Source organism: Coffea arabica, chromosome 2c (genome assembly GCF_036785885.1).
Source record: "Coffea arabica cultivar ET-39 chromosome 2c, Coffea Arabica ET-39 HiFi, whole genome shotgun sequence".
Lineage (NCBI taxonomy): Eukaryota > Viridiplantae > Streptophyta > Magnoliopsida > Gentianales > Rubiaceae > Coffea > Coffea arabica.
Window position 1 is genome coordinate 525058 of NC_092312.1, and position 141020 is coordinate 666077.

Here is a 141020-nt window from a genome sequence, read left to right on the forward strand (position 1 = left end):
GTTAAATGCCCCTCAATAAAGCATTATTCCCCGGATGAGGAAAGGCGCTTCAGGGGGGAGTATATAAGATTGGGAACTTGCATCAAGTATAGTAGTCAAACTATCCCAGGAAAGAGCTGAAAATGGATTCAAGGACTGAAATTATAAAACCGTGAAGATGCAGATTTTAGGCATACACAGGGACAGAAGAGCAAATCCTTTAGGGTCTTACACGTGGAGTAAAGAAAAGCCGAACATATTATATGAAGCAGGGAGTCAAAAAGTAAACCCAAGTCCTAACTTAAAAACTTCAATACCACGTCAGGTATTCAAGTTTCTCTGCAAAAAGGACGACAAATCTGACAAAAACACACAGAGAGAGAGAGAGAGAGAGAGAGAGAGAGAGAGAGAGAGAGAGAGAGAGAGGGAGAGAGGGAGAGGGGGAGAGAGAGAGAAAGCAGGCATGAGCGTAGCAGGCTCACGGGTATAAACATGTATGCTAACTAGTTTGGTAAGGTAATTTGTTGCAAAGCTAGAATCTTTATTGAAATTATCCATGGCAACATCAATACAACTCCTGTAGACAAGATTAAAGGACTACATATAAGAAGGAAAGAAAGAAAGAAACCGATTAAACAACGCCCATATACACATTTGAAAGCCCTAAAAAGCAGATAATTAGATTAAATACTAGAAACCAAAAAACAGTTGACCAGCGAAAAGCAATAAATCTGTAGATACATATAAATGTTGAAAGAAAGAAAACAAGAAAGGCAATAAAGCAGGAAATCACTTACAGTATCTCCAGAAACAAAAAAGGGAAAGATCTTCTTCTTCGTCTCTCCAGTCTTTGATTGTTTTTTTTTTTTTAATATTCTCTCAAAACAGGCGAGAGTGTAGCAAGAAATTGGGGAGCGGAGGAGGGGGGTATTTATAAGGGAGGACTGGGGAAGTCTTCCCTTGATCCGATTCTCTTGTTGACGTTGCGACTTTAAAGTAGGGCTGTCAACGGGTCGGTCCGGGCCGGAATTCATTATTTCGGATCCGGACCCGAATTATTATGCCGGATCCGGATCCGATCCGTTTACCCCGACGGGTCTTTTATTCTATATTCCGGATCCGGGTCTACCCGAACAAATTTATCAACTTTTATAATTTCTAATAAAAATGAAAAAAAAATATATTTGTAAACTAATTTCTAATTAATGCAAAGAAAAAATCAAATAAGAAAAGAAATCAAATTAATTTTATTAAAATACATCACCCTAATCAAATTATATTGATAAATATATATTTTTTAAATTATTAATTCATTTATATCCGGATCCGGGTCTAATACGGGTCGGAATACTATATTCCGTATCCGACCCATTTTTTGTTTGACAAAACAGATCCGGATCTGGATCCGAAAAACGAAATTAAATCTCTATCCATACCCGCAATAATTTCACGGATCCGGGTCTAGATCCGACCCGTTGACAGGCCTACTTTAAAGTTTAAACGGAGGACTAATGTGTAAATACCATTTAGATAATGTGAAAAAACGTAGAAAGATGTAAATGAAATGCGGGTCAAATTCCTGTGAAATGCATGGAATTCTTATCCCCGATCCAAATGAGTACTGCTTTTGTAGACTCGGTCTACGCATCATTTTTCACGTCACACAACACAACTGATTTAACCACTGGTCCAAACGCGGGTTGCCACCACCGAGCCCATTTAAAGCAATTGTCACATTAAATAGTTTTTTCAAAAATTTAGATGAGTGTTTAGTGTATCCGTCTGGTTCGATGGTAGTTTAGTTCTCACTGACCTCCCTAGACTTTAGATTAAAATAGTATAAAATATTATAGATAAAATGACGACTGACAAAAAAAAACACACACACACACACACACAATTGATTTGGCTACATGGAACATCATTCAAAACGTTTTTTATATTTTGTAAAATAATTTTTTTCACCTCTCACTTTTAAAAGTATAATTTTATGTCCCTTACAAATTCACATTAATCAAATTTAATCATTATCTAGATTTTTGATTAATTTTTTATCGAAATCCACCATATGTCTTGCATGTACTCATTTTTAGGGACAAAATTGTCAAATTAATTTTTACAAAATTCGATCCATAGTATCTCACATTTCATAAAATGAATTTTTTCATCTCTTATATTTTACAAAATAAAATTTTCCATCCCTCATTAAGCATGTGCATAAAAAGTTTTTTTTTTAATTCATGTATATATCTATTTAATTTCATTTAAATAGTACGAATAACATGTAATATATTTCTATTTTTTTAGTGTAAACAAGAGTGTTCGAATATGAAACCTCTCACTTACACTCTCTCCTCCATACCACTCAACTAGTTTATTCAAGTAAAGTCAAATAAAAATATATTACATACTATTTGTACTATCAAGGTAAAATCAAATATACATATACATCAATTTTTATATAAATAAGAAAAAATTATTCGTACACATGTCACAAAAATGAATTTTTTCATTTTTCATTGATTATGTGTGCGAATAACTTTTGTAATTCATATACATCTATATTAATTTTACCTGAATAGTACGAATAACATGTAATATATTTTTGTTTGATTTCACCTATAACTGTAATTAGTTTATTTAAGTGAAATCAAGTAGAGATATATAACATGCTATTTGTACTGTTCATGTGAAATCAAATAAATAAATAAATATATATATATGAATTCTTAAAAATAAAAAAATATTCGCACGCATAATCAATGAAAGATGGAAATTTTTATTTTGTGAAATGTGAGAAACAAAAAAAATTATTTTATGAAATACGAGGGACGAAAAAATTCATTTTGTGAAATTCGAAAAATTATATATTATATTATATAAAATATAATTTGATAATTTTATCCATAAAAAATGATTACGTGCAAGGTGCGTGATGAATTTTAACCAAACAAAAAAATTAAAAATCTAAATAGGAACCAAATTTAATAAATATAAATTTATAAGGGACGTAAAATTATATTTTAAAAAATAAGGGACGAAAAAAATTATTTTAACAATTTTTCGTTTGTTATATCCAAAACATATAACCTCAAAATCACAAAACACTCCAATTTTCTTCTGCTCCGTATTCCGGCAGAGACCGAACTTCCCCCATCCCAACCACGTCTAGCTCCTATCTCCACCCTTGAGTTTAATCATCACCACCATTGCTGTCAACTATCCACTCGAAATCATCACTTCTCCATTCTGCTAACCAATTACTGGATTTACTTCTCAAATCGTTTTGTTCCTTTAGAAGTGGTGGGTCGAATCTCCACCAAACTCACCAGCCATTTTCCTGGTTCTCGACCTGGGTTTCAAACTAATCTAAGTAAAAGAGAAAGAAAAATGAGGTTTGGAGATCATACAGAAGGATGGGATGGAGATTGTGGGAGGAAAGTCGAAAGAACCCTAATTTGGAAATTTGTTGCAAGTGAATTTTATTTCCGCTGCAAACCTTTTTTTTTTAACTAAAAAAAAAAAAAATCGCACGAAGAAGAATTCAGGTAGCAGAGAGACGCCCACCAAGCGAATGTGTTTCTGAATTGGTTCTGACGACATGGCAAATTGTGCACCAAACTCCACCCACTTTTGGTCTTGCTTTTCTTTTTCTTATTTCCAAGTCCCAAGCGGTCGTCTTTGAATTTTTCTATTGCCACCAAATACACTCCGAGTTTGTTTGTTTAGAATAGAATATTATTTAAAATAATTATTATATTATCTATTGTGATTTGATGTGATGTATATAAGATAAAAAAATTATTAAAAATATAAAATTACGAATTAAGAAATGTGTTTATGATATAAGTCAAATTTTTTTTTTGACAAAGTAGAGATATTTTACATGTAAAAAAGTACACTAATTAACAGTGGGTGCGAAAGCAAATTATTTGGATAAATAATTATTATCCAAACAATAATATGTAAGTAAAACATGGGACAGATATAACATGAGATATTAATAATATGAGTATAGTATCCCATACTATATCCGTCCCATGTTTTACTAATTATGCATAAGGCGAGCATTAAGAGCATAGGATAGAAAAATGGAAAAATAAGAAGTTACGGGCAGGTTTTCCAGCTTTTTGTTTTGTTAGAGAACTTGATCATTTTACCCTCATATAATAAAGTAAAGGTACGAATCACGTCAGCTAATAATTAAGCCATCAACCGCTACTGTGCTTACTAAGCACGGTAGCCAACAATTATTCTTTTTTTTTTTTTTTTTACATATGTTTTCTAAATCAATACTTCAACTAGTTTTGCCCTATCCTCCGCATATCCGTCATGGTGTTATATTAATACAAGTTCCATCAAAACTACTTCTTACTTCTTTTTGAATTACTATTGTGAATCGGATTTTGTCTTATTTAAAAATACTTGCTGAAGTGCTATGAAAGTTGTGATGCACTCAGAGAAGGAAATGATTATGAGTAGGTCACGAAGAAGTTTACCAATAAACTTCTACGTACAGGTTGAAGGCAATTTTGTGTATATTGTCTTGTCGTAGTTTGTTAATCAACTCTAAGATCTGTTTGTTTTAACTATTGAATTAAATCATCATATTAGTTCCAACTCTGATTTTGCTATTTCATCAAAATACATTAAAAAAAACTGACATTCCTTCATCACTTCTTCATTAAAGTTGAGAACATTTTTTGCTTTCTATATTATGTATGTACATTTTGAGGTGATTTTTTGGCTTTGTCATTATTTAATTTCATTAATAACACCTAAGATGTTATTTGATTCCACCAACTACAGAAATTATGCAATTAATTACTCCACTATATCATTAATCTCATACAAGAAGATTGTTTGAGATAAAGGTGTACATTCCCACCAATCACCAATACATATATGACATGCCTATTCGCCAAAAGGACAAGTAAAGCTCTATGGAGTGGGGCATGGATAGCCCAAATATGATCAACACATAAAAGCGTGATACAAATTGGAAACTAGCTTTTAAGAACAATTGATTAAACTAGAAAAAAAAGAACAATTACTCTTGGTGGCTAATTATTGGCTACCGTGCTGATTAAGCACAGCAGCCTTTGCCTTTAAAAAAAAAAATTTGGTTTCCCTACTGTACTTCGTCAGCCCGGTAGGTATAGCATGAAAACACAACTTTATCACAACTACAATTCACCGACTTTTTTTTTTTTTTTTCCCAGTTATAATCTAAGGAATTAGCCCTATTTACAAGACTCGAAATTAAGACCATTATCCCTATCTGTTATCTCTGATGGCACGGTATACATTGGGCCACAAATTTGACAAAACACGCCTAGACATGTGATTTTTTGGTTTACACACATTAAGCCGCCTTTTTTTTTTTTTGAATTTGTGGCTCATCCTCTTGTCATAAAGAGCGAGACCCATCAACAAATTCTGGACCATTTTGCGACCTTTATCCGTATTCTGAATTTTAGGCCCTTTTTCTGAACGGGCTACGGTGTGTTGAACCCAGGCCTCCCAATGCCTTGTTGTCGTCGGAGGCTATAGACTTTTTTAACGAGTCGAATATTTGGTATTCCATCTCTATTCGTATATTGTATGAACTAGAGGTACTTGAGCTTTGCAAAGCACAGCTTGGGCCCCTAGAAATTTTATCTAACACATACATCAAATTATTTTGGCACATGATGAATGAATAGAAATATAGGAGAAAATTGAGTATCAAAACAATTAAAATTGACAAATGTTATTTGAACTCTCATTTTTATTAATCACACTTTCACTATTATTTTTATCATATAGTTTTTATTTATTGTAGGAATACAATTAACGAAATATGGAGTATAATAAAAATTTTCCTCAAAATTTGTTGTGAAGAGAAATTCTATCTATGAAACCAACCCCCCTATTTATTGTGATTTAAATAAAGATTTTTAACCCACTATTATGATGATACCCAAAAAGGAGAGAATTAATACACTACAAGCACATTGCTGTATTAATAGCAGTATAGTTTTAGTTGTAACTAAACCAAAAGCAGTCATAATACTTCCAATACTTTAATAATGAGAAAAAGTTTAGAAAACCACTAAAACATGGCACAATCTTTAACATCAATATAGCTTATTATAAACTTTTACATTTTCATTCTTTTGACAGAAGAAGTTATAGTTCATCTATTTAAATCCCACCTAAAGGTGACAACATTATTCTACAACTCCATAATATAAATAGCAAGGTTAGATAAAAATATGAATTACTACGTTCCAGATCTATATATACAAATTGGAACTAAATCATTTTTTTTATTGCAAAAACATCTTCCTAATCAAAATTGAATTTTCTAACAAATATTTGTCAAGTCACACTCTAGGCTGAAAGTCTTGATGTGACTTCCACCACCAACTACAATTCTTGTATGCCAACCCAATTGATACTACAACACTTGAGTAATTAAAAAACAAACAAAAATTAACATTGTTTAAATATATATACAAAATCTTATAGGATCCTTCAATTAAATTGAATAGACCATAAAGTAATTCCAAAGAGGGGAGGGGGAGAAAGAAACAGAGAAAAACAAAGGTAGACGAAATTCTAGTTAGATTTATCTTGGTGGAAGCATCACATGATATATCTTTTCTCCTAAAAAATACACAAAATTGTAGATAATTACAAAATGTAACAAAAAAAACGAAAAGGAAAAAATGCGAAGTAAGAAATCAAATCTTGGCAGGAGAAAAGAAAAGAATAAAATTTTGTTTTATTCTTCATAGAAAATAATCATTGGTATAAAATGAATTCTAAGATTTTTTTACATATTTTAATACTTCACCTTTTATCCATGAAGAAATATCAAATAACAACGTCATCCTATAAATTTAGCAAACAAATGCCAGTTGGCTATAACATTATGATCGAAGAATAGAGCAAACATGAGAGATTAGAGATACAAAAAAAAATGTAAAATGGGATAAAAAAATAATAAAGACTTCTCTTTGTTAAGTAGCTAAGTATCTCGACGAAACAAATGGCAACAATCTTAGTTAGATTAGGTTTAAAAAATAAAAAATAAAAAAGGTGAGGGATGATAACAGCAGTGGCGAGAAGAAGAAGAAGAGATGGAGTTGATTTTTTCAAGGAGAAAAAATATTTTAATCCTTTTGGTTTTGGCCCAATTGAATCAAAAAAGTGAAGGAAAAATTTAGCTAAATTAATCAAGATTCCACTTGTCAAAAATATACGTAATACATGTGTAAAAAAGATAGGCTGCTACAGTTACTTGGCTTTCTTCTTATATACAAGGTAGATAAAGTTCGAGTTCAACTATTAAATGAACTATAAATGTTACTTAAATTTAACTTGTTAATTTGTATAAATATTTAATTTTGAATTCAAGTTCAACTCATTAAAATAAATGATCTTTTGGAAATGATTTAATTATATTTTTTTTAAAAATAATATTTTCCAATTCTCTCTCTCATTCTATGGATGAGATATTTATTGAACTAATTTCAATATCTATTGATAATTTTTCAAAATGAACGACAAACAACTATATATATGTTGATATCCTTTAACTTACATAACAAGCCATATATGCTTCTTATCCTCTAGCAAGCCACATATTTCTTTCCGTTTTTCTTTTATTACAACACTTAATCCTTTATTCTTTGAATTCTTAAGACTATACTACACATAGAAAAAATATTCTTGACTCAAGTACTAATATTATATTATTAAACACATTTATATTTGTATTTATTTGTTCTTATAATTATATGCGTGTTTATGAACTATTCGAATAGTTCGCAAAAGTTAATGTTCGACTCGATTATAAAACAAGTATAACATTGTGTTCGAGTTCGATTTATTTATTGAATGATTCAATTTTTTTCAAACTCAAACATGTTCTGAAATAGTTGGATTCATTAAAAGCTCAAGATGCCTTTATCTATTTAGTTTTGGGAATATTAATTAAGGAGTTGTTCTCCTTCAAGCTCCATTTTGTTTTCGCACAGCTCATCTATCTTTCTATTATTTAGTTAAGTTAGTTAATAATAAAATATGAACTCATAAAAGTCAGCAGAGTATTTTATTTCGAAAGAGTTTCGGTCAGGAATTTTGGTCCTTTTGCAGTATTCCCATCCCTGGTTGTGTGATGGCATGACGCTACAAGCTCCGTTAAGTGCAAGTCGTGAAGAGGAGAAATCTTTAGTCCCACGGAGCCCCGAGTTGCAGAGACCCGTGTTGCAGTTGGACACTTCAACCTTTCCTCTCGGCTACCCCAACGAAACGACCACGCGGCGGCTTAGGAGGGGAGAAACCCTATAATACCACCATTATTTTAGGAGAGCATTTCGACTGAGACCAGAAAATAGCAGAGATCCTTTACTCGCCTGAAATGTTTTTCCTTTCAAGTAAATGCGTATAATTGGTTTTTACTATTTCATTAGAGGATTATTTGTGTAACATTATTATCACCAGATGGAGGAAAAGGTTCTTGATTACGTGTTAGTGCCAGTTGGGCTTGGGGGCATGCTGGTATATCACGTTTGGCTTTTCCATCAGATCGTGAAGCTCCCAACTAGCACCGTCATCGGCATCAATGCCATCAATCGCCGCTTCTGGGTTCAGGCAATGATGAAGGTTCGTCCCCCTGCCCGGCCTTTTTTTTTTTTCTCTGTTTCTTTTCAAACTGTTAATCATTCTATTCGTATATTCAAATCCAATTCGGGCATGCAAAAAGTTATTTCAAACACCAAATCTCTGATCGATTAGATATCTCGTCGCACGAAATATTACGCTCATCATCACCTGTTACCTTTTTGCAATTTATTTATTATTTTGGTTTCCTTTTTGTTGTAATTATTATACTAACAAGAGACATGGAAATGTAACAGTAGAAGTATGACGGAGCGAGTGAAATACGGTATGTAGCAGACTAGTAGCTAAGTAGGGAGTAATAAGAACGGAAAATGCAGTTGCAGGCATGAAATTGTACGAATGGGATTGATTCATTAATTGGTTGCAGGACGCGTCGAAAAATGGGGTTCTGGCGGTGCAAACATTGAGAAACAACATAATGGCATCAACCCTGTTGGCATCGACGGCCATCATGCTCAGTTCTGTCATTGCAGTATTGATGACTGGCATGAGCAGGCAATGGGGAGGTGAGCATGATCATGAGCCTGATTCTTCTTCTTCTTCTTCTCCAACGGGGATGTGGTTTCTCGATGTGGTGGGAGACAAGAGCCGGCTGGCGTTCTCCATCAAGTATTTTAGCATACTGGTATGCTTCTTGGTCGCATTCTTGTTTAACGTTCAGTCCATAAGGTATTACAGCCACGCTAGCATCCTCATCAACGTCCCCACCGACCACCATCCCCGCCAAGCGCATCATCACTACTGCGTCACTCCTGACTACGTCGCCGCCACTGTGAATAGGGGAAGCTATTTCTGGTCGCTTGGTTTGCGGGCCTTTTACTTCTCTTTCCCACTTTTTTTTTGGATCTTTGGACCCATTCCTATGTTCTTGTGCTGCGTTCTTCTCGTTTTCTTGCTCTATTTTCTGGACCTCACCCTGGATCTTGGCTGGGCTGGCGGTACGGTTACCCAGCATGAAATTGAAAATCAACCCTTCAGGGACGAGAACGACCGAAGCAATTAATTCCAGACTCTTTCAGATTCCTTCTTTCGACGCAGTTTCCATTCAATCGAAGTTGAATCAAACTGCTCCTCCTTTACCAACAACCAAAAAAAAAAAATGATGGTTTGTCGTTGTAGATTTATACCACTCCTTGTTGTGATTCATGCTCTATTTTCGACTTAAATCTCTTCTTTTGTGGAGTTCAGTCATTCCTAATAATATGCTCTACTTTTAATAGTGATTTTTATTGATTCATTGGGTTTTGTAGCTCAGCTAAAACTGTCTTGAGGTTTGAGTTTTTTTTTTTTTTTTGGGGTGGTTTGAGGAATTATACTTAATTACCTAAATTCTATTGAACACGATTAAGTTTCTTTTTAGTTTTTTATTTTATTTAATTTAATGAGAGAAAAAGACTGATTTTCCTTTAAGTTTAGAAATTTTAAAGGTATAATTCGATGTTTAATATACTACCAACTTAACACTGTTTACTTTTTTTTTTTGGGGCCTTAGTTTAGATGCATCGCCTGGGGTTTGATACTCGGTGTGCTTTGTGTACGTGTAATTGGTAAACCATCGGTTCTAATAATGTGGTACTAATATTAACCCTGGAAAAAAAAAAAAGGTGATGGGGGAAATTTCGCAACGAATCTTCTGTCTCACACTTTGTGCCATTCTCTGTCTCATTTTTTATTATATTGTTATTTCTTCTTCATAAACATTATGTTTTAGTTCTTTTTTGTTTTCTTATGATTCAATAACTATTAATTCAGAGTGTGGCACAGAGTGCATATGCCATTCATTCTCCAGAGTTTTTATGGGTAAGGCATCTGAGTACATTACTAGTCCACCAGTTGAGTTAATTCTGAAATTTGTTTGAATTTGGTAAGACATAAAAATGAGTCAAATCGAGGAGAGAGATAGGTTGGATAACACTTGAAAAACAAATTTTTTTTTTAAAGTCAAATCGGGATACGACAAAATGTGAATATTTGTGGCCAACTCATGGAAATAGCAGTAGTACTGAGGAAGAATTAAGAATTTCTATGCAGTATACAGTTATGGTCTTGCGTAAGGAACGGGAAAAATAAAAAAAAATGTGTCAGTTCCAAGATTCCAACTAATCCGGGGAACGAAAAACCTCAAAGGAAGGAGAAGAGGAACGCTTGTGGGTCGGCAAATGGCGAGAAACCAATGCCCCTCCCTCGCCTCATGCCTTGCAGGCGGGCTCAGACTACGATATACTGTACTAATATAGCACTCCCTCCGCCCCAATATTAGAGACGTTTATAGGAAATGCAACTTTTTATATACAGTAGTATCATTATTGACAGTCAAGATTTTGTTCCAAATTTACCCCGTCGCAAGTACAATGGTCAGCTGCACTTTGTGTTTTTCATGCAGTAATGATTTCGTGGGTCCCATCTTAACCAAAAGCATCCCTTTGTATGTTAGAGACACGTGCTATTATTGGCCTTATAAAATGAGAATTAGTCTCACGTACTTCTCTGGCTTCTCCAAATGAATAATAAATAGCAGGTCCTACCAAATTTATTTGGATTTTCTAGCACATGCACTATGAGGGCAAGGACGGAACATTAGAAGGAAAATAGTGTAGCGTGACTCTAATTTTGGGACAATGAAAAAGGTGAAACATGACATTAACAATAGGACGGATGGAGTAATAAGAAAAAGAGGAGAGCAGATCCTCTGTCTAATATTTTGTGTCCAATATAAAACTACGTAGTTTCACTTATTATATCTGCTAATGTGGCAATTAAAATAGGTGGTTGTTTGGCTGCCTTATACTTTTTTTTCTTTCTTCTTTTTTGGGTTTCTTTTGTTTACATAACTTTGTTACAATTCTCATTTTTTTTAAAACAAAGTATTAAAGATTTCAAATACAAAAGAATATTTAAAAAAGATGGGAATTGTAACAAAGTTGTGTAAACAAAAGAAACCCAAAAAAGAAGAAAGAAAAAGAAATATAAGACAGCCAAACAGCCACCTATTTTTAGTTATCACATCAGCAGATATAATAAGTGAAACTATGTAATTTCACATTGAACAGGAAATTGGACACAAAATATTAGACAGAGGATCTGCTCTCGAAAAAGAGAGGGGATACAAAGATTAGCAAATATCCGTTTACTTTTTTTCTCTTTTTATTACACATCACTTAAGGATGGCAATTTATTAGGATTAGCCGGCGGTGGCCAGCCGGCATCTCCTTGCTATTATATTGTGCTATCATTGGCAGTAGGACAAAGGAGATGGAATGCCATTTGGGCAATCACCACTACACTCTCACTGTGAGGAGACAGACATACATATACTCGTCAACGGAATCAAAACGACAAAGGAAAGGAAGAAAAGGTTCAGCTTAACCTTAGAGCTGTTAAACGAATTATTTAAGCACGGTTCGGATTATTTAAGCTTGAATGAATCAAGGTCAGGATCGAATTCGAACACAATTTTTGACTTTTTACATAAATGGGTTAGGTTAGATAATTTAATGAACTGAATTTGAATGTCAAAAGATGGGCTTGTTTACAACTCTAATTTATATTGTCACTTTTTTTTTTTCCTTTTGAGAAAGAGTTTTGGAAATACTTTCTCTCAAGTCTCAACTATGTCATTTTCAATCACCTCATGTATATCCTTGTTCTGAAAATTTGCAACCCAAACGGAAGTCCCACCTTGCTCCCTCACATGGAGGTTATAATTGGATGATTAAGTGGTTCTTAAGTAGGTAAACCTAAGTAGGGAAAGGAAAAAGGGGAATTATCTTTCCTAAGATATTTTCTTTAAAGTTTTGTTTGGATAAAGTTGTGAAGATGAAGGGATCATAAAAGATTTTTTTTTTTTTTTTTTTACGTTGATACCACCCTTGCGATTAGGGCTGCAAACGAATCGAGCCGCTCGAGTCAAGTTCGAGCTCAGAATATTAAGCTCGTTAGCTCGCAAGCTTAAGTATATATATATATTTTATTTTTATTTTTAATTAATAATAAAATTGCCTATATTATACATATATATATTTTTATTTTTTATTTTTATAGTAAAATTACGTATATATTCTTAATATTTTATTATTTATTAAGAAAAAAATATTATTTTATTTATTTTTTAAAAAATAAAATAATTATTTTTTATTTTTTTCGAGCTCGAGCTTGAAAATTGCCGGCTCGTCGAGCTCGAATTTGATAAAATTTAGTCGAAATTCGGGTCAATTAACTCAAAATTCGACTCGACTCGACTCGTTTGCAACCCTACTTGACGTTGATACCCACCGTTGCTATAAAAATAAAAGAGCGGCCAAACTTGACGTTTCTCTACCTATCACCGTCTGGCTGTCCGTCCTCCATTGTCCCCGTCGAGTTGAGTGAGGACTTTGAAAAATGAATACGTCATGCTCAGCAACTGCAAGTAACCCAACCCACAACGCCCAACGACTCTACGACACGAACAAAACGACATCTTTTCTGTTCTGCTCTTGAGCTTAGTGACAAATTCACCACCTAAATAAAATGTCTTCGTCCGTGTTGATGGATTCATTAAAGAAAAGAACATTCAGCAATTCATGTCATTACGATTTCAAATCAACAAATGTCATTCTCAAAAAAAATTCAACTCCTACAAATAGGAATTACTTAATAAGTATAAAACAAGAAGTAATTTGGAGGATATTAAGCAATTAATTGCAATAATCAACTTTAGAGCGGAGGTATCACTTTCATACCGAGATATTTTCCCAATAGGTAGAATTTTATTTAAGACAAAATTGTAGAGTACATAACATATGGTCTGAATTGAATATTTGTTGAATTCAGTCGCTTGATTTTTTTTTTGTTTGGTCGACACATGAATGTTCGAATCAATTTTTACGAGATTCGATTAATTTTTTGTGATCCAGACCCGACACCTCAATTCGATTCGAACGCGTTAAGTGAGCGGAGTAATCCGAACTCAGTCGCTTGATTGCGGGTGCTTTGTGTTTGAATTGGGAGGTGTATCAGTCCGGAATTCGATGCTCCATATAATATAATAATACACGTATTTGCAAAATCCAAACTTCCACTTAAATAAAATTCATGCCCTCCTCGCTTCGCTGCTTCTTCTTCCAGCTGCTAATTCCTATCCACACCTCACTCACTAATACTCTCTTCCAACTCCCCTACACCACCCCCCCCCCCGGGCCGGCCCTTCTCTTCCTTTTGATTTCTGAATCCCTTTCATATATATATATATATACACACATATACATGTATGGTCGAATCATTTCCAAGGCTCGCATTTCTTTCTCATCCCTCTTTGCTGCGTAATTGAGTGTATCATCATCGCATTAACTAACTCATGGATGAAGAAGAGAATGGAAAAGTCACAGCAGCAGCATCAGCGACGACAGGCGGAGGAGGAGGAGGAGCACCAGAAATCCCCAAAAAGTCCTTGTTCAGGTACAATTCCCCCTTGGTTCAGGTGGGATTGATCGGAGTGGTGTGTTTTTGCTGTCCTGGGATGTTTAATGCCCTCTCCGGCATGGGCGGCGCAGGTCAGTTGGATCCCACCGCTTCCAACAACGCTCTCACCGCCCTCTACACCACCTTCGCCGTCTTCGGCATCATGGGCGGCGGAATCTATAACATCTTGGGACCCCACATGACCCTCTTCGCCGGCTGTTCCACTTACGTCTTGTACGCCGGCTCCTTCCTCTACTACAATCACTACCAGCATCAGGCCTTTGTCGTCGTCGCCGGCGGCCACCTCGGTATAGGTGCCGGCCTCCTCTGGGCTGCCCAGGGTGCCATCATGACCTCCTATCCCCCCCACGGTCGCAAGGGCACTTATATCTCCATGTTCTGGAGCATCTTCAACATGGGCGGGGTGATCGGTGGTCTCATTCCCTTCGTCCTCAACTTTCACCGGACCGAGGCTGCTTCCGTCAACGACGCCACCTACATTGGGTTCATGGTCTTCATGTCTGTCGGGATGATTCTTTCTCTGGGGATCTTGCATCCCAGTCGCGTTATACGCGACGACGGTTCCTCCTGCACCAACATTAAGTACTCCAGCGTCTCCACTGAGGTTGTTGAGATTCTGAAATTGTTCCTCAACTGGAAAATGCTGCTCATGGTGCCAGCCTCCTGGGCCAGTAACTTCTTCTACAGTTACCAGTTTAATAACGTGAACGGGGTTCTGTTTAATTTGAGGACTAGAGGGCTGAACAATGTTTTCTATTGGGGGGCCCAGATGATCGGATCGGTGTTCGTGGGGTACCTGATGGATTTCAGTTTCAAAAGCAGGAGAGCGAGGGGGCTGCTGGGTATTAGCGTGGTCGCTTTGCTTGGGACGGCTATTTGGGGAGGCGGACTTGCAAAGCAGCTGGGTTACTCCCGGCATCACGAACCCGAGGTCAAGCTGGATTTTAAGGATTCAGAGTTTGCAGGGCCCTTTGTGTTGTATTTTAGCTACGGTTTGCTTGATGCCATGTTCCAGAGCATGGTGTATTGGGTCATTGGAGCCCTGGCCGATGATTCTGAGGTCCTCAGCAGGTAAACATTCTAAGAGTCTCGCTTGTACTGTACAGGATATAGAAAAGTAGGCAGTCATACTAGTGTAACATAGCAGTAGTCTAGATACCAAAAAAGAGTGGTGGATAAATTGGTGGGAATATTGGTTTCAGGTATGCTGGTTTCTACAAAGGGGTGCAGAGTGCGGGTGCAGCAGTTTCTTGGCAAGTGGATGCACACAATGCTCCATTCTTGAGCCAACTAATCGTCAATTGGACACTCTGCACCATCAGCTACCCACTTTTAGCTGTTCTGGTTATAATGGCGGTCAAGGATGAAGACGGTGAAGATGGAGGAGGAGAGGGCAAGGGTAAATCGGTCATGCCTGCTCTTCATTGATTAAGAGACAGCTACTGCTGACTGGTATACTTGATCAGCATAAAGACTCAGACTCTCTTCTTCTTTCTTCAATACTTGATTTCGTTTATTGCAGACGCCGCCATGTAGTCTGAGATTTTAAGTTATAGTGTGTAAATTTTTTTTTAATTTAAGTGTGAACAAAATGTCCAGCTTTTTGCTGCGATCAAAATTGTAGAAATTGTGTATGAAGAAACCATCTTTTTTCCATACGAGTTCTTCAGTTGGCAAATTTTGATTCCTACACTTCTGACGTGATGAATTTTGATTCCTATATGTACCTGTGTGTGTGTGTGTTTTATTTGGAGCGCTAGAACTAGACTAGAATGGATCACCGTGCCGGGATTCGATCTGCATCTGCAAGAGATTATATAATTTTCCCCTGGAATGGATTCCCGCAGATCAATAATTTTATACTAATGTATAATTGCGTGAGGAAGTAAATACGGAGATTCTCTGAGTCGCTAACAAAGCTTTAGCGACAAAGATGGCAAAGCTCCATCATCGTTTGTTTATTGACAACGTAAGCAGACGCTTAATGATGTGCCAAAGTTCGAGTTAGATCAACTATTAAAAGAACAATAAATGTTACTTAAATTTGACTTGTTAATTTGTATAAATATTCAATTTTGAATTCAAGTTCAACTCATTAAACTAAATGATCTTTTGAAAATGATTTAATTATATTTTTTAAAAAATAACATTTTCCAATTCTCTCTCTCATTCTATGGATGAGATATTTATTGAACTAATTTCAATATCTACTGATGACTTTTCAAAATGAACCACAAACAACTATATGTATATGTTGATATCTTTTAACTTACATAACAAGCCATACATGTTTCTTATCCTCTAGCAGGCCATATATTTCTTTCCCTTTTTCTTTCATTACATCGCTTAATCCTTCATTCTTTGAATTCTTAAGACTATACTACACAGAAAAAATATTCTTAAGTTAAGTGCTAATATTATATTATTAAATGTATTTATATTTATTCTTATAATTATATGTGTATTTATGAACTATTCGAATAGTTCGCAAACAGTTCATGTTCGACTCGATTATAAAACAAGTCTAATATTGTGTTCGAATTAGATTTATTTATTGAATGATTCAATTTTTTTCAAGCTCAAATATGTTCTCAAATAGTTGGATTCATTGAAAGCTCTAGATGCCTATATCTATTTAGTTTTGGGAATATTAATTAAGGAGTTGTTCTCCTTCAAGCTTCATTGTTTTCGTACAGCTCATCTATCTTTCTATTATTTAGTTAATAATAGTAACTTAACAAAGTCAGTAGAGTATTTTATTTCGTAAGAGTTGTGGTCTGGAATTTGAGTAAATCTTATATACACTGACAGTGTATACACTATCACCGTTTGATTTATGATATGTGTGCAAAAGTTAAATTTCAAATTTAAATTTTATATAATTATCATTCATCAAACGCTAAAATTTTTTAAAGGCATGAAATTGTACGAATGGGATTGATTCATTAATTGGTTGCAGGACGCGTCGAAGATTAGGTTTCTTTTTAGTTTTTTATATCTTTTAATGAGAGAAAAAGACCGAGTTAAAATTTAAAGGTATAGTTCGATGTTTAATATACTACCAACTTAACACTGTTTACTTTTTTTTTTCTGGGGCCTTGTGCCTTAGTTTAGATGCATCGTCTGGGTATGATATTCGATGTGCTTTGTGTACGTGTAATTCGTAATCCATCAGTTGTAATAGATTAAATTATTTGGATGATCACAAAACTTTTAGAATCGTCAAATTTTGATAATTAAACTATTAAAAGTCTAGTTTTAGTTATTAAACTATCTAAAGTTTAGATTTCGAATCATTCCATTAGATTTTATCGTTAAATATAACAGATATGAGTGCTTACATGATTGACGCGATAAAAGAAAATGGCATAATTAATGATTAATTTGACGGAATGGCTCAGAATTTAAACTTTAGATAGTTTGATGGTCAAAACTAAACTGTTAATAGTTCAATAGCCAAAACTTGATAATTCCAAAAGTTCAATGCCTATTTGGATAATTTGCTTGTTCTAATAATGTGGTACTAATATTAACCTTGGAAACTATGCCTAAAGCAATGCAGGAGAGCACATTTGAGCCCACCAAAAGAAGGCAAACAACTACAGGAACAATTCCGCCTACTCGAACTAGATTCAGTTGTTCCCAGAAGCAGCCCTATAAGGTCCCGAAATTTTATTTGTCTTTATAACTCTTATGTGAACTCACTTTGATTCTTGATTGCTTTAATAATTGAATTTGAGTTAAGGGAGTGAATTTTGTTAAGAAATGTTTCATACTTTCAAGTTGTTAGAAAATCTAGAAATTTTCATAGGAGGCTCTGCGCAGTTTTGGTTAATTGGCTTTAACTTCTTATAGAAAAGTCAGAATTGAGTTTCGTTTGTTGCGTTTGAAACTAGACTCGTAGATCTTACTACGATGTAAAATTTAAAATTTGATTCAATCTCTATAAATTCCAAAAAATTTGTAAAGTTGACTGAAAATTCTGCCCTACACAAGTAAACATAGAAATGTTGTAGTAGCTTATGACTCAATTTGGACCAACTTATGAACTGAATTTCTTTGAGTTGTCTTCTAAAGATTATTAGTGTTTGAAATCTAGTTTTTAACATACTAAATTGTATAAATTTTTTATATTTATAATTCAAGTTCTGATTTTTCTAAAGGAATGACATCAGTTAGGGATTTTTGTGCATACTAGGATTTTTGGTGTGTTTTTGGTGCATTTTGACCGTATGATTACTTGGTGAGGTGTGTGTATTAAATTTGGTAATTAAGAGTGAGTTTTAGATAATAAAAAGTGTGTGATTAGAAGTGATAATAACAAATTAGTGAACCATAACTAAATACACAAGTACATGTCAGTTAAAGAAAATAAGTTTGAACCAACGTGCACCGTTTGCTACCGATTGAGTACACCACTTGAACACTATTTTATTACCTTAATCTCCTTGTTATTAATTGAGAAAAATCAGCCCCAAAATATTCTCAATCCAGCTGAAATTTTAGACCAAGAAAAAGAGAGAAAAGAAAGAAAAAATGAGAATGATTCTTATGGTGACACTTGTCGAAAGCATGAGAAATTTTTACCAAGCATTTTTCTTTCTTTCTTATCTTTTTCTTGGCTTCATTTTCTTTCATTTTTGTTCCATCTTGGTTGAACTTAGGAGAGGAAAAACAAGAGAGAAACTTTCAACCCCAATCTTAGATTTTGCCTTGTTTGATCGAAATCCACAAATTTAAACCGATTAAACTTAACCCTTGGTGATTGGAAAGGTTTGTGTGATAAAATTTTTGAAAAAAAGAGGTTGGTTTTCACCTACAAGTAGATTTTGTAAGGTATAATGGTTTTCTTTCTTTTTCTTGTACTTAACCTTGTTAAAATTGGGAAAGAAGCTTATGTTTTTGGTTTCCTATGGTTAATTATTTAGTTTTGGATGATATAATGGTAGGGTTTACATTTTCAGTCTTAATTATGGTTGTTTACTAAGTAATTTATGATATTGAGTTAGAAAATGAATGTGGTGAAGTGTTTGAATATGAATTTCTATAGTAAAAGTTCAAGTTCAGCATTTAGAGTGATTCTGTCCTGTTTTTGAAATCGAACTGACCTGCATATTCGTCCATGATAAAGATCGAATCAGGTCTGGCTCAAAACATGAAAGTTGTAGGGAATTTAATGAACTAGCTGTTTGTAAAATTGCAATACAATTGGAGCACTGTAGCATGTAAAATGATTAAAATACCCCTGACTGCCCAAATGTCTGTTTAACGGACAGTTTTCTGTTTTCTCTGAAATTTCATATTTTGATCTTGAAAATGCAGGAACTGGGTGTCGATGTTTTCATAGAAAATGTAGGTCTCTGTCTTAGTTTCGAAATGCCATAAAATTTACCTCAATCTAATAAGCGTAGTTTCAGCTGTGACCAAAATGTTGGAAGATGTCAAACCTGTTACTTAGCCATTTGTCTTTAAAATTGGTTTCTAACTTTGATTTTGATGGTTGCATTGCTAGAATTGCTTTGTGTTTGGATGAAATTAAGCCTAGTTGAAAGGTTATTATGTTAAGATTGCTTATGTGTGAATTTGGGTTGAGTTGAGGAAAATAATGAAGCTATAAATGGTTGAAAAATTGCTAAATACAAAGGGCATGCTGCCCAAATTTTCACTCCAGAATTAAGCGTGTATACTTGCGACTTGAACGAAGATTTGAGATTGAATTGAATTTGGATTGTTTATGGTATTCAAATCTTCTTTCATAAAGGAATATATGTTGAAATTTGGTCGAAACTCGTACCCTTGAAAAAATGAAAGTAGTGACCACTCGGAATATGTTTTCCTCGTATTTTGAACTTAAATGCGAATTCCAAAATTTTAATTGCTTCTTTAGCAACACCAAAAGAGCGAGCATGAATTTTGTAGATTTTAATACGTAACATGAATTCTATGTAAACGATTTTCATTTACTTGATCTGTTTAAAGTGAAACTCTTAAGTTTCGAACCCTAATTGATTTCAAATTTTTAAATGATATTGTATCGTAAATTTGGATTCCAACCAAAGAATTACACCTGAACGTGATTTTGACAAGCACTAAATCTTTGGTGAGTACTTTCAAATACGTAATTGAACTTGATATTTGATTAAATTCCTAACTAACGTGATCGGATAAAATTTGCTTGGTTTGGTCGGATAAGTGTGTACTTTATCGCACTTGTCCTAATGTGACATGTACTTGTTTATTACTACAATTAACTTGATATACTTGTACTTGACTTATAAGTGTTGAAGGGCAGCATGTACCATACTCAATCCGAGTGGGAGGTGTCTCTCATTCTCGTTTTCGTACTTTTATCTTGATTCAGTTGATTGTAGATGTTATCTCATCGATTTCTTGGGGACCCTAACCCTACTGGCTAGTTAATCGAGTCAAACCGACAAGGGTTTGGTCGATTAGATAACAAATCATGGATATCTAGTGTTGTCGAGTGGAGTGTTATCTTCTCGATTAATCGGTATGCTCGAGTATTACCACCAGTGTTTATTGAGAATTTTGAACCCAGTAGGGGGTTGGATGGTGGACGGAAATTATAGTTAAGTAGTGCTCTAGTGAACTGGTTATTTTACTTGAAAATTGACGGAGTGTCAACTACTACTTGATCAAATTTTGGTGAAACAATGGGAACTTGGCTCTTGAAAGCCATCCATATTCTTATATTTTGATATGATTATTACTTATCGGATTATTATTTCTTTTGAAAAATTTTATACTCGTTTATTTTGAGATTTGCTATTTGAAGTGTTATTACTCACTTTTGTGAACTTGTTATGCTCGCTATTTTGTTACGTTGATACTTGTATTTTTATATATTGTCAACTTACTATTTGAAATCTCACTGAATTTTTAACTCATTTCATGTCATTTGTTTTCCTTACAGGGGATATAAGTGAAGCGTGAGATTAGTACAAACTAGCGTAGTCTAGTTTTTGAAAATTTTATAATTGTACTGGCACTAGTCGCTCGATTAGGATTGAAGGCATTGAAAACATAAATCTTTTGATATATTTGGGATTGTATGAATATTTGAAATAGAAATGAATGTATTTGTATATTCCAAACTTGGGAACTGTTATTTCCTTTACTCTTGAAGTTGCACCTTATTTTCTTGACGTGAGTGAGTGAGTTCTGACGAAAGTTGGACAGACGATCCGCTAAACCTTGAGATATGTCCTAGAAGAAGATAGGGTCGTCACAAGCTCTTTGCCCTGGCTGTGTTTTTCCAATCCTAAAAGCCATGCCTCACACAAATTTTGCTAACCATAGCTTTGGAATCCAAAGCATGCGGACAAATTTTGCCCCTCGGATTGCATCCACCAGCCCCAACTTCAACTTTATATTGCCAGCTTGGGTCACGGCTTATTTCTTAGATGCCATTACTTTGTTGAGCAAATCACCAAAAATATCACTAAATTATACACTAGTACTTGTTCAGGCCACTAAATTTATTTGTTAGCCAAAAATGTTACTGAATTAATCAAAATGCATGTTTTGTAGTATTTCGTGTAATTTCACCGTGAAGTCAAACGGGATGGATATCATGTGATCTGCAAGCGTAGGGTTTGAAGGGCAAACTTGTCTTAAAATTTTGAGCGCACTAAAGAAGCCACAATGACGAACTCCTTCAAACTGGGGATCTCAATTTCCTCCAACTTTCAATTGAAAGAAAAATATGCAGGGTTTCTCCATTGACATCAATATTTGCAAGCGCTTGCATTGATTGGAAAGAAACCCCAGAAATTAATGTCTTGAAAACCAATCTTTGTGCGCTGAAGAAAGAGGAAGTCAAGGTGGAAATTGAAGATAGTCAGGTATTGTATATTGCAAAGAGAGGAGCCGTGAGCAAAAGGAGAAGATCGAAAAGGTGGTGAATCCTTTGTTCAAGATTCGTCTGAAGCAGTCTGGAATTGGAGGAACCCTCCCACCAAAGAAGGATCTCATCAAGTTCATCAAATGGCCACTCGACGTCCGGATCTAGAGGAAGAAGAGGATCCTCAGGCAGAACAAGGCATAATTGGTGGTTATTGCTCATGATGTGGACCCAATCAAGTTGGTTGTTCGGCTTCCTACTTTGTGTAGAAAGATGAAAATTCCCTATTGTATTGTGTTTGACCTCAGTGAAGTCATGGGCTCCAAATCTCAAGCAAAAAATCTTAGAAATAGCCATTTTTCTTCTGTTCTTGATTTTTATTTGTGGCTTTAGATTTTTTGCTTATAATATACACAAATATATTTTTGGTAGACATTTATTTTGCACGTTTGATTATCAAAGCTTCCTGCAATAGGTAAATTTTTTGTTGATTCCTGTCAAGAAAATAACCCCTTAAAGGGGGTTTGTTCCCACAGCTAAACAAGGAAAATGCCTTTCCTACTTTGGGCTTGTTCCCGCGACTAAAGACTCATTTTGGGTCCATGGCTCCAGTCAAAATGGCCCTTTCCTCCCTTTGAAGAAAGCCCTGATTTACGACCATCCTTTGCTATTGTTTTTTCCAATCCGACCGATGAACCTTGGGAGCATTCCGAGCAAGATTTATGGCTTCAGCTGCGGCTAAGCGAACTACTTCTATAGAAGCGAATATGAGAGAAAATGCTCTTCTTTCACATAGTAGGAGGCTAGCCTATTAGGAATAGGAAGTCCTCTCCTCTTTCTTTTGCTTTGGCCGGACCCCTTCTCGTCAAGAAAGAAGGCTTGGATCCCTAAGACATGACAGGGCAGGTGAGAACAATAAAGTTGGGAAAAGGAGCTGCCATTGCTAGTGAATCCCCTTCCTTTATGAACAGAACACTAGTTGTTTCCTTATGGCTAATGGTATCAGAGAACCACAAATGATGCTGGCCTAAAAGGCGGGGCCTGTTTGTGAAGACAAACTTCAATCAAGAAGTTGAACTCACGATTTTGCCCCTTAAAAATTAAGCCTGCAACTCACATGACAGTCATTCCATTTGTGTAAAATTACACGGAATGCTACAAAACATGCATTTTGGTCAGTTCGGTGACATTTTTTGCTAACAAAATAGTTTAATAACTTGAACAAGTATTAGCGTATAGTTTAGTGACATTTGGCGTAATTTGCCCTACTTTGTTTGTTGAGAGAATGAATTACAAGTGTATATGTCATTCATTCTCCAGAGTTTGGGATGTCGACTCTCTATTCTGCTATACATGAAAATTTACTTGCCCAAATATAGTCAGCATAAATGCCAACCCTACAAGTCCTAAAATTAGAATGCCTTGAACACAAAGAACACCATTGAATGGAGAACTGGCAGAATACTATGGCCTGTTTTATCAGAAAAAATACTACCCTGAACCTGTCGCCTCCTATAATTATTTGCAGTTAACAGTCTTAGTGGTATTGGAGGTCTCGCTTTTTCTTGTTGCCCTTCGTAGTTTGCACAAAGAACCTTAAAAAAAAAAAAACTACGGTTCTACAATTTAAATTCTATACCTGACAGCATTTGGGAGTGAGAAAAGAGTGAAGAGATATGAAAATTTTTCTTTTTTATATAAAAAAAAAACTATTGTTGGAATATCATGAAAGATTCGTCATCTTTGACTTATCTCTACCATGATTATGCGTTGATTAGATCAAGTGTTAAAACTTAAAACACAAGTATTTATGAATAAAGCAACCGAATACATTACTAGCCGATTAGTTGAGTTAATTCTGAAATATGTTTGAATTTGGAAAGAGATAAAAATGAGTCAAATCGAGGAGAGAAATAGGTTAGGTGTGTGAGGCCCCAGTTCGTTCTACGTTGATATATTCATTAATTGGGCGGTAACGTTTGGTTTTGGGAGTATTTCGAAAACCCTAAGTAGGGATTAAGATTTAAACCCTAAGTTCCGGTTAAGATTGAAAACCCGTTTTCCTACATTTTCTTTATTAGAAAATTCCCCAGATAATTTTTATGAGTAAATATAGTTTTTAGATGATTTTTCTAGTATTGGTTAGATTTTGAGAAATTAAGAACGTATATCGGACGTGGGACCCACTAGTGCGAAAAGTTCGGAAAAATTCGGCCAATTAAGTTAAATTCCCGATACTGTGTAAAATTTATCGGGTGTTAAGAGATAAGTAGAGTGTGTGAAGTGAGTGATGTGAGAGAGAAAAGGAAGATAAGAATGCATTAATGAGTGTGACAAGTGTCACAATATGATTGGTTGGACTTTAAGAATTACTATTCACAATTTTGACTTTTTTGACCAAAGGTTAAATATCTCAAAAATCATTCAAAATTCACCATTTTTCTCTCCTTGGTGGCCGGCTCTCTAAGCTCAAAGAAGGGAGGAAATTTTCCATCTCTCAAGCTTCCATAAGCTTCAATCTTCCATAAACAAAAGCTTAGACTAGATTTCACTCCATAAAATCTTATCTTCTAGTGCTAGTAAGGGTTGTGGTGAAGTTTGTTTGAAGGTCTAAGGTGCCCAACATCTTCCTCTCTCTTGGTTCTTGGTAAGTGAAGCTTGAAACACCCTACTACACCTAATGATGCTTATGTTGTGCTTATTAGTGATAAGAGTGCTGAAATTTCTGGTTTTAATCTTGGTTTGAAGTGATTTGGTGAAGTTTTCCATTTTATGATGAATTTTCTGGTTTAATATGAATGGGATGTTGTGGCCTTGTATGATGAATGGTAATGGACTATAATGACTCTAGTAGGTGTGTTTGATAAGAATTTGCAATCAATTTTGGGTTTGGAATGAATTGAGAAAAGTTAGGGTTTGATAATCCCCAATTCTGTCCGGTTTTGGATCATAGGGTTAGAGGCCGAATTTGACTTTGCTCAAAACATTAAAGTTGTAGGTATTGATGTGTTTGAGGTGCCTGTAAAATTTCAGGTCATTTGGTTTAGTGTAGAGTGAGTTATGACGGAATTACTGTAGCTGTTCTGCTTTGGACAGAATGCGAAAACTGCGATAGTAATTGTCCATTTTGACTGATTTTGGTTTGGATTTTGAAGTTGGTGTCTTCTGATGAAATGTAGCAGGATGTCTTAGCTAACCTATGCCTTTGGAATTTCGGCATTTGGACTTGTATAGACTAAGTTATAGTCATTACAGTTTTATGTGATTTGCAAACCTGTTTTGGTAATTCTGGATTTGTATTTTGCATATTTGACCTAGTTGTGCTAGGATTTGGACTGAGTGGCCTTCTACATTGTTGTACTCCTGTTTCTTAGCTTCGAAACGGTGGGTCTTACACCCCCATCCGATAACCGTAGTGAATTTGGTGCCATTACCGCATATTAAGGTCAAATACGGTTTGTGATCCTGTTTTGCAATTCTGGTATAGTGTCTTGCATTTTTTACCTTGTTACATTCAAAATTGGATAAAGTTTCCTTCTTCAACATTGTAGCCCCTTAAGTCCTGGATATCCCTGTAAATTTTCAGGTTAAACGGGTTAGTATATCCTGAGCTATAAACGAAATACTCAGACCTGTTTTGACCGTCAAATTCTGTTACGTTTTTGGACAGTTTATGACTGGAACTTTGGCTTCACATTTGACTGGGTTACAAGCTGTTTGGGCTTGCGACCAAAACACCAAACTTATATCCTTATATCAGAGCTTTCTAACGCCCTTGGAATTTCATGAATCGGATTTATAAAACCTGAGATATAGTCGAGCAAACAAGGCCTGCCCGTGAAAATGACCAGAAATCTGTTTTGGTCCTGATGACCAATTTCCGTTCCGAATTTGGATTGCCGACCTTCATGAAAGTTGTTCCATTTGGAATGAACTATCTAACTGCCAATTTTCAGCTCTTTTGACCATGTGTAGCATAGAAAACAGTTAGCACTCAAAACTGACCATTTGTGCATTGGCCAGATTTCGTAAGTGATTGTGTTTGGTTCATTTGGGACTAAAGCCTCCAGTTTCAGTTCTGGATGTCTTCATAACAGTTGTTGTTCATCCTTTAAGCTTCGATATGGCGTCTCATACGCCTTAATCCGATATTTGTAGCTCAACTTATGAGTAAACTAGAAACGAGTGTCAAATCTGCCGTTTCCGTTTCCGTCTGTCATATTTACGTGCGCGCGTGTTGTTTTGCCGTTTTGCTTGTTTTGGGCATGTTAGTGGCCGTTTGTGATAAAATCTTCTATTTCAGACAGCGGTGAGCTAGGCGGAGCCGGTGGGGCCCACTACTAGCGAACGCGCGAAGCGATTTTGCTTCCGTACTGCTTTTGGTATTTTGAGTAAGTATTCAGGCCGGTTTGGTGTGTTTTCTTTGCTATGTGTTTGAGATATATGAAAAGGGCACTTAGGCGAGGGTGTACTTTATCGCACTCGACCTAAACCCTAATTTGAATGTATAATTGTACTTGGCATATGTATATGAACCTTTTGGAACCAAAACCCTTGACCTTGTGGCTCGGGGCGACTTTCGAATAAAGTTTGTGAAGTTTGCAAAGTTTGTGATTTTGAATAATTTTGTGAAATTTGTGAGTTTGGGGCGAACTCTTGACCTGGTTGGACTATTCGAGCCGGTTAGGGCTTGGTCGAAGGCAGTCCAACTTAGTCTGAGGTCACCAAGTTTGTAGGTTCATTTTATGAACCAATTTTGTGAATCCGGTTCACCGAGAAGGTGACCAAGTTTGTGACCCGAGCTTGTGACTCAAGCTCAAGTTTGTGATTTCGTTCGCCCGGGCAAGTTTGTGAGGTGACTGGCCAGTGAGGGTGATAAGGTGTCGGTGGGTGTACAAGTGAAGTTCTACGGACTATTATTTGCGGTCGACGGAGTGTCGGCAGGAGATCACGCATGGCACATGAGTTGGCTTTGGAGCCACCTGTATCCTTATTATGTGATGTTACTTTTCTGCTTTTGCTTTACTCTTATTGTGTAACTGTTACGTGAAATTTATGCTTTCGCCCCTGTTTACTTACTAAGCATATAGCTTACCCCATTTCTTTTGTTTTCCTTAGCAGGGGCCGACGCGGGGACTTTTGGCTCGTATACTAGTATAGTTAGTTTGGCTTGTAATAGTTGAACAGTTAGGATGTTTGTTTTTGTTTTGGTGGTCTGACTCGATACTTTTGGAGAATGTAATTATAACTCTTTTGGGATTGTATATATTGTATTTAGTGCTCTTTCGAACTTTAAGTTTTGAGTCCTGGCGCGAGCTAGGCAGGCGGCCCGCCGATACCCTTGGGTTCGCCCTTGAGAGAAGTGGGGTCGTCACAAGGTGGCATCGAAAGAGGGATGAATATAAGTGAGAGATCTCAAATTACACTTGAAAAAACATTTTAAAAAAAAAAAGGTCAAATCGGGACACACACCGGAATGTGAATATTTGTGGCCAAGTCCAAAGCCGGTCATTTGCACATCGAAATGTAGTCCAAAGCTCGGATTATTTAAGTTCGAATTCAATTCGTTCGTTTAATTGAATGAATTAAGATCAAGAATACAAATTCAGGATAGTTTTAATAAGACGAATTCGAATACAATTTTTGACTTTTTACATAAATGAGTTAGGTTCGATAATTTAATGAGCCAAATTTGAATGTCAAAGTATCGGTTCATTTATTGCTCTAATTTAGATTGTCACTTTTGTTTCTTTTGAGAAAGAATTTTGGAAATACTTTCTTACAGCTATCATTTCCAATTAACTCATGTATACATTACATTGTTAAATTATTTTCAATGAAGAGGGGCTCTTGGTTAGTGAGCTCCTCTTCAATTAACTCATGTATACATTACATTATTGTTAACCCAATTAATTATTATTTCCTTGGAGGGTATAATTCAACCCAAACGGACGGAAGTCCTACCTTGCTTCCTCATATGGAGGGCATGATTGGATGATTACGTGGTTCTCAAGTAGGTAAACCTAAGTAGGGAAAGGAAAAAGAGGAATTATCTTTCCTGAGATATTTTCTTTGAAGTTTTGTCTGGATAAAGCCATGAAGATGAAGGGATCATAAAAGATTTTTTTTTTTTTTTTTTTTTTTTGACGTTGATACGCACCCTTGCGATAAAAAATGAAAAGAACGGCCAAACTTGACGTTTCTCTAGCTAGAGCTAGCTATCGCTGTCTGTCTGTCCGTCCGTCCTCCATTGTCCCAGTCGAGTTGAGCGAGGACTTCACAAAATGAATAGTCTTGCTCAGCAGCTGCAAGTAACCCACACAAAATGAATAGTCTTGCTCAGCAGCTGCAAGTAACCCACAACGCCCGCCTTAAAAGCGACTCTACCACACAAACAAAACGACAATTATGCATCTTTTCTGTTCTGCTCTTGAGCTTGGTGACAAATTCACCACCTAAATAAAATGTCTTCGTTCGTGTTGACGGATTCATTAAGGAAAAGAACGATCAGCAATTCATGTCATTACGATTTCAAATCAACAATTCATTCAAAACAAATTCAACTCCTACAAATAGGAATTACTTGATAAGAAGTAATTTGGAGGAGCATATTAAGCAATGGCAATAATCAACTTTGGAGCAGAGGTATCACTTTCACGAGGAAAGTTTGTTAGCTGCAGCATACTTATAAGACGTGATTCTCTAAAATTGTAGAGTACATAACTTATGGTCTGAATTGAGTGCCACTTATCGAATCATTTCCAAGGCTCTCATTTCTTACTCATCCCTCTTTGCTGCGTAATTGAGTGCATCATCATCGCATTAACTAACTCATGGATGAAGAAGAGAATGGAAAAGTCACAGCAGCAGCATCAGCGACGACAGGCGGAGGAGGAGGAGGAGCACCAGAAATCCCCAAAAAGTCCTTGTTCAGGTACAATTCCCCCTTGGTTCAGGTGGGATTGATCGGAATGGTGTGTTTTTGCTGTCCTGGGATGTTTAATGCCCTCTCCGGCATGGGCGGCGGAGGTCAGGTGGATCCCACCGCTGCCAACAACGCTCTCACCGCCCTCTACACCACCTTCGCCGTCTTCGGCATCATGGGCGGCGGAATCTATAACATCTTGGGACCCCACATGACCCTCTTCGCCAGCTGTTCCACTTACGGCTTGTACGCCGGCTCCTTCCTCTACTACAATCACTACCAGCATCAGGCCTTTGCCGTCGTCGCCGGCGGCCTCCTCGGTATAGGAGCCGGCCTCCTCTGGGCTGCCCAGGGTGCCATCATGACCTCCTATCCCCCCCACGATCGCAGGGGCACCTATATCTCCATGTTCTGGTGCATCTTCAACATGGGCGGGGTGATCGGTGGCCTCATTCCCTTCGTCCTCAACTTTCACCGGACCAAGGCTGCTTCCGTCAACGACGCCACCTACATTGGGTTCATGGTTTTCATGGCTGTCGGGATGGTTATTTCTCTGGGGATCTTGCATCCCAGTCGCGTTATACGCGACGACGGTTCCTCCTGCACCAGCATTAAGTACTCCAGCGTCTCCACTGAGGTTGTTGAGATTCTGAAATTGTTCCTCAACTGGAAAATGCTGCTCATGGTGCCAGCCTCCTGGGCCAGTAACTTCTTCTACAGTTACCAGTTTAATAACGTGAACGGGGTTCTGTTTAATTTGAGGACTAGAGGGCTGAACAATGTTTTATATTGGGGGGCCGAGATGATCGGATCGGTGTTCGTGGGGTACCTGATGGATTTCAGTTTCAAAAGCAGGAGAGCGAGGGGGCTGCTGGGTATTAGCGTGGTCGCTTTGCTTGGGACGGCTATTTGGGGAGGCGGACTTGCGAAGCAGCTGGGTTACTCCCGGCATCACGAACCCGAGGTCAAGCTGGATTTTAAGGATTCAGAGTTTGCAGGGCCCTTTGTGTTGTATTTTAGCTATGGTTTGCTTGATGCCATGTTCCAGAGCATGGTGTATTGGGTCATTGGAGCCCTGGCCGATGATTCTGAGGTCCTCAGCAGGTAAACATCAGTACGAGTGTTATTACTACCTTTCATTTTACCTATCCTGTTAGTATTAAAATACTCTTTAAGAGTCTCGCGTGTACAACTGTACAGGTTATGGATAAGTAGTAATACTGTAATACTACTACTGTAACATAGCAGTAGTCCAGATACCAAAAAAGAGGAGGGTGGTGGATGAATTGGTGGGAATATTGGTTTCAGGTATGCTGGTTTCTACAGGGGAGTGCAGAGTGCGGGTGCAGCAGTTTCTTGGCAAGTGGATGCACACAAGGCTCCATTCTTGAGCCAACTAATCGTCAGTTGGACACTCTGCACCATCAGCTACCCACTTTTAGCTGTTCTGGTCATAATGGCGGTCAAGGATGACGACGGTGAAGATGGAGGGGGAGAGGGCAAGGGTGAATCGGTCATAGCCTGATCTTCATTGATTAAGAGACAGCTTTGTCTGCCTTCCTTTTCGGCGAACTGATTTAGGACGCGGGCAAGGCAAATTTTTGAAACTAACTAAATGTCACTGTTTAAACAGGCAGGCACCATGGTGTAAATTGCCGCTAGTTGCAGGATATCTAATTGTACTCCTCGTTTATCTACAGACAGATTTTGCGTGAATCATGAATGCGACGTATAAAAACAAGTGCTTAATGGGGTAAATAATTTTCTTTATTGATGCAGCAATTTTATTACATGAGCCCCAAGAAACTTGCAGCTAGGTTTTTAACATTGCATTTCACGTCCACCCGATACAAACAAACCCTATCTGGTAATTCCTGGCACGCTAACTAGAAAGATGCATGATCAGTTGTCCTGGGGTTTAGGGGCAGCCTCATCTTTCTTGTCTTCCTTTTCTTGTGGCTCCTCAGCCTTGTTGATCTCTTGAGCAGAAGAAGCGGCTTCTGATGATTCAGCGGCCTCGGCCTCCTCCTCCTTCTCCTCCTCCTTCTCCTCCTTCTCCGCAGCTTCTTCGGGCTTCGTTGATTCTGCAGCCGCTTCCTCAACTTTGGGGGCCTCAGAAAGATCTACCAGAGGCTCTTGGGTTTTTGTCTCGGTGGTCTCCTGGGGGAATGGGATCGGATGATGATGGATGATCATATAAAAAGTAAATTTGCATGACGAATGGAAGTAGCGATCAATCAAGAAACTTTTTTTTTTTTTTTTTTTTGGGGTCAAAGAATCAAGAAACTGCTGGGCAATACATAAATAAATGCAGACATTTTATGTATAATAATAAGAAATAATGGTTTACAGGAGAAGTGGTGGTAATCAATGCACACATATACTCCCTCCGTCCCACTTTGATAGTCCTGTTTTCCTTTTTTGTCTGTCCTAAATTGCAGTCCACTTTCCAATTGAAGAATGTAGTTGTATTTTCATTTTCCTAAAATACCTTTATTCAATACAAGTTGTTGTTGCTATAAACCTATCCCATTTAATGAGAGTTGATTCTTTTTTTACCATCAATTCAAGTTCCCATAAAGTTGTACTCTATTTAATGTGAGAGTATTTTAGGAAAATAGCAATCTAAATTTACTTTTCCAACAAAATTAACTACTTTTTCTTAAACTGTATGAAAAAAGAAACAGGACTATTAAAGTGGGACGGAGGGAGTATATAACAAGCAAGTAGCAGGAGTAGGGAGTAATATTTACCTCAGCCTTCTCGGTGGTGTCGATAGGTTTCTCGACCGGAGCAGGTGCCTCCTGGGTGTCCAAATCCTTGGGTTTGCTCGCACAGCCTCCCATGATTGATTTCTCGACGACGGGCAGCAAGAGGGGAAGCTAGGCGAGTTGGAGAGGGCTGAGAGAGAAATCCCAAATGCTTTTCTTCTTTATTCCTTTCTTTCTTTTTTTCCTGAAGTGAGGAGGATGCAAATGAGGAGCTTATATAGACATGGGAGGTCCTCAAAAGGAAAAAAGAAAAATTATGAATGCCCGTCAATCAAGAGCGGTGGCGCAAGAATCAGGAGGTAGAACTCAGAAAACGGGCGCTGAAACATGCAGAGCTGTAGCTTTTTTGTGGACAAAAATGTGGGCTCGATGTGTTGGTATAATTTTTTATGGTTTGAGCTCAATTTTCGGGGAAAGTGCGGAGGCTTTTTTTTTCCCTTACCTTATTACTGATCTAGTATTTCGTTTTGATTTTATGGGTCGCAGCAGAGGGCTTGTCATGTCCGTTGAAACTAAATAAATACTGGTGCTATAACTGAAGAGGTCCATCGAATCGAATTTCTTATTTGTGACATTTTGCCGCAAATTTCATTTATTAACCCCCGTTGCGAAATTACAGAAAACCAACGTACAAAGAGCATAGGATATACTAAAAAAAAATATATATATATATATATATATATAAAAGGTCAAAAGGATGCTATTTAATTTTTTTTTTTTTATTTGATATCTTTGGAGCAAGCCAAACAAAACAAACCTCGAATGTCATGTTGGGTCAGTACAGGTCGAATAATTGCCAAAGCAATAATGGGGAAAGAGGAAATTAGTATCGTCTATCTGGTTTTTCTCCCATTAGAAGCTGCAAAGCTATTGCAACAATTGCAGACTACAAAGCGAGAAAGATTAGAAATGAAGCAAAAACAACATATGGCAAACTGGGAATATACTAACACACAACCCCATATAGTAAGGAATTGCAACAATTGCAAAATACCATATACGAAAAAGTTTCGAGTCATGTCAATACTCCAAGAAGTCACGTTAATAACTGCTTGTTCCTATTCTCAATTTTCATTTATCCCTAAGAAGAAAACACACCCCATAAAATATGAAACTCTGCGCTTTTCTCTAATACCCTCTGTCGCCTTCACAGCTAACAAAAAGAATTTAACGGTTGGAAACCCACAACGCGTGGTAAATCCTCAAAGTGTTACCACCTAACTACGTTTCTTGGTGTCTTGCAGACTGAAAGCAGATTCACCAGAGTGGTTTTCAGCAGCCTGAGAGTTCTCATCCTTTTCCTTTCGCCGTGGTTCAGGTAGAGAAGATTCCTTTGGAGATGATTCAGGTAGTGCTACAGATTCTGAAATCTCTGGAAGCTCATCAGCAGGACTCTTCTTAACAAGGTTCTTATATATGCTCATTACTTGAGCCACCATGTTGGCAGGATTAGAAGCACTTGCTGGAAGTAATAGTGTTGTCCCCTGGACAATTTTGGTTAAAAAAAAAAAACCAAAAAAATTAGCAACTTATTTGAAGATTGCAACCTATGAATAAGGGCCAAGAATAGATATGCTATACCTCCTTTGCAATGTTACCAAACGCTTGGATATATTGCTCTGCGACTCTCAGACTTGCAGCCTGTAAATATTGGACACAGTGCAAATGTTCTAGTAAAAATTGCCAAACAGTATACCAGAAATCTTTTACATACATCACTTAATCCTATGTTTTACCAACCATATTACAAACCATCACTTATTCCTTTGAGGATTAGATGAAATCACAATTTACGTGGCTTTCAATATCAAGGCCTCTGTCGTAAGATTCCAATGTCATCGGGAAGACAAAATTTGGCAAACATTTTCCCAAGTTCATATGCAATTTAAAGTTACTAAACCGGATATAAAAGCCTCCATTGCAATACCTCAACTCCTCCATGCTCCTTAAGAGATCGTGACACCATTGCAATTCCTTCTGCGGTTGCCTTTGCTCTAGCAAGAATGGCTTCAGCTTCACCTGTTTAATTAGGCCCCCCAAAATAAACATAAAAGATATCAATAAATCTTAACAAGCTTATCAAACAAAACATGCAACGACAGGTACAAATCAAGCACAGATTTTTAATTAACATCCCTCAGAATTAATTCTATAATTGATTCCACAACAACCAAGCATTCACAAGGTGAAACCTATGATTAAACCTCCGTACAGTTTTGCAAAAACTGACTATTCGACAACTGCTAGTTATGGAAGTTATGTGATTACAAGTCCATCATCAATATATAATAGATAGGATAACTTGCCTTGAGCTCTATTAACCTGGTCCATCTTTGCACCTTCCGAAGCAAGTATCATGGAAACCTTTGCCCCTTCCGAAGCAAGTATCACGGAACTCTTTCTCCCATCTGCAATATTTATGTTTGCCTGCCTTTCTCCTGCAACAATACTTAAAGTCAATATGCATTCAATATCAATTTTCTCAATGAAAATCACAATTGCAAGCACAATATTGTCCTTTCTGGCTCTCCTCTGATTCAATAATAAAAAATTCGTATAACCTGAACAGACCATTTCTAAAACCACAGTTAACAAAGTTACAGCTTAGATTGGATAATTATCGCAAGTCAATACCAATTCTAAATTGCAAAGTTATTGCAGAATCTCCAAATGAGGAAAAAGTCCATACTTCCTTAAACACAGCTAAACTAGAAGGGTTAAGATTGAGAGGATAAAGGTGTCTATGGTCCAGTTCTGTTTGAGACGGTTAACTTTGTACTTAGAATTTCCCCAACTACCTATGAGTACAATCACCAAATGCGCGTATGTGAAATGTAAAAGTGCACTCTTGCCAAAATTATCAACATTACACCTTACAAATCAAATTAAACACCTTGTAAAAGTAACTTGATCTCAACAGAAAGAGGGGCCAAGAACACAATTACCTTCCGACTCTAGGATTTGAGCCCTCTTCTTCCTTTCTGCCTCTGCTTGCATTTCCATAGCTGCCCTCACTCCACGAGGAGGAGATATGTCCCCTGATGAAACAAATTAAAATGCCTGGTTTAGAAGGGATTTACTGCAACCAGACTAATTTGTTTAATTATATTCAAGGAAATATTGCATACTTATTTCATAACGCAGACATTTCAAACCCCAATCCTTGGCAGCCTCATTTATGGCTATCTACAAGCGGAAACAACTGGTCAAATCAAAAGCTATAGTACTGGCAAAGGTGCAAAAGCATATACATCTCAATTTGCTACTTACATAACTTGTCTAAAATTTTAAAGCTCAAACATGGATCAATGCGAAAGCTGAAAATAACAAAAAGCAGCCTAACACATGCCAACCCATGCTCTGGAGAAAAAGTAATTCATGCTTTAAGGTCTCTTTCTACTGCTTCATATAAGATCAACAATTGGACTAGAGGATCCCCCACCCATGGAATGATTTGGGAGATCAAATAGGAACCACAAAAATCAGCTTAAAGGTCTTGCACTTAGGTCAATTTTGTATGTGTTTGCGGGCTTGGCAAAATCAGCTAGCATTCAAATATCAATAATTGCATGGTTTATGCATTGCGTTCAGATAATCACAAGACAACACAAAACATGCATGAGACTGGGAGGAGAAAGGAGGGGCTTTGTGAAAACCAAAAACAAACAATCAAACTTACCACAATCTTCTCGTTCAGAGCATCTCTCTCCTCGAAAGTCTTGTCCAGAGTGATCTTGCCAAGCTCGCTGCGCATGGTTGTCTGGGCAAGTTGAAGGACAGAATATATAGGATTCTCAACTCCATAGGAGGCCAACTTAGGGTCAACAATCTGAAATTTAAACGAAAACCATAAACAACAAACCTTTAAACCAGAGGGAGGGGGAGAGTGCGTCACTCAAAATTTACAGAAAACCTTGACCAAAAATGAATCAGTAAATTAAACATGTAGTAGTTAAGAGAAGAAAAAAAGGAGGAGGAAGAGACCTTGACGTAGAGAACACCATCAATAAGGATGCTGACATTGTCCTTGGTAATAGCAGACTGGTCGGGAACTGGAATGGCCTCTTCCTTGAGGGAATGAACGTAGGCAATTCGATCCACGAAGGGAATCAAGAAGTGGATTCCAGGAGTTAAGGTCTTGACATACTTTCCGAAACGCTCAACCACAAAGGCCTTCCTCTCAGGTACGATTCGAATTCCCCAATTGACGGGCGGCGAAATCTCAAACCTAGGTCCAGAAAACCACAGTTCCAAAGAGCAGACGAGTAAATATACTTCTTCATGAGGGGGAAATAAACCACAGTTCAGAAGAGTAGAACGAGTAAATATACATCTTCATACGCAAAAAAAAAAAAAAAAAAGGTAAAAACAGTTGAAAATTACTCCCACGGATACAAATCATGGGTAGCGACAAAGTTGATTACCGGGTGGCTGGGTCGCGACTGTTGCGGAAGTGGCGGACAGAGGCAACGGAGAGAGCAGGAGGAAGAGGAGAGAGTTGGCGGGGAGAGAGGTGGTTGGAGAGGAGGGAGGAGCGGTTGAGGATGGCGGGGGGAACGGTGGAGATAGCGCGGGTGGTGGCAATCGCCGGCGACTGAAGGAGGAGGGTGAGGTTTTTGAGGGGCCTCAACTGATTGACGGAACGAGAACAGGATCTCACGATATTCATCTTCCCTGACCGACGACGACGCCGCAAAGACCACTTTGAAATTTTGTTCAGCAGTGAAATTGAAAAAATGCGGTGGCAGTGGTAGTTAGCAGACTAGTATTAGTATAGAGTGGAGTTTGCGGGGGAAAACTGAAAAGCCCTACCAAAACCCTCCCCGGTGTGACCCTTTCTCCAAGTCACGATTTTTCATTATCCAATTCCACGTGAAATCAAATCAAGTTTCAAGCAATGTTTTAAAAAACCGAACCGTTAATCGAACCGGTGAAGTGGAAGGGTCGAGGTTCAACCGGTCGGACCGGTTCAACCTCGATTCAATGAATTTTTTAAAAAATAATTTATATAAATATATATGTGCACAAAATAAGACATGTAATGGATAATTTAATACTTTATATGATGAAAAGTTTACTATTTTTGAATAACTTGGATTTTTAAAAATAAAATTTTTAAATTATAAGTTAAAACAAATAAATTTCATCTCAATTTCAATTATATCTACCAAAAAAATCTTAAATATAATCCAAAAATATCACAATATTTGAAATTATACAAAATTCACGTTTATGAGAATTTAGACATTGTGAACTTAAATTTTAATTTACATTTTGAAATTTAAATTTACAATTTAAAAAAGGAAGTTTGGAGTTCGAAGAAAATCAAGAGAATTGAAAATAGAAATGCAAATTTGATAAGAAACAAAAAATGAGATAAAAGTGAGTGGTTGTGGTATTAAATAAATTGGGTTAAAGAAAAATAATTCTTTTTTAACTTTTTTAAATTTAATGGACAAAAACAAAATTAAAATATGGAAGAAAAAATCAATAAATTAAAAATAAAGAGGTTTGATTAAAAATGAGTGGCAAAAGAAAAGATGATAGAGAGAGAGTGTGTGTGTGTGTATTGAAGATTAAAAAGAAAGAGTCATGAAAAGATGATATTTTGTAAAAAAAATGGAACAAAAGAAATATGAGTGTTTGTTTTATATAAATAAGTTATCAAAAAAAACTAATAAGATGTGATAGTGCAACGGTTACTACATTGGTCTTTTATTACAAAGGTCTTGAGTTCGAATCTTGGTAACTACATTTTGCAAAAAAAAAAAAAAAAAAAAAAAGAGGAAAACTCAAAAACCGGAAATAACCGGTTCACATCCGGTTCAGCGGTTTGGCGGTCCGACCGGTTTTTGATCGGTTTCTTGACAAAGTCAAACCTGGCATTGAATCGGACCGGAGCCATGGCCGGTTCGCGATTCAACCGGTCGAACCCGCCGGTCCGGTCCGATTTTCAAAACACTGGTTTCAAGTTTTGGCTTTCTTCGCTTTACAATATACTAACAGTTAGGTTGCATCCGATAAAACTGCAATCTAAAAAAATTTGAATTTATTAAATTATTAAATATTAAATATAATATATTTGAGTGTACATCATATTAGCCTATCACTTAATAATAAGAGTAAAATTTAGTACTACTTAATATGTTAAGATTTGAATCCATTAAATTTAATTATTGAATTGAATTATCAAACAGAGCATTACGCTATTGATCTACTACTACTACTCCCCATTCAATGAATATGATAGTTAGGGTGCGTTTAATAAAATTGAAATGTGAACTCATTAAATTATTGAATTGTTAAATATTAAGTCAAATATTTGAGTGTATATCATATTCAATGATAAGTGAATAAATTATTATTTATTTTTGGGAACAAGTTTTGCCCAGAAAATTCAGTGGCACTTAATTAATTCGGATATTTAATTTTTTGTTATCAAACACATCTGAATATATTATGATCTAAATAAATTAAATTTAAGCATTGAATTGCATTATCAATCAGAGCCTTAGTCACAAAACAATCAAAAACAACGGAAGCCCAAAATAACTACTAGTATATTAGTATAAAATAAATACAAAATTTCAATTATGTAACTCATTTTTCGCACTATTTTAGAAGGGGCACTTTAGACCATGTAAATAATCCACGTTATTAAATTTAGCTCCAAAATCACCAACAAATTTTTTTTTTTTTTTGTTTGTTTGGTTCACCCTCAAATTCATGCACCGATTGAACCATCCCAAAGTAAAGAAGCCATGATGGTTATTAGGCTAAAGCCCAAAAATCTTAGCCATCAATGAAGCATTAACAAAATGAAGCATTATATATACCGTTAGATCAATCTAACAAAATGAAGTCCTATTATTCACTATTTCTCGTCATCTGCTCCCAATTCTTCTTATCTTAGAAAGAAAGCTTAAGGATTTGTTGAAGAATTTTTTTTATTTTTTATTTTTATAAAAAAAACTAGTACCCTACGAGTAATCATTAGTGCATCTAATTCAAATTATTTACGTACAAATATTCATATGTTACTGATGAAATTGTTTAAAACACTTTCTCAGTGTAAGTGTTACTTTTTCTTTAAATGCTTCCGTTGATTGCCATTTCTTTCGGCCTTTTATCAGTTTTTATAGCTACGAGGAATAATAATAATAATAATTAATCGTGCAATCCTTAAAATTAATCCTAATAAATTTTATTAGTAGGCGTCTCCTGTTTTCCTGCTCATTCTTATTTTAATTTTATTGCACGTGACTAAATATTTAATATTGCAAAAATATTTATCATCGCATACAACAAAAACAAAAAGGATCGCATCTCATTCCAAGAGATCCATGGGACCAGGATTCTACACTGTAAAGGCAAATATAGCCAAAGCGAAGCAAACCTATTTTGTCACAGATATTCATTTTTGCGGAGAATAAAGAAATTCTAGCCAAATTTAAGGAATATCACCAGCATTATGATATTCTCGCATATATAGGAAAGTTGCAACGCAGCCGATAAACCTAAAATTGACCAAAATTACGAGTCAAATCAAAGGTTTAGGTTGTGTTTGGATTGCATTTTCCGTCATTTTTCATGAAAAAATTACTGTAGCGATTTGATATATGTGAGAAAAAAAGGTGATAAGAAAATGTGATCACGAAAAACGACAATATTTTCCAACGGAAACAAGTAATCCAAGCAAGGCCTTGGGTTAGCACCTGTATTCCAATTCTGATGAAATTTACCATCCCAATAATGCAGTCGCCCATTGCTTTCGACCTTTTGTGTCACTATCATCTCAAGCTGAGCCCGAGACTTGAATGAGTGACATCATTCAAGCAGTAATTTTCGTACTTTACTGTGTCTTCGGGCTACGAATTGAACTAAACCGAAAGCTACAACGACGGTCACAAAAAACAGTAAAAACAGCTCGCTTGCAGCATTATACGTCCTAGAAAACCAAACAACTAACTCGAAAACATTTGAAACCGTAACTGTATTAAGCAAAGTCTGATGAAAAGAGCCTTGCAACACAAAATTTTTAAGTTCAAAATAGAAGTCATCTAATAACAAATCTCCACAAGTAACTCGGATATGATAAAAGGCATTAGCCCAAGAGAACTAAGAAATATAGCACACTAACTCTCCTCATTCCTCCTCCACTATTCGCCCCTTCTCACTGACATAGATACCATCAAGGAACTTCCGGATATCTTTGTTCTTCACATGGCATTTCTGTCCATAATACGGTAGTACATTAGCTATTCAGCCAGTTCGGCTACATATTAAAGACAATGAGAAGGAACAAAACTTGCAGATTCAAATGTCATAAATATTTTGAAAAAAAAAAAGTCAAAAATATGGCACAGAGTGACTCTTACTTGGTTTATGAGGGCTGCAGATCGGGAAACAAGCTCAATGTCATTGCCATCCAACACCAATTCATCCTTAACCTTCTCAGACCGGACAACACTGACTCCTTCAAGCATGTCCACCTTCCTCACCTGATGCAGAAAACTTAATACATTACAAAATGTTCCCTGTCAGAAATTTCAAGCAATCTCAACATGCCTAATGGAGGCAACCCATTGGAAGCAATTCCATAGTCCCCCTCATTGTCTAACAAGATAACAGAGAATCCTAACCTGCCAATAAATTACTTCAAAAGAAAGCAAAAATGAACCCTTATTAAAGGAGGAGCCGTTTATGATTAGCCGAGAAATAATATGAGAACAAGTTTATACAAACATCGAGCAGAAAGGTTCAAACACGCATCACTGGTCTAGTAGGAAGGTTCAACCATGACCTGGTCATTATTTATTAGCCTCAACGACACTGGTCTAGAATGTTCCAGCAGAACTCAGGAAAGAAAGAAAAGGGCAGAAAATTAAAAATAATATAAAATAAAATCAAAATACAGTATGTTTGGCAAAGGACAGTAATTACTTCATTTAGAGTCAAAACCATAATGCCAATAACATCTACTACCCATTTCTATGAATTAAAGATGCATATAGTATTAATAGTACTAAAACTATTGCATCTCCAATGACCAGTGAGACAAACAAAACGATTCCAAACACAGTACAATCACATAGCAAGCAAACTGGACACTAAAATCGACAAGCTAATGTAAACAGGTAAGCAGTCCAGATTAGCAATTACATCACTACCAAAACCAGATAAGTAATCGAGCAACCTCACACACCCAACCACGGAAATCTCAAGTTGGGGACCATTCTCGGCTTGGTTGGTTGCAAACTGGAGGGTCAAAAGCATCCAACGATGAACCCAGAAATGAACAAACACAAAAGGCACACTCAAAAGGGAGGGGGAAGAGGAAGAACTCCTCCGCACAAGTCAAGTCCTCTCGGAGCATTACTAAATCAAATCAACAATTCGCATGCATGAAAATGTAAAAGAAATCAGAAAAATGACAAATCTAAAGAGAAAAGAAAAGGCCCAAATGTTTCATCATGCGAGCAGATACCTTCTTCTCGCCAAGGAAGTTACGGATCTCAATAGAACGATTGGAGTTGGTGATGGAGGCATTGATTGGGAAGTGAGCGTAGACGAATCTCATCTTGTAGCGGTAACCCTTGGTAACGCCGCTGATGAGGTTCTCAACGTGGCTGAGGGCAGTGCGAATGGCGGCGGTGGTCTTGCGGGAGCCGAACCAAGCGTCGACCTTGAGCTTCCTCTTTCCGGTGGCCTCATCGGTGATGAGCTGGAAGTCGAGGTTGAGATGCTTGAAGTTGCGAGTAAGCTTCCCGCGGGGTCCCTCCACCTCGATCTGCTTGGCTTTCACCTTAATCTTAACACCGTCGGGAATATCCATAGTCTCCGATGACAGAATCGTCTTCATCTTCGCTGCACGTTGTACAGGACGATCACTCGCAGTAACAACTCGTCGTCCTCGTCCTGGAGAGTGCAAAAGAACTGGCGATGGCACCTTAAACCCTAACGAAGCCACAAAGGAGTCCCTTTTTGCTTTTGGGTGCTGGCCCTTCAAGAAACACCTTCTGGCCCAACTAGAATTGAATCTTTGATTTCTTGGACGCCTCCTCCAATTACATGGGCTAAGCTTATAACGCTCACGGTTCAGCCCACGATGATCCTGGATTGGCAGGGGCGGGAGGATTATTAAGGGATTGGACTTTGGGCTTCCATAGAAATCTGGGAGCAGCAAAAAAGTGCCTTGGCAGGTTGTTGGGCATCAAGGGGATGGTCTAACGCCGGCTGTCCAACTTAGCATCCCTGTCTTGGAAATTGAATTGGACGCCTTACTTGCGGTTAATTTGATAAAAGTAAATAAATTTGACACCCAGGAATTCTTTCCTCTTTTTTTTTTTTTTTTTTTTTTTACATGATGATTGCAGAACCCTCATGGGACAGCTACAACAGGTCGCATTAAGGCATAAATTCCGAGATTATTTTGTATCCACCCATAATTTTGGAAGACATTAGGGGAATATCCCTGCCTATGACTGAAATGAACTAGTAGTGGTGATATGGTTAAAGGGGTAAAGTGATAATAATCCTTTATTTAATAAATTGCATCTTTCGTACCAGGAAAAAAAACACACACACACACATGGGTATATATCTGGATTTTTTTGGAACCCCAATACAATTTTCTGAGCAAAGCATGGAAAATCTTTTTCCCCCTTGATATTTGTCCATTTTGTTGGTCCACCAATAAGAATATATATATATATATATATATATATATATAGAGAGAGAGAGAGAGAGAGAGAGAGAGAGAATTATATGCACAATATCTCACAGAAATCAAATATTGTGTTTTGATTGTAAATTATTTGAGATATTTTTATTATAGCACTTTTTGTGATGTGATGTATGCGAGATAAAAATATATATTAAAAATTGTAATGATAATATAAGTAAATATATTTGGATAAATAATCTTTTTTTTTTTATCAATTGGATAAATAATCTTTGTCCAGACACACTCAAAGTAAGGAGGCTCTTGAAATATATTAATACTATATATCCACGGCTAGAATACGGACAAGCATGTTATGGCTTTTGAGAGACACCACAAGATGGGGGTGCAAAAGGCACAAGGCGATGGGGCAATCATGCACCTTTCGGCTGCGGCCAATACTTTACAAAGAATCAAATAGACAAATTGGATTTTACTTTCTTTATTACTTATTTCTTGATTATTTTGTTTTATTAGATTGGATTGTAATGTGGGAATAGGTTTTGTGTTACACAATAAGCTGTAATATTCATAAAGGTGCCGGTGCGTAACAAAAATAAATGTTAGTTCAATGTGTGTAATAGAAGAGAGTAATGAATGTGGATCGGGCAGCATCATTCATCAAAGCATGTTGGACAAAAGTGAAAGGATATATTATACTGATTGAAGCATGTTGCCGGTTTTTTAAGTTATTGCGGGGATTAGATTTGTTTACGTAAATTCTTACTTCTGTAAGAAAATGTCAGAAAGAAAATTCATTCTTAAGGGCTCAGAGGATCTTTATCTCTTAGCAGCAGGAGGACACCCTGTGGGGTTTTCTATCCCACTTCGATATTGGGAAGGAAGGATTTGGGTAGATAAGTCCTTCACAGGATTTCAAAAGTTATCGATTTTTTAAGTAACTGTAGAGATTAGATTTATTTACGTAAATTTTTACTTCCGTAAGAAAATGTCGTAAAGAAGCAAATGACGTGACCGGTTCATCACCAATCAAGTTGAGCGTAGAAATTTACAACCGGCCCGGCCCACATCCATGCAATGCTGAGCGACTAGTTGTACTCGTAGTTGCTGTATCCCACTTGAATGAATTTTGACGGTCCTCTTTTTTTATCTCATTGAAATCTCATTTGTCGTCTTCCTCGCGTTTGTCCGGTGATGTCCTCTAATCCATCTATCGCCACGTGGAAAATTTTTTTATTGGCCGCTGTTGGCAATTGCCAGGAGTTCCACATAGATTTTTCTTTTTTTTTTTTGGTGGTACTATGATGCAGACTTTTTTATTATTGTACGATAATAATAATTTGGATAGCACAAATATCTCAAATAATATTTCATCTGTATCATAAATACATTTTTCAATCCACTTTTTTATATATTCAATTATCTTTTTATCTCACATACATCACATCACAAAAAGTGTTACAGTAATTATTTCAAATAATACTCTATCCAAACAAACCAGTTATAATTTATTTTTGTTTCAACGTATTGCTGTAGTACCTAAAACCTCTGTTTTTAAATTCGGACCAGATCGACCTGTCCGAATTAATCCTAAAAACCAGAAAATCAAAAATTCGGTCAAATCAGGTCAAAACCCCGGGTTTGATAGGGTTTTGACCCAGTTTGACCGGAAAAATGAACCGGAACTCTCTTTTGTTTTTTAACTTTTTTTGAAAGGTCAGAATATTTTTAATATGATGTTTTGATCCTTAAGGTGCTAAAAATTATTAACATATCTCAAATATTTCATATTTTATAAATGTATACTTAAAATTTGGTGTTATTTTTCAATTAAATCCATAATTTTAATTCTAAACTCGTTAATGCTTATTAAATAATATAAATTGCTATTTGATTGCTCTAATTTATTTGTATTTTCTTATTGAATATATTTGAAACATCAAATATATATGAATATATCTTTATTAATATTAACATGTTGTTAAGTATTTTACATACAATATTTTATTTTTTAAATAAATTTTATTTATGACGTCATTCGGTTCAACTCTTATCGAATCCGGTTGAACCGATTAACCCCTGACTCCTGAGTTCGACCGAATCGATATCCGGTCCGATTCTGAAAATATAACCTAAAACATTCATGGGTCTCGGAAGACTACTCTACTAGTACTTACTGAGTACCAAAATGTTTGTCTTCCAATTGAGTGCTGCCCTTAATCTGGTCAATGGAGGTTTTCCAATCCCACTAGACTCAATTAATTGCCTTGGAGATGAATAAAAATTAAAAATGGCAATGGCCAACTCTGAATTGGCATCTGGCGAGAAAGGACATTTTTGAAATTCTGAAATCAATAGAAGAAAAAAAGGTTTGTTTGTGTTTTGGTTGAGGAAGAGCCCAAGAGCTGTTTTGCTTTGCATGATTGATGAATTGAACACAAGCTGTACTTGTTTTTGAGAGATTTGAGAGAAGTAGTTAACGGGTTCCTTAAACTCGTACTAACAAAGTGTAATGTTCGATTGTAGGACATGATAGATTAAATAAAAATACGCCGATGGGGCAGTTGGTTGAAGTGGGACGATGTGGAAAGTTGTGACTCTGCCTCCCACTCACCCTTTAGAATAACAGGCCTGTTTGGAACCTGAGTTTTTTAGGAGTTTGTTTAAAACTTTACTGTAGTGCACTGTAGAAGTTTTTAAAAAAATTTTGTAGAAGTTTTTATAAAGTGAAAATTTTTTTTGTAAGGTGTAAAATTTTGTAGAAGTTTTTGTAGAGTGAAAAACTTTTTTTCCTTTTCTTTTTTTTTTCTTTCTTTTTCTCTTTCTCTTTCTTTTTCTTTTCTTTCTTTCCTTTTTCTTTTCTTTCCTCTCTTCTTCTTCTTCTTCCTTTTTCTTCTTCTTCTTTCTCTCTTTCCTCCCCGTTACCTCCCAGCAGCACTCACGCCCCGCCACCCCTCTCCTCCCTTTCTCCTTCTCCTCCCGCCACCTCCCCTCTGCCACCGTGACCCCTTCCCCCCGCCACCCCCTGTGCCCCTTCCCCCTGTGCCACTGCGACCCCCTCCCCCCGCCACCCCCTGCCCTTTCCCCAGCTTCTCCCGCCACTTCCCCTGGGCAACCCCCTTCCCTACCACCCCCTATCCTTTCCCCAGCGCGACCCCCTCCGGTGGATGGCGCTGAAATAGTCCCTCGGTTTCCGGTAAAAAGCATCGAGGAATTTACGGAACTTGGAACGCTTCGTCGCGGAGGATTTGCTCTTCTACATCCAGTTGAATAAAGAAACCATCACGTTGAATTTGATGTCAAATTCCTCCATCCTGGACTTTTTTTTCCCCTTTTTTTGCTTTTTCTAAGCTATGATTTTGCTTGTTCGGTTCTTGGGGTTCTATGTTCATTTTTTGTGTTTGAAAATGAATGATTTAAAAACCGCCTGAAAGGGGGAGGGGGAAGGGGGCAGGGGAGGCAGAGGGGAAGAGGGGAGGGGGGAGGGAAAGAAAAAAAAAACCTTATGTATGGCCGGAACTGGCCGCCGGAATAGTAACCGGTGTCGGAAGTGGTGGTGGAGGTGGTGGCCGGAGGCTGAGGATGTGGTGGGTTGGGTGGGGGAGGAAAAAGAAAAAAAGTTTGAAGGGAAAGTTTTTTTTGTGTATTTTTTAAGTGTGTAGGTAAAAAGATTTGAGAAGTTTTTTGGGGTTCCTGTAACAAAAGTTGTTAAAAAACTAGTAGGTAAAAAACTTGGTCAAAAAATTCACTTTCAAACAGGCCCAACGTTTTGAAAAAGAAAAAAAAAACGTAATATTTCACTTAATGGAGTGAAATTTATTCATATTCACGCGTACACCGTCACAATAAATTCAAATTAAACGTATCTTCTCTTCTGGACCATCAACTAAGCCATGCAATTTGAGCATCATATATCAAAGGGAGTCGAGCCTCTCCGCCTCCACCGCCGCGCCCTTTGGTCTTCATGATTCATCCCTACGCGGTTGCAATGGTGCTGTGCTGGATTGGATTATGCCAGCTGCTTTTTTTTTCTTTTTCTTTTTCTTTTTCTTTACTGTTGATGGGAAAAATTTGCGTGCGTGAAAATAGATAGAAGCTTCTGCTCCATCTCACACAAGCATCTCTGCTATCTTTTGCAGTAGCAGACAGTAGTATTTACCATCCCTGTTATCCACCATTAATTCAATTCATATGCTCTCCTTTTTGCCTTATCCTTTTTTGGCGTTAAAATTGTCAAATCAAGCTTTCGGCCAAAAGGATCACGGCAGGGAAAAGGTTTTGGAATTTTATGGGTCCTAACTTTCGTAATTGTTGTTGTTTCTTGAAATGTAGTACTACTATTATTCAAGAGGATGTTCATGGAAGGTTGAATCTTATAAACCATCCAATTTCCCTTTCTCTCTTCTGACCCCCCCCCCCCCCCCAATTCTGCACAATTCCAGTCTTCATGCCTGACGTTAATGCTGAAACTCTGATTTTATCTTCACAGCAACTTTTGGACATCATATTCTTCTCAACTTCAAATGTGTTTACGCTTCCAAAAGGACTAATATTGTCCTTTTTGTGATCTCAGTCGCTATTGAAATAAAATCCGAGCTGTTGCAATATGATTTTTGCCCATTTGACTACTACTAGTGGTTAGAATCGTTAAACACTAGTGGTAATGTTTGATATTTTTAGATGTCATATATTAATAGATGAAAATTATTTCAAAATGAAATACTCACAAATATTATGTATTCGATTTGATAATTTTGTATAAAGGCGCGAACATATTTTGCATCAATCAATTTTTAGTATGAAAATCAATATTGGTGATTTAATTAATTCTGTTAAATTTTGTACAGTTCATACTACAAAAAAATGTTCAATGAGACTTGTATATCTCGAAAGCAAACTTGCCGAACCTTTTTTAAATATTTCAATTGAATCATTATGGTGTAAGATTCATTTTGTAATAAGTTGTTTTCTCCTTTATAATCTTGCAAGTTTGAAATCAATGATGGAACTAAGGGGGGCTAATAGGGGCCATAGCCCCTCCTAAAGTTTTAAAAATTTTAATTCATATTGTGTAAATATTTGTGTAAAACAAAGTTGGCTCTCATAATTTTTTTACAATTTTAGTTTATATTATGAAAATATATATATATATATATATATATGGATATATGTGTGCATGTGTGTGTGTGAATTAACTACATTTGAATTAATTTTTTTCTTAAAAAAGTTATTTATTTTATAATCCCTTTATAATAAAAATTAAAATTTAATATTTTTAGATGTCATATATTTAAATAGATAAAAGTTATTTGAACATAACACATAATAATAATTATGTTAGGAAAATTTTTAACCCCTCTAAAAAAAAATTGACTTCGTCACTAATTGAAATGTTTGTAAATGGGATCCATTCATGGTAAGAGTATGATATATAATTTTTTTTCACTATATTTAATTTGTGTGATGACAAATGAAAATGGGTAAAATGGGTTAGTTATCATTAGTTTTGCGAATAATTATGAGAGTAAAATACATTATGATAATAAGATGTGTAGAATTGTGAAATTTGTAATCAAACGGACTCCTAAATTTTTGGATGTGTGACTTTCGTAGTTGCGAGTTTCTTAAATTAACAATTAGTTATTGCTTGATAAGTGTAAGTATTGCTATTAGTGATATGGTAAGTGTCAGTAGTAAATGTGAGACGTAAAATTTTGCGGACGTGGTTATTATCTGTTAGTTAAAACTTAGGGTTTTAATTTTGCAGGTTAGTGGATCACATAAATTAAAGAGTGGAAAGGGATAAGGAGAAGATAAGGGTTATTGAACTAAAATAAATATAAAATTATAGTAAAAAGGGATTCAGATTTCTAATGTTTGTGGAAGCTCCTCGTCAAAAACCTGTCTAATATGTATAGATATAGATATAGATACCTTTAACATCTGATTATATATTGTTGATACTGCCAATCAATGTAATCACAAATAATTTTCATGCATAACTACCCATTATGGTAATCACCAAGTTAATTAAAAGTCTATTAAACAAACTTTAAAAGATCAATTTTTTTAATGAAAAATTTATACTAAATTCTTTCATATAAAAAGGGATTGTTTCTAAATTGTATATACATCGAGTGTATCCTTATCATTGGTACTAATAGTAGTGTATTACAAGGATTTTTCTTCGCAGACAAATCTATGCAAATTTAATAATATCAGCTGTTCTCTTCCTCGTGAAATCCATTAAAAAAAGAAAGAGAGAAAAGATGAGTTTTGAAGTGTATGTATTTGAATTGGGTGTACTAATAAACATTGAGCATATACTTCTTTTTTTTTTTTTGTGTTAGAAAACTTAGAATAGTACTTCTTCTTCTTTTTTTTTTTTGGTGTGTTAGAATACCACTAATTTTTTTTTTCATAATTAGAATTACATGTTTAGAAAAAAGAAGAAGAAGGAAAAGAACAACCGGCAAATACACAATCTGGATTCTGGATCTGTCTCAATCTCTCTCACGCACAGAAAAACAGAGGGACGATCCGCCCGTAAAAAGAGGCAGGGCGGGGGAATTGGACTCTCTCATTCGTTTCAATTCATTTCCAGAACCACAATTCCACTCCCCCTTCTATCTCTTTCCCCATCATCATTCATTCACTAGTCATCCGTCCTTTTTCCCATAGCGCTCTCTCTGGATTCTTTCTTCTTTTTATCTCTGAGCAACTTCTCTTGCAGTAGTAATAACAATCTACAGGGACAGCCACCCCCATTGTGATTGCATTTTGCCTCTATATACTACACAAATTTAAGGAAGCGGAGCTTTGGTTGGTTGTGGCCGCATTGTTTTTCGTCATCTACAACCAACAAACTCTCAGAATCGTATTCCGTCTCGGTTTTGCCTCTTAACGAAAATCCCTGATTGTCCCCACCTCGTCCTCTTTCTTTCAAACGCTGTTACTAGCCTCATCCTTCACTTTCTTCATTGCCGCTGCTGCCCTCCTCCTCCTCCTCGACCACCCTTAAGGAGCCAAGTATATCATTCCTTTCTTTTTTCTTTTTAAATAGGAGGCATAATACCAGAGTAGTACTATCTTTTTTCCTATGGGAAGGACGAGGGATACAGGCCTTAGCACAAAAGGTAGGTGTAGGAGGGTGTCGAGGATTGGAAGCTATGCTATAGCCTCCTCAATTGCCGATCCCACCTGCATTTCTTGTACCACCTTCAACATCCTCGCCCCTATCTACAAGCGTCTCAACCATGAGGTTCCTCTCTCTCTCTCTCTCTCTCTCCCCCCCCCCCCCCGCTCTGTATGTGTTTTCTATTTCATTCTCTTTTCACGAAAAGGATTAATTGGTTGGTCTTTCCTTTCTGTTGAGGTTGATTGCTTATTGGGTTTGGGTGGGGGATGGCAGGACCAGAGTATCAGGGAAAGCGAGAAGAAGGCTTATTGGTTGAACAGGAACCACAGGATATTGGATTGGTTGTTGTACGAAAGATCTTCCATTATCTGCCTCCAGGTAATCTTTCCTCGTGTAGCTCTTGTTATTCCTTCCTCTCCTTAACAATTCTGATTAAATTCATCCTCTTGACACCCCCTTTTGTGCTATGTTTTTTCCAAATACAGGAATTTTGGGTTGGAAACGAAGAGCTTGTTAATATTTACAACAAGAGGCTTGGAGCTGCTGGCTATACTATTTTTAAACTCGCGCGAACCAACAATCGTGGCGATGGTATTGGCTCCTTTCAACCCCCCCCCCCCCCCCCCCCTTCTTCTCCTTCCTTTTCGTTTATTTTGATTTAAAAAAAAAAAGAAATTATTGAACTGGGGAGGCTCTGTGGAAGTCATCATTAAGTACTATTATCACATTTGGTTTTGGTCATCTGTACTTTGCGTTGAAATTGCCAATGTGAGGCCTGCCTGCTGCATCCTTTTCCCCCATGTTCTAACTTCTAACTTCTTTTCTTGGTTTATCCTCATTTTTATCTGCATTCCAATAGCGCATTTCCAGTAGGCAAATTGCTCTATTGCTGGGTTCTTAAATGGTACAGGGTGAAGGTAAAGAGATGTGGAAAAGCAAGAGTAGAGGAATATGAAAATGAAGAAGAAATGATATAGTTTTAATTGGGGATATCGAAACCGTCAAACAGAGTTGTTAGCGAAGTAGTTAGTCGAGGAGTACTAGTTTTGCTGCCCAAACAGAAATGATTTTTTTTTTTTTTTTTTTGGAGTTTGCACATCTGACGCCATATATGCTGATAAAATTATCTTGTTGACTCGGGTACAAGCATACGTGATAATTCTTTAGAGCATGTGGGGGTTGAACCAACATGTTATGGGTTGACATTAGCACTGCCTAGTGAATAAAGTGAAAAAAAATGATCTTAACTCTAGGTGAAGAATTAGAATATTTTAGAATTATGCTTCCTAGCTAACCTGTCTCCCCCCCTCCCCCTCCCCCTCGCCCTCTGAAATTGTACAGGTTTGTTGACTGCTGTCCATCGGGACATATTTAGGGTCATGAACCACCGAGAGTTGCTATTTAATGATTTCGGAGACCGAGTTGCTCAGCTGTTACATGTTGAACTTATTGCACCTTTCTCACAAAGTCGAAATAGCAATGTCCGTCAAGAAATTCTCATTGTGAACACCCATTTGTTGTTTCCACACAATTCAAGTCTGTGTTTGGAAAGACTGCGGCAGGTCTGTCAAATCTCTTTATTTAAGTCGTGGTCGTATACTGCTAATTTGGTGAACCATAGCATGGTTTGCTTCATATGTCCACTCACTGATGCTTTTTTTTATTGTCATGCCACCCATAAATAGGTGTACAAAATATTGCAATATGTGGAATCTTATCAAAAGGAAAACAAGCTCAACCCCCTTCCCATTATCCTCTGCGGGTAAACCTCTTTTTAGTTATTTTGCAAATAATCCCAGCCATTGTTAAAGCATTACTCATAACATGCTCCTTTCTTTGCCATTTCAGAGATTGGAACGGAAGCAAGCGAGGTCATGTTTACAAGTTTCTGCGATCTCAGGGATTTGTATCATCATATGATACTGCTCATCAGTACGCTGATGCTGATGCACATAAGGTGACTTGCTTTTCATATTCAAAATTGCTTGTAGGAGTACCAAGTTTACTCCAGTGTATGACGTCTTAAACTTTTATGCAGTGGGTAAGCCACCGTAATCATCGTGGAAATATCTGTGGTGTAGATTTCATATGGCTACTGAATCCAAACAGATATCGAAAATTACTGAAAACAAGTTGGAGTGAAGCTGTCTTTGGAATGTTCAAGGTGAGATAATGCGTCCACCTTTGTGTAACTTTTCACTCTACAGTGCTATTATTGAGACTATTATTTTTCTTTACATGCTTGATGTAGTTTTGATCTTGTAGTCCTTGCTGGTTGACTGCTCTTTAGATGGCTGAAAAGGCTATAGTACAGAGTTTTTACTTAGTCGTGTTCTCTTTAACCCTTGGAACTCTGGATGCTGAACTGTGACCATATATGTTTGGATTTGTATCACCTTCTTTGGGCATATATGTTTGCCCTTTCTCCTTTATGGTTGGCTTCCTGTTTTGCGACAGATGGCACTTTCATATGGAAATTAATATTTTGGACTTAAAAAGATAATAAAATAATTTATGCAGCATCTTTCTCAAATTACTTTGATTATTTGGTACAAGATATATTATGGGGTGCAATATATCTTTTGGACTTAAAAGATAGCCTTACTCATTGGCAACAACTGTTGTCTATGATTTGAATTCTGTTTTTTTCTGTGCTTTCTTTCCTCAGTGATACATATTCCGATTATGGTCTTCTTTTTTTTTTTTTAACATTTGATGGATTTCAGTATCAACTTCGACGAGCTTCATTGACAGAGCACGATGCATTTGCCTTTTTGAAGGCTGATAGTGACGGTGATTACATTACTTGCACTGGTTTCTGTGAAGCATTGCGGCAGGTAGCACTATAAATTTATACTTAAACAAGTACTCTACATGATAAAAAGTCATTCAATTTTGTTTGAACTAAGGTCAATTCTTCAATCTGATTTTATTTCATAATTTCTCAGCTTAAATTGGTTGGCCATTGCTATGGGCTAAGCATAGACGAGACTAAAGACTTGTGGGTGCAAGCAGACATTGATGGAAATGGTGTTCTTGATTTTGAAGAATTTGAGGTATTTGATCTTTTTCTTTTGTAGGATATTGTGCTGTCAGCTTCACATGTATGGCACACCTGTGCGTTGAAACGTCCTTCATCAAATCTTTCCTTTTAAACATAGTTATCAATTGAACTTTTCTAAGTTGGTCTCATGGAGTACAGCAAAAGGAAATTGAACTTTTCTTCAGATTATGTCTTCTAGTAGTTCGTTCAAAGGATTTAGTTGCCTCTTATATTGCTATCCTTCTGAGAGCGCTACTTCTTCAGATTTGGACACCTATGCATGGACGATAACTTTTTTTTCCCAATAATGAAATTGCAGCAACGAATATGGCACCCTACATGGTCAGAGGTTAGAGAGGAATTTAGCAAGGATGGGTGGGATGATGTTGTCCATGGTACAGAGCAAACAATTGGTTTCAGCGTGAAGAATGCAGTACTTTTCCCAACAGAAGTAGAGAAAGGGATGTGGCCTGAGGACTATTCACTCTCTGATCATGCCCGGCTTACTGTGGTGTTTTCACCAGTAAGAATGCCATGTTCTCGTCTGATATCCTGACAACTGTGGGTGCTGTAAGGCTTGGTTCTTATGCTTGTGACTCAAGAAAACAGGACCGAAGGTTTTACGAGTCTGTTTGATGCTGAAACAACCCTCGGAGGGGTTCAAGTTGAAGATGCGGAGTTTGAAAAGCACATATCTATCAGGATGACTATTGCACCCACCCTCACGGACAAAAAAGTGGACTTTCATTTATCTGAGGTTTAGACCTGTTTGGAGCAACATTGTCAGCTGAAGCTGGTTGCATTCTCTCTCTCGCTCTCTCGTTGTATCCAGATCTCCCACTGATGCGGTGGATCCATGGATCTCACTGCATAGCCTCCTGCTTTTGCATTGCGTCTAGAAGAAAGGAGAAGGAAGCGGGATGTGTGGATGGTGTTAAAACAGGTATCTTGGTAGCAGTCTCCTGTTGTAGTGGAGGGAGATGGCACGCTGGGCTGGTTTCTGTAATTAGACTGCCAAAAGTTCAGGTTAGTAAGGGCGACATGAAAGTCCTTTTAAAGGAATTCAAGATCAGCAATGTTGTTGACCTTGTAAAGGAATTCTGGCTATACTACTGCCTTCCCTTTTGGACCTGTTCCAAGTATTCCAGTTCAATGACGACACAGAGAGAGAAAAGGCGAGTCTACTCATTTCCAGTTCCAAGTAATCCAGTGTCTTTGTGATTCATGGAAGTCCTTTTGTTTTGGTAAAGGGCCATTGTGCCGCCGTGCGGGATCCCAGAACATCTGCTGACAAAATTGGGATTCTTGGTGGAGATAATTTTGTTTTTTTTTTTTTTGGGCAGATATATAAAATAACAAAGAAACTAAAATGTAATGATAGTCGTAAATTGTAGTCGTAATTCAGGTTGACGGCTGATGATATGTTATGAATTTAATGATGAAAGCGAATGTAATTTCCGTGTATAGAAAATTAATCCAATATATATATATTTCTCACTCATACTTGGCGTGCTCAATTGAGCAGCATTGACGGGCCAAGTTTTCTTTTGGGTTGACCCAATTAATTGGTTGGTGTTAATAATTCTTTCCAAACTTGTAAAATAGATATATTTTATTCACTTAATCATATATCTTTGAAAAATACATATATTTTATCCACTTAATCACATATCTCTCAAATCCTCTACGTTTTACAAAAAAAATCGTCTCATTCTTTTAAAATTTTCTCTTCATAATCTCCAACTTTTATCTTACATAGAATTTATCTTATTTTATAAGAGAATATCCCTTTTCACTCAAACAGTATCCACTCTTTTTGATTACGAATAGATAAATCTATTATCTATCCGTCAAAATTCATTCAGATATAAAATAATCCTTATCAAGAAAATTAAAAGTTTTATTCTTGTATTAGATTAACCTCAAATTTGAAATCATATACCATTCTTATAAAATGTAATAGTTAGTGATGATTTCGATCTTCTCATACTCAAGATTTTTTTTTTTTTTTTTTTTTTTGGAGAAACTTTATGATGATTTAGTAGTGGTTCTTTTGATACATTAGTTTTAGAACTTCTAGAGTATATATGTTTTAAAAAATGTTTGCCCACCTTTTTAGGTTTTTCAAGTATATAAGATGATTTTTAAGAACACAATTCGTTTGCGCAATGTTTTTGTTGACTGTATGAATGTATGGAAAGTTCGTACTTTTTTTTGTACCTTCTTAATTGCTTTATATATTAGATCCTTTTTTCAATATAGGTTTAATTTTGCACCAAGAAGATGGCATTTGAACATCTAACCTTTCAATCATGGGAATGTACAGCGTATGTGTAAGTTCTTCCAATTTACATTAGTTCAATTAATTAGTTCGTTCCTCGCTCTGTCTTATTTATTTATTCATTATGTTTTAGTTAATTGATTATGGTGTGGCGATGGAAGCAAGATGGACTTACATGCTAAACAAGATGTATTTTTTTTAAGAGAAGCAAGGTGTACGTTTTCATAAATTAGTTGACTCATATATATATATATATATATATTGGAATATTGTTCCCAAATCAAGTTTTACCCAATTTATTTTTCACTACTCCTTCTTTTAATCATATTTAATAATTCTATATATTTTCAATTTATTAAAAGTTTTAAACACTTTATACTAGATAAGTATTAAATATTTTCATAATCGCTATAAACTATGTCAACCGTGCAAGTGCACGGGTTAAAATCTAGTTGAAATTGAAGGGCATACGTTGATCGATCATCCTAAAGAAAATTGCAAGGGTTACAACTTGGTGTAAATGTTCACTTAAATTGAATTTTATATTTTTCAAAGAGTACACTTATGCTAAGCGATTTTAAAAAAATAGTAGTATGAGTTAAACATTCTTAAAATCAAGAAGTGTGCCCTCATATCATTTTAGTACTACCCCGTCCCATAAAATTTGTCGATATATATATATATATATATATAGCGATATTAATAGGAATCAGAATGTTTACTTTCCTTATACTTCCTTAGTGGTGGGCCATCTTTTCGAGAGAGAAATAGTACAGATCAATGTTGTTAAAGTCAGATCGGATAGTGATTCGGCTAAACTATTGAGTCAGGGATCAATTGATCGGATCAGTCAGACCGTTCTAAAAAATCCGCTAACGTTAGCATGGTGTCATAATTATTCTATATTTTTATAAGTTTCAAAAATATTGAAAATAAGTTATTGGTTATATTCGACCAATCATACAAAATGTTTCAAAAATATTAGACTTGTAATCAAATATATACCTAATAATTATATATAAAAATGTAAATTCTTGACTAAAATATGCCTTACTTGAAAACTTAAATTAAAATAAATTAATGCAAGTTGGAATCACTTATGCTAAATTGACCAGATGATAGGAATGAAATGTCTTGATTTAGAGATCATTTAAGAAAATGAGTGATTTTGGTATTTATACTAAGTAGGTGGCGTTTTCATATTCCTATTAATAAATGAAAGTGTTACAATTTAGATAACTTGAATTATGTCTGAAAAAAACCAGAAAGAAAAGTTTGAGAACACAGTAAACCAGTCGAATCGGGTCACTAGTTTAATTGATTTTTGTTAATTTTGACTAATTTTAGACCAAAGTGATTTTTGTCGAATCGGGTCACGATCGGACCGGCCAAATCGGCCGATCCAATCTGGGTCTAACAACACTGGTCCAAATCATTGATTTTTTTAAGATGACGATTAATTTGGGAAAAGAAAAAGCGATAAACATGAAATTTTATGGGACTAAGAAAATATGTTGTTTAGAGTAGAAAATTATTTTTTTTTATAAAAAAGTTTTTCCTTTTCGAAATAAGAAATGGTTATGGCAACTTCAAAGTTCTACACGTGCACATTCATAGTAGTTTTGTTCGCAACTTAGGCCTTGTTTGACAAGTAAGTTTTTTAAGTGTTTGTCTAAAACTTTATTATAACTTATTGTAGAAGTTGTAGAAAAAATTTTTGAAATGTGTAAAATTTTGAAGTGTATAGTTTAAAAAATTTTAAAATTTTTTTTGAAATTACTATAGTTAAAATTTTTAAAAAACTTGTAACAAACAAACATAGCAAAAAACTTATTTGCCAAACAAGGCTTTGAAGAAGTTTCGATCCTTTTTATGTCAAGCTATAAAAAAAAAAAAAAAGGGTAAAAAGAAAATGAAAAAAAAAAAGAATTTTCTTGGTACGAAGAAGCTGCAGCTTCCAAGGGAAGGTCCGTCCAAGTCCAACTGCTGAAGATGACTTCAAGTTTCCAACGTGGCAACTGGTAATTGGGGCATTGACTTGTACGCATCTCTCACCTTGCTCGTTAAGCTTCCCTGAAAGTTGAAATCCCAATCGTACCCATACGTTATCCTCCAATGGGCAGAAATGATAAGTTAAGAAAGTGCAATGGCATGATTGAAGTTTGAGTATAAAACCACGTCCGAACATTGTACGCGGTATATACGCAGAATTAAAACGCGGACCCCTGCTTCTGCGTAATGGGTTTGTAGGGGTTAACTTTTCTCTGTTGATTTTTTTTTTTTTTTTTTTGGGTTGTGGAGGGCGGCAATAGTAGTACTAGTGTAGTAGGAGGGGATACGATACGAATGGGTAAAGTAGTCGCGGAAGGAGTAGCAGTAGCAAATTACTAAAAAGAGAGGGTGGGGGGGTTTGGGAAGTGAAGTAAATTCCTTAGATGCTTCCTCCATCCATTTGCTCTCTCTCTCTCTCTAGAAGCATTAGGCGGCCGAAATTTCCTTGAATCTTTCCTCCTTCCTTCAGTCTTTCTTTTAACCCCTCCTCCCTGATCCATCATCCTGATTCCTGGCCTTTTAGGGTTTTGTTCTCCCTCTCCAATTCCTCTAACTTTCGCTTTTCAATACGGCTTATAATTTTGCTTGAAGAAAAGCTAGCCTTTGGTGGAAGATGATGACTGTGCTGCCCGTGAAACAGTTGCCGGTCGGTTACAGGTTCCGCCCCACCGACGAGGAGCTCATCGATCACTATCTGCGGTTGAAAATCAACGGTTTGGACAAAGATGTCAGTATTATTCGTGAAGTTGATATTTGCAAAAAGGAGCCTTGGGACTTGCCCGGTGATTACATCCCCCCTCAACTTCTCCTTGCCTCCTCCTCCTCCCCTTCTCCCCCCTCCCCCCCCCCCCCCCCCCCAAAAAAAGAACTTAATCTCGAATTTATCCCAAATATGGGTGTTTTTCTCTTTATATTTCACCAATGTAGGCCAAGTTTCGTGGATGATTAATTAACGTTTTTTTTATGCGCCGAAAAACATCTGTCGCAGGGAACACATTCCAGCTAGCAAAAGATAGAATCTTTTGGGTATTTTCTGCTGTGAATCCATGTGATCATGAGCATTTCAAGGATGATTGCTCTTGTTTGTAGTTTTATGCGTGCTTTGATCATAGGCACTTTGATTGTTTTCTGCTGTGAATGTTTGATCATAACTTATTGGCGAATTTATCCCAAAAATATGGGTGGTTTTCTCTTCACATTTTTACCAATGTAGGCTGAGTTTCGTGGATGATTAATTAATAGTTCTTATACGCCGAATAAACGTCTATCACAGGGAGCACGTTCAAGTTAGCAAAAGATAGAATCTTTTGCGTATTTTCTGATGTAAATTCATGTGATCATTAGCAGTGCTACTATGGTTGCTTTTGTTAACAAACTCCTCCTAGTTTTGGTTTTATGCGTGCTTTGCTTATTGACTAATTGTTGAATGTCTGATCGTGATTGTTTTTACAAGTTATATATTATTAAGCTTATTTTTTGTTGGTTTAATGAATTGTTCAATGTCTGATCATGATTATTTATATTTCTTTCTACTCAAACTTTGGGCTTGATTTTGTGCAGACTTGTCTCCCATAAAATCATACGACAATGAGTGGTTCTTTTTCTGTCCCAAGGATCGCAAATACCAGAATGGGCAGAGGCTGAATAGGGCTACAATGAAGGGTTACTGGAAAGCTACTGGTAAAGATAGGAATATCAGGGCCAGGAAAGGGACCAAGATTGGTATGAAAAAGACTCTGGTCTTTTACATTGGCCGTGCTCCAGATGGCAAGAGGACTAATTGGGTCATACATGAATATCGTGCAACAAATAAGGAGCTGGATGGCACCCACCCTGGACAGGTTCAGGCTTCCGAGCCTCTTACTTTTTGTCTTAACTCTTAAACAATGATCGCTATTTATTTTCTTGCTACTTGGTTTTGCTTATACTAGTAGTTATGTCTGTCAATTCATTATAATGCAGTAGTTATTTCATTCAACTTTACTTGGGAAAAATGCATAATATAAGAATGCTACATGTCAGATACATTGATTTAATTCGCTTGCATATTATATAGCTCGTGGTTAAAGGATATAATAGGGGAATACAGAGAGCTGAATTATTTCACTCGCAGGGACTTGTTTATGTATTTGACGTGTAACAATGAAAGGAAGCTCTTTGCGATGATTCGAGATTCGTTCCAGTAAATATTTTTGTTAATAATAAAAAAAAAGAAACCAAAAGACACTCAAGGCCTTTTCTACTTAGTCCAGTTGTTGACTCTAATTTTTGTCCTGCTAACTCTCTGTTGTACCACTTCACTAAATGAAAGGCTGTCCTTTCAACTAATTTGCTTTTTGCAGGGCTCCTTTGTACTCTGTCGGTTATTTAAGAAGCATGAATTAAAGCAGGATGAGACTGCTGATGGTTCAAACTTGGTTGAAGTTGAAACAATAGTTCCTTCTCCTACCACAGAGAAGTCGCCCCTTGAAGATGGCAATTCTGAGGCTTTAATACCAGTTGCAGGCAGTCAAGCTGAAGTGCATCCTTCAAGTGCAGAAAGTTGTCCTGCCAAGGGGTCTGATGGAGCAATTGTTGTAAATCCTTTGCCTACCAGTTGGCAAAATGATTGCTCACTTTCTGCTGAAGAAAAGGGTCAAGTGATAGACCCAATGTGTATCCAGGTGAGTTGGAGACTTATCATTTTGATTACAGGTTTGGTTTTGGTTTTCACTTCATTTGGTTTTGTGATAGCTCTATGTGCTTAACTCATTATTATTATTTTTTTCTTGTTCAATGGTTCAGTCAGATCCAGATCTGATAGAGTCATTAAGAGATATTTTTGATGACCCTATACCGGAGGCATTGGACTGGAAAATCTTCTCCCCGTTGCATTCACAAGTTCAGTTGGAACTTGGATCTGGTTATATGTGTAATCCTGTCTCCAATGACATCAACTGTGATGCTAAGAGCATGGCTTCTCAATATGGGACAAATACTTATGATGTCAACAAGTTCTTGAACTCAATTCTTGTTAACTCTGATGAATATTCCTACGAAGAATCCTGCATTAATGCAATTTCAACTGTTGAATGTGGAACTCCAGGGGATACTAAGCCTATGAATGGAGCTTTTGTGAGGGATGGTGGGTCCTGTAGTGATTCTGAAGCGGAAGTGACGCAGGGACAGGTGACTTGAACTCCAAAGATACTCTTAAGCTTCAATTTTTTCATTATTAATAAAAAATCTTAGCCGATTTACTTCATCATGCGGTTTAACTTCTTTGTATTGTTAGATATATTAAGTGTCTTTGAACTTTTTTCCTGTTGCTAAATTATTAATTACGTTATTGCTGCTGTTGCTAGTTTGAGGCGGGCTTTTTTGAAAGTGAGTTGTTCATGGGAAATATTGAAGGATATGGTACCCTTCAGATGGCAAATATGGAGCAAGATGCTCATAGAGCTGATGTTAGCATTGACAACCAAGAGGGGAAGTTGAATTTAGCGGGAAACAATCATCTTGGACGCAACGCTTATGCTGCTGTTTTCAATGGCAGTGTTGTCCCTGACTTGTTAAGCACTGAAGTGCCTGGCGTTCACAACAATGATACTGGTACTGACAGCACTTCTGGTACTGGAATTAAATTAAGGAGTCGACAGTTCCAGAGTTTTTCCAGCAACCCAACATTTGCTGCCCATGGAATTGCCCCAAGAAGACTTCGTCTGCAGAATAAACTTCAAATTGGGCCAGTTCAGTGCAGCCTGCTTAGGGAATCAGTTTGTACTGAAGAAATCGATGATGGACAATCAGCAGTAACCGAGGTAGGATTTGTTGTAGCACTGTTGTTGATTTGAATGATTCATCTCTGTTATTAAACTTGTTGGATAGGTGCTGCAGGATGAGAAGGCTACAAAAAGGAACACAGATGCTGCTTATACAGAAGAGAAGGGGGATGTGCTGCTTAAAAAATGTAACAAGAATGTTGGTGGAAGTACAGTGGGTGTAAGGGAGTCTAGAGGTGAATTTTTATCGACTTGTATCAAAAACTGCGTGCGCGCTCCATCCAAGGAAGACTGGTTGCACGTAGTTCCGTCGCCTATGTTCATGCGGAAGATCTTTGTGATAATTACTTTACTTGTAGTCTTTATTGGTATTTGGCAGTTCTTTGGAGTTCAAAAATAGTTGGAAAGCATGCAGGTCTCTTTTGTTGTATAGAACTTAAAGGTTGACGTCTTTTTTAGTCAGAGTTGAGTTGGAGAGGCTTCTTCGTCTTCTCATGCTCGTATTTGTATCTAATTAGCAGGAGTTTCAAATAGCAATGAAACATTAGTATGCATACCACCCAGGGAAGCAAATTTTGTATATGTAAGTTTACTTTGGCACAGGAGATTTTCATTTCCGCAAGCGTGTGGTAATCCTATTCATGATAGGCTTCGATGCCATTCTTCTTCACATGGAGCTGATTTTGGCCTCTTTGCCAGAGCTGTAGGCTGCAATACCAAATGCAGCGGAAAGCAGGTTTTCGGATTCTGAGAGGGAAAGATGTGGTTTTAACAATTCTTTTCTCTTGGTAGGATTGATGTAACGTCAACACGATGGGGAACGTAGGTAATGATTTAAAGGCCAACAGCGGGTTCATGATTTAAGGGCCGCAGGCCCGCAACCATTTTTAAGGTCCCATTTTTACTCTTTTTTTTTTTTTTTTCTTCTTCTTTTTTATTTTTATTTTTTGAAAAACTTTCTTCTTCTTCTTTATAACTCATCAATTATTTCAACTTTGCATTTGGTAGGAGAAATATGAATCTAATTTACACCAAATTCGTAAAAATCTTAAAAGCCTCTAACCTTAGGATCTCAGCTTTCATAAGTAGATTCTTGGCTCATAGGTCATTGATTGTAATTACGAAGTGCGCATTAATAGGTTATGATAACTGTACTCATGATTCAATTGTTCACACAACACAAAATTTAGTATACATCGCCGGAACCTGTAACACATAGTAACAGACACAATGTCCAAACTTACATTTACAAACTTGTTTGAAGTGTTTTTAAAAACATAATAATAGTATTTATTTTTCTTTATTACAAAGTATTTTTGGGTGAATTCAGAATTTTATAAATTGTTGAGAATTTTTTTAGTGCCCAAGTCAATGGTTTCAAAAATAAGAGAGAGATAAATTGTTAGCAGCATATTTAGAAACTTATTTGAGATATTTTCAAGGGGTAAAATGTTATTTTTTCTAATTACAATAGTTTTTTTTGCTTTTATTTCGATGATTTCAAAATTGCAAAAGATATTTCAATCTCCTTAATATGTTATAATTCTTAAGGATTTAACTTGGATTGTTGTGAAAATTAAAGGCCCACAAGAAAAAGGTAATTTCGGAATAGAATTTTTTACCTCTTCCAAAATGAGTTTTAAATGATGTCTTTTGAAATGGGTTGATAAAATTACAAAAAAAAAAAAAAAAAAAAGTTGAAAAAAGGGAGGTAGGAGATTGGTGAGTTTCTTGCCCAGCCAGAGATTCTGGGTCTCACAAGCAGAAGATTCTTTCATCAAACTCAAACTGTGGCCGAGTACCAAACAATTCTGTCATCTACTGTTTAAAGCTCCAATCTACTTCTGACTAAAATTTCTGGGCTTCTATTGCACGTGGAAACTTTTCTTCTCATTCTTTAGCATCTTCAAAGGTCGGCCAAGATCATCGAGAACTCCGGAGGAGAACAAGAACCATGTTTCCACTCATTGAATCTCTGTCCACTTTGCTAATTTTCCCCTTCATCATCGGTTTTGTGGATGCAATTCAGGGAAACTATCAGGAAGAATACGCGAATCAGGTTCTCGAGTCAGCCAAAATGCATAAAGATTGGTTGGTTTCTGTAAGAAGGAAAATTCATGAAAACCCAGAACTCAAATTCGAAGAATACAATACAAGTGCACTTATCCGCAATGAACTCGATAAACTTGGCATCTTTTATGAATACCCTTTTGCCCAGACTGGATTGGTTGCCCTTATTGGCTCTGGGACATCCCCTGTAGTTGCCTTAAGAGCTGATATGGATGCCCTTCCTGTGCAGGTATATAATTATAATATATTTTCCCTAGAACTCAAAAATCATCGTTTTTTACTTTGTGCAGCAAATGTGTTAATCTATTCTTCGTAATTTGTTCTAATACTGTAGGAACTAGTTGAGTGGAAGCATAAGAGTAAAGTTGAAGGAAAAATGCACGGGTGCGGGCATGATGCCCACACAACAATGCTGCTTGGTGCTGCTAAGCTACTGAATGAACGAAAGCACTATCTAAAGGTTAGTTGCATTTTCATTTTTCAACTTGCGTATTAACATGGCAGTTTGGATGATCTAGAAGTGTTTATTGTGCTCTGGTTGAAGTGATTGGCATTTCGAAAGTAAACACAGAAGCCTCCATCCCCCCCCCCCCCCACCCCTCTCTCTCCTCCTCCTCCTCCTCCCCTCTCTCCATTTTTCATTCTAGAAATGGGGGGAAAAAAATAAGGATCATTCATGATCAATGACAGAATGAACGAGAAGCCAAGGAAAAAAAAAAAATATAACAGCCATGAATGTTGCAGCCAAATATCAAATCCAGGCTTTATCATTATTGGGATGGTCAAGCAAGTTGGCTTGCTTGAGATAAACTTTCACATCCGGGGCAGCTGATATTAGGTCAAGAAGGTGTCCTTGTGTCATGGAGTGATCAGATTGCCCAGGGTTTAAGAAAAAGATATTGATGAAACAGTAAAATGCAAACTCCAAGACCAGGGAATGGGGTTTAATTGTATTGCAAAACTATTACAGAAACAGAAGAGATGGAATAAGGAGAGAAGGGGAGAAGAATGAAGGAAACTTGGGGAGGGGAAATTGGAAACACTCGGATGATTATTGACCAATACAAATTCCAGGAAACCAAAATCTTAAGATTACAGCAGCAATTTATCCTACTTATGCTGCTACTATTCTAACTAACTTCCAAGACTCCCAATACAATCTAAACACATGGCTAAGTGGAATCTAGATGCTGAGCTGGTTACTTCACATGTTCAGTGTTGAGACTCCCAATGAAGATATGCTTCAGCTCTCATGCCTTCTTAGCTCCCCTTTTTGTCTGGTTCCAACCCTTCATGTTGAATCCCTCACCTTCTCCATAACTTTCCAATTTAGATGATTGGGATCCCTCTTTTAACTCAGCTCGCTCCATGACACCTTGGATCAGCTAGTGTCTGAAATTTTTGAAGTAACTGGCAGTTGTGATTGCTTAAAATTATTGATATCCTACTGACTGCAGAATAATCTGAAACTGCAACGTATCTGTAGCCACATTTTCTTTATTCTTATTGTGTGCAGTATTTATTGTTAGGAGATCTCTCAAGCCAAATCATGTAGAAGCATGTTGAATAAACTTATATATCTTGTAGATGAAGCATTTCAAGGTTGAAATGAACAGGATATATTTGACCTTCTGCAACTGATTTCAGACAGCTTGTGTGTTGTGGCTTAATATAGTTTCTACCAAATTAAGATGAATCTTGGGGAACCTTTCTGTATCATGCTCTAGTTTGATGTTTTTAATGGATGGAAGATTAGAAGCAACAAGAAGGCTGTCAGGCTAGACTTCCACAGGATTCTCTATGTGCAGTGATTTCATCCATTTCAAAATCATTTTAACTTCTAAGCAAGGTGGCACTGCAGAGGAAAAGGCTGCCCATTTCAGATATTTTGACCAAATTCTTCTTTGACTATATAGACTTGTTAGCTCATGTTCCAGTTTGAAAGATGGACCTATTAAAATTTAATATTAGCCCCTGCATAGACACAAGGATACTTTGAGACGTAAAACATTGATTCTGAGTTTCTTGTCAAAGGGTACTGTGAGACTTCTATTCCAACCTGCAGAGGAGGGAGGAGGTGGTGCAGCTTACATGATAAAAGAAGGTGCTCTTGGAAGTGCAAAAGCAATATTTGGAATGCACATTGATTATGAACTACCGACAGGGGCCATCGCAAGTAGACCAGGCCCTGCTTCAGCTGGTGCATCCTTCTTTGAAGCAAGAATAGAAGGAAAAGGCGGACATGCTGCAGGACCTCACAATACCATGGATCCAATACTTGCCACATCATCTGTGGTTTTGGCATTGCAACAAATTGTCTCCCGGGAAGTAGATCCTCTCCATAGTCAAGTATTTTCCCCTATTACTTTTTATTCTTTGTTTATTTTCTGGTTTCATTGCAGTTATAATTTAACACTATTTTCCTGTTAGAATGGCATCCCAATCGCATTCAATTGAACGAATTTTTTTTTTATAGCTTAGGTGCTTTTATACCTGTGTCTGAATACATGTCAGCCAACACTCAAAAATAGCTAAACTGATACTAAAACTCAATTCTGTCAAAGGTGCTTACTGTTACTTATGTCAGAGGTGGGAATGCATTGAATGTAATTCCACCCTACGTTGAACTGGGAGGAACTCTAAGAAGTTTATCAACTGAAGGCTTGCATAGACTAATGGAGAGGGTAAAAGAGGTAACTTCTAATGTTGTCCATTTCTGCTTAAGATCTTGAATTCAATGTGAAGTAGAGCTAGAGAATTTTGTAGATTTTTTGTTTTCCTTTCAGCGTTCCTAAAACTCAGATGCTTAGCTGATTTTCCATGCTTGGAGGATACGAGTAACACAGCTATATTGACAAAGAATGTGGATTCTTGGCGTCTGAAACTATTAAAGCATTCAAGAATGATTTCAGAGTAATAGCTCCTACAGAAAGTTTTATGTGCTATATGAATTCGTTTCTGTCTCCTATTGTTTGCGTTAGAGAAACTCGTGGATTTGATCATATCTCAGTGAAAAGAGAAATTTGTCTTTGAACATCGCCACAGTAATTGAAAAAGGTGTTCAGACGTTTGTTGTTCTTCGTGTTGGTGTGGCTTTGAGATAGCCTTTTTGTGCTTCAAGTCTGGCTCTCGTGTCGTAATTCTAGTACCTCATATCCCGTTTGAAACCCCAAAATCACTGATCAAATCCAGAAACTTTAGTTTGGGATGTCAGACAGAGTATGATGTGTGTTCTTTTGACGTTATGGTATGATGATGGGAAAAGTTGATCCACATATCAAGTAGTTGATTACTAAAAACTGTGGAGCTTTTGTAGGTTATTGAAAAACAGGCTGCAGTACACAGATGTAAAGCATATGTTGACTTGAAAGAGACGGAGTTGCCGCCAAATCCTGCTTGCACAAATGATGAGAGCTTGCACGAGCATGTACAAAGGGTTGGCTCACTCCTCCTTGGTCCTGCCCATGTGAAAGAAGCTAAAAAGGTTATGGCTGGAGAAGACTTCGCCTACTATCAAGAGGCGATTCCCGGAGTCATGTTTAACATTGGGATTCGGAATGAGAATGTGGGCTCAGTATATTCTCCACACTCTCCGTATTTCTTTCTGGACGAGGACGTCTTGCCAATTGGTGCAGCAATACACACCGCTGTTGCAGAGCTATATCTGAGCGAGCGGTTTTAACCATTCAGTTGTACCGGATAAATTATCGAGTGTGATACATGTGCGAGTTGTATTCAATGCCCGGGTCTGCATGTGTACATTTCATCATCCAGAGTTGCTTTGGATATTTTTCCCCTCGCAATTGCAACATCCAAGATCCAAAGGCGTCGAGGGTTGCGGTGAGGCATGCGTTTTGGTTGGCATGCTATAGCTTATTTTGGGGGACTGGCACCAAAAAAAAAAAATTGTATCTGTCATTATGCATGCAGCAGCGCGCGGGTTAAAAGCGAACGGACTGGATGGTCAATGGTTGCAGGAAACCCGAATGCATCTTAAAAGTGAGGAATGCAAAGGCGTCTTTTTTCATACTCAATTCAGCACTTAAACTTAACTGTTCAGATATTAAGTGACACGTTCAGACGCGTTTAATAACAAAAAACTGAACATCTGAATGAATTAATTAAGTGACATTAAATTATTCACTTATTATTGAATGTGATATGAACTCAAATGTATTAGATTTAATACTTAACAATATAGTAATTTAATGGATTCAGAGTTCAGTTTTGTCAAATATACCTTGAGATTACTTGACTAGACGAAGTAATAATAGTGTCTAGTGGTGCTCCTTTCTTGGGTGGTTGAATTGACCCGTTTCCTTCGTTTGATTTTTTTTTTTTTGGGTGGAAATAGGAATTAAACATTAATTAAGCAGAGTTTCGGCCTATCTATTACGGTGCAAAAGAGCCAGTACAGCAGGGAAAGCAAATCCCTTTCAAGTCCTCGTCACAGACGAAAGCGTTTCCTTTGTTTGATGACATCTAGCTAGCTAAGCCTAAGACAATCATTCAATACCTTGGGATGGATCGAGCTGTGGGTTTCTACTTTCTACCTCAGGATTGTTGCCCGGCCATGCATGCTGACTCATTTCCACGCCGAACCACCTAAGAAAGATGTCGGACTTTGCTCAGTTTTGCATTGCTACAGACAAAGTTGCATCTTTTGATCGATGCAACAAATACATCTGAAGGCTGAAGTTGCTTCGTCAAAATCAGCCAAGTGTTACCGATCGAAAATGAGTGATGAGTCCGGTCATGAGTTAATTACCAACCTGATTTTACTGGTTCTGTCGGTCATGAGTTAATTACCAACCTGATTTTACTGGTTCTGTCGTACATATTTATATTTGTGTGGTAATCTGTCTCAGAGCCGGTCACATAGTAGACACCTCCAAACAAAGCTGCCTGGTCACAATATATTGTGGGATTTTTCCTACGACTTCTCAATTGTACGAGTGCTGCATTTTAAGTAGATGTTCGTTAGAGCCAGTTCTTGATAGCTACTGCCGTTGTTGAATGACAGAATAGAGATATTGATGCAAATAGAGGGAGAGGAGAGATATATTTTGGGCAAAGAAGGTGACTGGGATACCTTTGCAGGGACGTAGATGTACGGGTCATTTCTCAGCAGTGTGTGGTCTTGATAATAATTGCTAAATGACTAATGAGGTGTAAGCTAGCTAACCGAGGAAGGAGAAGGATAAGAATAATCATTTTATTTTATTTTGGGACAACTGTGCCATATTTGGAGAACATAAAAACTGCACCAAGAACTTGTTAATGTAAAAAAGAAATAATACTACATGATTTGGAGTCGAATTCCTCGTAATAATGTTAAGACGAGAAAATATCACAAAAGTGGGGTTGGCTACGATGATTAAAGGTAAGAACAGATTTTATCGTCCTTTTGGCCGCCGGCTGATCCGCACAGAAAGTCGACAAGGCGTGCTTTTCAACGGAGGGCATGGAATGAAGAAAAGGAAAGTGGAAACCTTTCTCCTTCTCCCCCTCAAGTTGGGAGATGGACTCGCCTCGGTGTTATTTGGGAAAGCAAAAGTTGCTCCAACAACCCCTGTGGTTAAGTTATTAGGTCTTTCTTTCACCCTGCACTGTGTAAGTGCAGCTATAGGAGTTAAGATTAGTTATGTTACCGTTTTCACCCCCCCAAAAAAATGCATGTATGTTTTTGTGATGCAAGTCCATTTCTTATTTCCTTAGTGTTTTGGAAACCAATCATTATGTCATGTAGAATATTTGTACTATATCTAATCTATATATTATATGTTTGAAGACGATTTTTCAATCTGGCCCGTCCACTGAACCTCTAACTCCTCATTTTGTTTTTCTAGAATTTTGAATTACTTTATTCATAATAAATTCTTTTCAGCATTTTAATAAATACTACCATAATTGCATATGAGAAAAAATAAATATGATCCAGGTAAGATACTTCTTTTTTAGAGGTAAAAGCAAATATTGATCAGGTCATTTATTTTACTATAAATAAGATTTGACCTTTTGCTTCTAATAAAATGATCATGCATGAGTCGCATGATGTATTCAAGGTAAAAAATAATTGAAAAATCTAGGTGGGAACCAAATTTTATCCATTCAATTTTGTAAATGGCACAAATTTTCTATTCTGAAAGTGAACCACGAAAAATTTTATTTGGTAGAACATGAGAAATGTTTTAAATGACTTCCCAACTACATAATTGGTGGTTGAAAAATGCAGGGTACTTGACCTCGAAATGGATTTCTGTATCCTTACTCCTAAAATTTGATAGGTCAGCAAAAGAACCACCACATAGGTAGTAACTATAAAATGTCTATCCTGGCCTTAGAATGGGATAATATTCACCTCCTTTTAAACTTTTTTTATTTTTGGAAAAGAAAATAAGTAAGTGTTGCTCTTGCTTCTAACTTTTTTTTTTTTCCAAGCCAAGTAATGACTTTTGTTATTTTACAAGCCAAGGAATGCTTGGTTCCAACTCGATTCTGAATTCTCTGCCTATAAATTTGCGCAGCATTCCCCTCTGATCTCCTCCTTCCTCCAGCCGCTCATACATTCGATGCCCCCAAAAAATAATAAAAAAAACTACTGTTTTGTAGTTCTCGGTTTGATTAAAGAGGCCGGCCTCTCTCTCTGTCTCTCTCTCCTCCTCCCCCCGCCCCTTGCTTGCTTAGTGCCCCTGCACGTGCCCTGCCATCGCAGACTGTGCTTTTTGTAGAGTAATAATCCCACCGCCCCTCGCTTTACATTGATGCGGAATAGTATACTTTCTCATTGAAATTCCCTTGATTCTCTTCGTTGATATCCTCTCTTTCACTACTTCCCTCCTCATCCGGATTTCTGCTGCTGCTGCTGCTGCTGGAGAATTTTGAGCCTTCCTATAAAGTTGGGTCCTTTCTTCTCCATAATCTATTGACGACAGAGAGCCGCCAATGGGTGAAGAAGAAGCTAAACAGCAGGTTAGTTTTGTGGTTTGCAGCAGAAACGTATGCCGCATTAATACTATAACTATTGTTTTTGGCTTACCGCAGTATTTTCGGTTAACATACGATCTCATTTGCTTAATTAACTTTCAGCCGGAAGGGGCCAAGGCAGAGGAAAAGAAAGAAGAGAAAACAGAGGAGAATAAAGAAGACAAGGCAGAGGAGAAAAAAGATGAAGCCGATAAGCCCCCCAAACCATTTGTTTTGTCGGTGGACCTGCATTGCATGGGATGTGCAAAGAAGATTGAGCGGTCCATTTTAAGGATTAGAGGTATAGGACATATATATATATATATATATATATATATATATATATATGTATGTATGTATTATGAATATGTACATATTACCCTGCTTTGGTTAATATACTCGCAGGGTTTTCTCTTTTTTTTTTTTGGAAAAAAAAAAACACTTTTGACGATAAATTTGGTGGGCATTTGACGATCACAGGCGTTGAAGGGGTTGTAATCGACATGTCGCAAAACCAAGTGACTATAAAAGGTATAGTGGAGCCCCAAGCTGTATGCACCACCATTGAGAAGAAAACCAAAAGAAGAGCCCAAGTGTTGTCGCCGCTACCCGCAGCTGAGGGGGAGGTTGTTGCCTCGCAGGTTTGCTTTTTTCCTGTATCAATACGGCCATGTAGTACTATTTAAGTTCAGCATAAAAATGGGGTATTAACTCTGTATCAAGAACAATCTTGTTGGTTTACCAAAAATGATCCACCGTCATCGTCATCATCCAGGATAGCGGATTGACCACCGTGGAGCTGAATGTGAACATGCATTGTGAGGCTTGCGCTGGCCAACTCAAGAGAAAGATTCTCAAAATGAAAGGTACTTCACTTGCCTGCCTGCATTTTGGTGTTCGAGCCCAAATTTACCACAGTTTCTGGTCCTTCATTATCAGAACCGGAGAAGAGATCACAGAACAAAAGCTCTTAGCCCAAGGGCACTGATGAATTTGGGATTGGGATAAAAGAATTGTACGTAATACATGGTTCAAGTTCCAAAGACTGGGTCAACAGTTGCAATATTTATTGCTCAAGTTAATCAAGAATGTTTATAGGTGTAAAAGTTTTTTTTTTTTTTAAATTTTTTTGATAATATAGGCGTAAAAGTTTAATAGCTGGACATTTTGGATTTTGGGAAGAAGAATATCGTAAAAAAAGTTGGCATAACAAAGGTAGTAGTAGTAGTAGTAGTATTTCTAAGTATTAAATATTAGTACTAAATTCCTCCACTTAAGAGTACTGAAAAAGTTGTTTCCCTGGATAGGCTATTCCGGCTCATAATGTTAGAATATTGATCGAGGAAAAAAGCATCCAGGAGTTAAAGGGCCACCCCCAAAATCAAAACAAAAAGAAAATCCAGAGTTGAGTTTGATATACAACAATATATAATTCTCTGAAAAGTTGGGTATTTCAAATCAACAAAAGCGTTTTAATATTATTGATGAGTTCAAATATGAACAAGTATCAATCAACCTCTAAGGAGTATTATGGCAGGAGTACGCACGGCGGAGACGGAGCTAAGCTCCGGGAAAGTCACGGTGACAGGCAGCATGGACGCAAACAGGCTGGTTGAGTACGTTTACAGACGCACCAAAAAGGAAGCCAAAGTTGTTCCTCAACCCGAACCTGCACCTGCAGAGAAGCCAAAAGAGGAAGCATTAGCAAAGCCCTCGGAAGGGCCTATTAAGGAAGAGAAGCCACCCGCTGCAGAAGGAGAAGAAGCAAAAGCACCCCAAGTAGAAAAAAACCCGGAAGAAGCAGCCGAGAAGAAGGGCCCACAAGAAGAAGAAGTAGAAGAAAAGAAAGAAGGCGGTGGCGGTGAGAGCGGGAACAATGGTGATGCGGCAGGTGGGAATGAGGCGGTGATGATGATGAGTAACGTCGACGAGCTAAGCAAGCAACAAATGATGTATTATTATCAGCCACTTTACGTCATGGAAAGGATCCCACCGCCTCAGCTCTTCTCCGATGAAAACCCCAATGCCTGTTGCATTGCATAGTTTTTTTTTTCGAAAAAAAAGAAACTCAACGTTTATTACCACATCATGCAATATCAAATAAGTTAAAGGCACACATTCAACCACAGAGATTTGGTTTTTTCTAATACCTACCAGATCCGGTATTTGGTGACATGGTCCAGCATTTTTGTTAGTACTGGATTTTGTGTGTACTAATATGTACAAACTCTTTTCCTTAATTTGTGTGGAGGCCAAGATTTTTACAGCTGAATTTTACATTTTTTTTTCTTGTTCGAATCGACGGACTCTTTTAAGCTCAAGCAAGAAAAGGTTATTGTTGTAAGACTCGATTATGATCTCGTGGATCGCAGAGGGTTAAAAAAATAAAAAATAAAAATTCTGGTTGAGTTGCTTTGACCATTTTTTTTATTAGTGGACGTGCATGGGGATATTATTAATATTATATATGAGCGACGTAGTACAGTTATTTCTACCAACGTTTGCTTTAGAGTAATACAAGAATTGCAGCCACCAAATGAACCAGATTTCATATAATCGTAATATTAATGCTGATCTGAGCAGACTTAATTAGCTTCCATTTCCTTTTAGTTCGAAGCTCTTTTTTTTTTCTTTTTTTTTTTGTCGATGAACTATAATAATATTTACGTGTTGCTGGAAAACATAAGACGCGGTCACATATACCTTTTTCGCTTAGCCAATCATTAGAAGAAATAGCTCAAGTGTTGGTGGTAAATAAGTTAGAAATAATTTGGTAGCGGAAATTTTGGAAGGGAAAATGCACGTGTATAGCTCGAGCGGTCCGCTCCCCCTTTTTAGGGTATGGCGACCTTCCTAACAATCAGGGTTCGAGTCCTGCTGTTAACGCGTTCGGGGGATGGGGTCTCTCCACTCGGACCGGAGTGAGATCAGTCGGATCCCGTAAGGATTGACCCGAGCACCCGCTCTGTCAGAAAAAAAAAAAAGTGTATAAATATATATTCCAAGTCAATTAACAAGAGGTACGGTATTGGACTTTAAATAATAATAATTAAAAAAAATCAGAGGTGTGCAGGAATGAAGGATAGAGCGTGCAGCAGCGACTGAAAAAAGAAATTTATTATTAATTAAATTAATATATATTCATGGGGAAGCTTAGGTAATGGTTAGATAATGAATGAGGGGGTTCAGAACGCAGGAGGATGGGTTCCAATCCACGTGGTAGGGGAGGACTGACTGAGCGAGGGACATTCATTTATTCATAGTATTTATTTAGGCATGGGAAATGTAGTGAGATCCGAGTCATCCTAGTCTGAGAGTGACTTCATTGGCGGTGGCGTGGGGCCTCCGATGAGTACATATAGCAGTAGGAGTACATATGCGATGATGCCGGATATCCGACAGATTATTAAGGCTGGCGTGTCATTTTTTGTCGCATAGGGAGTAACTGACGAGGACTACTCTTACTTAACTTAACTGCTCCTATTAAACTCAGCGATTCTACTGCCACTCTAAGCACTAATCCAATAGTACTATCATAATCAAATCATCACAGACACATGTATGACTGTCCCGCACACCACCACCAGCACATTTGACTCCTTTTTCTTAAATTAATTAGTGCATCATCATCCATTCCATCATTATCAACCCGCCAAATCACGGAGCTAATTTGACATTATTTTTAACTAGTAATTATTGGTATGGTAGTAGTAGTATTTTATTTCCAAAAGTGGAAACACACTGCCCAAAAAAAACAAAAATAATTCGGTACTGATCAATAGGTTCGAGCCAGGGAATCCCTATTTCATTTTGAAAAGAAAAGACAGCACAAAATTAGTGAAAATTTTTCACTAATGGAGGAATAGGCAAAATAATTTGTCGTGTGTGTGGTGGTGTAGGTTATGATTTATTGATCGCGTTACACTGCTAAATATCTCACACCGAGTTTTTTTAAAAAAAAAAAAAAAAACTTTTCTAATTTGACTAGGTAAAAGCGTTTTTCTCAGTGCCTGATGTCGTGCTCAGGAATAACCAATAAGTCAGAATTTGCAGAGTTGGTGAACCTAAAAAGGCATGGGCAAGGAAACGTGAGCCCCAACAAATCAGATCAGATACACGTTATCCGGCCGCCTTAATCTCGCATATAAAGTAATTGAAAAATGCATGGTTTTTTTTTTTGGTTGGGTAAGAAAGAAGTTACTCCGTACCAAAAAAAGGGAAAAAAGAAAAGAAAAGTTTGGAGCTGCCGCTACTATGCTGTGCGTCCCCATCTTGAATGCACGGCAACTTCTTCATGGTTAAGCAAAGCAAATTTATCGCTTTTCATCCATGTAAATTTTTGCCTTTCTCCAACCAAGAAAAAAAGAAGAAACACCACCACAGCAATTCGATCGTGAGGCGGCTTCTTTAACCAGTTTTAATTTGAGAGTCCATTCCGGCCGGCAATGCATGCTGGAGATATTTAGCCAGTTATATATGATGATGACGTTCACGAGTCGTGCATGCAAAAGCTTGGCATAAATTATAATTGGATCAGAATGAAAAATGATTGTAAATACAATCACCACGCACGCCATATGCTTGATCCATGGCGGGTATTTAAGTTTAAAAATCTGATCCAAAGTAGAAATGCGAAAGCAACGGATTAAATGTCAGCTGCTTGAAGGTTTGTATATATTAACAAACAAGCAGCTTACTAATATCAGGAAACCAAAATTAAAAAATATCATCGTAAAGATCATGAACGAGAAAGCAAAACGGCAGAGACTTCATCTTTTTGAAGGAATCTTGGCTTGAGATGTCTGCTGCCTTTTACCACAAGTCGCGCGTATATATATATGTATATACTTTAGCCTACTGTGTGTTAGTACGCAGTATATATACCATATATAATACGAAGTCATTCACAGGCCAGTTGCTATCAACGCAATCACCATATATATATATATATATATATCTATCTATATGTATATATATTGGTAGAAACTGTGACAGACAGACAGACAGAGCAGATCAATTGGTGGCTTCCTCTGTGCAGAGGATTCTGGTTTTCCCGAGGAAATAGGCTGATGGCAAACCTGCAAATAGTGCCAGCGGCGGGGATCACGAATGCTGTTGAGGCCCAATACGTAGAGATGAAGGTGCCTCTGTATTCTTACGGGTGCCAGAAGAAAGTCAAGAAGGCCCTAGCCCATCTCAAAGGTAAAATTAATACTCACTTCCTCTTCCAACTGAATCTCTCTCCGTACAGGGCCCTCAAAAACGGCCCCAGTAATTTGAACTTTGAATGGCACAGATTTGATTGTTGGACATCATTCAGAAAGTGTCAAATCGCGTTATGTTAATCTCCTGTAATTTCCCATTTCGATTTAGAATTTAGAAGAACCTCTTTCCGCCTTCCAGCACCAATTTCGAAACTTGGATCCGGAAGAAGAATTCTATTGAAGTGTATCTTGGCATTCATCCAACTTGGGCTTAAGTTTTTTTTTTTAATCACACTTGGGCCAAGAATTAGACTGAAGTGTCGCCAAGTTTTTTTTTTTTCTCTTTTTTGGTCCAAAAAAACGTGGCTTTTGAATTTTCTTTTTTTAGCAGAAGGGAGGCGAGTTTAATAAATTGCGGAGTAGACAGGAGATTATAATCCAGAATCTCTACGTTCCGGAGTTTCTACCTTAATCACTAGATCAAGGACCTTCTCGACAACCTAGGCTTACTTAAGTTGAGCACAGCCAACTTGACTTTTTTCTTTTTTGTTTTAAATTTCATGTTCAATTTGGTCTTTCAGTAAGTTGTACCAACTTGCATCTGAAGCATAATGACGAGGATAACTTTTGGTAGTTTTTCTTGAGCCCTTTAATTGCACTAGTAGACAGGTATATACTCGATTATTGTGGACTGCGAAGAGCAAAAGGTGACGGTGTGGGGAATATGCAACAAGTACGACGTGCTGGCAAGCATCAGAAACAAGCGCAAAGGAGCCTGTTTTTGGAAACCCGAAGACAACACGCAACTTCTAGTACCGGAGAAATTACAAACGCCGCCATCCTCGCCCCAATCTGACTCATGTCCAAATCCGAAGCCCACTTCCGCTCCATCTTTGGCCCTCGTCACCAAAGGTTTAGGTCGGTCACTCAGCTGGAAAACTTGGAAGAAGGTCTTCATCAGGTCCTACTCCTTCTAATTAGTATTGTCCTCTTTTTTTCCCTTGGGTTAACGTGTTACTTCAAGATATTCCCGGCGGCTGTCTTCAACTGAAATACTAAAACATTTCCAACCATTTTGGTTTTTTGGTCCATTTCTCCATTCTGTAACTGAGTACATGTACATTGGTAGAAAAATAAATGCGACTCGTGAGTTAAAAAAGAACCATAACCGGAGGTAGGGTGAGCATCGAATTCGAAGTCGGTAATTCGGTAGGTTAAAATCGGTAATTTTTGGTAAATGGTTTTGGAAATATTCGATCTAATTCGCATTCGAAATAGGAAATATCGAATTCGAATTCAATTCGGTAAACGAAAATTTACCGATGTAATCGAATTCGTGAAAACTGCTTCTTAGGGCATCGAACCAGTTGGATGGATCCGTTAACTACTTTGGAGATTATGACAGTGATATCATGTGCAGCAAGAAGAAGAGGTGCAGACACTCCTATGATCTGAATTGCTCTGCTCTGCAATTTAACAGCAGCGGCAATGGATTTTGTAGCAACTCATGGGACAGACTGCAATGTCTTTCACTCTGGATTGGCGTACCCCTTTGGGTTGCAGGAGATTGCAGAGCAATTCAAAGACCATTCCCTGCTGGTCTTGAGGATTATCCCAAACTGGAGGAGATCCAAATCAAGGTTGAAGGAGATTGCAGGGAATGGTCAAAACATGCACAGTACCCCTTTGGGTTGAGCACTCTGGTGTAGTATTCTCGCTTAACCAAGATGCATTTGGATTGTGGAGACACCATAGGTTATGCACAGACTGCACCGTCTGGGCAGATGGATTTGAGCCAATGGGAACGATTTTACCTGATGGGAACGAATACTAATTTAAGGCAAAAGTCTGAAATTGGAACATCTGGACATAAGGATATTATTTCCTATTTAACTTAATTCGGAATTTCGAAATTGAAAACGGTAATAATTTACCGTTTTACCGGAATAAATTCGAATTCAAAAACTATAAAACCATTTTCGATCCTAATTCGATTCTAATTAATTCGATATCACTGATTTACTGACCGAATTACCTAATTACTGAATTCGAATTATCAAATTCAAATCGAATTCGATTGGTAATTCGGTAATTACCGTAATTACTCACCCCTAACCGGAGGGAGGCTGGGAGCTTGCCCTTTTGATATCGATACGCGGTATATGCCAATGACAGGTGTTTACGTCAAATTTTACCGACGAACAAACTGTAGCATGCCATCCGATTTGTACGAGTAAAATCAGGAAACTTTGATGAACTTCTGGCCTTGAAAACGATTGCTGTTTGCGGGCGCCTTGAATACTCTTGAGGATTTAAAATTCGTGGCAAGAGTAACCGATTACAACGAATGAATAAAGGAACAAGAGCCGATAACAGAAGTTAGTAAGTAAACTAGAGCCGGTAAACTGCGAAACATGAAGTGAACTAGAAAACTCATGAAGATTGCTTGGAAATAACATTGCTCCGATTGGATTAGCTGTTTTTTGGGGTATTTTTGAAAAATTTTACTGTACAGCGTTTTTTAGAGTATATTTTAGGATATTTTTAGAAAATATTTTGAAATATTTAAGAGTAGTAGAGTTTTTAAAATATATTTTGAAATATTTTTTAAACATAAAAAAAAATAGACCACTTTTTAAAAATTTTTATATAGTATCTATATCTATATAAATTTGAGAAGGAATTTTTAGCAACAAGTCTCCACATATTTTCCCACTACCAATTCTATTTTTCTAACATTTCACTTTTAATTTAATTTATAAATTATATTTCTCTTAACTTCCACATCTACTCTTCACATTTGAAATTGTTGGTTACTTTTTAAAATCATTTCATTTGAAACTGTTGGTTAACCTGCATGATATCATTTTGGAACTTCAACCTATTACGTTTTCAATTCTCTTGTGTTATTAATGATTCTACTCCAATTAAAACTTCCATAAGACCATAACAAGAGATAACAAATATAACATTCTTTCATGCTTTCTTTTTAATTTAAATAAGTAAGATTATTTACACTCTATTTTGTTATTCACACTTCAATAATCATTTTAATCATATAGTTTTCATTAATTAGACTATATGATAAAATAAATGGTGAAATTGCAAATAATAAAAATTTGAGTGCAAATAACATTTTTCTAAGTAAGAAGTGGCTTCCATGCCTTTCTAATTTAAATAAGTAAGAAGTGGCTCCAATTATATAGGAAGTTGGTTTGAAGTTTATTAGTGGAGGGTAAATAAAGAGAAAACATTGCCAAACTTAGTAAAAGTAAAAAAGTAAATGATAATACTTTATCTTTTAACTTATTAATGCTAAGTAAAAGAGCAAAATTAAATAGAAAACAAAAAAGAAGGATTTAAAAAATCAAGAATGGTACCATCCATGAAATCACTAAATAAAAACAAAGTAATACTGGCCTTTTAACTTGGAAATTTTTTTTAAAATATTCATTTTTGGTAAAAATAATGATAATAACAACACCAATTCTACCAACAAAATTTTAAAAAATAATATTATAGTTTAGGAAAAAAATATAGAACATTCGACCCTAAAATACTACTTAATTTGTATATATCTGGCCCAAATTTGACCCTGATTAGATTTGAATAAGAGTGCAAAACCCAAACACTAAGGATAACTTTTGGTATCATTAATTATTTTATGTATTCTTATTGTTGTCTTCATATGTAAATATGTATTTTCTATATTAAATATATATACATATATATATTGATTGTAGTACTTGAGGATATTATAGATATTATCAGTTTTCATTTTCATTTTTAGATACTAATAATTGCAACCATTGCAATCAATTTTCAATTTTATATTTTTCATTATGATAGATAAAGTTAAATATATTGGGTCGAAGGGATATGAATTTAGAGATTGGGTATGGGGGAGGAGGAAGGGAAAAAAATGGTGAGGAGTTGAAAAGTGGCGAGAAAGGTTGAAAAAAAAATGTGGGTTACAAGGATGGGCGGAAAAAGGAGAGAAGAAAAAAGGAGATTGTCAGAATATGATAGATATGACAAAAAAAAAAAAAAAAAACAATAGAGAGAGTGGTACCATGATAGAAAATACGAAAGTCAAGGAGGCATCTCATAACTAGCCAGCGGATAAGAGAAGAGGGAAATGATGATGTTTTTTAATAATTTTGAGAACTCTAAAAACATATATTACAGAGATTTCTTTTAATATACGTTAAAGTTTATGAAAAATGCTAATCTAAATGCAGTCAACAATCTTAGCGGTACAAGATAGGAGAAAGATTTTTTTTTCTAAAAATGGAAGAAAATAAATTGGTTATAATTTTTTTATATTATAAGTTTTGATATATGGGTATAACATAAGATGTTTTGTCAGGTACTGATAAATTGATTTTTTTTTTAAGAAAACTCTTTTCACCTTACCACCCAACATAACCCTCTCCTTAAATGTGTTCACAATTCATCTATCATGTTAATCATTATAAATTAAAATTTTTTCAATATGTCAAGCATACACTTCTTTAAAATTTTTAGTCTATATATATGTATATTATTCTGTACCACAATATATAAAGAAATACAATATTATTTTGATTTGAAATATAATCCCGTGCATAGCACGGGTCAAAATACTAGTTTGAAAAACTAATTTTTGAAGGACAGATCTTTCAAACTAAGCGTGCTGATTTGTACAAAAATTAATAGCAATCTATTAAAAACATGAAATGAGAAAGAAATGATTGCATAAAAATATTGAAATCCTAACAATTAACCTAATATTTCTAAGGAAACTTTGGAAAATCGGAAGTACATACATAGCCTATGACTCCTAAAATGCCATTAAAATGAAAGAAATATCATAGTTGCCATACTTTATAAAGAGTGTGAGTGGTGTCTTCAACCTACCTGATGTTTCTTCTTACATTTATAGTGACGAGTTGCCTTCAAAGCCCAAAGCAGTTTCTTCTAATGAACCCACTAATTTCGTAGTCCACGTCATTCGACCTAAATCCATCATTGGTAGTGTAACCATCCACTCATGTTTTAGATAACGTGGTCACCACACTCCGAGCATGTAGAGATATAAGCTGATGCACGCATCTTTGCTTGGGCCAAGTACTATGTATCATCAGCTCTATCCTTATTCGGCGCCTAACCAATTTGTCACCGTTGTCGTACACATCAGCAACCACGTATGTATCAACAGGTATTTGCACACGTCGGCGGCGAGTACATAAATATCAACTATTGTTACTGATCATCCATGGAACCTTTACGACTCAAATCTATTAACCTTAATCTTCAACTAGCACCGTGGATTATAAATTTTTCATTGCTGATTTACGAAGATTAGTTAAAAATCAAACCCCCATGTAATCGATTTTAAATGGAAGCTGCCGACAAACTCCTATCTGCTGATCAGCTATAAATTGTATTTATCGGCATCATATGATGGCTAATTATCTATCTATCAATAAGCGGTAAACATGGCCGATTACCTATCCACCAACAAATAGCTAGGGCTTTTTGGTTTATAAGTATATAACAGGTTTGGAAACTTTTTTTTTTTTTTTTTACATCACGTTTCCCTCGCTCCTCTTGTTAAGATCTTAAGCTTGTTTTGTGAATTTTGAAGATGAAATCAATTTTTTCACCATAAAAATATTGGGTAGTGTTCTGGCTAAACTTCTGCACATCAGAGGACAGAGCCTTGTATTCTATCTCTCAAGGGTTTAGCATTTAGACTATTAGGCCGGGGGAGGGTTGGATTGGGTGGTACGAAGGGAGGGAGTGTAGGTAAGAGATCTCGGGTTCGAGTCCTCCCGCTTACACTAAAGAAAAAGACGGTGTATTATATCTATCTCTCAAGGGTTTAGAATTTAGATTATTAGGTCGAGATTTCACTCTGTTTACCAATATACCACTAATATCTTCTAGCTATATTTAGTTTAACATTTTGTAACGTACCGTTGCTAATTCATCTTTTTGAAAATAGAATAATCCAATAAAGAAGTTGGCCAAATCATTTTAGGGACATAGTAATTCTTACAGAAATCATTTTCACTAATAAGATATGAAAAATAACTTTTTAATTGAAACACAAAAATGTCGAGTTGGGACAAACAAAAAAAAAAAACTTAAACTTGACATATTTAACATGCTAAACAAATATATCTAACTCGTTTCACTTGTTCATTGAATTGTTTATAGAATTTTCTATTTTTCATGGGTTTTCATAATTTTAATAGCACCCTCTACACAAACAGTAAAACATGCCTGACTTCAATCCGGCACACCGCGTTTCTCCCGTCCCATGTAGGATCGTACGTCAGGTGACGCTTGCGGATTCCGCGATGTCGTGAGTGCCACAATAATAATAATGTCTCACGCAACTAGTAACCAGTAGTATCACGCAACGCAACCTCACGAGGCGAGGCTGAGCAAAACCTTCCTGATTTTGTTTTGGACTTGTGGATGTTGTCGTTTGTTTTAATGGCACGGTAGGGTATTAAAAGGCAAAATCTGAAACTCCGGAAGCGGAACAACACCATCATTAGTGAATACTTAATAATAAATCTCTAATTAATACAAGTAAAATACTCTCTAATGCTACCTCCTCCCCCTCCCCAAAAAAGGCCGGCGGGGGTGTAGAAACAAACTAGAAAATTAGATGAGAAAAGAAAGTCAAATCAAATGGGGGACCGGATTTTCGTATTCATCAGGCAGAAGATTAACGTGTGTGTATGGTAGTATAAAAAACAAACGCAGGCTCCAGTTCGCTGTCTCATCATCGGCCTGGCTAAATAATTTCCCAAATCAAATCCATTTTTGGCGGAGAGGAGCAGTCAAATTCATTGCACTCTTTAGAACGAGGCGAGAGACGTGTAGAGAGGGAAATAAGGGCAGACAGAATTCGATCAAACGCTCGACCAATCAATCAAAAGATGATAAGAGTGGGGATGATGGTGGAGCTTCTGCAGGAATACAAGAGTTTGGTAATGGCAACTCTGAGAGAGCAGATGTCTCTCCCCACTCCCAGGCCGCCTTCTTTTCTGTTCCTCAGAACCCTTCCCTCTGCCTCAACCGCCATCCTCCGCCGCCACCACGACTCCGACTCCTCTACTTTCTTCGTCTATTTCTAGCCACGTTCAATTATTCTTCCTTCTCTTCTCATCGCGGAGCGGCGTCCATGACGCATCGAATCCTTGTTTTTCCGGCACCAGTTTATTCTTGTCCTACTCTCACGAGTTATTACAGCAAATAGCAGTTGTGGTTTTTGCTGGTTATTGATTTATTATTGTTATTATTATTGAACACCAACGTACTACCAATACGAGTTTTTCTTGATTTCTTGCTATTATTATTATCATCATCATCTCCAATTCATCCAAATGTGTTGGACTCTTAGTTGGGGGGATAAAATCAGTTAAAGTAATCCATAATTTTTGTTTAATTCGAGTTTCTCTTAAAGCAATCCGTCTACTTCCTGCACCTGCCTATTTATCCCCCCAAAAACGCGTTGGTTGTTTGCAAAAAGTACACGTACCTAAATAAATTTGTTCTTTGATTTTTGTGTAAAGCATGTTCAGTTTAATCTTGACTTTCATCATTGCAACACTTCCTTTTAGTATTTTATATATATCTTCCCCTTCAGTTTCTTCACACCTCTGTCATCCTAAATAAAATCACAAAACCATAAAATTTGCCGCTCACTGAAAATTTTTGGAGAAAAAATACACACTACTAATTGAAATTGTTGTCGAAGGTTGGTTGAACAGCGATGCTATGCTGTGTGACGTGAAACGTGAGTTCATACTCAAACTAGATTGTTTATAGTCTCAAAATTGAATTTTGACTATCGATTTTTGTTTTCTATACAAAATGTTTCCACAAAACTATAGTAAATGACTTAAACAAATTAAAGAATAAGCTACTTCCTTGATTTTAGTGATTCCCATATTTGTGTTCTGTTACTTAATAGTTAATAATGTCGGATAAGTTACCTCCTTGATTTTAAGGATTCCATGTTTGTGTCTATGGCGTCTCAAAGGATTCCATATTTGTGTATATAGCATAGTAATATCGTGATTTACAATCGCTGCTTTTAGGGATTTTCATGTTTGTTTCTATCATTTAGTGACATCATCATTTACCGTCGCTGTTTTTAATAGGCGCAATGTCATAATTTACCTTTTTATAGGTGGACTCTGCTAGTATTGGTTGAGTCAAAACTTGTTCACTAAAATCCTATTTAAAAAATGGCGTTTCTAAAGGATGATAAGAAAATCTAAGTTCACGTCTCTTTTAACTAATTAGTAGTTGAGGAGTTTTGCTTCCGAGTTAAAATTTAGATTGCATGCTCAGTATATGACTAATATTTTCTTTTGGTATTTCCAGACATGTCATTGGATTATGTACTATATTTTCTATTTCCTAAGCCTACCGGTCAACTTGCAAGTTGAAGAGTACGCTGAGATCATAATCCAAACAGAGCACTCGCGTGTGCTCTCGAACTGACCTGCAATGAGCCGAACAGCAGGATTGGCTCTCCATTGCGACTCCGACGCTCAAATCAGTTAGGAAGTACATGGGGCTAGAGAAAGTAATAGTATTATGTAGCGTAGTGTACCTTGTTGGATCCCTCCATTCCTTATTTATAGAACTGCTAGGGATAGCCTCTAAGGAGTCCAAAGTTATCCCCCTACCCACAGTAGTTATCCCATTAGAATACGACAGAAAAATATTGCTGTCAGTTTGATAATGATCAAGTGACATTGCTTCTTCGGACCGAACCGAGAAATCCCTTAGATATGATGCAGAGCGGATCTTGTTCTATCCTTGATCAAAGATTTCTCTATGAAAAATATGAATCGGAGTTTGAAGAGGGGAGGGGGAAGGAGCCCTTGACCCCTGACAGATAGAGAAGGATTTATTCAATTACATAGTTTGGACTTCTATAATATAGCACCCTTGGGCCTTTCTATTTGATTGTTTCGGAAGGCCCAATGAATTGGGATTTTCCTATTGGTCCAGGCCATTTTGGGGCAAGCGGATCATTTATGATGAAGAGAATGAGCTTCAAGAGAATGATTCGGAGTTCTTGCAAAATGAAACCGTGCAGTACCAGATACGAGATAGATCTTTCGGTCAAACAGGCTCATATGTTGGACCGAACTGGCTAGAAGAACTAACACGTGTCAATGGACAATTGGCTCCTCTACACAGGTTATTATTGGGTGCTCATAATGCAATTAAATTGTATAATTATAGGCCATCCAAACGACTAATATAACGCAAAAATCTCACTGGAGAAACTGTGATCCTCAAAGCCGGCTACAGTTTGCAAAGCAGCATGGTCCATATGAGCGAGCGAGCGAGCAAGCAAGCGTGTTTCGTAACTAGGATGAAGATGCCAAGACACTAAAATCCATAATCGCCAAAACTGATAGCATTACAACTTAAAGCTCTGCATAAGCAAACTCGCAACAGTAGCACCAAAAAAAAAAAGCACAGAGACCAGTCGGCCGTTGAGCCGACAAATATTTTTCTCTACTAAGATGATCCCGCAAATGTCAAGCGCAAAAAGGGAAAAAAAAAAAATGACAATCCTAGCTATCATTTAGGTGAATGATTGAACAAAATGGTGCCCCCATTTCGAACTCTTAACACTGGAATGCATCAAAAATTGGTAAAAGACCATGGTCCAATTTTAGGTTGTTAGCTCCATGATAGCACTGACGATATCTCCATCGTGGGCCTTGAGAGCCTTGACAGCCCTGCACCTCGTCACCCCCGCCTGAGTCATCACCAAATCGATATCACGAGGCTCGACACCAGTCTCATCAATCTCTTCCTCTTCTTCATCTGCCTGTACTGCAGCACCTGAAGCAGAGATATCCGACTTGGCCATCACAGAGCCCATGTCCGGCATCCTGAACTGCTGGGCTGCCTGTGTCTGCAGCTGAGAGCTCAAGTCCTCTATCTTAGCTTCTCCGAATATCACGTAGGTATCAGAATTTGGGCTTTTGAACACATCTGGTTTTGAGATGAAAAACAATATCTGCAAACAGTTGAAGACGATTGGCGAGAACTGAGAAGGGACCAAAACGAGGCAAACAAAATGAAATAAACAGAGGATAGAATACAGGCCTACATTTTTGGTTCTCTTAATGGTGACCCTAGTGACACCAGTAACAGGTTTCATTCCCAGCTTCAACATTGCCTTGCGGCTCTTCTTTTCACTCCTGCTCTGCTTTGAACTCTCGTTAGTGCCTGCAAGTAAATGTCAATCAGTATAATTCAGCAATGTCAAAGCAACAAGGTGGTTGCAAAGCAAGGAGAACAACCAACACTAGAATACCACTAACCAAGAGCGACGCAGCTAGTGAATGTATCATCTGATTCACACGTACTACTAGAATACACCATCATGAACCAAGAAATGCAGCAGTTGGAACTTTTCAAAATTTGAGTTGAATGCATTAGGGGGGACTAGTCTAAATATTTCAACCACAAGAGGATTGAGGAGGGAACATACGATACAAATAGCATTTATTAATTGCCCACCAAACATGGAGCACTACAATCGGTAACCCAACTACTAGCAAACTAAAGCATGAAGCAGAAGTACTTTATGACGGACATAAATATAAAGGAAAAAAAACCCCAAAACCGGACATCTAGAACAGGAAAAACAACAGTAAACAAATACTGCTAAGAAAACCTTGGGCACCGTCTTCTTTGTCATCATCCTCGTCGTCTGAATCGTCGGCATCGTCTTCGTGGTCGTCTTCGTCTTTCACGTCCTCCACTACCGGCTCATCTCCCTGCAAATTAATCCTTTAAAAAAATTATTAAGCTAGCACATCAAAGTTAAAAAGGCAAACCGAAAAAGAAAAACAAAACTCGCGCGGATAATAACGTCTTGACTGATAAAAATAGTTAGAAACAGAAAAGGAAAAGAAGATTAAAAGAAAAATTAAGAAGGTAGAAGAAGTTGGTTAGCAAACTGAGAACCTGAAGCTTTTTGTCGACGTCAAGTTCTTCCACGACGGGGCCCGGCATGGCTTTCTTTGATTGCTTCTGCTTGCTTTTCCAGATGATGGAGAAACAGAGTGAGAGAGACACACAGCGGGTAGCGACGACTGGAGGATTAACCTTTGTTGGCGTGAGGACGGAAAGATTTTGTTTTGGGTTTTTTTTTTTTTTTTTCTTTTTTGAAACTAGGGTTTTCCACATATTGGTGGGTATGGGCCTTTAGCTGTTGGATCTAGTGACTTCACGTTCCTGTCCTCATTTGAAGCCCAAAATGTTCCTCCCCATCCTCCTCTTGCTCGCCTGCATGATGCCTCTCATTTCGTTAAGATTTGTCATGCTAATCTTTGGTTTTCGTATTGACGAGAAAACATCCAAATCATATTTTTGTTTTTATCAAAAGAAGGGAAAAAAAATTCAAATCATTTTTTTTGCTCAAAAGAATTATTTGCAAAAGTTTATTCGCAAGTATCATCAACACATTTTCTAACCAACTCAGTATTTTTTTAAAAATAAATTATTTTAAATAATTTACCATCCAAACACGCCCAAATAATATACTATTGAAGCACATATTTACTTTCGTTGTTCCTCTTTTTTTTTGCTAATCAGTTTATTCCAAAACTTTTCTACGCCCATATGCGGCAGAAAAGAACTTTTACATAAATATTATAGTACTCCCTCCGTCCCACTTTGATAGTCTTGTTTTTCTTTTTCGTCCGTCCCAAATTGTAGTCCACTTCCCCATTAAGGAATGTAGTAATCTTTCAAATTGTCTAAAATACCCTTATTAAATATCTTGTTATTAATACATTGTTATTAAATACTAACTCACTACATTGAATACATTGAACTTTTCCAATGCACTCTTCGTGATTAGCATAAGGGTATTTTAGGAAATTATTAATCTAAATTTATGTTTCCAACCAAATTAATTACACTTTCTTAATCTGTGTGAAAAAAAAAACCAAGACTAATAAAACGGGACGGAGGGAGTATAATTTTTTTCTCTCCTAAGTTATGAATGGTCTGCTCTTCGTTTCCTTTTAGCGATTATATCTATGATCGTCATTAATATTAGCATACTAGTTTGTCACTAAAATTCACAGTTCTGTGCTGCCATTCGACTGCTGAAACTTTGAGAAAAAATTCGCACGATATCCAAAACGGCGAACCCCCTGTCATTCACAATGCGCTGATTCCTACTCACTGACATGTATTGTATTACTAATCAATATGCTGCAACTGTGGCAAAAACCAAAGAACTCCAATGCCTGATCATCATCCTATACGAAATTTATTCCGAGTAACGCAACCGAAGTCCAAACCAATCCACCCAGTCCTTCCAGTAGAAATGCCCAGCAAAAAGCTACCCTCCAATTATTTTGTCACCAAGGAATTTTGGCATCAGCTGAAATCCCCATCCTGCTGTTGTTTTGCTGCAAACACAAACAGTTGGATTTGGAATGAACCTGGAGATTTTTTCTTTTTTCTTTTTTCTTTTTTAAAACAAACTCTGCAACAGAATGGTAGGGTTATTGGCACAATCTATATATGTTGCCAAATCCTGCACATTACCGATCACACCGGAAGGGAAAACCTTAATTCTGAGTATTCCGTCAGATTACCAGTTGGCAAACAACACATACAAGCAGACTCGAGCGAGTAATTACTATTTATAGTGAGGTGTTCCCTGAATTCTTTCTGACCTTCCTCCCCGCCCTCCAAGCAGCATTGTCTATAGCATGGCAATGCCCCGAAGCTCCAGTCCAGTTTTTGCAAGGAGCAGCCGCATCACAAACAAAACAATAGCACTGCACCGTGCAGCAGATATTGGTTACAACAAAAAGAAAATAGTTCCAACATCACATCAAGAAGCTGCAGCAATTATAGGATAATTATGGATTGGATTGACATCAAAAGAAGAAAGAAAAAAAAATCAACATTACCAAATCACAATAGCTATCGTCAGGTGTCTGCCCAAAAGGATTCTTGACGCAGACATGTCTGAAATGTGGGTAGTCCCTACATGCCACCTGCGGCACCAAAATGGACATGTTTTATTCAATTACCAAAACATTTTCAATTCTGTTCTGGCGAAATAATCCCAACATTAACAGCCGCACTAACTAACGCGGGAATCAAAGTTGGTAGTAATGAAAATGTTTTAAGGAAAAAGAAAAGTACCTTCCCCTTTTCCCCAACAAGAGAGACGTCAGGAGAGACACCATCCACATTCTCGACATTATTCTTGGAGGACACGCTTAATGTGAGATCATCATCCTCACCAGGATCAAAATCTAGGATGAAACAATCTTCCCTCTCCTCTATCCTCTTGATATTATCTCTGTTTTTGAGGCAAAAGACAGGTCTTAAAGGAGTCCCTTTTAGCTCTGATCCAGGCGACGGTGAAGAGCACAAGTCTATGACCATGGTATCTTCTTCGTCTATAACACTAGTACCAGCGCATTTCACTATTGGTGATAAGGGCAACTTCTGCATTTTGGTCATCACCGGGAAGGAGAAAAATATACCTATAAGCCCCAAAGCTGCTGCCACCAAAGCTATTTGAAATAAGATTTTTTTTTCTTTTTTTTTGCAGAAGCTATTTGAAATGAGGTGAGGACGTAGGAATAGGAGGAGGGTGGCGGTAGTGACTAGATAGACAGTCCATGGAACCCAAAGAAGTTCCCAAAATCACTACTCAATCATTCTTGAGATTTGAGTGCTTTGAAGTTTGAACATTCTTAAGGACGGCCAGAATCCCAAGAGCGAAACAGGAACTGAAGCGACCCCCCAACCTGTACTCACAGAGCCGACATTTTACGGGGCTAAGTACAATTAGTTTTCCTGAACTTTCCCGTTGTAACATTTTGGCTCCCCTTAATTTCAAGGGATAATTGCAGAAACCTCAGGGGAAACCTCAGGGGAGGTTTCTGACATTTGCACTGACCTCCCCTGTGGTTTGAACAATTACACTAATCTCTCTTGAGGTTACTAATTCTTTGTAAATTTAGTCCAAACGATTAAAATATTATTTTAGGGAGTGAAATTAGAATTTTGTACCAAATTTGTCTTTTGTGCTATATATCCAATGAATGACAAAGTACTATAAATCAATTAATAATTAATAAATTTTAAGGAATATAATTTATGGGCAAACACGCATTACTCATTTAAAGTACCAGCTCTTTACAAGTATTTTACTTTCAAATATTTAATTTATGATAAATATATCAATATTTGTAAGTAAAATTCAAAAATTGTTATAGTAATATTATTGCAAAAAGGAAATCGATAGGCTATTTATTTAATATAAATTAAATATTTTTTTAAAAAATAAATGGCCCATAAAATATTAATTTTTAATGACTTTCATCCATTACACGAGTAAATTATTCGCTCTTTATGTGCATTTTATTCTGAATCATTTAATTTTTGTTAAATACATAAATGTTTGTAACTAAAATTGAAAAAGTGTTATATTAATATTTTTACGGAAGAGAGATTGGTAGGTTTTGTATTTAACAAAAATTAAATATTTGAAAATAAATACAAATTTGTATTTGAGCGTAAATATTTGTATTAAATTAAATGTTTGAAAGTAAAATACCCTTAAACCGGTCCTTTATAGGCAAACACGCATTACTCATTTAAAGTACCAGTTTTTAAGGATATTTTACTTTCAAACATTTAATTTATGATAAATATATCAATGTTTGTTAGTAAAATTCAAAAAGTGTTACAGTAATATTTTTGCAAAAAGGAAATTGGTATGTTATTTATTTAATATAAATTAAATATTTTTAAAAAAAAGACGCATAAAGTATTAATTTTTTATGACTTTCATCCATTACATGAGTAAAGTATTGGTTCTTTATAAGTATTTTATTTTTAATCATTTAATTTATGTTAAATACATAAATAATGTTTATAACTAAAATTGAAAAAGTGTTATATTAATATTTTTACGGAAGAGAGATTGGTAGTTTTTGTATTTAACAAAAATTAAACATTTGAAAGTAAATACAAATATGTATTTGAGCGTAAATATTTGTATTAAATTAAATATTTGAAAGTAAATTACCCATAAAGAGCCAGTACTTTAAATAAGTAATATATATTTGCCTATAAACTATACTCTTTAAAGTTTATTAATTGTTAATTGATTTGTAGTATTTTGTCATTCATTGGACATATAGTACAAAGGACAAATTTGGTAAAAAATTCTAATTTCACTCCCTAAAACAATATTTTAATCATTTGGATTGAATTTGCAAAGGATTAGTAACCTCAAGGGAGGTCAGTATAATTTTTCAATTCACAGGAGAGGTCAGTGCAAATGTCAGAAACCTCAGAGGAGGTTTCTGCAATTATCCCTAATTTCAAATATACGGACTTCACCCCTTCATAAAGTTATGCAATATGACATTAATACCCATACATAATGGTTGTAAATTAATGCTAATATGGAGCATTTTATTTTATTTTATTTTTTAAATAGAGTCACATCATATAAAATATTAAAAAAATAAAAGATGATGAAATATCAAATAATTTAAATTTTGTGTTGTGGAGGAAAAAAAATCCAAAATTTTTGTGCCAGTGTTCAATCACTTCTCTTTCTTCCTTTTATATTATAAACAGGCTGGTCTTAATAAAATTTACCTACTTTGCAACTTCAACGAGATTCTCATAAGTTTATAATATGTGAATTGGTATTTTTATGTCACTATTGTACCTTGCTTTATATCTTATTTGGAAAAAAAATCTAGATTCTCTAAACATGTTTTTTTACTACATTTTTATTTTTTAGTCACATTTTCATCTTGTATAAATTACATTAAAAATAGTATTAGAGTTAAAAAGTTTACAAAATAATCTTTATTCCAAATGTACTAATTAATTTTATTTCATTTAAAGTAAGCTTTGAGATGAACACGTTGAATTGCTTAGATCTTTTCTATTTGCAATTTTTTAAATATTTTTATACAGTATAATTGTATTCAAATGGATTTAGCAACGTTGAAAAAATAGTACTAATTTGCTAAGTAACAACAATATCTGACACGGTATAACACCACTTTAAACTTACATGGTATAACACCAATATCTAAAAGATATTAGTACAAATGAATGTTATTTATAGTAAGCCCCTTAAGGTATAGCTTGTTTCACCATTTTATCGCTTTACTTGCAAAGTCATTTGTAAATTCTTATATTTTGTAATGCAAAATATATATGATCTTCAAATCCTTGACACAATATTGAACTTATCAAATATACCATGGGTCTAGATCTTAAAAATTTTATGCCCAAATTATATCTTCAAGATGTAGGAAAATGACTAGCTTATTTCATGTGAGAAGGGGAAAATATATATATATATATATATATACATATTATTCAAAAAACTAAAACGATAAAAATATAATTAAAAACCTACAAATACATAACAATGTCAGTCTATTTATAGATTTCTAAACGTCTATGATGTGTATACAGAAGCCACATTCTCTGTGGTAGTTGGAATATTTGCTTTACATGAAATTATAGCTTTTCTTCTCACTCTTAACAATAATGTTATGAAAACATGGTAATTTTGGCTCGAAAACTTCTATGGTCATTTTTTAACTCATTCTGCTAAAAGGGATTTTTTTCTCAAATTTCGACAATTTAAAAAAGGGGCATTTTAGCTATATCGAGAGGGATCAAATCCTAAGGTCGGTGAGTAGTCAGAAGAAGGCAGGGTTTTTAAAGTTTTTTTAGTCTCAAGTTCGGGATTCAAATTTCATTGTCAAGTTCAGACCCTGAGTCCCGTGCATAACAGTAAGGGATGAGAAAGCCGTGGGAGAAGAGTGAGAGGGTGTAAAAAAAAAAATATATATATATATATATATATCGGACCGTCTGATATAATTAACCCTCAACAAACTTGGACATAATAAAATAGGCCCAACCGTTCGTAGAATATATATGTAGTAAGCAGGCCCAACCGTCCGTAGTACGTATATGTAGTAAGCAGGCCCAATCTTCTGTAGATCAACTAGGGTTAGACATTGGGGCATTTTGGGTCACCATTGCCTTAAAATGCAGCTCCTGATGTACGGCCCGGCAGAAAGTTGTAACGAAGTTTAGAATGAAACATCAGCAAATAATTGTAAGATTCGATTATCAAGACATCAGCTATTCTTTTCCTTGTAAAGATTAGAAGAATTAGTGAAAAACAAGAAAAATATAAAAAAAAAAACTATTTCTGCTATTCCATTAGTACCATGTTCTAGATGCCACTTTATACTCGCCGAGTATCAAAATAGTTTATCAGAAACAAGTGCGTTGTGTAGGTTTCTTAACCTGAATTATGAGGGTCATTCCTATTTGATCATTTTGAAAACCGTCAAACCAGTGCTTTTAAGGGATGTCTTGCAGGCATTTGTTGAACAACGGTTGATATTTGAATGCGAGCATTCATACTTGTTACTCTCTTCAATTATCGCTTTCCCTCCTAGTTGTACATGTTAGCATCCAAACGCGGAATAAACAACATTGAGATATCAAATGCACAACAATTTAATAGCAAATAAGCCAAAAACATGAAAGATAAACGACACATAATATTTAACGTGGTTCACCTCCACCATTGAGCATACGTCCACGAAGAGAAACCTGTTATTTATTATGAAAAGAAAATCCTGTACAAGAATACAACTTGAACCCAAGTCCAACCTTTGTATACCATCTCTCATCTTCCAAAAACCCTCTCTCACACCCCATGTATAAGGCTACATGATGCCGCTTGTGTCTCCTTGTGTGTCTCTGTAGTATGCCAGTCTACCTATTTATAGAGAACATTACTGCCAAAAAATCAAATAACAATTGGAAACCAATACTATTTCCTAAACTCATATAGAGTAGAAAATAGCATCTAATTCTAGCTAAATAGGGATTTACTTGACTACTATTTCAAGTAACTAAATCCAATTAGGAAACTAGTTACTTCCCACACCAAATAGGAATCTTGATTAAAAGAAATTAAGCCAATTTTCTAACAGTTGATACCTAATTTTGACCTTCAATCGATTGTGAGGAAAGCCAAATGAGGTGAATTCGTGATCGCGAAGAGTTATAAATTGCTCACTTTCTAAAGAATATAGTAAACATAACAATATACACAACTGCATGAGATTTAATGTTCTAATAAAGGGGAAGGTGTTTGCTCCATTTGGATTGGCATATTTTTCAAAAAATAATTTTTTTAAATACAATGTTACAGTAATATATAAATAAAAATAACTCAGAAAATATTTTATCTATCACCAAATATTTCAAAAAATATTTATAATCAAAATTTTTCATATACATTGTTACAGTAAAATATTTCAAAAATATCTCAGAAAACAGTTATCATTTCCAACATGGTTGTCTTCGTTTCTCAAGAGGCACTTAGAACCCTCGGAGCCAATTGCCAAACTTAGTGCCCCCTCCGCCACGTGTCCTGCTTCGTTAAGTTGTCATGAATTTTCTTCAGGCTTTGGTTGGTTGGATCCAAGTTTCCATCTTCATTGCATTTCTGAAAGGGACCCGTTGGAATGATTCCTTAACCTAAACTAACTCCAAATTGTAAAACTACTACCCCTGTTATTTCTGAAAGGGACACGTTGGAATGATTCCTGTTGTTTCAATATTTATATATATATCACAATTTGCTCTGACCCCAAGTACTGGGTTTCGTATCCCACATCGACAAACTGGGGGGATTGGGAGGGTATATTAGTCTCCTGTGGGACCTTCAAAAGTTGCCGACTTTTGAGGGTTGCTCGGGGTTAAGGTTAGTATAAACTGTCAAGAGTCTACAGCGCTGGACAAAAAAAAAATAAAAAAATAGTACTCCGGCAACTCGAATAATATAAAGAAAAAGCAAGATTGTGCAGTAGGTAGAGAAGTTGGTGAGGAGAGGGAAATTTTTAGGTTTTACACGTCTGTCACACTTTCGCTACTTAATTTATTGATTTTTGTTGACTTAAAAATAGCGGGCAGTCGAGATCATCAGAGTTGAAATGGAGTGACGGTCGCCAATTGCTGCTAGTAAATGAGCTATGAAAATAAATCCGGTTTGAACAGAAGGATTTTATTTTCTTTCTTTTTAATGTTTAATTTTTCTCTTGGCAATGGAGAGATTAGGGATAGAGAATTTCCAAATCCTTACCGTGATGCTTGTCCGCGGCTGAACTCTATTATATGTTTGGTTTCTCAACTAAAAGAATCAATTCTCCAAATAAGCCCCGTGATGAAGCGAAATCACCAATTTTGACATGGTCAATGTCAGAATTTTGACATATGGGAGAGGAAGGTGGATGATGGAAAATCGGAAATCCCTAAATTTTAGGGACGAGCAAATGGTTTGATTCGATCACTCTAGACATCAAATTTAAGGTCCCGTCCTTCGAAATGAAGACCAGCACTACGTGGTTTGATTCGATCATTAATAAAACCCTCTCTACTACTTCAAGACCCCATTACTCTTCTGTTCAGGACAGTCTTCGATGGAGTCCCTCCCTTGATGCCAAGTTTCAATTGAAATCAGCATATGAGTTAGCTTCGAATCGTGCCACCACAACCGCACCAAATTTCAACTTTGAACAGATATGGAAGCTAAAAAATCCATTTTATGAAGCTGAACTGAGAGGAGCTGGAGGTATCTTTAGAGATTCCTCCGGCTGTTGGATCAAGGGATGCAGTCGAAATCTAGGATTGGCCGCTAATATGATCGCAGAATTCTGGGGTATTAGAGATGGGTTGGAATTGACCGTGTCTCTGAATATTTTGTTACTGGAAGTGGAAGTTGATTATGCTGACATTTCGACCTTGCTGGATTCAAATGATGATCCAGACCATTGTTTTCGTAACTTCGTCATGGATTGCAGATCCTTGCTGTCATGGCTCCAGCTTGTTAAACTCAATCATGTGCATCAGAAAGTCAACAGATGTGCTGATGCTTTAGTAAAATTAGGATGCAAATTGGACGTGCCTTTAGTGATTTTTTGTATCCTGTCCTCGAGATATTTCTTTTGCACATGATGAGGACAACAGAGGGGCCTGTTTACCCCGTAATGTTAGGTCGGAATGTAATACTTAGGCTTCATCTATTGTTCTGCCTAATCTTTATTAATGCTAGGTCCTATTTTTACCAAGAAAAAAAAAAAAGAAACCTATTTTGACATAGTCATATTCAACCTCCACGAGAATGTCACTCAATATTAATATTTTTTTTTTGTAACATTTCTATAATCTAATCTATCATATTCTATAGAGAAATCTAAAGAGACTGTATAAGGGGTATAACCTAATCTATCAATATTAATATTTTGTCTGTATCATTTTTATAATATAATCTATTCTATACTATAGGGGAGTCTAAAGAGATTGTATAAGGGTATAACCTAATATATCCTATTCTACAAAGGACTTGGGGCAGTTAAACAGACTCGACTAGATCAAAAAATGTGCTCTGTGGCATCTCTTTTAAATTTTTTTTCCATTGCATGTGAAAATACGAGCCACATAGGGATTTCATCCCTTTTTTGTGGCTATTGAGCCAAAACTCAGTGGTTAAAATATCACGTCACTTAATATGCTCTCCTGAAAATACTTTACTTTCAACCGAACATACCCCACAATCTTACATCTTTTCATATTATATTTTACATATAAAAGCTTTTTCTTTCAAGGAACATGTAAAAGTTCAATAACTTACAAACTTATTATTGAAGAATCAAGACAATAGCGTAGTATCTAATGTTTAATTTACAATATGGAAAAGTACAATAATAATATTTTTCTTCCTCTTCTTCCTCTTTTCAGTCACGGATATGTGAATGACTGCGTCCGGATTGTGTTATTCTTTGACTCTAAGATGACCTTCGAGATAACGAAACAATCGTTTAAATTGCAAATAGCGATTTGATGAATCTTTATTTCACTGGTATAGGTGTATAAGTACCAATCCTGGTGCAAATGCATCCGACTAAACTTCATTTTCCGGATAATAGTAGGACATTTTTTTAAGTAAAACATCGCACTCAGAAACGCTAATGCACAGAGATTAGATTACACCAGATCAAGGCGGTTGGTGTGCGGTCAGTGGTGGGTGGAGGCGGTGGGGTGCGATGGTGACTTCTACCAACCACCAGACAGTGACATCGAGCGAGGGTATGAGGGAAGAAAAGCCCTCCGGAAAAACAAAACAAAACAAAACAAAAACACACACAGAGACACAGGATTTTTGACGTCATACATAGTATATAAACTACTCCCCTCTGCTCTACCGGGTGCGTTCATATTCCAGTCTCACCTTTTCCTTCGTCCCGGAAGCTTTTCCCTTCACCTTTGATTCCTCTCCAGCCAAACAAACCTACCCGCCAGGACATTTCTGATTTCTGAAGCTGAAGTTGGAGTAAAAAGAAAAAGAAATCAAATAATGGCAGAGGAGGAAGCTTGCTTATTCGCCATGAGCCTGGCTAGTGCATCCGTCCTTCCTATGGTACTCAAATCAGCCATCGAACTTGACCTCCTGGAGCTTATAGCCAAGGCTGGTCCTGGCGCCTACGTCTCCCCATCGGAACTCGCCGCACAGCTCCCCACCCACAACCCGGAAGCTCCTATCATGCTTGATCGCATCCTCCGACTCCTGGCCACCTACTCTGTCCTCGATTGCAAGCTCAACAATCTGGCCGATGGTGGCGTCGAGAGGCTTTACGGTCTGGCCCCTGTTTGCAAATTCTTGACCAAGAACGCTGATGGTGTGTCCATGGCCCCTCTTTTGCTCATGAATCAAGATAAGGTCCTCATGGAAAGCTGGTAACATCCTCTACCCTCTGTCTCTGTCTCCTCAAGTTATAGTACTCCTGGCATTAGCAATACCGCTACTCCATCCATAATATAACGCATTCATGTCTACGTGTGTATCTTCTTCCTCTTCCTGTATGCTTGGCAGAATCCATCAATGTCTGTCTCATCCCTTTTTTAACCAACATCAACGACCATTCTTTTTTCAATAGTTAGCTAGAAGACTAAATTGCTTAATCCAAAGATCAAATATCAAAACTAACCCCTATGAAATTACAAACACGGAACCAAAATTTTAAAACATAAAAATAAAATTAACACGCACACACTACACATGGCGCATTGTGATAATACGTGGGACTTACCAGCTTTACCTACTTCAATTGCGATGTTTTGTTTGTTCCTTTATTCATTGCTGTCTTTCCAAGTTTGCGCGTGCTCATGGTCATGATCCACCAAGATTTATTCAATTCTGCTGAAAATCGTGCGAGGAATGAATCAGTAAACCCTCTGTAAAAAATAATAAAATGCATCTTTTTTTAAAAAGAAATTGAGAAAAAAAAAATGCTTTGAGATTATCAATTAATGCTGCTAACTCTGGTCCAATCAGCTCAAAACTCAACTAATTGATCCTTTATAAACTTGTAATTTGAGCACTTAAATTAGTAGCTTGCCGCATTAATTATTTTACCTGCTACAGGTATCACTTAAAGGATGCGGTTCTTGATGGAGGAATCCCTTTCAACAAGGCCTACGGAATGACTGCATTCGAATATCACGGAACCGATCCCAGATTCAACAAGGTGTTTAACCAGGGAATGTCTAATCACTCCACCATTACCATGAAGAAGATTTTGGAAGTTTACAGAGGGTTTGAGGGTCTGAAGACGGTGGTCGACGTGGGAGGTGGAACTGGGGCTACGCTCAATATGATCATCAGCAAATATCCCACGATCAAGGGCATCAACTTTGAGCTCCCGCACGTCGTAGAGGACGCCCCGTCTCATTCCGGGGTGGAGCATGTGGGTGGGGATATGTTTGTTAGCGTCCCTAAAGGGGATGCCATTTTCATGAAGTGGATTTGCCATGATTGGAGCGACGACCACTGCCGGAAACTCTTGAAGAACTGCTACCAAGCACTTCCGGACAACGGGAAGGTGATCCTTGCCGAATGTGTCCTTCCGGAAGCCCCAGACACCTCGCTCGCTACTCAGAATGTCGTCCACGTTGATGTCGTCATGTTGGCCCACAACCCTGGTGGGAAAGAGAGGACTGAGAAGGAATTCGAGGCCTTGGCAAAGGGGGCTGGATTCAAAGAATTCCGCAAGGTTTGCTCTGCTGTCAATACCTGGATCATGGAGCTGTGCAAATGAAGGCTTACTTGCTTGAATGAACCCTTTGTTTTGGGAGACGTCATTTTTTCTCTTGCGTGATTGGATTGGTGGTTTCTAATCAGTATAGCCGTCTACTAATGAACCTTCCTTCTGTATTACTATTATTTCACAGCAGCATTGAAACGGAATAAGAAAGTGAATGAAATCAATACCTTTTTTTTTTTTTGTGCATGTTTATTTATAATTAGTTTACTTATTTCCTGAAACTAAAGTGGCATCATCCTCCTTTTCCCGTTGTTTCTCATATCTAGTGATGGAAAAAAGCACTGTCCTGAGTAAATATTAATTATGACAGCCGAGCCCAGTGTCTAGCGTCTAGCGTCGAGTGTCTACTGCCCAGGAGGCAGAGTCAAGAGTGGTTTAGGTGAAGCGTCGTGATATCCAGGCAAAGTCAATTGCCTGGGATTAGGTTTATTTCATTCGGCAAAAGTCAATTGCTTTGAGTCGAAAAAAGACAAACTGCTCGTTAGGATTAGCATGCTTAGTTCATGTGCCGGGGTTCTTAGCTTAGGTTGGGAACACCTAGAGTAGTTTATCCCACGTCGGGTCGGGGGTTGGGTTAGTTGGATAGATAAGTACCTGGGATTGTACCAAGAGTTGCCGGCTTTTGGTATTAACTCTGGGATTAGGTTTATTTCATTCGGCAAAAGTCATGATATCCAGGCAGAGTGGATCGTGTTGTGGGCCGCAGTTCTGATAACATCTGCTACTTTCAACCCAGACACCCGCTATATCCACCAGAAGGGGTCTCGGAGCGTGATCATGTATTATCATCCTGGAAAATTAGCATGCAAGGAAGCAGTCGATATTGATGAGATAGTCAATGATGTACCTTGCTTTGTAAGTCATAACCAACCGGTTCATATAAAGTCTAGAGATGCCTCGTATGGTTGCTCAACAATTATACAGGGGAAGAAGTAAGCCTGGCAGCAATTAATTATCTGGCGAAAATTAAATGGACCAAAGAAGGATCATTAATTTACAAACACATAACACAATCATCCTGTACTCAATAGACCAAGTGCAGAACCAACGAGGGCAGGGAACGAGAGGTTTTTGAGTAATCCTTACAAGTCTCAAGCACAGACACATGTAAAGATTTCTCCACTTATTTCACCAATAAAAAATGAAAAAAAAAATAAAGAAAGATTTATTAAATTCTGAATCCCGTTTATTGTGGCTCGGTCATGTCATCTAAGCAGTCGCCCCGATTGAAGTCAACAACTCTTGAAGCCGCACCCATGGATAAAATCCTTCCTGCTCCGGCCTGGAGTTAACACGCACGGTTGAACCCCTCCCACAACGCACAAACAAATATAAATAACTGGACAGAAGCAGAACAAATGGAGAAGGTTATCATGACAATGAAAGGACAAGTGCTACTACATTGGTATCCCATCCGTTATTCACAAAGAGTACAAATACCAGAAACTAACTAGTTGGAAGCAGCCGAATAATGGAAGGGAAAAAAGTTGGGGGACCTGAAGGAAGCAAAAACTCAATGGAATGCCCGGGGATTCCCATTAGTTCTTGAAAAGTTCCAAACAGTGTTCCTGGTCCAGGTTCCTGCTCCAGAACTTCTTGTAGTACTGGGCATAGGTGAAATCCCTGTATACGACTGGGGAACCATCTGCTGTGAGAGGCTTCGGGGCGCTGATTACGGCATGGTCACAGGGACAGAGGAAGGAAGCCACTGACAGCCTTGGTTGATCAGCATTGACGACAGCTCGATGCCATACACTCTTGTAAATCCCATTGCTTAGAGCCTAATTTGATTAAAGTCACGGGAATCAAAATCGTCTTCAAAAAATAATTCTAATAAAAGGATCCGACGACGGGGGAAGGTATACGGTATACCTGTAACTGATCGCCGATGTTGACGACAAAGGCATCGGGATGGGGTTTCACGGCTAACCATCTGCCATCTCTAAGGACTTGAAGACCAGCGACGTTCAAATCTTGAAGCAGAATAGTGAGGGCATTAGGATCAGTGTGTCCGGGCAAGCCATAGGTCAAATCGGGTTGTGGACACGGAGGATAATAGTTGACGGCCATGTGCTGTCCTTGATCACCCAACACCTTCTTGATGCATTCCTTGTCCAGGCCTAGGCTCTCTGCGATGGCTTCCTCCAATCTCAACCCAAGTTCCCGTATTTGTACGCAGTAATTACTCACCATTTCCCTATCAACCCAAATTAATTATTATATTTCCCCTCACTAATTTTTGTGTTTAAAATATATTGAAAATGTAGTTAAAACCATTGCCAAAGTCTCCAGTAGTGTTATTTTCCGGAGGTTAATTATGGCTGGTGCTCGAAACTAAGGGTTCGTTTGAGAGTGGATGATTTTGAGAGAAAAGAAGGGGAAAGAAGAGAAAGTGAACATTTTCTTCGCTTGCTAGTTTTTATTAGGAAAGAAAAGAAGAGAAATGAAAGGATTTACGAGGATAAATAGTAAGTAAAAGTTTTTCTCCCAAATTGGAGAGAAATGGAAAGAAAATTGGAGGAACCTTATGAAAGTTTTTTAAAATACCTATTTTATCCTTAAAAATGTGTTGAACAAATATTTAATGACTTTTATATCCAAAATCATTCGACTAATTCTCAAAACTCCCAAACAACACAACAATCCCTTCTCTTCTCTCCTCTCGTAACTTAAGTTTTCCCTTCTTCTCTTTTCTATCCTAAACTCCCAAACTTAGCCTAAAGTCGGTTCTGAATTCTGATGACGACGACCAGGAGGAGCGGAGTCAAAGTCAACACCAGTTTCTCTTTTTTTGGTGGACCGTGGGGCTGGTTTCGTATGAGCAATCGCAGCCTCGGTGTGTTTAAAAGTGACAATTGCACTCTGGGCTTTCGTTATTTTTTTCCACAAAATCCCTACATCATATGGGGCGAATTACCCCAATCATATCAATCAGGGCCTAGAAAAGCCCAAGCCCATCTTACACCATAGGAGCGCTCGGCTGCAGAGGCTACGTCGCATACCACCGCTGATTGAAATATTGCAAAAATGGTCCAGCATCCGCCTGTCCACCATCGTCATCCATCCATGGCGTCGGGTTGATGATTCTGGACAGAAACCACCAACGCGGAACACGGTCCCCCCACCCCCCCCCCCCCCGGCCAAGCATTCCATGCGTTTCGATGCACGAAAAGACCAGAATAGTCTCTATTTGGGTCATTTACGATCTAGAAAAGAAACTCTTCTTTTTTGTGCTAAAAGTAGAAAGGCCTAGAAAAGAAAACACACTTTACATAACAGGGCCTTAGTTTGACTCTCTGTAAAAAAGCAAGAAAAGAGAGCAAATATTTGCTTTTTCTTTCCAGGAACCGACCAAGCATTTTTTTTTTCCTTTTTTCCTTTAGTCGCCAGAATTGACAAAATGTGTAGGCCTGAAACACGATGCCCTGAATGCTTGACTGAAAGGAAAAATCGTATTCTCTTTAGTCTCCTCCTATTATACCATTCACCCTTTATTTATGCTGATCTGATGCTGGCAAAACGATGATGTATCGATAAATACATACATATATGTATGTACATAGACAAAAGATTCATGAATGCAACATTATACTAATGCATTAAGCCACCCTCGACCCGCCGTAACATCAATCAGGGAAACAGTAATAGTAGTAGTAGTAGTAAACACAGAATTGAGTGCCCACTCAATTATTGATCGCTAAAAAATGCATATTATTCGGTGTATTTGATCCAAATTTCCAAGGCAAAGCTTTCAAGCTTACGTTTTCTGGATATGCATTGGATTGTCAATTCCTACTAATTTGGCAGGCCACGGACGGGTCTGTTCTTGTTTATTTCTTTCCAAAAAAAAAAAAAATTCCTAAAGAGAAGTGATTATTGGAACCAAAAAACAAAAAAGAGCTTAATAAAAGTACCTTTTTCCAACCTTAGAAAGAAAAAAGAAAAGAAGACATTAAGAAAATCACAAAATCGTCTTCCGCGGATGGGTCCTACCACGGCCTTTGCCCCTAAACTTTTTCGCTTTCCAATCTTTCTTTAAAGAAAAGGAAAAAAGGCTTTAACTTTAAGCGCGATTGGTTTTAAAGTTTTAATTTTAATTGAGAAGCAGTGAGCAGTTGTTCAGGACCGACCCCACCGCGCAAAAAATGTGTGGACCGCATAAAATGACAAAAACTGCCGCAAATGTAGAGTTTGCGTTTGCTTGCCGACTCCTTTGGCTTTGGTTTTGGTTTTGGTTTTGCAGCAAGGGACAGCACAGTCATTGACACAACCATACCCTCCCATCTCTCTCTATGTACCGCGTACATTGTAGGCTAGCAGCACACACACATGGGGAGGGAGGGATTCGATGCCTGCCTACGTCAACGCGGAGTTTGTGATGTGACGTCATCCGCCCATTTGTTAGACTAGGAAGGGATTTTTTTTAAATTTTCTAGTTGGGGAGGGGGGGCACGGTCAGACAGACTAGACGACGCATCCTAGAAAACTCCGCCCAACGAACTGTAGCACCAGGACCAGCCTGTACCTGTACGTGGCCTACTAGTCACTGCCACTAATAAAATGAGGTCAGCCCTCTAACGTCATCGGCTGCGTCATCCCCCTCATCCAACGGCGCCGAAAGTATTGAAAATTGCACTCTGATCTCATTCCTCCGATGGATTATTAGAGTGGACAACACTTAAATGAGTTGCACATGACGCATCACCTTCTAGTACGCGGCCCTCCTATTACTCTTCTTCTTCTATACACTACTGAGTACGAGTACTAGCATTCTAGCGCACTCCACTAGCACCCCCCCCCCCTCCCCAAAAAAAAAAAAGAGGAAAAAATCTTGGACATACTTTTCGAGCAGTGGAGTGTTACTTTTCAACACCCGCGGATGGAAGATTCTCATTCTCACAGCAGCTGATTGAATAGTTCACACCCGCGGTGGCTTTTCAATTTTCTAATGCTCAACTTTTTTTTTGAATATAATACTGGTACTAGTGATGAAGGTTTGATCCTGCCATCATTCAAGAATCCGGAGGAGGAGGATTAATTGAAACTAGTCACCGCAATTTAAGGTCCAGAGGTGGACCGGACCTTTAATTGTTCTTTCCAATCACTTCTCGTATTAGTTAGTACAGAAGAAGAAGAAGAATTTTGATCGGAAAGAACAAACCCTCCTAGGAAACTTGCGAAAGTTGCACATTATGAAATTCATGGGCTAAACTGTTAGGCCAATTTTAAAGTTCAGCTTCACCTAAACTGCTAGATTTTAAATTCAAATAAATAAATATAAAATCAGCGGTTCAAATTGATCTTCCTCTGTTGTCGCAGCACCTACAACGGAGTCCCTGGATGCACCTAGCAATAATTGTAATTGCTAGGTGCATCCAGGGAGCATTTCTATAAAGACTTTCGTCCTATTTGCTTTTACGAGCACGTTGCTTAAAGTACTACACCACCACCACCGCCACTACTACGAGTTCAGTGCCAATGCATTTGTTGTTTTTTTTTTTTTAAAAAAAAAAAAAAGAAAAAAAAGAGTATAATAAAAACGTCTTGGTGCCCACACGGAGACTCCACTGCGTGCGGGACATCCATAGTCGCGAAACCTTTCACTACAAACAAAGGAAGCCATGAGATGTTGGAACACGACCGCAACACCCGGGAGAGTGCGAGGAACATTAGTATTTGGTTGAATAGTTAGTTTGGATGACCTCATAAAATGGAAAGTTTCGCTTTTGAAATCATGAAAAGATCAAAGCATAACAGGAAAAAGAACAAGCACAAGTTCTCAATTCTGAACCAATTTACCAGGATTTTTAGTAGGGCCATGGTCAATTCGGTAATTGTACTGCGTATCTTTGTCATGGTACTTGAGACGGGACCTCGGAAATTTTTATTACCTATTTAATAAAGAGTCTAGAAACGAATCACGTGTAAAAGATCTCTTTGTTGCCATAATATTATCAGACGCGTACGCGATAAATGTTACTGTGTTAATTAATTGCAATGTTAATTAATTACATGAAGGTAGTCCACCTAATCCCCTCCCACCATGCAATCAGAGTGGCCACCTAAATGAAGGGATAAATAGATGATCGTGAAAATGGGAGAAAAGAACTTTGCTGACGATTTGCATTACTTGCATTATCATCTCACGGGCACGGAGCAACAGTAGTATCTAGTAGTAATGCAATCAGGAGACGGAAGACAGATTCAGAAGAGTAAACTTACTTGAAAGATGGCGGGTTGGAAGGCCATTCGGGGACATATTTTTCCAAGGGATAGCAGTGAAGCCGCAGATAGTCTCTCCAATTGTGCACGGTCTCCTTTTTCACATTAAAGCTTGTTGAAAGCCTCGTGGTTTTGGATGGATCGTCGGAGTACAACTTGAGCTTCTCTTCAACCGGGAGACTGAAGAATTCCGTCGCCGTCTCAAGCATTTTGTCCACCGCATCCTTGGAAACCCCGTGATTTATTACCTGGTGAAGTGATCCCACAGAAGAACAAAATTAGGGATATTTTCCATGTGACACGAATGATAAATCTCTGGAGCAAGACGTGGTACTGTTTTCACCCATAAATGAAAATGCCAGGAGAAAGGGAAAAAGAGTCTGAAGCTGAAAATGACCGCTGGAAAAATGAAAATATTAGTTTGCGAACCTGGAAAAAACCATAGTCCCGACACGCATCGCCAATTTGTCGGACCACGAGGTTCCTATCCCCGAAGCCTAGGTCAACTACCGGGACATTTTGGCAATCGGAAACTTCAGAGAGTCTTGGCCTTTCGGATTCTGGACGGACGTAGCTTTCGGGGAGGCTCGTATACTTGATTCCGCTGGAAATAACTTTAGTTTCCATGGAACTTGCAGGCCACTGGAAAGTAGAAACATAAAATAAATATAAAAATTAAGAAGGGATGCTGAAGCAGGCCGTAACCGTTAGGACGAGTACAGTGCTGCACCGCCGCTCCAATTATTTAGGCTTTAGGCTTCTGCCTGGAAATTGCTTCGTCCCCCTGCGTATATATATAATTATACGTAAGGCTCTCCCCTTGGCAGCGATGGTACGGAAGAAGTAGTTTTGGTTGACTCAAAGTCTACAACCAATCGCTATTTTACACTTCGACTTTTGGGCACGCCCTTCTTTTTTTTTTTTTTTTTTTTTGGGATAATTGCAGGTTTCTGACATTTGCACTGACCTCTCATGTGGTTTTAAAAATTACACTGCCCTCCCCTGAGATTACTAATTCTTTGCAAATTTAGTCCAAACGATTAAAATATTATTTTAGGGAGTGAAATTAGAATTTTGCACCAGATTTGCTCTTTGTGTTATATGTCCAATGAATGACAAAGTACTATAAATCAATTAACAATTAATAAACTTTAACGAGTATAATTTATGGGTAAATACGTATTACTCATTTAAAATACTGACTCTTTACGGGTATTTTACTTTCAAACATTTAATTTGTGATAAATATATCAATATTGTAGGTAAAATTCAAAAAATGTTACAGTAATATTCTTGTAAAAAGGAAATCGGTAGGTTATTTATTTAATATAAATTAAATATTTTTTAAAAAAAAAAGAAATGACTCATAAAGTATTAATTTTTTATAACTTTCATCTATTACATGAGTAAAATATTCGCTCTTTATGTGCATTTTATTCATTTAATTTATGTTAAATATATAAATATTTGTAACTAAAATTGGACTTTTGGGCACGCCCTTTTCTTTTTGCTTATAATTCTTAGGGATAATTTCAAAAACCTCCCTCAGGTTTCAGACAATTTCACTCGACTCCTCTCAAGTTTTAAAAATTATATTTACCTCCCTTGACATAGTAAAATGCGTATAATGTCCTCTACTTGGTAGACAATTTTAAATTTAAGGCAGTAATTTACATAATCCAAAAAATATTTTTTTTTCTGTCTCTTGTCTATTTTAGCTTCTCTTTTTTCTAGTTAATGTAACCTCTTTTTATTATCTTCATATTTATGGATATTAGCAAATTGAAATTACAAAATCAATCGATGGAGCAAATTATATATCAAACAAGAAGGAAACAAAGAGACTCCCAATGATGGAAAAAAAAATAATAAAATTGATAATTGAAATAGGAAGAAAAACTAAAGATGTGAAATTTGGCATATTTTATTTGTTGTCAAGAAAAACTTTTATAAAATATCAATATTTACGTAAGGATTTCTTTCATTAAATTAGAAAATTTTTATTATAATTTTATTGTGGAGGTAAAATTTGTTCTTTACTTTTGAGATATTTATATTTTTAAAACCATAGAAGGGTTGTACTGATGGTTCTAGATCAGATTAACTTGTATTGAAAAAGTATTTGAACATTGAAAATTTGGGGTATAAAATTGGTTATCAATGGGGTTTGTGTGTGTTTTATTTCTTTTTTTTTTTTGTATGACGAGTATTGATTATGTATATACAATTTGTAATCTTTTGGATGGTTATTTGATTTTAAAACTTATATTTGAACGATCGTTCAGGATTAAACTTGTTGATTTGTGCAAAATATGGAAGAAAATGATTAAATATACTTTATTTTTTTCTTAGTTTTGTACAAAAGGACAATTTATGATTTTTGTGAGAAAATCTATCTTATTGGACCAATATTATTACTAAACAGTAAAAATAGGGAGACATATGTAATTTTTAAAAGTTAAAGAGAGCTCTTTATAATTGTTAAAAATCTTAAGGGATGTTTGTGAAATTATTCCTATTTCTTATTTGGTTCCTTAAGCACACAAACCAACACCACCCCACCTCCCCAAAAAAACAAAAAACCCTTAAAGGGAGGGGGGGAGTTTTAAACGGATGATTTAGAGAGAAAGAGAGAGAGAGAGAGGAAAAAAAAAAAGAAGCCTCCGAAAGGGTAAGTGGCAAGAAAACTTGCAACGTTAACTAGTGAATAAATGAAGAAATAGGTGCAAAACAGCAGAAGTTGGAAAAAGCTTTCGCTTCTCCGATTAATTCTCGACTTGTTCTAGGATCGATGGAAATGGCATAAAACGAGTCTAGTTGACTCTCTGACCTCGTGGACCAAAAGAAATTAGGGGAGGCGCAGCCGCGCAAGCCCGCTAGTTGCTAGTTTTTTTTTATCAAAAAAATTGTATATTTTTTGTGAGTATATTTTTTGATTTCATATATATCAAATCTTCCCATTAACAATTATTAATCAGATGGACTTGTGGCGCTAATTAGTGGTGATTGAATATGCTAGAGTCATTATGAATTAAATGCTTTTTGCAGTGTTTTTAAAAAGTACTGTATTTTTAAAAAAATTAAAGTTTAATCGTTTTAAGATGTTTTTAAGATTTTAAAAATTTTAAAGTACTTTTGAAAGACACGAAAGTTACCTTTCTCATCAGCCACTTCAGTGGTTTCCTTCAATGGAATTTTCCATCGATTAGATTCTCCTTTCCCCTAAAATATGATAAAATAGGTTAGATAAATGTTATCATTATTAAAAATATATATATATCACCCTCTTCCTCCTCCTCTCTGTTGTGAATGATAGATATTTCAAAAGATTTTATTATGCTTGTTATGATAAGAGGTTATCTAATAAAGCTTTCCAAACGTCTGTTCCTATTCTTAGGGAGAATTTTTTCAACGACAAAATTTTGATAAGGCCTAAAAGGCAAAGTCAGAACGCTAGTTAATATGTTTTAGCCAAAGGAATTGTTCACGTGCTTGCTTTGACTATTTCAAACATTTCGGCTTTCACAATAGAGGATAGACCTCTGACCACTTCAAATGCTAAATCTGGTACGAGATGCATGCATATCCTCACGAAAAATCAACTCTCAAAATCCTATCCTCTATCACTCTATTCCGTATCTTGTAGCCTATAAATATAACCATTTGTCGAGTTCATTTGCACGCTGATCAACGAAGACTACACTTCGTGAACTCCCTATTCCTTCTCCTCTATTTGCTTTCTTGTTCGTGAACTCTTTCTTCCTTCTCCTCTATTTGCTTTCCTTAATTTTTTTTTTATTTTACCTGCTGGTGTTGGAATGAAATTTTGCTGGTTCTACATCCCTCTCACTAAACAGAGGAAGACTTGTTTAATCCTGGGGAAACATTTCGATACTCTGAAATAGTTTCTTAGGACAGTGCTTTCAAGCACGACTCAAGTGTTCAAGTGTTAGCATTGTTCGGGCCATTTCTCCAACATTCTAAGAAACTATGGCATCTGACAATGTTAGCACCCCACAGCCTTCATCAGCAACTGTTGCACTGGCACTACCATTCGCCAAGCCCTTTCCGGATGTATCCAAAATTGAAATTTTCGCCAATGAAAATTTTAAAAGATGGCAAGAACGTGTGCACTCTCTACTTGACATCCACGGAGTAGCTTATGCGCTCACTGAATCTCAACCTTCTGCAATTACGGATGCCAAGACTCAAGAAGCATGGCAATATACTAATATGGTATGTCGACACACTATCCTTCAAACACTCTCTAATGAATTATTTGACGTCTACTGTAGCAGCAAAGAAGCCAAGGCAATTTGGGAAGCCTTGATAACAAAATTTACTGTCGAAGATGCAACCAAGCAAAAATTCGTCGTAGGAAAATACAACCAATGGCAAATGATTGATGACAAGGAGATGAAAATTCAAATCACCGAATATGAAATGCTGCTAGAAGACTTGAAAAATGAAGACATCAATCTTCCTGAGAAATTCGCTACAGGCATGCTGATTGAAAAGCTACCTGAGTCATGGGCCGACTATAAAAAAAACTTGAAACACAAGGAGAAAAATTATACCATGGATGAGCTCGTGAAGCACATCCTCGTTGAGGATTCAAACAAAAGGGAGTTTAGAGTTACCAAGGCAAAGGAGATGGCTTTCAAAACCAATCTAGTACAAGGCAATAATAAAATGTACGCCAATAAATCTCAGAATTACAAGCCCAAAAATTTTAATTTCAAGTCTAACAATCCCAACTTTAAGAAAAGGAAAGTCAATTGCTTTTATTGTAGAAAATCAGGACATCATGCATTACAATGTAGACTTAATAAAGGTGACAGAGCAAATGGTAATCCTCTTAAGGTGCACTTAACCGAAGAAGATGATATAATTGTTGCTGTCATCTCTCAAGTGAACATTGCAGCCAATGTCAAAGAGTGGGTGGTAGACTCTGGGGCTACTCGACACATATGTGCAAATCGAGAAGCATTTTCCTCATATACTCCTATAGGGGATGATGAAGAAGTGGTCTACCTTGATGACTCACGAACGGCTAATGTTCTGGATAAGGGCAAAGTATTCCTGAAACTCAATTCAGGAAAAACTTTGGCTCTCAATAATGTGCTGCATGTGCTCAACATTCTGGCAAATCTGGTTTCCGTAGCATTGTTAGGAAAAGTTGGAGTGAAAGTGTCATTTAAATTTGGAAAGATTATAATGACTAAAAATAATGTATTTGTCGGCAAGGGCTATTGTAATCAGGAACTTTTTGTACTTAACATTTTCAATGTGATAAATGAGAATGCTTCTTCTTCTGATTCTATTGTTGACTCGATTTCTTTATGGCATGCAAGATTAGGACATGTTAATATTAGTTATATAAAGAAAATGCAATCTTGTGGTCTAATTTCAATATGAGATATGTGCAGAAACTAAAATGACAAAGAAGACTTGTATAACTATTCAAAGAGAAACTGAACTATTAAATCTAATCCACACAGATTTAGGTGATTTAAACAAACTATGACTAGAGAAGGAAAAAAATATTATGTCACCTTTGTCGATGACTACTCTAGATATACTAAACTTTACATACTTAGAAATAAAGATGATACTCATAATGCCTTCTTATCTTATAAGCCTGAGGTAGAAAATTAACTTAATAAGAAGATAAAAAGAATTAGGTCTGATAGAGGAGGCGGATATTTAGCCTTAGATAAATTTTATGAACATGAAGGCATAATACACGAAACAACACCTCCTTATTCGCCAGAATCTAATAGAGTAGCTGAAAGAAAAAATAGAACATTAAAAGAAATGATGAATTCTATGTTAGTTAGTTCTCATGCTCCTGATAATTTATGGGGAGAAGCTATTTTATCTGCATGTCACTTATAAAATAGGATACCTCATAAGAAAACTGGTAAAACCCCTCACGAGTCATAAAAAAATTATAAACCTAATTTGAAATATTTAAAAGTATGGGGGTGTCTTGCTAAAGTATTATTGCCTGAATCTAAAAAAAGAAAATTAGATTCTAAAACTTCTGATTGTATGTTTATTGGATATGCTGAATATAGTGCTGCGTATAGATTTCTTGTTTTAAGAAGTGATGTGCTTGATTGTAATACAATTATTGAGACAAAAAATGCTGAATTTTTTAAACACATTTTTCCACTGTCTAGTAAAATTTCTCATACACCTGTTGAAATAAATAGAGAAATAATCCCGAATGATGAATTAAGAAGGAGTAAAAGGCCAAGAAAAAGAATTTTCTTATGGAAATGATTTTTAAACTTTTCTTGTTGATAATGACCCTTTAACATATTTCGATGCTATTTCTTCCCTTGATTGTAAATTTTGGAAAGAAGCAATTAAAACTGAAATCGATTCTATCTTGTCAAATAAAATTTGAATTTTTGTAGATTTACCTCCTGGTGCAAAATCTATTGGTTGCAAGTGAATTTTTAAAAGTAAATATAACTCTGATGGCTCTATAGAAAAGTACAAAGCTCGTTTAGTAGCAAAAGGATTTTCTCAAAAACAAAATATTGACTATTTTGATACATTTGCACCAGTAACAAGAATTGCATCTATTCGAGTTTTATTTGCTTTAACCTCTATCTTTAAACTTGTAATTCATCAAGTGGATGTCAAAACAGCCTTTCTAAATGGTGATTTAGAGGAAGAAATTTATGTGTTTCAACTTGAGAGGTGTATTGTATCTGGACAAGAAAATAAGACTTGTAAACTAATTAAATCTTTTTATGGCCTAAAACAAGCTCCTAAACAGTGGCATGAGAAATTTGATCAAGTGTTGATAAAAGATGGATTCTCGTCTGTAGAAGTGGATAAATGTGTGTATGTCAAAATTATAAATGATCAATATGTGATAATCAGCTTATATGTGGATGACATACTTATATTTGGTACTAGTCTAGATATTGTAAATAGTACTAAATACTTTTTGTCCTTTAATTTTGATATGAAAGACTTAGGTGAAGCCAAAATAATATTGGGTGTTAATATCATAAGGAGAGCTGATGGTATAATGTTGTCACAAGAACATTATACAGAGAAACTTCTTGAGAAGTTTGAAAATTATGACGCGACACCTGTGAGTACTCCTTATGACGCTAACACTCAATTGAGAAAAAATAATGGCGACCCAATTGCTCAGTCTAAATATGTTCAAATCATTGGGAGTCTGATGTATCTGATGAATCTCACTAGACCGGATATAGTTTATACTGTATGTAGACTGAGTAGATATACTCACTATCCCAATCGTGAGCATTGGTTTGCATTAATCAGACTAATGAAATATTTGAGAGGTACCATGAATTTTGGTATCCTATATAGTGGATTTTTCACTGTATTAGAGGGTTACAGTGATGCTAACTGGATCTCTGATCCAAACGATACAAAATTCACTAGTGGTTATGTGTTCACCCTTGGTGGTGGTGCGGTAGCATGAAAATCAACCAGACAGACAATTATTGCTCGGTCAACTATGGAATCGGAGTTCATAGCTCTAGAGTTGACTGGCTCTGAGGCAGATTGGTTAAGAAATTTCTTAGTCAATATTCCTCCTATTAAGGATCTGTTGCCTCCTGTGTCTATACAATGTGACTGTGAAACGGCAATTGCTATTGCAAAAAATAAATCCTATAATTGTAAAAGTCGACACATGAGATTAAGATATGATGTCATAAAGCAGCTGCTTAGGGATGGAATTATTTCTATTGATTTTGTGAAGTCATAGTTGAATTTGACCGATCCTCTAACTAAACCTGTAGAAAGAAAATTAATTCTTCAAATTACAAGAGAGATGGGACTTGGGCCAACGGTTGTCAATAAAGATGGTAACCCAACCTATATGATTGGTGATCCCATGAAATAGGTTCATATGGGTAATAACAAGTCGATATTGACTATAAATCACTTGAAATTTAAGTCCCTTCAAAGATAAGTGCTTTGACTGCCAGTAATTGTGAGGTTGAGTTTAATACTCTTAATGAATTTATATCCCTTTAGGGAGGTGTATTTAAAGCAGTACACACTTGATAAATTCACCTATATGTGAGTGGAGTGGGGCCGCTCCTATAAGATTTTTAGTCGAATCTTTAGAGCTCTCATGAACAACCAGACAGGCACATGGCCTAAATGCGCGAAACTGCATTGAACAGCAAAATTATGGGTTATAATGTGATTGATAAGATCTTTGTCAAACTACAATAATTATTGGTTCATAGAAAGATATTTTTTCACAAATAATTCTGTAAGACATATTTTATCAATTTAAGTTTGGTTCATAGTCCAAAAGACACCAAACTGATTACATTGAGCTCAGACAAATCCAGCAAATATTTATACTCTTTTGCCCAAAATCTTTTGAAATAGGTGGGAAATTGTTGTGAATGATAGATATTTCAAAAGATTTTATTATGTTTGTTATGATAAGAGGTTATCTGATAAAGCTTTCCAAACGTCTGTTCCTATTCTTAGGGATAATTTTTTCAACGACAAAATTTTGATAAGGCCTAAAAGGCAAAGTCAGAAGGCTAGTTGATATGTTTTAGCCAAAGGAATTGTTCACGTGCTTGATTTGACTATTTCAAACATTTCGGCTTTCACAATAGAGGATAGACCTCTGACCACTTCAAATGCTAAATCAGCTCTCAAAATCCTATCCTCTATCACTCTATTCCGTATCCTGTAGCCTATAAATAGAACCATTTGTCAGGTTCATTTGCACGCTGGTCAACAAAGACTACACTTCGTGAACTCCCTATTCTTTCTCCTCTATTTGCTTTCCTGTTAGTGAACTCTTTCTTCCTTCTCCTCTATTTGCTTTCCTTAATTTTTTTTTTATTTTACCTGCTGGTGTTGGAACAAAATTTTGCTGGTTCTACATCCCTCTCACAAAATAGAGGAAGACTTGTTTAATTCTGGGGAAACATTTCGATACTCTGAAACAGTTTCTTAGGACAGTACTTTCAAGCACGACTCAAGTGTTCAAGTGTTAGCATTGTTCGAGCCGTTTTTCCAACACTCTCTTCCTTCCTTTGTTCCCCATCCCACTCCCCCTCTTTTCTAAGCATGATCCCCCGACAAATGCATGGATCCTATACTTATTGCTGTCACGAATGTTGAATCGGAAATGCAAAAATGAAAGAGCTTAATGCATCAATATTCCAACAACAACAAATGCATGGATCCTGAGCTACTTCAAAGATTTTTATAGCTGTATCAGAGAGGTTGGGTCGCTAACTTATCTAATTTGTAGTAATGTACCATTGTTTAGTTGGACTTCTCTAAGTTTTGATTTGACACTCACGGAATAACGCAAGCGCATATAACTTTCCAAGCTATCGTGACTCGTGAGTTTATGAAATTAGTGCTCAAATATTACATTAAAAAAGGAAAATTTTTTTGGATGGTTTGAGCCAACTCAGAATCATAATTTCAGTTTCCATTCTAATTTTTGGTGAATTTTAAGACTCTAGCCCCTGTTCTGATTTCCCAATATCAGCTGTGGTTCCTATTCGCCAAAGTCTTAAGAGCCATTTAGTTTGAATTTCAAAATCACTGTCACTATCAGCATTATAAAATGGTCAATAATAATGAATTTTGATGAAAACCATTCAAACATGAATCGCACCATGTATACGATGAAAGGTTGCGAAATCGTAATTGAAACCACTAAACTTTTCACTTGATGCCAATTTAGTAATTGGTTTTTTTTAGGATGACACGTAATATCATAAAATAAATAACCCACTTTTTTTTTTATATGTAAGTGAAAGGTCTCGAAGTGAAAGAACTTGAACTCGAAAACTTTTATTTGTATTCTCTACTCCGAATCACCTAATCTACCCGTCCCCAAAATAACTAACCACTTAAGATGAGACAATCACTTTGAGATATAATGAGTTGGAAAGACCATTCAACACTTTATCTTGCTAGGCGAGCATAGTCCGTTTCTTGTATAGGAGTTCCATTTCTCTGTCTATGTCTATTATGGGTTAGTTAAATTGAAGCAAAAAAATTTTGCAAAGACAACTTCAAGGACTCTAAATACTTGGAATTTATCCAATAGGGATTGAGACAACATTAAATACACAGATGCTAGGATCTAAATCTTCAACATTTTCTTTTATACTCATTAATACTTAGCAAAATGACATTACAAGTGAAAAACAATTATGTGGAGTTTTTAAACTAGAAATCAAAGCGAAACTTACATGGATCTAATCATAGTTAGGAAAATATGGTAGGATAACACTATAATACTGTTTAAAATGTGATGCGTGTAAAATAAAAATATGGTAGAAAAAATAAGAAGTGATTAAAAATCATATTTATGATGCAATGAAAAATCTTTTGGGAAAAAAATCTCAATCCAAACAAATCAATGATACTAAATATTATATGTAAGCAGGTAATACAAATATTTTCTGAAAGATATGATTAGAAGTTTGATTGAAAAAAAAAATAGCTTAGCATAATTACTCATAAAAATTGTATGTGAACAGTACATATGGTTGAAAATTACGAAACCAAAATCACTGGTTCATTTACTATAGTTTTTAGATGTTATGCTATACAAATATTGCCTCTTACTTAAAACAAAATATAAGATTTTACTTATATTAATGTATATGACAGATTAAATTAATTATAGTTATATCAAATTGCTGATATTATTTGTGTTTATATATGCAAAAAGTACCACATAAGTATTTTATTATTTTGTGCATAATTGAATTGAAGTATTATTCATGAAGTATAATACAAGAAAATTTTATTACATATTTTACACTTTTTGTTGAAAATATAAGTATCTTTAAAAGTATTTAAAAAAATAGGTAATATTGGATTTTTTTTTATTTACAGTTAGATTGTGTATTATACAAACATAATGTCCATTCACTGGCAATTGAATTACCATAATCCACATTTTGACTAGGTAATAAGCCATGTTATCAGTGTAAGTAAGCTTTATTCTAGATGGAAAAAAATATTAGCAATTGTGGGTTTAAGAAATGAAATTTGGGAAAATGCCGGTTTTCATCCCCAAACTTTGGAGGAAGGACACATTTCATACCTCAACTTTTGGGCATAACACATTTGATGTCTGAATTAATAATTTTTGACCAATGTCATTCTCAAATGGCAATTTAGCCAATTTTTAAAGGAACTGGTCACGTGAAAATCACATGACCGTTAAGTAAAATTAAATTACATTTTTAACAAAACCTGCCAGTTTTCCATAAAGAACTGGTATGTTATGGGCAATTTATTATTATTTTTTAATTTTCACATATTTAATTTATGTTAAATACAAAACATACTAGTTTTCCTTTGGGCGCTATTTAATCAATTTTTCCTATAAAGAACTGGTATATTTCCCATGAAGAGTTGGTACAAAACATACTACAAAACCTGTCAATTTTCCATAAAGAGCTGGTATGTTATGGGCAATTTATTATTTTTTTTTATTTTCACATATTTAATTTATGTTAAATACAAAACATACTAGTTTTCATTTGGGCGCTATTTAACCAATTTTTCCTATAAAGAGCTGGTATGTTTCCCATAAAAAGATAGTTCAAAACATATTATAAAAACCGCCAGTTTTCCATAAAGATGTGGTATGTTATGGGTAATTTATTATTATTTTTTAACTTTCATATATTTAATTTATGTTAAATACAAAACATACTAGTTCAATGGATAAAAATATGTTATGAATAACTCAAAGTTTATACTTTTAATAGTTCAATGGGTAAAAATATACTATGAATAATTGAAGGGCCAAATTTTTACTATTCAATAGTTCAAGGCCTACTCAAATAATTTGCTCTTATATAAATAGTAAAAGTATGCAAAGTATATGTAATTTTTAAATTTTGAGGGGAGTTTTTTTGTAACTATTAAAAATCTCAAGGGATGTTTGTGAAATTATCCCTTTTTATTTTTCATGCTGATTATTTCTTTTCTTGCCTATTTTTCATTTTATCCTTATTTTTAGCTTTCCCTCCCTTACGTACGGGACTCAAGTATTTATTGATGGATACTTAGTCAAAATTGACAAAAGTTGACTGATAGCAAGCAGAAAACTGGCAAATTTTGTTAAAAATGTGATTTAAGTTTACTTAACGGTTATGTGATTTTCACGTGACCAGTTCTGTTAAAAAGTGGCTAAATTGCCGTTTGACGATGACATTGGTCAAAAAATATTAATTCAAACATCAAATGTGTCGTGTCCAAAAGTTACGAAATGTGTCCTTACCCCAAAGTTTGGGGATGAAAACCGAGCACCAATTATTTGACAAGTATAGTTGATATTTAACTAATAAAAATATTCTAAATAAGATATTATAAGGTCTTTATTTGTCCAAGTGGTGGTATTCTATTGGTCAAAGACGTCAGGATTGCTTGGTGGTTAGTCATAAAATTTCTTAAAATTGGAGATCATTATATCATCCAAACCACTTGCCGATGCACCAATTTCAATTTGAGTTCATCCTTTGATAAGCCAAATTTGAACAGTGAGAGCTTGGTATAATAATTAACCAAACCAATTCAATGTCATTGAGTTGCTGCCAAACTAGACCAAACAAAATTTTTTTTTTATGTCTTTAGATTCATGAAGCAATTTCGAGTATTGACCTTCCAACCCCAAGAATGCGTTCGGTTCACGGATTGAATGAGAAAGGATTATGTATTCTTGAATTATTCATCCTGAATTCAGTCAAGTGTTTGGTTAGTTTTATATTAGATGGAATACTTCAAAAAACAACCTCAACCTATGATTGGTTAGAGATATAGGTGGCAAATCAATCCACTTAACTAAATTTATCCATACCCGCCCGTGAATAGATGGATATGAGTATTTTAAATTTTTATATATGGGTATTATTGGGTAACCTATCAAACCCAATTAACACATTTAGAATTCTCTTTCCCCACCCTTTTTTTTTTCAGATTTTTCATTTTGTCATGATGTTAACTACTTTTGTTTCATTATTATTATTATTATTTGTTGGTCTTATTATTTTATTTTATCATAGTTTGTTAACTTGCTCATTTTTTAGCATTACCAATTTATGATAAGTTTTAACCTCTTTTCTTATCTTTCTAAAATGAAAATTTAAATTTATATATGAAAAAAATGTTAGGGATTCAAAATTTCTGGATTAAGTTTTTATATTAACTTTTATAGTATTTAGTTCAAACATTTATATTTTTATTATTCAATTATTAAATAATATGTAATTTTGCTACATAGAGTATAAATAGAAAAAAATTGGTAATTAAGTTTATTGAACATTATAAGTAAATATTTAAAACTAATGATGGGTACAAAGAGCGGTATAAATTGATAACTTAGTTTGCAAAAATGAGTTTACAAAAAGTGAAAATAAACGGGTAATTGAGTTACCCAATTCATTTTTGGACTTATCCATTTATTCCCATCTAATTAAATGGGTATAAATGAGTCATTATCCATTTTACCTAATCCAAACCCGCCCAAGTCACCCATTTTGATACCTCTAGTTAGAGATATATGAGGTGGAATTACTTATTTATAAACCAAAATATCCTCTTTGCCAGACCTATAACTAGTGGTATTAATTGAGTTTTAGTAAGCTCAAACTCAACTTTTAGTGGGGGTAAATCAATCAAAAAATTTAGTAGGGGCAAATTAGTAAAAATTTTGATTTTATCAATAACAGGCGTAAATTAGTCGAAAGTTTGGCTATTTATCAAAATGGGTAAATTAGTTCAAAAGATAATTTTTTTACTATAAGGGGAGGTTTGTCCCAAAATTTAGTTGTTTCATTAATATAGGCAAATGAGTAAGACATTTAGTTTTATTAATAGTTTGGGCAAATCAGTCCAAAATTATGGCATATCATTAAAATGGACAAACTGTCCAAGTTTTAATTTTTAAGTAATAGGGTCACATTTGTCCAAAATTTTATTATGCTGTTAATGGGGGCAAATTAGACCAAAATTTCATTAATATCATATGGTAAGAATGTAAGTTTATACCACTGTTCGAACAAAGCATTATTCTGTTTGTAAGGACAAATAAGTCCAAATTGTAATAATTTCATCTCTTACTCTTTTCGATATAACTCATACCGCCTTCTTTCATGAGATTATTTTATTTCCCATGCGGGGAATTAATTTGATTAAATGGAATGCATCATCAACTCTTATATACTAATATGTAACTAAATATAAAATGAGTTGAGGCTCGTCGTAATCCAATGCGGTGTCTGTCATCCCACAAACCAAACCGACCTCAAAAGTGGCTAGAAGATATTGGTGGACGCATGCTGCTGATATTCATCCCAGTCGAGATATTGATCGACGCATCGTACATAGCCGATACTCATCGAAGTCGGATCCGAGTCATGATCCTTGACCATAATCCCTGATGACAATGGACTGCTCCTTGTCAACATTTTGCAATAATTAAGTGTCCAATGTGTGACACAACTTAGAACACCAAAACAGAGAAATGGTCCTTGGACGAAGTATCCAACAATTTATTCAAGAGTGCTTGAGGTTATATCATTCAAATTCAATTTCCTGTTTGTATTCAACAGACGAATATTTTTTTTTTTTGTTATAAGAAAATCTTATTATTAATTGTATTAAGGTGAAGCAGAACTCAAAGCTGGACGCCAATAGTCTCTTATTTGTATTATACTATAAAAGTTACAGTAGTTGAGTTTTATTTCAATGTAAGACCGGCCCCCGCTCTGACGCCGAGTGAAGAAAATCATTTATTAATTATTGCCTGCCGTCGCCGTCGCCGTCTGGCAAGGGAAGTCCGGAGCTGCTTCGTCTGACCCCATCTGGTGGAAGACTCTTGATCAATACAAATTACAAAATACAAAAATGGTGGACCTTTGCTTCTCAAGTTTCTAACCCCTTCCCAACGGTAAGCATCAGTCTCCGGACTCAGGAGAGGAGCGTCACATTCCGACGCAATCAATTATTGCCCCGCTCCTTTCTCATTTCTCGCTGCTATCGTCATTTTTTTTTTTTTGGTTTGGTTTTGTGTTCCTTCAACTTCATTTCTCCATTAATGGAAAACAAAACAGACTTCCAAATAGGAATAGCTCTTCTTCCCTTGCCCTATTTGTATGCTGGCGACGAAGGACTGCCGTGTTTGGATAAAGGGGTTATTTGAAAATATTTTTTTGGTGATATAAAGCAGTAGTAGTATATAAAATGAAAGGGACCTCATCCCTTTTGACAGTTTTTTTTTTTTTTTTTTTTTTTTTCCTTTCCTTTCAACGAAGTATTCATTCATGCTTCTCACTTATTATTATCAATCAAATATCAAACCTACGAAAGGTTATCTATTTGTCGGATACATCAAATCCCACGATTTCAAGACGGGATAATCCACAACCAGTAAATGACTATCCAGTCTTTCACGAGGGGAAAGAAAGAGAGAACAAGTTGGGGATTCAATATTGTCATCCGACGAGTTTCGGTGTTTGGGATTGCAATCTTTTGTTAAAATTGCGTCTATAAAACCGTAAAACATCTCAGTACTGAAAATATCTCAGGACTCGTGAGTCGTGTCATCATGCAAATTGCCATCCGTCACCGTCTTTTCCTTCCCCGAAGACAAATTCCTTAGTCAATGCCAAGGCAGACAGTAGTGATCACCATGCCCTGTCATCGCAATTTATTGGCCTGGTAACTTATATCCACACACGATGAGGTCACGTTTTTTTTTTTTTTTTTTTGACGAAGAAGGTGTAGTAGCCTAGTAGTGGAAGAAGAACGATTGTTCCAACTGAATTTTGTACAGGTATACTTTTTCTTCTTCTTTCTTTTGAAGGATTTGTACGGGTATGCTTGCTTGCTTGCTTGCTTCCTGCTGCAGCACATGACATGAAGACAAGAGTCATAGAGATGACCAGACCCTCCATTACGAAAAAAAAAAAAAAGTGACCAAATGCGGACATTTTCCAGGCGTACAGATCGGGGGGGAAAGACCATCATCATCCATTCATGTACCATCAATGGCCGGCGCCCGCGTGCCCCATGTGGCTTGTTTCCCGCGGTTCCAACTCCAGATTATCATCTAGTACTTGTCAGGCTAGGTACATAAATGCATTAATAATTAAAGTGCACCTCCAAATTGTTACTAATTTGTTCAACTGCTTCTTTCTTCTGGACTGGGGCTTGCTGTTATTAATTAAAAACTTTATAATAAAAAAAAAAAGTGGTTGTTTTGAGGAGAAATTTCACGATTTTTATTCCAGTAATTGAATGGTTTCCGACTGATTTGACCTTGATTTATGGAAGTAAAGACGAGAGTTTAATAAGATCCAGTAACATGATAAATACTACCATGACAACAAAGATTCGGATTTGCAGGTTATTTTTGCCTCGCGGATGCAACAATTGCTCGGGAATCATGATCTCGAATGGTGAAAAATCGCGCGCGGATCGGGAATCACCCCGGATGCAAATATCGCGCGCATCGGAATGGTGACGCCATCCTGCTGATGAAATATCAAATGCTGATGAAATATCAAATGTTGAATGAATCGTTTTATCGAAATCATCTCGAATCTCTTAATTGACACGCCATCGACCGAATACATACTAAATTAGCAAACGATTTCCCCTATCCTACCAAGAAAGTAGTGTGTGTGTGTCTATATGTATATATATATATATACACGCATGGAAAGGGATATATACCTACTTCAAGCATTTCAATCATTCTTGCCAAACAAAATATCTTTCGAGCAGCAGAATTTGAAAAACGCTGGCTCCGTTTGGATTAACTATTTTTGAAAAATTTTACTTTAGCAGTGTATATGATAAAATTTTACTATAATTTTTTTTAAAATTTTTGATATATATATATATATATATTATATGGATGAAATGTTTTTTGAGTTATTGTGTATTACTATAATATTTTATATCTAAAAAAAAAAAGAGGAATCCAAACAGATTTTTGTTTCAGTCGTGTGTGAGCTATGTGCGCCCACTGAATTGAGGCTGAAAGTCCTTGGGATGATTATTTTCTCTGTGGTCTCTTCCATTCCAATATTCCAGCAAAGCATTGTACTTTTTCTCTGTGTCCTTCCTTAACTGGCTGAGAAAATTCCTTTATGCAAAGCTAAACCTTAAATGGTGCGATTGGCCAAGACTTTTGAAACCTTTGGAATTTTTGTCATTTTCGTTCAGTCACCAAAGCCGATGCGGCACCATACAGTGCCATATTACTTTTTTAGCATTGATGCGACTCAATTTATGTCAAATGATCTACGAATTTCAAGTGAATTTAATAGTAACTGCTACACCACTGTAAGATTAACCAACCCTTTTATTCCAAATCCAACCAAAAAAAAAAAACCTTCATATATATATATATATATATAACTCTGATATCAATTACAGATGGATATTCTTTATGCAAGGGTTGCTATGGTACAAAAACTTCATAGGCCATTGAATAAATTCGAAGCTTACGACAAGATTATGAACTCCTTTTTCATTTTTCGGCCACTGGTGTTTGAGGATCTGGTGAAGAGGATACCAAAAGACACCTGAAGCAGCCCCAGAATCCAAGAGTCCAACATTGCAGATTGGGGCGAAAAATCTCGGGCTCCACCAAGTCTCTCAAACAAAAAGTAAATAGCAAATCCTTTTCCCCTTCTGTTTTGGTTTCTGAAAGGCGAGGACAATAGGCCAACAGACTCAATCTTTGGGCTGCATCGGTGGAAGAAATGAACAAATTGGGCAAGCTCATTTGCAAGACCATGAGGACCAAACTCCACTATATCTGCCTAGGCACCCGTTTGAAGATATGATACTAATAGCGAAGAAAAAGTTTTGGGCCTATGGCTTCATCTTTATGACGGAAACGGTGAGGTGAGGGGCTATGAGAGTGGAGCTAACAGCTTTGAACGAACCAGCAAAAAGAGACCGCAGTACACTGTCCACTTATCCAGAGTTGAATCCGGTCGGCATCACAGATGCAGAAGAATGGCCAGTCAACAACAACCTACAAATTCCTACCAAGCGCATTCTATGCAGAATGCACGGGTTTATATTTTAATTCAAAATAATAATATATATAAGTATATTTTGTGATACAGGATTAAGCATGTGAAAAAGGTTAAAAAAATTATATTAAGTTTATGATATTGATTACAATTTATGTCCATATATCAAAATTTATACCCATGTATCAATATTTATAGTATAAAAAATATAAATTATAACTAATTCATTTTCCCCGATTTTAGAAAATTTTTTCTCCTATCTTGTACCCCTAAAATTGTCAAGTGTTTATAAAGTAGTGTTTTTCATAAACTACAATATATGTTAAAAGTATCTTTGTAAGTTGTGTTTTTAAAATTTTTTGAATTATTAACATTTATTACTCTTTTCGTCCTCTCTTGCTCGCCAACTAGTCATATGCTACATCGTATGACCTTCACATCTCTTACTAATGTGCTATTCTTCCTGTCATTCTTTGTCACTTATATCACATCCCCACAATCCCCTTCTTTTTTATTCTTTTCTCTGCCAAACATTGTAGTTCGCCTTTATTCTTCCTTTTTCCACAATTCTTTAATTCCTTAGTATTTTCTTTCCCTTTCCTCTAGTTTCCTATCCCTACCTCTAATTTTCTATCCCTTTCTTTTCATCATTTTCCCAAACCCTTGGATAGCCTCTGAACCTCTATCTCTCAAGACCAATCATCTCAATTTTCTTTTTCCAAACTCCTCTCTTCTTCTTCTACCCGTCCAAACCAGAATAAAGTAATATTAGAGTTGTTCATTTGAAATATATTATACTATCAGAAATCTATAGTTTTCTCTTATAAGAATTACATATACACATATGTATATACTATGGTGTGTATGTGTTGGGATTTTTTTTAAAAATAGTAGTAATTACGATTGGCGTTTCCCACCTCAATTGGTTCGAGAGTCCCATTTTCTCTATTTTTTACTGAAAAAATAACTTAACATATTGTCAATGTTACACTACTATAAAGTAAATATTGCAAGTAAAATATAATATTGAAAATTCAATACGAAAGTATAAAAAGCACCAAATTTAGTTATTTTTCATATTAATTTTGAATTGACCACACACAAGAAATAATTTGAATTGAATGATTCCAAAATTTCAAAGTAGAAATTTCGTCATTGAATCAATATTCTACCTCCAAATTGAAGAAAGAGAAAATGGGTTGGGTGGTTTAGAGGGGGAAAGTGTAAGAGAGAAATTTCGAAGGCTCGGGTTCGAGCCATCCTACTCACACTAAAAAAAAAAAATCCAAATTGAGGAGTTAACATTTGAAGTAGAAAAATTTCATAACTTGTATTTTGGTTTTATATTTTAAAAATGTACTTATATTTGTAGTTTCAAAATAAAACTGAAAAGATAAAATTTGAAGCAAAATAAAATCACAACCTTTAATTTGGTTTAACATTTTTACAATATATTTAATTTTACCTCCCATAATATGAAAACCATATATAATGAGAATTGAACGCAATGGTTGCAAGTATTGGCATTAGAAAATGCAAACAAAAAACTGATAATATACTATGACACTCCTAACCACTACACACACAAAGATATATATACATGCATATAGTAGTTACATATATATACGTATATATATATATATATATATATATATATGAAAGTAACTATTTTAATTATAATGTTTCTCACTCCTACGTGGTATGCTTGATTGAAGAGAATTAATGGATTACGGGTCATTTGGATTTTACCCATACTAATCCTATTTGGATTATATTATATGTTTAAAAATTATCTCTAATTTTAAAATAACTTATATTAATCTTATATTAATAATAGTTGTTTTTTTATCAAATTATTACAATGATTATAGTACATGTTTAAAAATTTTCTTTAATTTTAAAATAGCTTTAAAAAATAACTAATCTTATATTAATGATATCTGCTTTCTACTACTTATTACATACATGTATAGTAAAATCTTTTTAAATCACAATTATTAAAGTCTTACATTCCCATAATTTACTTCCTTTCACCACCATAATCTTATCTCAATGATATACACATTCTACCATATTATTATGTAGAGGTATAGTAAAACTTTTTTAAATCACAACTATTAAAAATATTATATATTCCATAAATTACTTCATTTTCACTACCATATCATTGATTGGTACTCAAATTGTTTATCATCTTTTCTCTTAAATTTGAATTAACTTAGTATAAAAAAAGAATTAACTGTTATACTAATAGATTTATTAATATTATTGGAAACTGAATATTTATTAATGAAGAAAAAATGGATTGCTAGATCTTTTTCTGCTTAATTAAATATGAACATATGATTCTAGGCTTATGGTCATTATAAAAGTTTAAATTACCTAAAAGAATATTTATAAAAAAATAGTATCTACCAAATTTTTGATATGAGGTACATTATTTGATCTATATTATCATATTATAGTAAAAGTATGTAAACAATTTTTTTAAAAATTAGTAAATAATTGAACATTTAATATACATTAATTTTTTAAAATTAACATGAATGAACATGTAAAGCTATTGTTAATTTTATATTTAAATTATTGGTATTTGTATACATTCATATAAATAAAAATTTTTTAAAATTTAATAAACAATTGAACATTTAAAATACATTAATTTTTTAAAATTAATGTGGATGAACATGTAGAAATGTTATTAACTTTTATATTTAAATTATTAATATTATTATAAATTTATAATAAATAAAAAAAAGACTGTGCTAAGGTACGAGCAAAATTATAGTTTAGATATGAAGAAAACAAAAGGAATACATAAAGTAATGAATAATGCCCAAGGCTATTCTTAGCATTTGGGTTTTGCACTATTATTAAAATTTAATTAGTGTCCAATGTTCTATAGTTTTCCATCTTAAAATGCTAGTAGTACTTCGTTTTTATCTAGTATTATAATTTAGGTTTCATGAATGATATCATTTTTTATTTTTTTTAAATATATGACTAATTCTTTATTTACCTCACATTAATCGTTTTCAGACCAAATTCTTATATGAACGAAACATGTTCTTACTTTTTATAAATTTAAAAGGCATGAAAGGATATATAAGAATTAAAAATATCCTATATATATATATATATATATATATAAAGGAGGCTATTGGATAATTTTCATCTAACCATTTTGAGGGGTACATTAGGCATTTCAATACCAGTGTACAAGTCATTAATGTTAGGGTACTAGCATTCTAGGTGTATTGGTATGTACATTACCCAGCCTACCCTTAGTGGCTTGATGCTTCCACTGTCGATGCTTAGTTGTTTCAGCTTGATTGTGCTAAACAAAATTATCTCAATAGGCTGCTATAGTTGACATTTCAAGAAAGTGAGGGAAAAATGATAGCAAAGTTGAAACAAGCCGTTATCTCAACGGATGCTCTGTTCTTTTAGCTTTACTCTTCCTACAACTATGGCGGATATGCTGGTCCAAACACCTATTACACTACCTCTCAGCTGCTTTCTACAACTACTACAAGCATGGTTATGAGCATAGCAGCCAAGATTATGCTTATTTTATTAATTACATTACTATTCAATCTGGGCATTCACCCACTTCCGGTAGCCGGGCTGGCTAGGTATTTAGCATAGTTTTGAGGGGGTACTGTTCATGGTTGTTCTATTATGCAATTGGTTATCCTCAACATGAAGAAAGGCCAATTCAGTGCTGCAATAAGAGTGTTCTATTATGTTCTTGGACACATTGACCCCATTGGAATTTTTGAGAATAATGATTGGCAATTGAAATAACTTCAAGTTTCATGTCATGAAAATTTTTTTTGAAAAAAAGGCCCCCATTTCAGAGTCAGACCATTTCATAGTCCAAAAGTTTCTTGTTTGAGTCATTGATGGCTCACCTGAAGGAAGGCAAAGGGTGATGCTTACACTGCCGATGTGTAGCTTACTAGCTGTTGTTTCAGTTTTATTCTTCTAAGCAGCCCTTGCCATTGATGTGTCATTGTTGCAAACCATCATTGAGAAGAACAGGTTTGTTTGGACAACTGATTATTTTTTCAAATATATTTGCTTACATGATCATTACAAATTTCAATACACTTTTTTATCTTTCCAATTACTTTTTTATCTCACATACATCACATCACAAAAAGTGCTACAGTAAAAATATTTCAAATAACTTACAATCCAAACAAACCTAACTCAAACCTTTATTGTGCAAGTGTAACTGCTGGCTTTTTGGCTTCTGAATTTTTCACCAAATGTGTTCAGCTGATGTGATGAATTTCTTTACTACTCCCTCCGTTCCACTTTGATAGTCCTGTTTTTCTTTTTCGTCTGTTCCAAATTGTAGTCCACTTTTCAATTGAAGCATATAGTTATATTTTAATTTTTCTAAAATACCCTTATTCAATATAAGTTGTTGTTACTATAAACCTACCCTATTTAACGAGAGTTGATTCTTTTTTTACCATCAATTCAAGTTCCCGTAAAGTTGTATTCTAATTAATGTGAAGGTATTTTAGGAAATTAGCTATCTAAATTGATTGTTCCAACAAAGTTAATTACTTTTTATTAAACTATGTGAAAAAAGAACCAGAACTATCAAAGTGGGACAGAGGGAGTACAATACTAATGGTTGGAAGATGCGAGACTTTTTGGAAGGCACGCCTGAACAAAAATTGAAAGCCTTTTGCTCTTCTAGAGCATTTGTTGATCAGTTTTTTTCCTAACCTGCAATAATACAGGCTGTTAACACACATAACGGTTGCATGACTTGCTTAAACTCTATATTACCAAGGTGGTCCCCAAAGAGGTAAGGTCTCTTCCACTGTGTTTTTCAGGTAGATTCTATCTGTGTGAATATCGGATTTCTGAATGAAGCAATCACAATCTTTTACAGTTTACAAGCTCTAATTATATTTGTAACTGTATTCTTGCAGTTCCATGTTTGGCAGCAACTGAGGTACAATTGTGAGGCAAAGAATTTGTCCAGCTCCCGCTTTCTGATCAAGGTACTTTCCAAACCAAATATTCGAATTAATAAATGTATATCGGTGTGCATATGTTGATGTACTAGAATTGCAATTGTTTCTGAATAACACAATCATTGTGTTTAATATCCTCATCTTCACTCATTTCTAATGCCCTGAAAAAAATCCTATGCAACGGTAAAATAAAAACAAAATGACTTTGGAACTTTTATTAAAAATGCAATAATTCTGTGACCTTAATTAGTTTATCAAAAACAACGAACTATACCATAGCAATTTTTACAATTACATCACTATTAATTGCATTTTCCGCTTACAAGCTACATCCCTCGCACAGGTTACAACTCCCGCGTTGAGCGCGGGTGCCATCCCTAGCATATACATATATATAAAGAACGAGAAGTTGAAAGCATTTTAACTTAACCATGATAAATTAATGAGAAAACAATAATCATGAGATTATTACATGATACAGTAATGCTGTAGTTACTAATAGGCCACTGCTACTAGGAGGACCAATTCGCACTTGTCTACTCTATTCAGCGTTGACAAGCAGGAGCCGGCCACAGGGGCCAGAATTGCGGCAACTGCGAAATCAAATCATAAGACCAAGGAAAACAAACCATTGGAAACCAGATTGCAGTCAAGAACCTAAGACGAAGAGAAAAAGATGGATAATCCATCGTCGGCCCAGGAACCCCATCTTCGCTCTGAAAACTCTGTCTCACATGACTGTCCGTACCCGATTTACGCCATGGCTGTTTCTTCCGCCGCCTCCCACCATAACCGCCGTCGCCGCAATATAGCCGTCGGAAGCTTCGTCGAGGATCCCGGCAACAGGGTCGACATCTTCTCCTTCGACGAAGAAACCACCTCTCTCAAACCCATCCCCACCCTCTCCTTCGAGCACCCCTACCCACCCACTAAGTTAATGTTCCAACCCCCCAATCCCAGGTCCGCAGCCGAGCTCCTCGCCTCCTCCGGCGACTACCTCCGCATCTGGGAAGTCAGGGATTCCTCTATTGAACCCCTCTCCACTCTTAACAACAGCAAGACCAGTGAATTCTGCGCCCCATTGACCTCCTTCGACTGGAACGACTTGGAGCCCCGGAGAATTGGGACTTCCAGCATCGACACCACTTGCACCATTTGGGACATAGAGAAGGGGGCCGTAGAAACCCAATTGATCGCTCATGATAAGGAAGTATACGATATTGCTTGGGGGGAAGCCGGGGTTTTTGCATCGGTTTCTGCTGATGGCTCCGTCAGAATTTTCGATCTGAGGGATAAGGAGCACTCCACTATCATATATGAGAGTCCCCAGCCGGATACTCCTCTGTTGAGGTTGGCTTGGAACAAGCAGGACTTGAGGTACATGGCTACCATCTTGATGGATAGCAACAAAGTTGTCATCTTGGATATCAGGTCACCCACCATGCCTGTGGCAGAGTTGGAGAAGCATCAAGCCAGTGTCAATGCAATTGCTTGGGCTCCCCAGAGTTCCAGGCACATTTGTTCTGCTGGGGATGATGGACAGGCGCTTATCTGGGAGTTGCCTACTGTTGCAGGCCCTAATGGGATCGATCCCATGTCCATGTACTTGGCTGGAACGGAGGTTAACCAACTGCAGTGGTCTGCTGCCCTGCCCGACTGGATTGCTATTGCATTCTCTAATAAGTTGCAGATGCTCAGAGTTTGAGGTAATGCAATGTTGTGAATTACTGTAATACTAAGACGTTTAAGAGCTCCTCATCTGTATTTCTGGTGTTTGTTGTATTTGCAATGTGATGTTGCTGTTGCTTCGAACTTTGGATCTTAATACATGATGATAATTCCATAGGCTGTTCAATGGTTCAATCTATGTTCTCTTTATCACCTCTTTGGCATTCCCTGTATACGCGTACGTCCTTCGACTTTTGGCTGCTTTTGCATATCATTGTTTTCGAAAGAGCCTAACTTTATGTGTGCAGCATTGGAGATAATGGTTCCAGAAGTTGCAACACCAGTCAGTAAGTTATAGGGGTGTGTCACGTGTGTGTTTCAATTCCTTATCTTTGCCCATCGAAGTTTGCTGCGTATGATATACCAATTTGATGTTTTAAACACATTTTCTTAGTTATCCCTTTTCATAAATCTTGTTTTCTCTCTGGTACTCCTATTGATTTTGGCTTTTCATTAGCATGTCAATGAATTCCGAGCTATGTTATTTGCAAATCAAAGTTCTTTATGTTCGTACCTATATAGAGCTAATTAAACACATTTTCTTAGTTATCCCTTTTCATAAATCTTGTTTTCTCTCTGGTACTCTTATTGATTTTGGCTTTTCATTAGCATGTCAATGAATTCCGAACTATGATATTTGCAAATCAAAGTTCTTTATGTTCGTACCTATATAGAGCTAATAATTAAAGTTTTTTTTTTATTGATGTTTAATCACCTTTACCTAGCTACTCCAAGCGTGCCCAAAGGAATAATAAATTGGAAGGAAAAAGAAACAAGGTAAAATAATAGCAAAAATATGGATGTGAAAGAACAGAGACGTGATTATGCATCTTTAGAATTTCTTATTTATGGGCAAGTAAATTGGTAGCTTCGAGATTTTAGTTTGTCCAGTCCAAGGATTTACCTCAGGAAATTGATGATTTGAAAGCTTTTTTCCTGCGCATACTTTATTTACTGTTTCATCTATACTGATAAATCCTGAAGTTATATCATAATGTATATTAGGGTGAATGATTGAACGTTCAGGGTGAGTGGTTAAGTCTGGCCATACCTTGGCAATATTCAGATCTTGCTGCAAGAGTCCTTTGTGATGTATGCCAGCCGAGATTAACGGAAGTTAAAGTTTGTAAGTACCAGGAACATATAGAAACCGGTTCTGGTTTCGTAATTTTGGAAAATCTTCCGTTTATGGGAGTGAATACTTAGTAGAACCAAGTTGGGTCATTACTAGAGCATCTTAGTTTCTTCGATGAGGGTTGTTACTGAAGTTGGTGCTCAAGAACCTTAAAGTTATAGTCACAGGCTTACAGACGGAAAAGACATATTTTTTTGGGGAAAGATCAGCTCCATTTAAAAAATAAAAAATATTACAAAGTAGGTGTTTGTTCCTAATCCAGAACAGCAAGAGAATGGGAGGGTTAAGAATCTACCAAGGCAAGCAAACTGGCCAAAAGGTACATAATGCCAGAATTAACTGCCTATACAGAGAACTGTTTTCCACAAAAAAATTACAATAACTATGCTGAATATATATTCCAAGCTTCAAAAATATCTCTGTACTTGACCTAAACGTGATAAAAAATGGAGTATGCTAACCTCATCCTGACATCCCTGATTTGGTCAAAAACAATTGTGTGTTTTTCTATTGGTGCTGGAAGATGCGAGCTTTTGGTTCAGGTCAAATAAAGTAAATTGGCTCTAAAAGAAACTTTTCTGATGACCCCAATAACATCTTTTCCTCTAATATGAACAGAAAGCCAATTCATTATACGAGTCCACTGTCTAGAGATGCTATACTACAGCTTGTTCAAGTGGAGAATATTAAGGAATGCCTAGGGATGAACTTACTGTACCAAATCATCTTGGACCAGAAAACTTTTGTCTGGCGCTTTCTAGTGGCATCCCAAGCTGATCGCGCTGAGAATTTTCCATTGGTGCTGGCTGTCCAAAGAACTTCATCAGGTCTATCCCATGGAAATCTGGATATTGAACTCAATTCATTCCAGGAAGAAAGAAACCGTTTGGATGGCTGATATCTTTTTCATTCTCGAGGGCGCAGTTTCGTGGTAGGCTGGTAGATTGATGTAGTTGTTTGGCAAGGATGTTTCTTTGTTCTGTAATGTATATGAAAATAAGGTTTTTAAATGCATTTCTAAAAACATCTAATCCATACGATCCAATGATTGGGGATGCATTTGTGGTGATAGCTTTGCTCGATATCCACTCAAGCAAGCTAAAATAAAAAAAATCTCGAGCATGGCAATGTTTAAGCTTGCTCAGGTGGGGATTAATAAAATTTGAGTAACATAAACTAATAAATTTTAAACATTTTAAAATGAGGGACATAATAGATATCTTATAGAAGTAATTATATTGCCAAATGAATGTTTTCTTCTATGGTTATTTCCGTGCCTTTTTGGACCACTTAACAACAGCATTTAAGGGGGTCAGACTTTTAAAGAGGTAAAGACCAAACCAAACAAAGCCAGAATGAGAGTTTGTCCATGTTCAATGTGGGAATAGGTTTGTCCCAACCTTTCTGGAGACTTGAATTCCAAGTTTTATGGTAGCTTGACCTTCAGCGTTGATTATGTATTTATTTTTTGAGCTAATATTATATACACTATCAGTGTATATATTATCACGATTAAATGCATAATATACATGTAAAAATTTAGATTTTAAATTCTAATTAAGATTAGTTGTCATACATTCCACAGTGAATTTAGATTTTAAATTCTAATTAATATTCTCTTTTAGATTTAAAATTTTGATTAAGATTAGTTATCATACATCCAACAATAAATTTAAACCTTAAATTTTAGTGAATATTAGTTGTCATACAATCAATAATAGTAATAATGCGTACATTGTTAATCTAAAGAAAATTAATCCTTATTTATTCTGCATAATAACTTTTAGCTTTGATGGGCTTGAGGAGCAAGCAAAACAAAAGAGGCGTGAATACGTGTGCATGTGCAATTCGTTTTGCTTGATTATAGTTTACGAGGTTTACATCCGAGCTTTGGCTCAAATTCAATTCTCTAGCTTACCTTTCTCCTCTACAAATACAAACCGCCCTAGTACAAGGCAAAATCTCTCACTATGAGGGAGAATTTCTCTCTGTTCTAGAGAGAGAAAGTCCCTCTTGTGGATGGTTTCTCGTTTAGGAAAGTTCAAAATCAGCTAGGTTCCGGCGCTAATTTTAAAAACTTTTTATTCACGGAAACTTGCATATTTCTTCCATTACTTCTGACCTAGTAGTAGAATTGTTGGTTGTGATGATCACATTTCGCTCTACAGCTAGATTTTCTCCAGTTTCGATCGTCTACGATTGGATGTGGCCTAGCTACATCTAATCAATTAGTTTTTGGTTTTTCATTCTCTGATTTGTTTCTCTTGTCTTCTTTCTTTTTTGATCTCGCTTGTCTTCTCTGTGAGCAACAGAATTAGCTAGTGCTGGGAGCTAATAAGGAGGCATCGAAGGACTCGGACTGGCTCTGGATCTGTGCTGGATTGGAAGCTACTGGAATCCTCAATGTGTGGTATGTGGAAGGTATCATGGACACTATAGAGGAAGTCTTAAGAAAGTTCAAGTTATCAGAAGAGGAAAGAGCTGGAGTCTGTTTGGAGGAGGTGGTGGTGGCTCAGGGTGTCAGGGAGTACAAACTGAGTCTGATTGGAAAAGTTTGGGGGATAAACCAGCTAACATTGGAGGCATTAGGAGTTTTGTTGGGTTATATGGCCTTAGGTGAGAAACCTGAGAGTGGTTGAGATTGGCCGCAACTTGTTTCAGTTCCTATATGAGAAAGAGAAGGATATGGATCTGGTTCTGAATAAGAGACCGTGGATCTATGACGGTCAACCTCTGATCCTATTGAAGTGGAGAGTTGGCTTGGAAGAGGATGGGGAGGCGTTGAGTAAAACATTGATATGGATTCAGCTCTGGAATATTCCAATTCATTGGATCACCAAGGATGTTGGCAGGAAGATAGGAAGCATTTTCGCAAAGGTGGAGGATGTGATCATTCCCCAGGGAGGGGGAAAAGAAGGTAAACATCTAAAAATCCTTACTGAAATAGATTTGTCTGTTCCTTTACCAAGGGGAATCATGGTTAAGAGTAATGGAGTGGTGAAGTGGAGAGAATTTAAATATGAAAAATGTCATGATTTCTATTTTTGTTATGGTATGGTTGGGTATAGTGAGAGGATCTGTGGGAGGAAAGGATTGACCAAGGACAGGGAACCTCAGTATGGGAATTGGTTGAGAGCTAGCTATCCTAGAAGTCCAAATAGGAGAAGCAGGAGTAGGAGTGAACATATGGGGGCTCACAGGGAGGAATCTCAAGCTCAGACTATGAGTAAGGAAAATGTTAAGGACAAAAAATTGCTGTTAACATATACAGCAGCATTTCATGAGGAGGAAGGGGTGGGATCTAATTCTGAGGGAGAAGTGATCAGGAAGGATTATTTGGGGGGGGGGAGGAGTCTCTGATTGAGCAGAAAGTTGGGAAGGAATGAGGGATTGGGGGAGGAGTGGGAGGGAAAATGGAAGGGAGGCTAGGGGATGAGAGTGATGGTAAGTCTGGATGAGGGGATGTAGGTGGTCCAGGTAGCACCAAGGTGGAAAGGAATCAGAAGCTGACACAGGGGGTAAGTCGGGTGAGCCAGGGTGAGGGGCTTGTGGAAGAGCTGACTGATCTTATGTGGGTTGATGGGGTGAGAGATGCGAGTAGGATGCTGAGGGATGGCAAGGAGAGTAAAGGAAGCAAGAGGGCAGTGAAGGATAAAAAGAAGCTGGGAAAGCAGGGGGTAGAGAGAAAGGACTGTATAAGGCAAACAAAACATGAACAAGACTGGTGCTGGAAGTAAATAGGAGAAGGCCTCTGGTGGAAGTCAATCAGGTGGATAGGGGGAATGAGAGGGGGAAAAAGAAGAGGGAGACCATGGAGTGGGAGGGAAAGGAGGAACAGGAAAAGAAGAAAAATAAGAAGAAAATAAAATCTGATGAAGGAAACTGTAAGGGGATGGAACTAGCTAAGAGATTGGAGCCCATCCTCATTGGGGCTCCAAGTGGTAAATGAGAGCTATGGTATGGAACTGTGGAGATGTGGGGAGCCTCTTGATAGTTCCCCAACTGAGGAAAGTCATAAGACTCCACTTTCCATTTTTTGTTTTTTTGTCAGAAAAAAAAGCTTTTTGAACAGTGTTAAGCAATGGATTAAGTTTGATAATGTCTTTGTGGTTGATCCAGTAAATTTGGTTGGAGGATTGGCAATTCTATGGAAACAGGAGTTGAAGGTGAAAAAAGTGTTGTTTACCAGTTTTACTATAGAATTACTTATAGATGACAGTGAGATAGGTGCTTAATAGTGGTGCATCTGTGCCTATGCAAGTGCCGATGCTAGTATTAAGAGAGAATAGTGGAAGGTTCTAGCCAGGAGGAGTTGCAATTGGGGGGAGTCGTGGACAATTATGGGAGACTTGAATGACATTACATCAAATGATGAAAAATGGAGAGGCAGACAAAGAGTTGATATGAGCTTTTAAGACTTTAATTCCTTTATAAATGGTAATGAGTTGGTGGATATTGGATATGAGGGAGTTCACTGGATCTGGTGTAACAATTGGAATAGGAAAGGGGAGACGAAGGAAAGGATTGATAGGATTCTGGGAAATAAAGAGTGGATAAAGAGGTTTGGGAAAGCAAATTGTACACACATAGAGGCTGAGGCTTCTGATCACTGTATTCTGATGTTGGATACCAAGCCTGAAAGGAAAAAGTGGAAGAGAAGGTTCATGTTTGACAGAAAATGGTTACAACACAAAGATATAGAAGAGGTTATAGGAGGTGCTTGGGGAAGTAAGCAAAGGGGATCAAGAATGTTCATGGTTCAGTCCAAAATCAAAAAAGTCAGAGTGGATTTGCTCAATTGGAGTAAACAGAGTTGCTGTAATTCTAAGAGTTTGATAAAAAAAAAAAAGATGAAGCAAGAGATCAAAGAGGTAAAGGATCGTAAAGGTGATGGGTACAGGATTAAGCTAGCAAGTCTGGAAATGAAAATGGCAGAGGCTTATAAAGTGGAAGAGATAAATTGGAGCCAAAAGGTTATGGTGAAATAGTTGCAGGAGGGGGATAAGAATATTAGTTATTTTCACGCTAAGGTGCCAGGAAGGAGAAGGATGAATAGGATAGGTGTGTTGTAAAATAGGTATGGAGAGTGGTGTAAGGATGAGGAGGAAACATGCTAGGAGATACTGGACTACTTTCAACAGATTTACACAACATAGGAACCTGAGGATTTTTCTGAGATTTTAGAGGGGATTCCACAGACCATTACTGATGAGATGAACAAGGATCTCACCAAGAAGGTTACAGAGCAAGAGATCAGTCAAGCAATGTTTTCGATGCATCCAAATAAGTCCCCTGGATCAGATGGTATTTCACCAATCTTTTTTTCAAAAGTTTTGGCCAATTTTAAAAACTGATATCATTCATGCTGTAAATATTTCTTTGTTTCTGGTTTCATCCTTAAGTCCATTAATGAGACTCTGATTAGTCTTATCTCCAAATCTGTCTCACCTAGTACTATTGCAGATCTTAGACCTATAAGCTTGTGTAATGTACTGTACAAAATTATCTCTAAAGTGATCACCAATATATTTAAGCAGGTCCTGAATCACTGCATTAGTCAGTTCCAGTCTACCTTTGTCCCTGGGAGACAGATCTTGGACAATGTTTTAATAGCTCATGAGTGCATTCACTTTCTCAAAAATAAAAGAATTGGGAGGGATGGTTATATGGCTATCAAGTTTGATATGTCTAAGGCCTATGATAGAGTAGAGTGAAATTTTTTTGCCAAAGTTATGATGAAAATGGGATTCTGTCCTAAGTGGATTCAGTGGGTGATGCAATGTCTCTCTAGCGTCACTTATGCTATAAATTTTAATGAAGAGAAAAAAGGTTTTATTAGGCCAACAAGAGGGTTGAGGGAATGAGATCCTTTGTCTCCTTATCTATTCCTGATCTATGTTGAAGGTTTTTCTTCACTGTTGAACCAAGCAGTGGTGCAGGGTAAGCTGCCTGGAATAAAGATTGCACAGGAGGCTCATAGGTTGTCTCATTTATTTTTTACAGATGATTCCCTGATCTTCTGTAGAGCAACTGCTATAGAGGCTAGACAGCTAAGGAGCATACTAGAGGTATACAGGAAAGCCTCTGGACAGCTGATCAATATTGAGAAATCTTCTTTATTTTTTAGCAGGATGTGATAGGCAGACACAAGAAGGGGGTAATAAGAGAACTACAAGGAATGAAGCAGGTTGAACAAAGCAGGTATTTGGGGCTGCCTTTGGTCATTGGGAGATCCAAAAAGCAGACTTTTGAGTTTATCAGACATAAAACCTTAGATAGATTAAAGGGGTGGAAAGAGAAATTGTTGAGCAAGTTAGTCCTTGTGGCTTTGGCTATCTATGTAATGTCATGTTGCATGATACTAAAGAACTTGTGCAAGAAGATTAGCTCGGAAATAGCAAAGTTCCAGTAGGGTCAAAAGGAGAAGGAGCAAAGAATTTATTGGTTGAGTTGAGAAAAGTTGGCTGATAGGAAGGCTGAAGGAGGACTAGGCTTTAAGAAGCTGCATGAGTTCAATTTAGCTTTTGTTGGCAAAACAACTCTGGAGGATTTTAACCAGGCTAAACTTGCTGATGAGTAAGGTCATGAGGGCAAGGTACTTTAAAGGGACTTCAATTTGGACAATAAAGAGTCATGGTACAGATTCATGGTATTGGAGAAGCTTATTGAGAGAAAGGGAATTACTGGAGAAGGGGATAAGGAAACGGGTGGGGGATGAAAAATCAATTGATATTTGGGAGAACATGTGGTTGCCAGACACTGAGGGTGGGAAAGTAAAAACTCCAAGAACTGAGGGGATGGGCTATTCAGAGGGTAAGTGATCTTATAAAAGATGGCAAGTGGGATAGGGAGCTAATTGCACAAGTTTTTGAAGAGCATGAAGGGAAGGAAATACTGAGGATGCCTCTGGTGTATGTAATATGAAAAATAGGATATATTGGAACAAGTCTAGCACGGGTGAATATACAGTTAAGTCAGGTTATAAGCTAGCAAAATGCATTAAAAGAAAGGTGGTTTATGACAGCAGAAATGCTGAATCAAGCTGCAGTAGGAAATGTTCAGCTCAGAGTTGGAGCTTTCTTTGGGGGTTGAACTTAAAATAGAAGCTGAAGCATTTCATCTGAAAATGCTTACAAGATATCCTGCCAGTGAATACAGTTATAAAGGCAAGGTGCTCTAAGGGGATCATATGTACAACTGTTATGAGGAACATCTAGAGACTATTGAACACTTGCTGTTTTTTGGTGACCATGCCAAGGCTATCTGGGAAGTGGCACCAGTAAGTTGGGAGGGTCTGGAGAAATACAGGGATAAATTTTGGCAGTGGTGGGAGGAGTTGAGGGATAAAGTACATAGGAAGAAGGGACAAGAACGAATTGCTTTGACAGTAAATCTGTTATGGCAGATATGAAAGTCAAGGAATGAGAGGTAGTTCGAAACTAAAGCTAGGGATCCCATGGTAGTTGTCCAGAAAGTTGTTGGGGAATGGACGGAGTACCAGGAGGTTCAAGTGGAGGAAGGGGACCTAATCAAAGTTAGAAAGGAGGGGAGTTGAGTACATGGAAAGAACCAAGTGAGGCATGGATGAAGATAAACTCAGATGCAACTGTTCAACAAAACAAGGAGAGAGCAGGATGAGAATTGGTGGCAAGGACCTGGCAGAAGGAAATGGTGGGAGCTTGGGCAGTGCCAAGCACAAGCTGCTCAAATCCAAAAATGAAGGAATCATTGGCTTTAAGAGTAGCAATGCTGGTGGCCAAACAACAAGGGTGGAAAAGGGTAAAGTTTGAGCCAAATTGTTAGCATGTTATTGATAGAGTAAATAGCGGGGAAGATGATGTAGATATCGCAACTGTGCTCTCAGATATGAAAAGACTGAAGTCCATTTTTTATGAATGTTGCTTTTCCTTCACTAGAAGGATAAGCAACTCTGTTAGTCATCATTTAGCAAAGTTTGCTATAAATCTGAAAGAAACTGCTGAATGGAAGTCAGACTTCCCAGCTTGGTTGCTTAAGTTGGTTCAGGTAGATTGTAGGAGCAGTTGCTCTAAAGATTGTAATTTGACTTAGTTTATGAATGAAATGTTGCCGTTTGGAAAAAAATAAATAAATGCAAACCGCCCTTCTCCAAAACCAGAGAAAAACACGCCGCCTTCCATATATTTTTATTTTTTGCTATAAACTTTGGTAAATAGACATCATGCTTTACAAGATGGGAAGGCAAATGAGAAAACTTGTTTCTATTATTATTTTTTTCTCATACAAAAGGAAAAATGACTTGAGAGTATAAAACCAGCGAGAGGTTCCAATGGCAGTACACCATGCTGAACTACTGGATTTAGTACGAGTTTCACTCATAAACTCTGCTGCTCTTGGGATTTACTCTTCAAAGTTTAAATCGAGTTTAAATCGGGTTCAGCTGGACCATGAATGCGTCATATGCTTAGGCACGGTTTGGATTATGAGTTTTTATAGGGTTTTTTTTGGAATATTCATTTGACATTTTTTTTAATAATAGTTTCTTCTTTTGAAATATTCATTTCACATTTTTTTTAATAATTTTTCATCTCACATATATCATATTACTATTAATATATATATTATAAAAATCCTATAAAGTTGCAGCCCGAGTGAATTAATTGAAATATAAGTAGTCTAGGACAGAACATCATCCAATTGACTAATTGAGGACGTACAAACTTATAGTGAACGATTATAGAGAAAGCAACTTCCATATAATAATAAAACAAATATATATGTTATTTTCGACAATGCTAATTGTTTTACTCTATACAAAATCGAGGATTGCTATGTATAATCAGCTGTTGTAATAGTGCTGCAATTTTTATTGGATAACCCAAAAAAAAAGAAAAAGAAAAAGAAAAAGAGTAATTATTTTATTGCACCTCATTAATGAGATTCAAAGGGTAATGAAACCTTTATATAATGCTTGGTTCACTTCTGTGGGACTAACCATTGTCCACTTTTAGATCTTTTAATCCTATAGGTTTTTTTTTCTTTTTTGCAAGCAAAAATACCAATTTGTATAATCTATTCTAATCTAATTTAAGGAAAATGAGGAGGGGAAGTCACAACTAATGGTTGGTGGAAAACAATGATTTAACCCTTGACCTCTCACGTCCACCAATACTTTAAAGATATTTTGGTGACCTGTTAGCTTAATCCCATAGATTCATTGTAGAGCAAATTGGGCGCTTTCATCTTCATTATTGACTTGGGCGCTTTCATCTTCAAAATATTTATTAAATTAAATCGAATACAACAAACAAAACTAGACACAAGGAAAAAACCTAAGCCTAAGCCTCGTTTTTTTCATCTATCTTGCAAGGACGACATAGAGACACATGAGAGTGACAAAAAATGGGGAGAAATATATTTACACAGGGGGAGATTTATTTGCTGGTATTCACGAAGAATTGGAAAGATCAAATCGTGATAAAATTTGAGAAAAATAACCATGGATAGAGGAAAGATGGTTGAGAGAAAGAAGTTTGATTTTGTAATTTTGAGTAGATGCACATCTAATTTTAATTTTTTTGAGAATTGTGGGGATGATTCTGTTTCATAAATTTTTAGGTAATTGTTGTGGGTTTTGATGATTTAGATGTATGGAACACTGCTGCCAACAAGATTTTAATAGCAGGAGATATTATGGATTGCTGCTATACCGTGCGATGCCCAAGCTTCAGACATTCTAGGGATTTCCTCAGAAAGTTAGCAAGGATGAGGAAGAATATGGAAAGCGGAAAAAAAAAAGAAGGTAAAAAGGAAAGAATGAAAAAAGAGACCGACCGCTATTCTACTATAGATGCCAAACATCAGTTGATCTTTGATAAATCCATCATTATCAGTGGTGGTTGGCTGGGGGGCGATTATTAGATAGTTATTGTCATTGCCATTCCCTACCTGTAACTGGACTGGTGGTAACTAAGTAAACGATTCACCATCGCGAAGGGTTGACTGGGTCAACATGGGAACACTGATCAAACTCTAAATTCAGAACCAAACCCACCGTAACTTTGGAACTGCATACCTGCAACTGCAAGCTTTCAACAAAGGAGAAACGACAGATTCCAACACTATAGTAGTATTTTCTATATCTATATAAATTTGAGAAGGAATTTTTAGCAACAAACTTCCACGCATCTTCCCACTATCAATTCTATTTTTGTAACATTTCATATTTAATTTAATTTATAAAATATATTACTCTCAACTTCCACATCTACTCTTCACATTTAAAATTGTTGGTTACTTTTTAAAATCATTTCATTTTAAATTATTGGCTAATGTATGTTATCCTGTTTGAACTTCAACCTATCACGTTTCCGATTGCCTTGCATTATTTATGATTCTATAACAATTAAAACTTCTATAAGACCATAAGAAGATATAACAAATATAACATTCTTTCATGCTTTCTTATTAATTTAAATAAGTAAGATTATTTACACTCTTTTTTTGTTATTCACGATTCGATAATCATTTTGATCATATAATTTTCATTAATTAGACTATGGGCTTGTTTGGAAGTGAAGTTTTTGGCCAAATTTTTTAACTACTAGTTTTTTAACAACTTTTGCTACAGGAACCCTAAAAAACTTATCAAAATTTTTTACTTACACACTTCAAAATAATACAAAAAAAACTTTCCCTTCAACTTTTTTTCTTTTTCCTCCCCCACCCAACCGGCCACCACCTCCACCACCGCTTCCGGCGCTGG

The 141020-nt window shown here is 36.4% G+C and overlaps 14 protein-coding genes and 3 long non-coding RNA genes across 24 annotated transcripts; 10 read left to right on the forward strand and 7 right to left on the reverse strand.

The window, feature by feature from the left end:
- Positions 1–8951: 8951 nt before the first annotated feature.
- Positions 8952–9816, forward strand: LOC113728241 (uncharacterized). Its single transcript, XM_072077195.1, has one exon. The coding sequence runs from the start codon at positions 9071–9073 to the stop codon at positions 9653–9655; it is 585 nt and encodes a 194-aa protein (XP_071933296.1). The 5' UTR covers positions 8952–9070; the 3' UTR covers positions 9656–9816.
- Positions 9817–13732: 3916 nt separating this feature from the next.
- Positions 13733–15768, forward strand: LOC113724807 (UNC93-like protein 1). The gene is made up of 2 exons (XM_027247699.2): positions 13733–15183; positions 15315–15768. Exons 1-2 carry the CDS (start codon positions 13988–13990, stop codon positions 15538–15540), a joined length of 1422 nt encoding a protein of 473 aa, XP_027103500.2. The 5' UTR covers positions 13733–13987; the 3' UTR covers positions 15541–15768.
- A 12567-nt stretch (positions 15769–28335) lies between these two features.
- LOC113724808 (UNC93-like protein 1) lies at positions 28336–30617 on the forward strand. Of its 3 annotated transcripts, none has more exons than XM_072073167.1 (2): positions 28336–30005; positions 30078–30404. In XM_072073167.1, the coding sequence occupies exons 1-2, from the start codon at positions 28810–28812 to the stop codon at positions 30139–30141; spliced, it is 1260 nt and encodes a 419-aa protein (XP_071929268.1). In that variant the 5' UTR covers positions 28336–28809; the 3' UTR covers positions 30142–30404. The 3 variants fall into 3 exon arrangements, with proteins under 3 accessions (XP_071929268.1, XP_071929267.1, XP_071929269.1); XM_072073166.1 differs by having other exon boundaries at positions 28337–30005; positions 30210–30617; XM_072073168.1 differs by having other exon boundaries at positions 28337–30005; positions 30102–30404.
- Positions 30618–30650: 33 nt separating this feature from the next.
- On the reverse strand, positions 30651–32081 carry LOC113728242 (uncharacterized). 2 transcript variants are annotated; one of them, XM_072073170.1, is made up of 2 exons: positions 31655–32081; positions 30651–31058 (listed from the first exon to the last, which is right to left on the reverse strand). In XM_072073170.1, exons 1-2 carry the CDS (start codon positions 31745–31747, stop codon positions 30804–30806), a joined length of 348 nt encoding a protein of 115 aa, XP_071929271.1. In that variant the 5' UTR covers positions 31748–32081; the 3' UTR covers positions 30651–30803. The 2 variants fall into 2 exon arrangements, with proteins under 2 accessions (XP_071929271.1, XP_027108603.2); XM_027252802.2 differs by having other exon boundaries at positions 30651–31061; positions 31655–32070.
- Positions 32082–32639: 558 nt separating this feature from the next.
- On the reverse strand, positions 32640–36475 carry LOC113724809 (uncharacterized). The gene is made up of 9 exons (XM_027247700.2): positions 36097–36475; positions 35657–35900; positions 35352–35501; positions 34801–34858; positions 34618–34710; positions 33979–34110; positions 33600–33691; positions 33254–33313; positions 32640–33156 (listed from the first exon to the last, which is right to left on the reverse strand). Exons 1-9 carry the CDS (start codon positions 36339–36341, stop codon positions 32890–32892), a joined length of 1341 nt encoding a protein of 446 aa, XP_027103501.2. The 5' UTR covers positions 36342–36475; the 3' UTR covers positions 32640–32889.
- A 3175-nt stretch (positions 36476–39650) lies between these two features.
- Positions 39651–41670, reverse strand: LOC113724810 (large ribosomal subunit protein uL6). The gene is made up of 3 exons (XM_027247701.2): positions 41160–41670; positions 40051–40173; positions 39651–39904 (listed from the first exon to the last, which is right to left on the reverse strand). The coding sequence occupies exons 1-3, from the start codon at positions 41532–41534 to the stop codon at positions 39818–39820; spliced, it is 585 nt and encodes a 194-aa protein (XP_027103502.1). The 5' UTR covers positions 41535–41670; the 3' UTR covers positions 39651–39817.
- A 7205-nt stretch (positions 41671–48875) lies between these two features.
- On the forward strand, positions 48876–54064 carry LOC113724812 (uncharacterized calcium-binding protein At1g02270-like). 2 transcript variants are annotated; one of them, XM_072073171.1, is made up of 10 exons: positions 48876–49617; positions 49732–49872; positions 49980–50085; positions 50836–51056; positions 51180–51256; positions 51343–51451; positions 51533–51658; positions 52221–52331; positions 52443–52550; positions 52857–54064. In XM_072073171.1, the coding sequence occupies exons 1-10, from the start codon at positions 49456–49458 to the stop codon at positions 53091–53093; spliced, it is 1398 nt and encodes a 465-aa protein (XP_071929272.1). In that variant the 5' UTR covers positions 48876–49455; the 3' UTR covers positions 53094–54064. The 2 variants fall into 2 exon arrangements, with proteins under 2 accessions (XP_071929272.1, XP_071929273.1); XM_072073172.1 differs by having other exon boundaries at positions 49318–49617; positions 49768–49872; positions 52857–53240.
- A 3120-nt stretch (positions 54065–57184) lies between these two features.
- LOC113724813 (protein NTM1-like 9) lies at positions 57185–61301 on the forward strand. 2 transcript variants are annotated; one of them, XM_027247702.2, is made up of 6 exons: positions 57185–57652; positions 58431–58711; positions 59213–59533; positions 59655–60038; positions 60215–60670; positions 60738–61301. In XM_027247702.2, exons 1-6 carry the CDS (start codon positions 57484–57486, stop codon positions 61029–61031), a joined length of 1905 nt encoding a protein of 634 aa, XP_027103503.2. In that variant the 5' UTR covers positions 57185–57483; the 3' UTR covers positions 61032–61301. The 2 variants fall into 2 exon arrangements, with proteins under 2 accessions (XP_027103503.2, XP_071929274.1); XM_072073173.1 differs by having other exon boundaries at positions 60747–61301.
- A 1017-nt stretch (positions 61302–62318) lies between these two features.
- Positions 62319–66728, forward strand: LOC113724814 (IAA-amino acid hydrolase ILR1-like 5). Its single transcript, XM_072073174.1, has 5 exons — positions 62319–62930; positions 63036–63161; positions 64736–65050; positions 65266–65394; positions 66018–66728. The coding sequence occupies exons 1-5, from the start codon at positions 62586–62588 to the stop codon at positions 66381–66383; spliced, it is 1281 nt and encodes a 426-aa protein (XP_071929275.1). The 5' UTR covers positions 62319–62585; the 3' UTR covers positions 66384–66728.
- A 2459-nt stretch (positions 66729–69187) lies between these two features.
- LOC113724815 (heavy metal-associated isoprenylated plant protein 9-like) lies at positions 69188–71939 on the forward strand. Its single transcript, XM_072073175.1, has 5 exons — positions 69188–69673; positions 69791–69968; positions 70148–70308; positions 70443–70533; positions 71205–71939. The coding sequence occupies exons 1-5, from the start codon at positions 69647–69649 to the stop codon at positions 71708–71710; spliced, it is 963 nt and encodes a 320-aa protein (XP_071929276.1). The 5' UTR covers positions 69188–69646; the 3' UTR covers positions 71711–71939.
- A 2452-nt stretch (positions 71940–74391) lies between these two features.
- LOC113720810 (uncharacterized) lies at positions 74392–75962 on the forward strand. Its single transcript, XR_003455529.2, has 2 exons — positions 74392–74869; positions 75537–75962. It is a non-coding gene; the product is annotated as an uncharacterized lncRNA (long non-coding RNA).
- An 8417-nt stretch (positions 75963–84379) lies between these two features.
- LOC113728243 (nascent polypeptide-associated complex subunit alpha-like protein 2) lies at positions 84380–86104 on the reverse strand. Its single transcript, XM_072073177.1, has 4 exons — positions 85882–86104; positions 85589–85691; positions 85019–85137; positions 84380–84925 (listed from the first exon to the last, which is right to left on the reverse strand). Exons 1-4 carry the CDS (start codon positions 86101–86103, stop codon positions 84575–84577), a joined length of 795 nt encoding a protein of 264 aa, XP_071929278.1. The 5' UTR covers position 86104; the 3' UTR covers positions 84380–84574.
- A 10041-nt stretch (positions 86105–96145) lies between these two features.
- LOC113724816 (caffeic acid 3-O-methyltransferase) lies at positions 96146–98301 on the forward strand. Its single transcript, XM_027247705.2, has 2 exons — positions 96146–96756; positions 97445–98301. Exons 1-2 carry the CDS (start codon positions 96377–96379, stop codon positions 98115–98117), a joined length of 1053 nt encoding a protein of 350 aa, XP_027103506.2. The 5' UTR covers positions 96146–96376; the 3' UTR covers positions 98118–98301.
- Positions 96237–97222, reverse strand: LOC140025668 (uncharacterized). Its single transcript, XR_011829617.1, has 2 exons — positions 97110–97222; positions 96237–96916 (listed from the first exon to the last, which is right to left on the reverse strand). It is a non-coding gene; the product is annotated as an uncharacterized lncRNA (long non-coding RNA).
- A 793-nt stretch (positions 98302–99094) lies between the features above and the next one.
- On the reverse strand, positions 99095–105111 carry LOC113724817 (protein DOWNY MILDEW RESISTANCE 6-like). Of its 3 annotated transcripts, none has more exons than XR_011829606.1 (5): positions 104775–105111; positions 104346–104593; positions 99996–100320; positions 99575–99904; positions 99095–99462 (listed from the first exon to the last, which is right to left on the reverse strand). XR_011829606.1 is itself a non-coding variant. In XM_072073179.1 (5 exons), the coding sequence occupies exons 1-4, from the start codon at positions 104970–104972 to the stop codon at positions 99662–99664; spliced, it is 1014 nt and encodes a 337-aa protein (XP_071929280.1). In that variant the 5' UTR covers positions 104973–105111; the 3' UTR covers positions 99095–99462; positions 99620–99661. The 3 variants fall into 3 exon arrangements, 2 of the variants coding, with proteins under 2 accessions (XP_071929280.1, XP_071929279.1); XM_072073179.1 differs by having other exon boundaries at positions 99620–99904; XM_072073178.1 differs by having other exon boundaries at positions 99095–99904.
- On the reverse strand, positions 103373–103659 carry LOC140025679 (uncharacterized). The gene is made up of 2 exons (XR_011829628.1): positions 103549–103659; positions 103373–103469 (listed from the first exon to the last, which is right to left on the reverse strand). It is a non-coding gene; the product is annotated as an uncharacterized lncRNA (long non-coding RNA).
- A 22831-nt stretch (positions 105112–127942) lies between the features above and the next one.
- On the forward strand, positions 127943–131335 carry LOC113724818 (protein TRANSPARENT TESTA GLABRA 1-like). Its single transcript, XM_072073180.1, has 2 exons — positions 127943–129119; positions 130895–131335. The coding sequence occupies exon 1, from the start codon at positions 128090–128092 to the stop codon at positions 129116–129118; it is 1029 nt and encodes a 342-aa protein (XP_071929281.1). The 5' UTR covers positions 127943–128089; the 3' UTR covers position 129119; positions 130895–131335.
- Positions 131336–141020: the final 9685 nt, after the last annotated feature.

Coding starts and splice junctions, on each gene's coding strand:
- LOC113724815 (XM_072073175.1), top strand. CDS start 69,647: ATGGGTGAAGAAGAAGCTAAACAGCAG. Junction 70,309..70,442: donor GGGAGGTTGTTGCCTCGCAG/GTTTGCTTTTTT, acceptor GTCATCATCCAG/GATAGCGGATTGACCACCGT. Junction 70,534..71,204: donor AAAGATTCTCAAAATGAAAG/GTACTTCACTTG, acceptor GTATTATGGCAG/GAGTACGCACGGCGGAGACG.
- LOC113724807 (XM_027247699.2), top strand. CDS start 13,988: ATGGATGAAGAAGAGAATGGAAAAGTCACAGCAGCAGCATCAGCGACG. Junction 15,184..15,314: donor GATTCTGAGGTCCTCAGCAG/GTAAACATTCTA, acceptor TATTGGTTTCAG/GTATGCTGGTTTCTACAAAG.
- LOC113724808 (XM_072073166.1), top strand. CDS start 28,810: ATGGATGAAGAAGAGAATGGAAAAGTCACAGCAGCAGCATCAGCGACG. Junction 30,006..30,209: donor GATTCTGAGGTCCTCAGCAG/GTAAACATCAGT, acceptor TATTGGTTTCAG/GTATGCTGGTTTCTACAGGG.
- LOC113724818 (XM_072073180.1), top strand. CDS start 128,090: ATGGATAATCCATCGTCGGCCCAGGAACCCCATCTTCGCTCTGAAAAC.
- LOC113724810 (XM_027247701.2), bottom strand. CDS start 41,534: ATGAAGACGATTCTGTCATCGGAGACTATGGATATTCCCGACGGTGTT. Junction 40,174..41,159: donor ACTTCCTTGGCGAGAAGAAG/GTATCTGCTCGC, acceptor TTTCTGCATCAG/GTGAGGAAGGTGGACATGCT. Junction 39,905..40,050: donor CTGCAGCCCTCATAAACCAA/GTAAGAGTCACT, acceptor TATTATGGACAG/AAATGCCATGTGAAGAACAA.
- LOC113724817 (XM_072073179.1), bottom strand. CDS start 104,972: ATGGAAACTAAAGTTATTTCCAGCGGAATCAAGTATACGAGCCTCCCC. Junction 104,594..104,774: donor GGGACTATGGTTTTTTCCAG/GTTCGCAAACTA, acceptor TCACTTCACCAG/GTAATAAATCACGGGGTTTC. Junction 99,905..99,995: donor ACATCGGCGATCAGTTACAG/GTATACCGTATA, acceptor TAATCAAATTAG/GCTCTAAGCAATGGGATTTA.
- LOC113728241 (XM_072077195.1), top strand. CDS start 9,071: ATGGCATCAACCCTGTTGGCATCGACGGCCATCATGCTCAGTTCTGTC.
- LOC113724813 (XM_027247702.2), top strand. CDS start 57,484: ATGATGACTGTGCTGCCCGTGAAACAGTTGCCGGTCGGTTACAGGTTC. Junction 59,534..59,654: donor TAGACCCAATGTGTATCCAG/GTGAGTTGGAGA, acceptor TCAATGGTTCAG/TCAGATCCAGATCTGATAGA. Junction 60,039..60,214: donor CGGAAGTGACGCAGGGACAG/GTGACTTGAACT, acceptor TGCTGTTGCTAG/TTTGAGGCGGGCTTTTTTGA.
- LOC113724809 (XM_027247700.2), bottom strand. CDS start 36,341: ATGAATATCGTGAGATCCTGTTCTCGTTCCGTCAATCAGTTGAGGCCC. Junction 34,859..35,351: donor CTCTGAACGAGAAGATTGTG/GTAAGTTTGATT, acceptor TTCCGCTTGTAG/ATAGCCATAAATGAGGCTGC. Junction 34,711..34,800: donor ATGTCTGCGTTATGAAATAA/GTATGCAATATT, acceptor TTGTTTCATCAG/GGGACATATCTCCTCCTCGT.
- LOC113724814 (XM_072073174.1), top strand. CDS start 62,586: ATGTTTCCACTCATTGAATCTCTGTCCACTTTGCTAATTTTCCCCTTC. Junction 62,931..63,035: donor TGGATGCCCTTCCTGTGCAG/GTATATAATTAT, acceptor CTAATACTGTAG/GAACTAGTTGAGTGGAAGCA. Junction 65,051..65,265: donor TAGATCCTCTCCATAGTCAA/GTATTTTCCCCT, acceptor ATTCTGTCAAAG/GTGCTTACTGTTACTTATGT.
- LOC113728242 (XM_027252802.2), bottom strand. CDS start 31,747: ATGGGAGGCTGTGCGAGCAAACCCAAGGATTTGGACACCCAGGAGGCA. Junction 31,062..31,654: donor ACACCACCGAGAAGGCTGAG/GTAAATATTACT, acceptor CCATTCCCCCAG/GAGACCACCGAGACAAAAAC.
- LOC113724812 (XM_072073171.1), top strand. CDS start 49,456: ATGGGAAGGACGAGGGATACAGGCCTTAGCACAAAAGGTAGGTGTAGG. Junction 49,618..49,731: donor ACAAGCGTCTCAACCATGAG/GTTCCTCTCTCT, acceptor CTTTCTGTTGAG/GTTGATTGCTTATTGGGTTT. Junction 51,257..51,342: donor CTTCCCATTATCCTCTGCGG/GTAAACCTCTTT, acceptor TTGCCATTTCAG/AGATTGGAACGGAAGCAAGC.
- LOC113724816 (XM_027247705.2), top strand. CDS start 96,377: ATGGCAGAGGAGGAAGCTTGCTTATTCGCCATGAGCCTGGCTAGTGCA. Junction 96,757..97,444: donor AAGGTCCTCATGGAAAGCTG/GTAACATCCTCT, acceptor TACCTGCTACAG/GTATCACTTAAAGGATGCGG.
- LOC113728243 (XM_072073177.1), bottom strand. CDS start 86,103: ATGTGGAAAACCCTAGTTTCAAAAAAGAAAAAAAAAAAAAAAAACCCA. Junction 85,138..85,588: donor CAAAGAAGACGGTGCCCAAG/GTTTTCTTAGCA, acceptor ATTTACTTGCAG/GCACTAACGAGAGTTCAAAG. Junction 84,926..85,018: donor CCATTAAGAGAACCAAAAAT/GTAGGCCTGTAT, acceptor AACTGTTTGCAG/ATATTGTTTTTCATCTCAAA.